Raw genomic sequence first — 144179 nt, forward strand, 5'->3', positions numbered from 1 at the left:
CTAATTATTAAAACGCATAGATGCAAAGAAGTGTTCTCAACACCCACCTCTTTGTGCTATTTCTGAATTCCCCCAAGGCATGTTTACAAGAAATGAGGTTAGAAACCTGCAAGATATTTTTTAAGGATTTAAATTTTTTCCTATATACAATATTTTAGGCTACTATTCTAGTTTGAAAATTCGTATGTATAGAATGTAGGCGAATATTCAATAAAAACATGTAGTTTATTATTAAAAATGGTAATTTTTTGGAAAATATCATGGATTTAATCATATATTTTTAACAAAATTAGTGAATATTGTTTTAAAAAAAATGTTTAAAAAATAGCTCATTTGTGAAATTCGCCCCTAAAATTTTGAGGTCATAAGTGTGGATAGCACGAGAGGAATACACTAAGGTGATATGGAATTCAATGGAGCTGAGAGACAAGGTGGTAGATACACTAGGGTGATATGAAATTGAATGGAAATGAAAAAATAGCGTTCTGGAAATGGCACAAAAGTACAAGCAAACAGAAACAACATGGAGTCACCAAAGAAGCCACTATAGAAAGCCATGATAGCTTTACAATCTAATAATAAAATCTCTAATGTATAAAAGAAATCCAGATAGAGAAGTTGTTGGACTACAGGGAGTCGTATAGTGATGACCAATTTAATAAGATGGATTTCCACCACTTCGCAAAAAAGGAGCGAGGAAAAATCCAAAAGGAGCGAGTAAAAACTAACCCAAACAAACGGACGGAAACAATGAACCCTTGATGAGAATCTACCTAGACGCGAAGCCTTATAGTGAAGACAGATGCCTCGAACCTACAGAGAGACCAACTGAAAAACAAACGAATCGAGCACAACTGCAACTGGCAGAAACAATAACAAATTATTACGATTGTAAACTATAAATACAAATTTTAATTATTATGATGGCAAATAGTAAATAACAATAATTAGTATTTTTAAAATAGGAATTTCAAAATCATTATATCAGACATTTTAAATTTTCCTTATTGCTCGTATCTAGCTTATATCTTATATAAATAATATCAGTAATAAAATTTTAAAATTAATAATTTTTTAATTTTTTAAGTATACGGTAACTAAAGAGTATATTTAGTCTGGATCTTCATCAATTTAGCCCTTTCTTCTTTGGAGTTGTCTATAATGCGATTTTTTGGAAGTCTTTCCGGTGGGTTTTTCAGTCAAAATCCAGCAGCAATTTATTGGAATCGCAAGTTTGATAGCTAGTTTGTGCCCAATCAAAGTGTCCCAGGGGTTTTTCAAGGTGCTGAATCCAAATTTGCAATTAAAAAACCATTTTAACTACAACAAATCAAGATTTAATCTCAATTTCTTCAGCTGAATTCTGTCACCAAAATCTCCAAAAAAATCGCTGCAAATATATCTGTAGAACGTCTTCATAATTTTTTTCGGTCACCATCATAAATAAGATCGTGCCATCATCATCAATAGCGTTGCTCCTTGGTAGGACTATCCCACTTTATCCTCGTCCTAACCCTATTCCCACCCTGGTAGTGGATTCACTGAATGTACCAGTCGGTGTGGTGAGAACATAAAGTTTGACGCCACCTAAGATTCCCCGGCCCCATTCGTCCCTGTCGCGTACAAGTAGGTTTGAATGTTACATGTATATGTATATGAACTTTAAGATATGTATATTATCGTTAATTTTATTCTATATTTGCAATAGTTTTACATATATAATATTGTATTATATATTAATTCGTTATTTAGCTTTTCTATTATATATTAATTAGATATTTATTGTGTAATGAGAATTATAATTGAAAAAAAAAATTATGTTATATATAGATAGATATATTATTAATATTATGTATCTAATTTATTGTAAATTTTATTGTTTTTCTCGTTTACATATGTGTCTTAAATATAGCTACATTAATAAACTATTTAACTTATATAGTTGAGCTAGTTATAAAAAATTGTAATTTTATATTAAATTTGAGTAAATCTATTATATGAATTTCCATATAAATTTGATATATCTTAAGTATTCAAAATCCTAAAATTCAAATTTTTGCATGGTTGGTTCACAAATTTGAAATTAAAAATTGCTTAAATTGTTTTTCCTCATCTTCATATCTTATATTTTATAGCAATAATTTATATATATATTTAACTAAGAGATTTTGATATTTTAATTAATAAATAAGATAAACTAATATTTTTTAATTAAGATATACAAATCCATAATTTCATATAAACTTGATATATTTTAAGTGCTCAAAATTTTAAAATCCAAATTCTTGACAAGTTGGTCCTCCAATTTGAAATTAGTAAAAATTGCCTAATTTCTTTTAACTTATCTTAATAATTATTTCTATATCCAATCACTCATTAAATTATTTGAAATTAGTAAAAATTAATTAAAATAAACTAAACATATAATATCATATCATATATTATATGAAGATATACAATTCCATAATTCAATGTTTGATTTAGGTAAATCTACGATCTAAACTTCCATATGACAAGCTTAAAATGGTAGTTCTTAACATGTTGAGATTTGTTAAAATTTATTAATTTGAAATGGGAGGAAGTAAGTTAATTTTTTATTTATTTTTTCCACATTTTACATTTAAAAATATTTTTTTAATTAGGAGATAATTAAGTTAGTTTTTCAATTTTAATGGACTATACATTTTTACTTTTGTTAAAAATACTCTACCACTTTAACATTTCAGCAAACGGAAATTTAATTAATTATGAATAAAACAAAAACACCCCAATATTTGTCTGTTTTAAACTATTACCTTCCCTTGACTTCTTACGTCTATAGACCTCTAGTTTGATCACTCATTGGACTCGGCATAGAGTGGTATGTAGCTGCCTCATGTTTTCTGAATACATTTTCAAATTTGAAAGTAAAGGATACGTAGATTGTTCATGTTTTGTTAATATGTTTTAAAATTCAAAAGGCTAGTTTTTTTAACTAGTTATTAGATTTGCGGTAGAAGCTTGTGCGAAGGTAGGGTTTTTTAATAAATAGTTGATCTAAAATTAAATTATTAATTTTATTACAATAAATAGTATTAAATAATATTAGATATTTTAAAGTCATTATTTTTCAATAATTTTTATTTTTGGAGCCTTGTAAAATCAAGAATATTTCCAAAAAAAAAGTGTTATATGTGAGAAGGTTTTAAGTTCAAATATTTTGATTCACAAATTAGAAATAATGGCGATTAAAATTAGCTTTATCCTAATAAACTAACCCAATTGTCAATTTTTTTAAACATAAAAATAAATAAATAACTTTAATTATACACTATAAATATAAAAGTGTTTATAATTATATATAAAGAAATGACCACAAAAAACACCTCTAAAATACATTGTATTAAAAACAATAATTATATTAAATAAAATTAAAATAAACTAATTATATGAAAATAATAACTATATTTCTATTTTTTTAATATAACCATCGCTGTGAACATTAACACCATGTTATTGATATTTTAACACCATGTTATTGATATTTCCAGGTAAAATAATCAAAGTAACTCCAATGAATAGAAAGATGGCCATGGTGGTGGCAGTGGCAGGCGTGGCACATGCATGAACAAAGGCAACAAAACGTCGGTGACCAGTTCACTCATGTTCAGAATTTCATTTATTGTTGAATGTTAGATGAAACTTACTGTTCACGCCCCTTGTGTGACATCATTTTTGAAATCTCCATTATTATATTCCTCTGTCTGCCATTGTCGCCTTGTTTACCTTTTCAGGAAAGCTTACTTTATGTACTGCTCAGAGCTGTCATATTATTGCTGGTCATTGATTTTCAGGATTTATGGAAATAGCATAAGCGATCAAGGCCTGGATGCTTCGATTTATAAGAGGCGGATCTAAGGAAACTTCCAGTTTAAGAAAGTTTTCATCGGTGTTGTATTCTGTTGCCTTCTCCATGCCAAATGAAGGTGTGCCTTGAAGGTCTGCTTTCCATTTGAAATAGAGATGGACATTGCAGGCTAGTAGTTTTTTCTAAAATCTCATCTTACACTATAGACATAGATTGAGTTTAATTTAATTGCTTCCAGAAACTAGAATTAGGTCCATGTATGTATGTCCTCACTTTCTGGATTTGCCTAGATGAAATATTTATGGTAAAATCTAGGAATATTGAGTGTTCTCGTCATTATTCCAGAAGATCACCCAAGTTTAATTGTTTGCAGATTCGTGCGAGATCTCCAGAGGCCTTTAACCTCTTTCTCCTTCCAGTACTGTCAGCGTTGGAGTCCGTCTTTCGTGTTAGGTACGTGGTATCAGCTCCAAGATTACAATGGAACCATTTATGAATATAACTTATTCCAAATACTGAAAATGTATGTGAAAAAAAAATAACAACTTTTGAATGGATAAAGGCCTAGTGATCACATGTCCAACCGGCATGGTTAAACTAAGTATTAGGCAAAGGGATTGTGTTTGTTAAACTGAGTATGAAGAACAGTGATCGTGTTTGCTGATTTCTTTCTCTTATTTTTGATAAAATTTACGAGGTTATTGTGAGTTTCAACATTTTGAAAAGATAGAGTTGGTGATTTTCACTTTTCATCAATGTTCAAACATAAATCAATCTGTCTGTTTGCAAAGTGGTGAAACATAAATCACGGTGTGATTATTTGCAAAAGCAATTATACATCTCAACCCATATCGGTTCTCAAATATTTGGTGACAACGATATTTGATATATTTTTGCTCTCAAAGACTGCGATAAAAGGCATTATTGTGGTATCATTATTGAAGCCTCAAAGACATTAAGCAACTTTCTTACATGCTCAGTCCGGAAGAAAATGTGGATTCCACAAACAGTAATTCCTTCTCTTGTATAATTCTTTTGTTAAATTTAGACACTTTATATTAATTGGGATAAAGGTTGCATAGTCCAAAGTTGTCAGTCTCCCATTTGTCAAGAGGACACTTGACCAAAGATTGAACTACCTAATCTTGACATTAGGTGAATTGTATCTTATTAGTGCATCTAAACGATTAAAAAAAACAGCACTGATGCTGATTGTCGTTTATAAAAGTATACTCATTACAAGATGTAACATACACGTAACATATCACATGTCGGAATTGAACCCTAAGTGGAAAGAATAACCATATTTCTGCAACCATCCAAACTACCTCCCATTGACTTCCATTTCTTTGTAATATTAGGTTTTTAAAAAATTCAAATATAAGTTGCCCTAAGTGGAAAGAGTAACCATATTTCTGCAACCATGCAAACTACCTCCCATTGACTTCCATTTCTTTGTAATAATTAGGTTTTTAAACCATTCAAATATAAGTTGATTTAGTGAAGGTTGTCATTATTTTCTCATTTTTAAAAAGATATGTAGGAGTTTAAAAGAAAGAGGAATAGGATTTGGTAAATAGGGAAACAAAAGTGCAACTCTTGTTTTTATTTCTAAAATGTCTATTGTAAGTCCTCCATTTACAATTCCTACTAGATATTCTAGTGCCATGCTTGATGAATAGAAAGGGAAATTAAATGTGTTTGTTATTCAAAGTGTTAAATTATTAATCAAGCAAAGGAAGATTTATTTATAGATTTGTATAGCATGTTCATGGTCAATCTCTTACTATTATTAAAGTATATGCTTGCCATGTATATTCCATATCACCAATTCATTATAAGTGTTGTTTACAACTAATTAACAATTCATTATAAGTGTTGTTTACAACTAATTTAGAAGTGCCATTAGTACATTAAGACTCACTTAAATTTCCATTAGTATAGGAAATGATGACATTTTGTATAATATATGCAAACATCATAGTTATTTGTATTGCCATCATTTGGGGTCATGAGAAGATGGAATTCTATTATGTGGACCTTTTTGTTATCATTAGAGTTAAAAATATGATTGACCTAAAAGATGGGAAGGTAATAAGGACCAAGTGATATAATTTGGGATAAAGCTTTGGTTTTAAATTGTTTGTTAGATGTTATGGAATAACTTGGGTTTTTTGGAAATTCCAAATAAATACCATGCTTGTACATCAAAAGATACCTATAATATTGTCAGATTATTTTGGGATACGAAGGTTCAACTTCTCAAATGTATCTCTTCATGCCATGTGCTATAGTGGTTTTAATTTGAAAAATGATGTGAGGATACAATAATTGGAAAGTGTGTTGTCATTAATGCCAAATACATGGGGAGATTTCATATGTCCGAGATTAAAAAAAATTGGAAAATGAATATTATTGGAAATATTAATTTTGGATATTTGAAGCCTAGTTTTGATACGCTAAATTTGAAGGTAATTTTATTCCAATTAAGTAGATCAAATGGGAGCATAATATATATGGTTGGAAAATTTATTCTGTTACATTTCAAATGGTATGTGGAAATCCATCTAACTCCATAGGAATGAGAAGATATTAAACATTTGACTAAGATGACCCAACCCAAAAGTACAAGTAGATTGCCCATTAGCGGAATTTTGAGGTCTAAAATGGGCCTCCTAAGAAAAATATACAACCAAAATATACTTTATAAGAACCAATAGGATTCAAGATGATGATGGTAACCATGGGGATGATTCACGGTTTTTGGAGTAAAAAAATAATAAAATAATAAAACTATTTTTTCAACTCGTATTTTCAACTTATCTCCCTAAGGTTTAACTCAAATTTCGAGCAAGAGTACTTGTTGGATGCAAAATTTAATTCCTCATCCAAGGAGTAGCCATGTTACATATTTTGGATTGACCCTGCTAGATGAAAAATGAGAAATACATGAAAAAATGTGATTGGAATCACCTTTTTCATGTATTTCTCACTTTTCATGTAGTAGGGTCCATCAAAACTATACAACATGGGTACTCTTTGGATGAGGAATACTCTTTGGATGGGTATAATAAGAAACTCGGTCTCGGTCTAGGTCTCACTCTGGTCTGTAAATTAAATTCACAATCCACATAATGTAACTGTTGTCTAACTTCACTCCGTAGATTAAATTTGCAATCCCTTTAAAGGTACAATCTATCCCTCCTGAGCTATGTATGTATACAACTGACTTTGGTGTATTTTACCAAGCTGTCCTGCAATATATGAAACATGTTGCATGCATTTAGCATGAATATTTTTGGCATCCAAATTTGCCATTTTCCATGTAAAAAGCTATTGGAGATGCATGGACATCGCAATCTCATGAAGAGCGTAAAAAAGCAGTAACAACTTTTGAATGGAAAAAGGCCTAGTGATCACCTGTCCAACCAGCATGGTTAAATTAAGTATTAGCAAAAGTGATTGTGTTTGCTAAACTGAGTATGAAGAATAGTGATCGTGTTTGTTGATTTCTCTCTTATTTTTGATCAATTTTATGAGGTTATTGTGAGTTTCAAACTTTTTGAATGGATAGAGTCAGCGATTTTCACTTTTCATCAATGTTCAAATGTAAATCAATCTGTCTATTTGCAAAGTGGTGAAACATAAATCATGATGTGATTATTTGCAAAAGCAATTATACTTGTCAACCGATTTCGGTTCTCAAATATTTTGTAACAGTGATATTTGATATATTTTGGGTATCAAATACTGCGATAAAAGGCATTATTTTAGTATCATTATTGAAGCCTCAAAGACATTAAGCAACTTTTTTACATGCTTAGTCTGGAAGAAAATATGGATTCCACAAATAGTAATTCCTTCTCCTGTATATATATTTTTTAAATTTAGACACATTATATTAATTGGGATAAAGGTTATATGGTCCAAAGTTGTGAGTCTCCCATTTGTGTAGAGGACACTATACCAAAGGTTGAACTACCTAATCTTGAGATTCGACAAATCTTATTTTACTAGTGCAACTAAACGATTAAAAAACAACAGTGACGTTGATTGTTGTTTAAAAATATATACTCATTACAAGAGGTAGCGTATCAAATGTCAGAATTGACCTTAAGTGGAAAGAACAACAATATTTCTGCAACCATCCAAGCTAATTCCAATTAACTTCAATTTATTTGTAATAATTAGGTTTTTAAACAATTCAAATATAGGTTGATTCTAGTGAAAATTGTCATTATTTTCTCATTTTTAAAAAGATATACACGAGTTTAAAAGCAAGAGGAATAGGAATTCATAAATAGGGAAATAAAAGTGCAACTTTTTTTTTCATTTCTAAAATGCCTATTGTAAGTCCTCCATTTACAATTCCTACTACATATCCTAGTACCATGCTTTCTTGATGAATAGAAAGGGAAATTAAATGTGTTTGTTATTCAAAGTGTTAAATTATTAAAGAAGCAGAGGGGGATTTTTTTATATATTTGTATAGCATGTTCATTGCCAATCTCCCACTATTATCAAAGGAGATGTTTGTCATGCATATTCCATATCACCGATTCATTATGAGTGTTGTCTACAACTAATTTAGAAGTGGCATTATCATAGTAAGACTCATTTAAATTTTCATTAGCCTATAAAATGATGATGTTTTGTATAATATATGCAAACATCAGGGTTATTTGTATTGCCATCATTTACAATATTGAGAGGATGGAATTCTACTATGTGGACATTTTTGTTTTCGTTAGTTAAAAATATGATTGACCTAAAATATGTGAAGGTAATCAGGACCAATTGATAAAATTTTGGATAAAGCTTTGGTTTTAAATTGTTTTTTAGATGTTATGGAATAACTTTTCTTTGGAAATTTCAAATAAATACCATGCTTGTATATCAAAAGTTACCTCTAATATTGTCAAATTATTTGGGGATACCAAGGTTCAACTTCTCAAATGGATCTTGTCATGCCATGTGCTATAGTGGTTTTAATTTGCAAAATCATGTTAAGATACAATAATTGGAAATAGTGTTGTCATTGATGTCAAATACATGGGGAGATTTCATATGTCCAAGATAAAAAAAAATAAAAATGGAAAATGAATATTATTGGAAATATTATTTTTGGATACTTGAAGCCTAGTTTCAATACCCTAAATTTGAAGACCATTTTATTCCAATTAAGTAGATAAAATGGGAGCATAATATATGTGGTTGGAGAAATTGTTCTGCTACCTTTCAAATGGTGTATGGAAATCCCTCTAACTCCATAGGAATGAGAAAATATTACACATTTGACTAAGATGACACAACCCAAAAGTACAAGCAGACTCATCTGACCAACTTTACAAGTCAGCCCGATAATTGAATGTAGAAACATTATAAATAAAGAATATATAATTTGAATTCAAGTGTATCCAAGAAATAATATATTTGAGCTTTACAAGAGGATTCAATGATTATTTTTGGGGTGATTCTTAGAGTTTAAATTTGGAAGTAAAAATGTGATTTATAGGGTGAAAGTTGGAATTTCTACTCTAACATTTATTCTAGGACATTTTAGACCATGAATTAGCTTGGATAATATAGATAAAACATTGTCATGTACATGATTTTAATGTTTTAAATATTGGTTAACTATAATTTCAGAGATATGCTGTAAGGAAATTACACTTCCTGAATGCTCTTGGAATCTGCTCCAAACTAGTTAGCTTGGTATATATGTGTGTGTGTGTGTGTGTGTGTGTATGTACATACATATGTATATATATATTATGGGATATTTCACACTGTAAAACATGGAGAATATCAATAAACGATCATCGTGTAGCTATTATTCAAATTGCATACCTTTTCTTGATATAATTGTGGATATATTCTTTGAGGAAATTAGGCTTCTAGAATGCTCTTGAAATCTACTTCAAATAGGTACGCTTGAAATTTTCGCTATCATGTTTCATTTAGGATGTTTCGGACCATGAAATGTGGAGAATATAGAAAGAATATAGTCATGTAACTATGCTTAAAATTTCAACCCTTGGTTTGCTATAATTTAGGAGATATTCATTAAGGAAGTTAAGATTCTTGAACATGTGTCAAATAGATCAGATTGGTATTTCACTTTAACATTTTTTCTATGATATTTTAGACCATGAAATCTAGAGGAGATACATAGGAGAAATCAACATACCCATGGTAGAAATTTCAGATCTTCTTTCACTACAGTTTCAGAGATATGATCTGAGAAAGTTGGTGTTCCTGAATGCTCCCAAAAGATGCATCAGACAAGTTAGCTAGCTATTTTCGCTATAACTTGCTTTCTATGCTATTCTATATTGTGAAATTTGGAGGATATAGAGAAGGGATATCATGATACCTATGGTAGAAATTTTGATACCTTGGTTTTCTATAATTTTGAAGATATGAAGAGAGAAATTTAGTGTTCCCGAATGTTCCTAAAACATTATTCAAACAAGTTAGCATGAAATTTTTTCTATAATGTTCCTCTTGTGATGTCTAAAATTACGAAATCTAGATGAGAAAAGAAGGTATCTCAAGTTACCTGTGGTATAAATTTCATATCTTGGATCCCTATAATTTTTTAAATATGATATGAGGAAGTTAGCGTTCCTAGATTTCCATAAACATGCTTTAAATGGGCCAAGTTGGATTTTTTGTTATAATTTCCCTTCTAAGATTTTTTAGAATGTGAGTTATGGAGGAGAGAAAGAAAAATTCTGTAGGTATTTGTGGTATAAATTCTAGAACCATTTTTGCAAAATTGAATATGTGGTATACTATACAATTTTTTTCTTTGGGAGATGCCAAGAGAAACAAGTTTTGGGAGAAGTATACCGGGTGAATAAAGAGACAACAAGTATACATATTGAAGGAAGAGTCAAATATCATACTTGATGAAGGAAAAAGTTATAAGAAGACTTGATAAATCTAAATAACTTAACAGACATTATGAAGAAGCACAAGATCAATGAATTAGGTTGATGCCTATAGATATTTGCAATACCGAGGATTGGTGTCTCTTGAAGGTTGTTACCCACAAATATTGTAGAAGACGATATTGTTGTCCCTTATAGGTTTATTCCTACAAAGTAATCAAGGGGATTGGTGGCGCTTTGTAGATTTTTTGTAGATTGAATAGTTCATGTGATATACTAAAACATAAGACAATAATCTACTCTACCCTTTACACTGAAAACAAATAATGATTGATGAAAACAATAATTAGAAAGAGGAAGAATATCAATCACACATAACAATACTTCTCTGTGGAAAGTAAATGCTCAAACCCCCGACTATCTATATTCCATTAATCATAAATTTGAGAAGAAAATATAATGATTTTTCTCACTAGAGCAATCCTTGCACAAGTATGATCAACTCTCTGCCTCACAAACCTACTCTAGCCAACATTTAGCCAATTCTAATACCTCCCAAGCCCCTATTTCCTTGTGCAATTCCTTAGAGGATCAAACCATATTTAATTGGGAAATACTTCTTCCAAAACTGCTCAATCAAAATTTAGGTCTCCAACTGATTGCTTGCATGATTTGTACAACTCAGAAAATCATACATCTGATAGTACATTGTCCTTGCACTATAGTCTCAACTGGGTCTTCCTTTAAACCTACATGCATGAATTATTTGTGAACGAATAGAATTCGATTTTAATTCAAGGACAAATTCAATTAGAGTTTCTTGTTGCTATTTTTAATACTCCCTCTCAACAAGAAAGGGATTATCAGCTACCTTGATCTTGTCTTTGTGAAACTTGAATTTACATCTTGACAATGCCATTGTCAAAATGTCAGCATCTTGCTCCTTTGTGGGAATATAATCCAACTACATAATATTCCTTTTCACACCATCTTGAAGATGATGATATCAGATATTAATATTCTTGGACCGAACATGAAAAACTGGACTTTTAGAGAGTTTGATACAACTCTGATTGTCATAGTAAATCACAGTTGGATCCATCTACTGACCAAAAAAACCAGCTAGAATCTTCCTCTTCTAGATGGCCTCACATGTTGCTTGACTAGTAGCCATGTACTCTGCATCTTCCAAACTAAGTGCAGCTAACATTTGTTTCTTGTCGTTAACCCAATACTAGAGATCCCCCCTGATGTGCTCTTCTTGTCTAATGGTCTCCCTGCCCAATCTGCATCAGTGAAACCTTGAAGTTTCACTCCCTCTATCCATTTGTACTACAATCCATATTGAGTAGTCCCTATGAGGTATCTCAACACATGCTTGGCCTCCTTCCAATACAACTTAGTAGACCGAACCATAGCTTGACTAAGCTGGTTAACCGGACGGCACATTTATGGTTGTGTGTTCACCAAATACTTGAGTGAACCCACAACCTGCCTGTAACATTACCTTCCATTAATTTGCCCGAAGTAGCATTCTCCTTCCTCTAGCTACCTACTAGAAGAGTCTCCATTGGTTTACTGCTCTCCATGTGAAACCCTTTTAGTATCTTGTTGGCATACTTTCCCTAAGAGAAAAAACGTTCCCCATCACCTTTCCATACTTCCATGCCAAGAAAGTAGTGCATGAGCCCCAAGACGTTCATTTCAAACTATCTTACAACATCCTGCTTGCATGACTTGATCAGCTTATTATCACCTATCAGAATCAAATTGTAGATATATAAAACAATAATCAACAATTTACCTTTCACAACAATATGGTACAAGTCGGCATCTGCTTCACTTTTGGTGAAGCCTAACCTGGTGAAGCAGTTATGGATCCCGGTGTACCAAGCACGGGCTGCTCGGTTTAGCCCGTACAACACTCGCTTGTGTCAGCACACATTCGACTCATGATAAAAGGTCTCAAAACCTTTAGGCCCCTTAATGTACACCTCTTCCTCAATCATGTCATTAGTGAAGGTTGTCTTTACATCCATCTGATGTATCTTCCAACCCGTCTGCACTGATAGTGCCAAAATGAATCTAATTGATGAGTACGTTGCAACAAGAGAAAATGTCTCATCATAGTCAATCCCCTCTACCTGAGAAAAGCCTCGAGACACAGACCTGGCCTTATGTTTCTCCACACCACCATCTGTTTCTTTCTTTACCTTGTAAAGCCATTGGGATCTCACCACTGACTTGTCTGATGGTGTTGGGACCGCATCCCAAACACTGTTACAAACAATGGAGTCATACTCCTCCACCATGGCATCAACCCAAAACAGTTGTTGCACTGCCTCCTCAAAATAAGATGGATTTCTCTCAACACATCTGCTCATAATAGCCATGTATCCAGTGCACCTCACATGTGACCTCCTCTACCTTTGTTGTGATGTGGGTTCTCCAACATTCTCTCTCACATCCTGCAGTCACCTGTCAACCTTTCTGGTGCAATTTCTCCCATCTCTGGAATACTCTGCCTAAGTGGATGTCTCCACTTCGGGATCATCTACATGTGACTGCTCCACATCAGTTTGAGGCTCCTCCTTAGGAGCTAAAATCTCCTCAACCGCATGTAGATGAATCTCCATTTCAAGGGAACATTAAATTGCCTTCCCTAATACACCTGATAGTTGTGAGGCGTATCATTGTACCACATAAATACCTCCAACTTTGTTTTCAATCCAAGCTTATTCTATTCATCTTTGGTCACATGGGAATATACATATGAGCCAAAAATCCTGAAGTGACCCACATCTGGTCTCTTCCCTGAGAAAGCCACCTCTCGTGTACTCATCTCAAGAATCGGATGAGGGCTTTTGTTATACAAATAAAAAACTATGTTGCATGCCTCAGCCCACAAGTGTAGTGGTAGGCCCTAATCATGCAACATTTCTCGTACTGGCCCTAGAATGCTTTCATTCTTCATTTTAGCCACCCCATTTTGCTGTGGGTTATGGGGTGCTTTTAACTCCCATTTAATCCCTTCTGCCGCACATAATTTTTTAAACTCACTTGAAACATACTCTCAACCATTATCACTCCTGAGAGATTTAACGTTCCTACCAGAATATTTCTCAACCAAAGCTTTAAATTCAAAAAAACTTTGCAAAAGTCTGATCTTTCTTCTGCATCAAAAAGATCTAGCATTTACGAGAAAAATCACTAATAAATATAACATAATACATGTGTTTGGTCTTGGATGTTGTTCAGAATGGTCCACACACATCTGATTGGACCCAATCAAGGATCGTCCGTGCTCAGCTGGCTTTTTCGTGAAAGGAATATTTGCTGAATTTTCCTAAAGAACATCCTTTGCATGTGTTAACTTGCTCTAGTGTACCTTTGGGAGGACCAGTAGAAATTTGTTGCATTATTTTTAAAGCGCCATCATGCAAGTGACCCAACTTCTTGTGTCACAACTCACCAATGTCTCAGCCCTGCACCTTCTCTTCTTTCATGCTTAAGGAAACACAATCTTCTACCCCAACTTATAGAGATTCTTCACCTGAATCCCTATCCTCTTTACCTATCCCATGCCTATGTGATGAAGGAACGCCTTTCCCTTACTAAATATCACATCATAGCCTTTGTCCTCCAACATGGCGACATATACCAAGTTATTCTTCAAACCAAGAACATACATAACATATCACAAAGTGAGCGGATCACCCAACTCCGTCTGAAAGGTAATTTTACCCAACCGAGTAGCAGTATACCTCCCATCATCACCCATCTCGAAACGCATATGGAGATCCTTCTCTTCTAGGTCACTGAAAGGCTCCTTGTTACCATTCATGTGGAAAGAAGCTCCATTGTCTAGGTACCATACAATACCCATCATCAATGACACCATGCACGCGATGAGGTTGAAGTCCAATTCGAATTGTAAGGCAAGAGTCTCACATTTCGCTCCTCCTGAGGACTTCTTCTTGGACTTCTTGAGTGGAAAAGTTGTAGCAAAATGTCCCAGCTCATGACAGTGAAAGCACTTGACTTTGAACATGTCCTTCTTCTTGCCTCCATGACAAGAATTTGATTTGGAATGGGATGCATTCCCCTTCCCTTTCTTTGCCTTATCCGCTAAGGTTCAATTTTCCTCATCATCAATCTTTGATGAGGATTCATCCCCGGTTCTCTTTCGAATCTCTTCCTATACCAAATATGACCACAATCATTCCCAATCTGGCAGCTTCACCCTCCCATTGAAAGATTCTTCATAATTGTGCCAACTCTTGGGGAGTCCTAGAATGGCTAGGCTCACCATATCATCCTGGGCAATAATAATCCCAACACTTCCAAAATCATCACGACAATGAGTGAACTTGGTCAAGTATTTAGGAATTGAGTCGCCCTTCTCTTTCTTAACATTTTTGAGTTTGTCCTTCAATGCTAACTTCCTATGCTCACTTCTATTCTAAAACAGGTCTGTCAATGCCTTCCACATAGCATATGAAATTTCCTTTCCATGGAGACTCGAGACAATGTGGTATCTAACTCGCTCAAGGATAATCTGCCTTCCCTTTACCACATGTTTTCTCCATTCAGCCAAATCATTAACATCTGATGATGGAGGCTTAGGAATGTCTTGATCAATGAATTCCATGGGGCCATTATCTTACAACACTTCTTCCATCATGTCCTTCCATGCTATGTAAGTCAATATTCCTTCCAAGGCATACTTAAAGCTCAAATTGTAGAAATCCATTTGCTGACTTTGAAGTATGAACTGCAAATTTGAATTTCACCCGCATAGCCAAACTCAAAATATCCTCCTCTATATTGCCTTCAACTCTGATACAATGTATATTTTTCGATAGATTCAACAACTCATGTTATATACTAAAACATAAGATAAGAATCTTCTCTACCCTTTACAGTGGAAACCAATAATGATCGATGAATACAATAATCAAAAAGAGGAAGAGTATCAATCACACATAACACAATATTTATTTGGGGAAAGAAACTTCTCAAAACCCCGACTATTTATATTTCATTAATCATAAATATGCGAAGAAAATACAATGCTTTTTCTCACTAGAACAATCCCGACACAAGTATGATCAACTCTCTACCTCACAAGCCCGCTCTAGCCAACACTTAGCCAATTATGTTGCCTGCCAAGCCTCCATTTCCTTGCGTAATTACTAATCTAGGACCAACCCATATTTAATTGGGAAATACTTCTTCCAAAAGTGTGAAATCCAAACTTAGATCCTCAACTAATTGCATTCTTGATTTGTACAACTCAGAAAAATCATAGAACTGATAGTACATTGTCCCTACACTCTATTATCAACTGGGTCTTCCTCTGAGATGACGTGCATGAAGTATTTTTGAGCAAATCTTTAGTTAACTCATTTGGCACTAGGGATACATTGGTGAACTGGCTCACTAATAAACCTCTACTAGTTCCTCCCACAGTTAGAACTAGTTTAATTGACTATAACTTAGTTAGACTGAGTTATCTAATTATAACTCCAAAGAAATGAACCTAGACCCTTAAAATTTAGGGATCACACTTATATGAATCCAGATAGACTTCCAAATCCAAATTCCTAATTCAATTAATTCATTTTAACCTAATTAACTATTTACAAGCTACTATGAGAATAGAACTCGATTTTAATTCACAATTTAATTCAAGGACAAATTAAATTGGAATTTCTTGTTGTTATTTTTAACACTCTTGTAGGTCAATGCCTAGAAGGAAATAGATGGAATTGATGTCTCTTTTAGGTTGGTCCCTATAAAATGATAGAGAGGATTAGTGTCTCTTATATGGTGGTTCCTACAAAACAATAATGGGGATTGGTGTCTCTTATAGTTTGGCACCTACAAATTGATGTACTAGTAGGTCGCTGGCTACAATGTATTTCATATAAAGAAATTTTATGGTTTTTTTTACCATAAGGGTTTAAACATATACTTTTTTTTACTTGTTTAGTTTATGAAATTGATGTCTTATGATGTCCAAATGTTTATTTCATTATACTGTTTCATCCCCCATCTCGATATAATTGTGAATCCAACACTTGGTATTAGAGCAAGCTCCTTTAGAGGCAGTCTAACCATTGAAAAGGGAATTTTAGAGAGATAAATAGCTAGTAAGGATAGATCCTTCTCAAATAGAGCCCGCTCTTTGATGGAGAAAATTATGCTTTTTGGATGGTAGGGATGAGGGCATATCTAATGCCTTTTGATGATGGTGTATGTAGGAATTTGCCATTAACGTGTGCGTCGCTGATCTGTAGGATCACCGGCAAGATCACCTGCTGCATCTCAAGTGGCACGAACCCATTTTGGAAGCTCAGGAGCTAAAGGAGGATCCTGAGATGGTGGGGGAGGATTGTCATCCTCACTTTCATCATCTGAAGAAGAAATGTTTTCAAAGGTAGAAGAGATAGGGAGAGGTGGCACATCTGTCGGACTAGGTTCGCAGGCTGATATATTTTCATCAAATTTTACATCTCTTCTAATGATAACATTTTTGGACTTAAATGGAATAAGTCTATAGCCTTTGACATCTTCAGAATATCCAACAAAAGTACATTTTTCACTCTTAGGTTCTAAAGCTTTATGCTTTTCATCTGGAGTATGGGCCCACGCTTCACTTCCAAAAACACGAAAGTGAGTTACATCTGGTTTGATTGAGCTCCATTCTTCTTCTGGAGTGATATTCTTTAGAGCCTTAGTAGGAGTGAGATTTATTATGTAATTTGCACAGTTAATTGCTTCTACCCAAAAACTAAGACCAAGTCCTTTAGATTGTAGCATACAATTAGCCATTTCCTTTAAGGTGCGATTCTTCCTTTCAGCTACACCATTTTGTTGTGGAGTATATGGAACAGTATGTTGCATTTGAATTCCATTCTCAGTGCAATAGTTGATGAATGTGTTTTTAACATATTCTCCGCCATTATCAAATCTTAACTTAAGAATTTGATGTCCAGATTGTTTTTCAACAAAGGCCTTGAAGGACAAAAAAGTGTTAAATACTTCACTCTTGAGTTTTAAGAAGTATACCCAAGTGCGTCTGGAGAAATCATCAATGAAAGTTAAGAAATACTTGCAACCAGAGAATGACACAACTAGAAGTGTACCACATAAATCACTATGCACAAGCTGTAAAGGGGCTGAGGCGTGCCAAGAGGCACGTTTTTCAAAACTGTCCCGATGATGTTTTCCGAGTACACATCCGGAACAAACACCATCTCTGCAAGATACCATAGGAAGACCTGTCACCATATTTTCTTTACATAGATGTTGAAGGGAGCGATAGTTTAAGTGACCAAATCGCTCATGCCAAAGTTTGCTCACTTCATCGTTATGAGCAACAAATACTAAGGGAAGATTTGATGACCCAAAGTTGCGAAACTTATACAACCTTGTAGAATCATCAGCAATGCCAGTAGCCAAAATCTGTTTAGGATCTTTTAAGTCCTTGATTACAACATCATGAGGTGAAAATTCAACGATTTTACCTTCACCTGAATGAGTTATCTGATATACAGATAGAAGGTTGCAGGATAAGGTTGGAACACATAATACATCATTAAACTGACCATTGTCTAGATGAACAGTTCCAGTCCCTACAACATTAAGAGATCTATCATCACCAACATATATATTTTTGGTGTTACAATCATTTAAAGAAGAAAATATGGCTTTGTTTTTGGCCATGTGATAAGAAGCTCCAGAATCAATGAGCCACTCATGAGAATGAGAAGAAGAAGATACATTTAATGAATAACCAGACCGAGATGCTTGACAACCACATGCAGAAAGTGCCATTCCTGAAGATGAAGTTGAAGATTGCCCCAAATGGATGTTATGCTTCTTCATTGCTTCTTCCAAGGCTTCCATCTTCTTAAAGCATTTTGATTCTAAGTGCCCATCTCGATTACAAAAATTGCAATGTCTATCAGTCTTCTTCCCTTTGTTTTTATTTGTCTTATCATTTTGTTGAAATGATTTTTCATTTTGGGGCTGAAATTGCTTAGGGCCCTTGTTTGGTTTAGGATCATTCTTTTTAGGATATGACTTTTTAGGATTCTTTGAATTTGGTTGCTGCTGGGTGGCTAACGCTTTCTTGGAAGAGTTTCCAAGATTAAGAAGACCAAGGTGTAAGAGTTTTTCTTGTTCTCTTATTAAAGAATCACAAAAAGAGTCAAAGGAAGGGGGCTTGTAGTCTTTTCCTTGAGAAATGAAGGCTTCTCTTGTAGAATGGAAGGTGGAAACAAATACAGAGTAGGCTGGTCCCAACTTAGTAAGGATGGAATAAATAAGGTTACTATCTTCTTTCTTAACCTTAATACCTTCCAAAAGATATATAAGGGTCTTGAACTTAGACAAGAAATCTTCAATGCAAGAAAAATTATTAGGGTCCAATGTAAGCAACTCATTTTCAAGTTGATGGGCTCTAATTTCATTTTTAATCCCAAAAACTTTATTGATTTGTTCCATTGCTTCATGAGGAGTTTCAAGTTCTGCAATATGGAATCTAATATCTGGAGAAATAGACATCCCTATCAAACCACGTGCTTGATCTTGTCTATTTTCCCATTTAGCAGCCTTGTCTTCATCTTTCGGTTTCTTTTCTTGGCCTGTGGCTATTCGGTAGAGACCTTTACTTCTAAGTAAATCCTCCATGTAGGACAACCATTGGAAGTAGTTAGTGTTGTCAAGGGTAACTTGGTATTGAATTTCCATTTCAATAGAAACTGAAGCTGAAGATGCTGAAAGTAAGTGTTCTAATGGATAGATCTCGAAAAATTAGGCTGGTTTAAAAAAAACGGCTCTGAAAAAGGCTTCCATATGAAGAGCTTATGGCTTTTTGAAAAAAAGTTGTTGAAGTTGCCGACGAAGTGCAGGAATGTGCGGAAATGAAAAATTCCGCCCCCACAAAATGGAGATTTGAACCCAAGACCTCTACTCTCTTAAAATAGCTTTGAACCAATTGATCTATACAAAAAATTTGAGAGAGAGAGAGAGAGAGGGGGGGGGGGGGGGGGGCTTTGGGTTGCGTGCTTGCTTTGAGAAAGCTCTTTTTCCCTACAAAACAAAAAAAACAAAACCCAACACGGACATGCAAAGAAAACGAACCTTGCGGCTCGAAGTTAGCTTTACCCAAAAAACTAAATATTTTCAAAAATTGAACCTTGCGGCTCAAAGTTAGCTTTAGCCGAAAAACTAAATATTTTTCTCAATGTTTCTCATTTTCCGAGATCACACTAAGGTGCAAGGAAAAGAGCATACGCATGAGAAAAATCCTTCCTTTCTGTTTCTGATTTGCCCAGATCACATAGAGTCGCAGGGCAAAGAGCATACGCAGAAATGAAGGGTATAGATCCGGTTAAAAAAAGCTAGATAAACCGAAACCGAAATAAGCAGAGAGAAAATAACAGTAAACTGCAAATAAACACTGTATACCTCCAGATCTTAAAAATGACGCAGCTAGGGCTACAGGAAACCTTTTCGCGTGAAACGAAAGGGGTTCCTCACTAGAGCATATGCTCTGAACACAACAGAGTAGTCCTCTCGGCCCTAAAGCAGTGAGAAACAGAAGATCTAGGAAACGGCAGTCGGATGCAGTTCTATCGGCTTCAGATTTGGATCACCAACGGACGCGGCCCTCAAATAGCTCTGATACCATGTAGGAATTTTCCGTTACACCAAAACCCGCAGGTATTGGTAAACATTACAAGCCAGTAACTAGGATCCCTAGGGTGGAAATTATGGATTCTATAGAGGTGCGATGATTCTTCCAACAGTGTATGGATCCCTATGGTAGATGTCTATAAAATTCCGACAATTCCTCCAATATATGTAGATGGGAAAAAGGCTTCCATAAGTAGTGGCAATGCAACGAAATCCATTGTAAGTGGTCTTGTTGATTAAAAAAATTTCAAGGTAATGTAGTGTGACTCTATTAAATAAATTTGAGGCAAGCTTCAAGGTAGCTATGCCAAAGATGAAAAAATAAAAAGATATAACATTCAGACATATATAATGTAATTTGAAAGTTTAAAGATGAATGAAGAAGGAGAGATTGTGACTTTTTCTCCTTCATGTTGATGAGGTTGTGAATACTATTAGAGGACTTGGAGAAAAAATTGATTAAGTTGTAATTGTTTAGAGATTGTTAAGATATCTTCCATTGAGAATTTATGAAAAGTTATATACCATTGAATAAACAAAATATCTAAAAGATATGAAGATGCATGAATTGTATAGAATTTTCACTACATATGAGATGAGAATAAGAAAGGAGGAGTTAGGATTAAAGGAGGAAACCTTGAAAGTATCAAAGAAAACAAAAGAACACAAGGACCATGATCATTTCAATTTTGAATTAGATGAAGAAGAATCTTAATTTCTATGGAAGTTAAAGGGATATTCTAACGAATATAAATGTAATATACCACTCAAATGTTTTAAATGTGGTAGAACATATTAGTATGCTTTTAAATGTACTCACACAAACTTGGAATATGGTGATGAAAAAGAAGAATATAAAGATAGAAGAAAATATCATAAATTCTGAAAATAGAAAGTTTCATGAAAATAGGGATGAAATCCTCTTTTCCAAGGGAGGTGGTAGCTTGTTGTAGTCTATTAGATAGTACACATTGGTTACCAATAGAATGGACAACAAGAACTCACATAATCATATGGAACATAAGAATGATAGAAGAGACACAAAGTAGTAAAGAACCAACAAAGCAGTACTTTATATTATATTCTCTTAATGAGAAAATTGAACCATTACATTTATGGTCATATATATATATATATATATATATATATATATATATATATATATACATGTGTCGATAATTTCATTAGTTTAACTGTGAAAACTAACTATCCATAACCAACTTAGGAAGTTGACTCAACTAGCAAGCTAACCGACTTTACAATATCTATTTCTTATGTCAACTTGATTGAGGTAGTTCAATAAGTCAAATAGCCTCCCCAAAATCTCCCCCGCCTTTTCCCTCTTTGTCTTGAAGAAGGGGAAGATTTGGAGACTTACAAAAAAAATAAAAAATATGGTACAATAGATAGAAAATAAGAGAGGAGAAATATCAAAAGATAGCATGGAACTGTTCGCGGAGAAGTATGTAATGGTGTTTTTTCATGAGATATATTCCATACCATTATGGTGGGTTGATCCACTAATGCTTCCTATCTTCCATTTAATGGATTTAATATTCATATTCATCTTATTTCTCTTTCTGTTGGTGACAAGTCTCCTTCGACCTCAATTTATTATGTATATGATCTTTGTTTGGGTGTCTAGTTGCATCCTGAGAGACTTGGTTCAAAAAATAATACTTGTCTCACGAGGGAGTTAGTTCAGATGACCATGCTTGGGATGGAGCCCCTATAAACACTTTAGAGTGGATGATGGGTGTAAGTGGATGTTGATGTTAATCATATGTTGACCATTCTTTGACATCTAGTTGTGATTTTTCTTCCAATGTTTTTAGCTGTGATAGAAGTTGTACCTTATCACCCACTGTTGTATATTGTGCTAGTTGTTTCTTCTTTGATCCCTATTGTTCCAGTTATTTCACTTGACTAATGATCCCTTATAAATATGTAGTGGCATATGTAGATTAAATTTATGACTTTTTTCCCTCTCTCGACCACTCTTTGTCCTGTTGCATCAGTTGCACCTATAATTTTCTTTCCTTTCTAATCTTGGCTTCAAAGAAAACTTTTTTTGAGTTTGAAAAAATTCATGCAAAGACAAGTCACGGATGAGAATTTATCGAGCCTTTAAATGATTGAATGTTGAAGATAAATAGGTCAACAAATTCTTAAGGATTACATTTAATGTGGCACCTTTATCTAAAGTTTGTTCCAATTCCTATTTTGCATCAATGAATTCTCTATAGGCATATTGAATGATGACCAATGTTTATTGATTTCCATGTTCTATTACTTATTGTTGGAGGTCATCTATCTATGAATTCATCTTTTCCTTATGATCGACCAATTGGTAGATAGGTTTTTTAACTAGAGCAAGTGTATCATTAGTTCCAACTAGAATGTCAATGTGTAATTTTTTTGCTCCCTAGTTCTTGAATTCCATCCAAACTTCCTTTTATTTCTTATTTTTATATTTAATTTTATTGCTGTCCGTAGACCTCTTCTTCCACCTATTTTTATCTTCACGAATAACATTTTGTAGATATGAAAATAATTTTTGTTCTCATGCATCCTTTAGTTCATATATTATTCTTGATATATATTTCACTAAAGGTTTTTGGTTCCACGGAGTAGAAGGACTTGGTGTAGTCAGTTGATGTTGTGGAGTAGGTCATTCAATCCTCAGAGTATTTATTGTATCTTGTATTTTTAAATTAATATTTATTTACGAGTATCTAGTTACCTTATTTGACTTGGGATGATTCGACAAGACTTCTTATGTGTCAACCTGTTGAGTGGGTTATGTGTGAACTTGTGGAGCAGATTGTGTGTCGGTCATTGGAGGGGTTTTTGTGTCGACCTAAATATTCTATGTATCGACTTCAATAGGCTGTGTGTCAACCTATATTGTTGGCATTATGATACAAGTGTTGTCCTTGATGGCAACTCACTCACAGGTCAGTTTAGTTTTGATGAAAGGCAACCCACAGTGTAACAGGTCCATTCAAATGTAATAGGGCATTAATACAGAAGAATAGGAAGATGGAACTAAAATCTACTAATCAGAATGAAGAAGTTGAAGGTAAAGGATGGTTAAAATAAGTTTACGATGTACACATAGGTCCACTTAGTCAAAACAACGTATACACGCTAGTTCACAGAACAAAAAGAGTGTGTAATACATGCACTTTAACAAGAAGAAAAGTGTGTATATGTTGGAAAATCAAGGAAATTCAAGAGGAGACAATACTAGGGGTCAATACCATGGTATCATCCTACAATATTGAGTGGAGTAATGACTATTTGATCCCGTCGAAGAATACCAAGGTTCCTAAGCGGTTTTGGTCTGAGGTATTGAGAAAGGCCTAAAACTATATAAGGAAGAGAAGATGATAAGGCCAAGGTGTGCAAGTGAAAAGGGTTTCCAAGGAATACTTCTCTCTGAATTATATTTTCTGATGTAGGGGGTGTTAGCCTCCTGCTGCAGCAGGTTAATCATCTTTCATGATCGACATTTTTTCATGCCAAATATGTCATGCTATGCATGCTGCAATGCTCCATATTTGCTACAAATGGCCAAAAAGTATCCATAGGATTGTGCTAGTCTAAGGGCCACTGCTGTGTTCCAATTTTTATAAGCAATTCATTTTTCGGTCCGAGGCAGTTTTTTTTTAGTTGGAGGTACTCAGGCTGGAGTTCACTAACATCTCTCTTTTTCTCATCACCCTTATTATATAACTCCCTATTAGTTTTTCCCTTCCCCTATTAAAATCATGTATATAAATCCCCCTATGTAAATACCCCTCCCTGGCATTATAGCCATAATTCTACCAAGTCCGGGAAATCTCAGTCCATCTGGGACTGTTTTTAGCCCATCCGCGTCATTGAGGAACTGGTTTGACATCTGGTCAGCTAGTAACCTCTCCCTTAACCCCAAAGTCCCCCAAAAAACCCATGATTTCACCTTTCTCCGTGAAAAATTTCACCCCACTGCCGTAAAAACCCACTGTCCGCCCCTAACCCAAAGTTCCTATGCATAAATATTAACCCGCGCCTTTATTTAACCCCGTAAACGCATTTTCCTAAGTTTATAACCCATCCGCCGCACATATTAAATTCGGAATATTGCTGCGAATATTCCTGCCCGTTAACCCCCTATCCCATCACGTCCGCCGCCAGCCGTCCGATCCACAGCCCCGCAGATCTACGGCTGGCAGGCATCCTCATCCCCGACGCGCCCGGCCTTTAACGTCCAGGAGTTCGGCGGTTTTGCCGCCGTACTCCCGCCACGCGTCAGGCGCCGGGCTGTGGCGGAGCCCCCTCCTCCGAAACCGCCATCCCTTAAAAGCGGTGCGCCACATGCTGCTTTTCACCCCGCTCGGTGACGTCACCAGCCCATGTCACCCCCTGCACAGTCATGCCCACGTCCCCCCCTGCCCAGTCACCCGATGAGTCACCTGCCTGCGTGGCCTCCTGCCACGTCACTGCCACGTGTCCCTGCCACCGTACCTGCCATGTCATCGACCGTACGTGATGACGTCATGCTGACATCATCTCGCCACACCGCCATGCTGACATCACCCGCCGTACAATGCTGACATCATGCTGACGTCATCAGCACTTTTTTGGGCGCAGAGGCGCAAAAATCACACTTCGGAGCCCCGGAATCGAATTCTGAGGCAGTTCGCAGGATTTTTTAGGCCGAAATGGAGAATCTTTAGGGAATCTTTAAGGAATCTTCACTCCATGCAACCCCAGGAAGCCCGAAAAGGCGCAAAAATGATCTGTTTTCTTCACAGAGCATATCAAAAGGATCAGAAGACAATTCCAGATGATACAGAGGCCGAACAATGGCCATTTACTGGTGATTAGACCCGCAGCACATCAGATACGCAGACCATATTTTGTCAGAGAGTATCAGTGGAAGAAAAGACGCTAGAGAGAATCAGTCATGATTTTTTAGGGGCTCGAGGCACCTGAATATTGATGAAGTCCCCAGAAAGTCAAATCGATAAGCATCAGCCCATCCTTGCCTTCAAATCACCGTCAAGGCATTCAAAGAACTAGGACAGCAAGGAAGCAGAGACCCATGCTCATTTATTGCAGAAATCACTGGAGCAAGCCACCAAGGACAGCATCATTTATTCAGTTTGATACATCGGCCCTGAGCACGGCCCGAGATATTTTTTGTATTTATTTTAGGATAGCATTAGGTCAATTAGTCATTTTTTATGACCTAGTTAGGTCAAGATGTAATAAAGGAACTCTGCAGAGAGTTTTGCCCTATATATACCACCCTCTGTATAGTTTTAAGGGTTGGTCAATTGATAATTTTCACTAGAGACTCGCTGTATATACCTGAACTTTTCTGTAATCAAAGATTGCTTAAAGCTTGGAGAGTGAACTGTCTGTTGTTGATGAATGTGTTGAAGAGTTGAAGATGGAATTCCTGCGCTGCGGCCTGAAGCAATAAGTGCCTCTTATCTCTGTTTATGTGTTTGCCATTATCTAAATAGCAGGAAGAAAGAATAGCCTAGAATTAGTTTAAATACTCTCTATGCTCAATTCCTGTTGTTTCTTGATGTTTTCTTCTGAATGAATTGGTTATGAACATTGAATTCCTTCTGGCTCATGTTTTCCCCAGTTCACCTGTGCTGGCCAATTACCTAGGGATTCTTAACTGCCCCTAGGTAGCGCCCTGTTACTTTCTCTGCTAATCTGTTGGAGAGATTCTTAACTGCCTCTCTTTCTTTAGCGTTCAGTTCATCCATTAAACCTGAAAATTGCTTCAACCTCAGTTATCTTGCTCCATGTTCCCTCACTGTTATTAAGGAAACACACCAGCAGTTCCCCTCCTCGACTCCACGCCCAATGGTTTGAAACATTCACACTATGCTCAGCCTCTCTACCTGAAAGTGTCAGTTTTCCCAACAAAACTCAATCAAAACCCCTGTGCATCATATCTAGCCTAAAATCACCCCCTTCAAGAAAGCTAAATCATAAAGAGAGAGCCCTCTCTGACTGCAGGCAGGCTAGGGCCTGCAATCCAAAGTTGGTTTGTGGTTACCTCGGCCGTATCCCTTTAGGAGTCAAAAGGGACAACCTGAGTGATAACATAATGGCGACTCCGCTGGGGAGATGAATCATGCGTTTATTAGTGTAAATACTCAATTTTAACCAGTTCGCCTCGTTTTCTGGAGAAAGTGTTCCTTTTCTTCAGGGTTTTTCACGTTCAGCTCTGATCTGTGACGATGGACAGAGATCAGGCACTTCAAGGTTACATCATCCACCTGGCGACTCCACATCATCCTCATAATAAAGACTTCGCTGGAGAAATGAACCCGAAGGAATTATATAAGCAGATCAGGCTCTTGATTTGGATGATTATCCAAGAAACCATGTTCTTTCTCTTCCACCAAATTTTGTTGTGCATATTGTACTTTAAAAGCGATTTTATGTCAAATTTTTGTGTTTTTCCTTTGGAAAAGATTGTTGAAAAGCCTCCTTGCACATCAGAGCAGCAGCTTTCAAATGTTGTTGAAGATCATCATATAGCCAAGGAGGAACCAAAAATAGAGCCTAGTCTTCTAGCTCCTGTACATACTCCCGTGCCTCGTAAAGTTCCTGAAAGATATAAGCCGCTCATTTTACCTCCTGTTCTTGGTCCCCTGCTGGCAAATCATCCTGAATATCTCCCTAGATTTGATGGAGAGATTGGCACTACTGCCCAGAAACATATCCAGGCTTTTGAAGATTATCTTAATACATTTGAAGTGGAAGATGAAGATGTCAGTCTTAGACTATTTGCCCTTTCTTTGCAAAGCAAAGCTAGGACTTGGTTTAAAGCGTTGCCTGAGGCGAGCATCTCTAAGTTTCAGCAGTGTGCCAAGCTTTTCCTTGATAGATGGATGATCAGAGGTAATTTCTTCTTGCTCATCGAAGAATACAATCATTTAGAAAGGCACCCAAATGAATCTGTTCAACAGTTTTCAGACAGATTCAATCAAGTTTATCAAGCCATGCCTCTAAATATAAGACCTCCCCTTGATTTAGCTCTATTGCAATATCCTAGAGCATTTGACACAGAAATGGAATTCTGTCGGAGAGAAAGATGCCCGTCCATTTTGAAACAGATGCGGGACATAGCTGTGGATGTAGAGGCGAATCTAAAAAGGAGGGAAGAACAGCGCAAAGCAGAGCAAGAAGAAAGATTTCATAGCGTGTTACAAAAGATAGAGGAAATGATGCAGCTGATCACAATGAAAGTGGAAAGTTCAGAGCACCAGTACAGATCTGTTTCACAACAGGAAATTAGTGACATTCACGAACAAACCTGCCACAAAACAGATGACATATTCATCCAGCCATACATGATGGAGCAGTCTCCTGATATACTGTGTGAATATAATAACTTCTCTTCTTTCAACTGTCTGCCCAAGTACGATCTGTATGATGATGATTATGAGCCTAAAAACCAAATCAGCCTTGCAGAGGAATCAGATCCAATTTTGGCAGGAAGCAGTGTTCAGGTTCAGCTACCTGAACCCAATGATCAGCGTGCCCGTCTCAGCTATGAAGTCAAGGAGGAAAACGCAGAGTGTGTTCATTGCAGTGAAGGAACTTTACCCTTTTGTTTTGAATCTTTTCAATTTATCAAGGATAACTATCATGCTATATATGATCAAGTGTCACCACGCGCTGCTATTGACCATCTGGAGGTTAATCAAGATATTGTTCCAAAGGTATCGCCTCTAGTTTTGCAGCCCCAAAGAGCCATTGAATATCAGATTGAGGAGGACCCATAAGCAGAAGCATATGACCAAATGATCCAAGTGGATCCCCTTCCTCTTTGTTTTCAACCATCTGAGTTATTCAAAGAAGAAGAAGACCGGCAGCCTACTCAGATCAGTCAAGTCCTATGCAAGCCAGGTTGTAATAAATTGCAGACACCTCTGCAAGTTCTGAATGACCTATCCGCTGGCAGGCAGAATGATGAAAGAGATCAATGCACGTCACCATCAACAGGCTGCAAGGCTCAGTATCGAGTTGTCAATGATCTCCCGACTCCAAGGCATGGTAGTGATCCTGAACTTTTGTACAATCCTTTAATTCAGCCAGAAAATTGTATATATATGTTGCAGGACAGTTTTGTACAGTATTTAAACACTGCAAAGGAGGTCAGTAGCTTCCTGATCTTCTCAAAGATTGACAAAGCCATAAAAAATTGCAAAATCTCAGTTGGTGTCACTAGCAAGCACAAGCAGCAAAGCCCACTCATGTTATTATCACTTAAGTGGCTACATTGCCTATTTCACTTCACCTAACAGCAAAGTAAGTGCTAGTTAGGGTAGGTAGGTAGGTAGGATCAATAAGGCAGCCAGCCAAGAGAAATTTGCAGAACACAGCAACAATTGAATACAAGGCAATCTGACCTGCTGTTCTTGGCTTTTCACAAGGAAAAGCAATCCCCAAGTGGAGCCACTGTTAGCCTCCCGCTGCAGGAAGTTAATCATCTTTCATGACCAACATTTTTTCATGCCAAATATGTCATGCTATGCATGCTGCAATGCTCCATATTTGCTACAGATGGCCAAAAAGTATCCATTTGATTGTGCTAGTCTAAGGGCCATTGCTGTGTTCCAATTTTGATAAGCAATTCATTTTTCGGTCCGAGGCAGTTTTTTTTTGGTTGGAGGTACTCAGGCTAGAGTTCACTAACATCTCTCTTTTTCTCATCACCCTTATTATATAACTCCCTATTAGTTTTTCCCTTCCCCTATTAAAATCATGTATATAAATCCCCCTATGTAAATACCCCTCCCTGGCATTATAGCCATAATTCTACCAAGTCCGAGAAATCTCAGTCCATCTGGGACTGTTTTTAGCCCATCCGCGTCATTGAGGAACTAGTTTGACATCTGGTCAGCTAGTAACCTCTCCCTTAACCCCAAAGACCCCCAAAAAACCCATGATTTCACCTTTCCCCGTGAAAAATTTCACCCCACCACTGTAAAAACCCACTGTCTGCCCCTAACCCAAAGTTCCTGTGCATAAATATTAACCTGCGCCTTTATTTAACCCCGTAAACCCATTTTCCTAAGTTTATAACCCATCCGCCGAGCATATTAAATTCGGAATATTCCTGCGAATATTCCCGCCCGTTAACCCCCTATCCCGTCGCGTCTGATCCACAGCCCCGTAGATCTACGGCTGGTGGGCATCCTCATCCCCGACGCGCCCGGCCTTTAAAGTCCGGGAGTTCGGCGGTTTTCCCGCCGTACTCCCACCACGCGTCAGGCGTCGGGCTGTGGCGGATCCCCCCCTCCGAAGCCGCCATCCCTTAAAAGCGGTGCGCCACATACCGCTTACCACCCCGCCCGGTGACGTCACCAGCCCACGTCACCCCCTGCACAGTCATGCCCACGTCCCCCCCTGCCTAGTCACCCGATGAGTCACCTGCCTGCGTGGCCTCCTGCCACGTCACTGCCACGTGTCCCCGCCACCGTACCTGCCACGTCATCGACCGTACGTGATGATGTCATGCTGACGTCATCCCGCCACGTCGCCATGCTGACGTCATGCTGACGTCACCCGCCGTACAATGCTGACGTCATCAGCACTTTTTTGGGCGCAGAGGCGCAAAAATCTCACTTCGGAGCCCCGAAATCGAATTCTGAGGCAGTTCGCAGGATTTTTTAGGCCGAAATGGAGAATCTTCAGGGAATCTTTAAGGAATCTTCGCTCCATGCAGCCCCAGGAAGCCCGAAAAGGCACAGAAATGATCCGTTTTCTTCACAGAGCATATCAAAAGGATCAGAAGACAATTCCAGATGATACAGAGGCCGAACAGCGGCCATTTACTGGTGATTAGACCCGCAGCACATCAGATCCGCAGACCAGATTTTGTCAGAGAGTATGAGTGGAAGAAAAGACGCCAGAGAGAATCAGTCACGATGTTTTAGGGGCTCGAGGGACAGCAAGGACAGCAAGGAAGCAGAGACCCATGCTCATTTATTGCAGAAATCACTGGAGCAAGCCACCAAGGACAGCATCATTTATTCAGTTTGATACATCGGCCCTGAGCACGGCCCGAGATATTTTTTGTATTTATTTTAGGATAGGATTAGGTCAAGTAGTCATTTTTTATGACCTAATTAGGTCAAGATGTAATAAAGGAACTCTGCAGAGAGTTTTGCCCTATATATACCACCCTCTATATAGTTTTAAGGGTTGGTCAATTGATAATTTTCACTAGAGACTCGTTGTGTATACCTGAACTTTTCTGTAATCAAAGATTGCTTAAAGCTTGGAGAGTGAACTGTTTGTTGTTGATGAATGTGTTGAAGATGGAATTCCTGCGCTGCGGCCTGAAGAAATAAGTGCCTCTTATCTCTGTTTATGTGTTTTCCATTATCTAAATAGCAGGAAGAAAGAATAGCCTAGAATTAGTTTAAATACTCTCTATGCTCAATTCCTGCTCTTTCTTGATGTTTTCTTCTGAATGAATTGGTTATGAACATTGAATTCCTTCTGGCTCATGTTTGCCCCAGTTCACCTGTGCTGGCCAATTACCTAGGGATTCTTAACTGCCCCTAGGTAGCGCCCTGTTACTTTCTCTGCTAATCTGTTGGAGAGATTCTTAACTGCCTCTCTTTCTTTAGCGTTCAGTTCATCCATTAAACCTGAAAATTGCTTCAACCTCAGTTATCTTGCTCCATGTTCCCTCACTGTTATTAAGGAAACACACCAGCAGTTCCCCTCCTCGACTCCACGCCCAATGGTTTGAAACATTCAGACTATGCTCAGCCTCTCTACCTGAAAGTGTCAGTTTTCCCACCAAAACTCAATCAAAACCCCTGTGCATCATATCTAGCCTAAAATCACCCCCTTCAACAAAGCTAAATCATAAAGAGAGAGCCTTCTCTGACTGCAGGCAGGCTAGGGCCTGCAGTCCAAAGTTGGTTTGTGGTTACCTCGGCCGTATCCCTTTAGGAGTCAAAAGGGACAACCTGAGTGATAACAGGGGGTATGTTGGTGATTTGATATGAAATATTTTGTGCACCTTGAATTCAATGTTAGATCAATATCATGAGACCTGAAGTGATTTATCATTGAATGATCTGATATTGGTTGGGCCAGATCTAATTGTGTACACTTGTCTTATTCTTTGAATGTCATGATCTGGGTTTGTCTGAAGTCTGAAATATTAGCGAAGTTATGATTTAATATTTGCATATATGTACACTGGTTCACATTGGTGAAGTTGTGTATACATGCCAGTTCAAGTCTTCCAAGTACCATATGCAAAAGAAAAGTATTTTGTTCAGAGATGACTAGTCTATTTGATCAGTACTGTTATTTTATTATTGTCTGCCAATGAAGTCTTCTTAGTTCTAAATGTAAAATTGAATTCATAAGGAGTTTGATATCTGATTGATTGATTGTATAAGTGAGAAGGGTGTTCTCTTCTACTACCTATGTAAGGCTCTGTAAATAAACAGTAGATGTTCAGTTGGTACAGACTTGATTCAGAATTTTTATGTTTCAGTAGTTTTGAAGGTATACACAGGTTTGATTAAAGGAGGTAGCGTATACATGCAAGTTGGGTTCAGTAAAGTAGCTTATACATTTTGATGCATGATTTTTGAGGTTGTAGTTGGTTTTGAATGATGATGTAGGTTTTTGGGTTCAACACAGTGTTTTGGTGACAGTGATCTAATTGTTCAGATTAACTGATTGTTGGTTGATGCAGTTTGAGTTTCAAAGTTTTTGATGGGTCCAGTATGAAAATTTGATGAAACGAGGTGTTCATGTGTATTTTTGTGTACCAGGAGCATCCATTCTGAAAATTTATGAAACGTGGTCCCTGGAGGAAGAGAGAAGGTTGTAGCCTTCTATAGGTCAGTGCCTGCGTACTAGTAAACACATTGGCTAGTACAAGATCTAAGGGGTTGTAGCTCCCTTCCAATAGAAGCTAGAAAATGAGAGAAGGTTGTAGCCTTTTGCAGGTGGGTGTCTGCGTACTAGTATGAGTACGCACCAGTACAAGATTGTAAACAAATTTTCTTATTATTAGAATAAGACAAAGATGACAGCAGCAGGTGGTTTTCACCCACATTCGATTTCCACCTTAAATCTTGGTGTTCATGTGTGTCACTGATGTGTGACGATTTATTCTGCTTTTACTACACTGTTTATTAAGTTACTGATGCACTGGTTATAGATCAACACATGATAAATTAACCAAACCACAAGTTCTCTAGGTATACGCAAGTTTCACTAATCACAGTAGCATGTACATGCTAGTTCACTTCATAGAAGTAGCATATATAAATCTGTTTGGGAAATGAAAAATTATTGATCTGATAATATTGATTCATCCCCCCCTCTGAGTATTATTTCCAACAATTGGTATCAGAGCCAGGTCCTTCAGAAGAAGCTTGACTGGTGAAGGAAGATCTTTCAAGATGAATAATCATGAAGGCATGGGATCCTTTAGACCACCAATATTCAATGGGAGCAACTTAGTATATTGAAAAATAAGAACCAGACCCTACGTAAAATCACTTGAAGCCGATGTTTGGGAAATTGTGGAAGGTAGATATCAATTTCTAGAAGCAATTCCTACAGACTCTACAAGTAAGAAGTTATACGAAATGAATGCCAAAGATTTCAATACGTAATTGGGAAGTCCATCAAAATCAGAATTTGTCAAAGTCATGCAGCTCAAGATAGCCAAAGAGATATGGAAAAAAATCATTCAGAGCTATGAAAGAGACTCTCAAGTAAAACGTGCTAAGCTTCAAGCTCTCAGAATTTAGTATGAAACTCTTAAGATGCAGAGTGATGAGAGTGTTGCTAGTTACATTTTACGCATAGATGAAATTGTTAATTGTATGAAGAATATGGTTGAAGAGATAATGTAAGATACTTTAGTTGAGAAAATTTTGAGATCTTTGTCTTCAAAATTTGATTCAAAAGTGTCTACCATAGAAGAAAAACATGATCTTCAAACTATTATTACGACTCAAGTCAATGGAATCCTAACTTCCTTTGAAATGACAAAAGGACGTCCATCAGATATGAGAGAAACCGCTTTTAAAGTGTCAGCAAAGGGAAAAGAAAAGGAAGAGCACAATGAATCATAACACATTTAAGAAGAAGAAGATGAGGTAAATTTTGTCAAGAAGCTTCAACGGGGTCCTAGAAGATTCAGAGGTAAGCTACCTTGAAAATTCTTTGCTTGTGGTAGAGTTTGCCATTATGCTACCAAATTTCCTCATAAATATAAATATGAAAAAGGAAAGGAATGTGCAAAAGGAAATAGAAAGCAAGTTGTGAATAGAAGGAGTTACTATACACATGAAGATAGTGATGGCTTATCCAATAGTGATGAAGATGAAACTAGCCAAGGTTATAGACTACTCATGGCTTATGACAATGATGATTTTTTGGATGCCTTAGAAGAGGAATACTTTCTTGAAGAAATTACTAAACTCAAAATCTATTTAGAAGAAAAGAATATGATGATCGATACGTTGACACACCAACTCACTGAAAGAGAGAAACACAATGAAAATCTAGAATGTGAAATTGTGTGCCTAAGAAAAGAACTTGAGAAGACAAAATCTCTTAATATTAGATTTCCTAAAGGATCTGAAACTTTAAATGAAATCATCAAAGTTCAATGCTCTCCTCTGATATAGAAGTCTTGGATATACTGAAGAATCATCTGAATCACAGAAGTCGTCAGCATCCTCCAAAAGCTATCTTGATACAGCAAATACCAGTGAACAATATGTCAATCTTCAACAAAGGGCTAAAATTACTCATCAGGCAATTCATACCCAATTTACTCCAAGGATGAATATCAATAGAAGCTTCAACCAACAAGTAAACAATGCCAAAAGATTATATGATCGTAGAAACTTCTTTAATGGGCAATGTTTTCCATGTCCTAACTTTTGGCATAACACTTCTTAATGTGTTTCTTACAAAACCATCATGACTAGAGAAGCATGAAATCAAAGGAGTGTAGCAGGAATCAAGAAAAGTTCCTATAACAACTTTTCTCCTCTTGAAAATGAAGTAGAATGTTTGATTTGTAACAACTTTGGTCATGAAGAATCTAAATGCAGGAGCAAATTTCGGCCATCACTTCAAAAGGAGCAAACATCATTAAATCCCAAGATATGGAGAAAGAAGGAATCTCAATGAGAAAGATGTGGAATAGCTCTGTATGCAGAAGGACAAGAAAATCAGCAGTACATCGACAACGGATGCTCCAAACACAGGACAGGTGATAAAGAGAAACTTCATTCATATAATTATTTAGAAAAGGAAAAGAATGTCTCATTTGGAAATGACACTCCAATTGTCATTGAAGGTAGGTTCAGTCTTCTTAAAAGAATAGGTTAAAGATGGAAATGTCATGTATGTGGATGGTTTAAAGCATAACCTATTGAGTGTCAGTCAAATGTGTGATCAAGGAAATGAAGTTGTGTTTCGATCAAATGGATGTGTGGTTAGTGAGCTTGATACAGGAAAGACTGTGATTAAAGGAACAAGAACACCAAACAACTTATACATACTCAAAGGAGGACAACAACAATGCTATCTAAGAAAAACTGATGAAAATTGTCTATGACATAGAAGATTGGGACATCTAAGCTTTTCTCAAATAAGAAATGCATGCAGGCTCAAGGAAGTTCATGATCTTCCAGATATCAACATCCCAGAAAATACCATATGCAAACCATTTCAAGTTGGTAAGAAAACCAAAGTTCACTTCAATGAAAAATAAGGATCAAAAAGTAAGCATCTTGAACTCATCCATACTGATTTATGTGGACCAACAAGGAAAAATTCACCTCATGGAGAAGAATACTTTATTTTATTTATTGATGATTTTTCCAGGATGTGTTGGATAGGTCTACTAAAGCATAAATATGAAGCATTTGAAAATTTTAAGTCCTTTAAAGCTTTTTGTTGAAAATGAATCGGATTGAAAAATAAAATGTCGTAGATCTGATCAAGGGGGAAAATTCATATCAGATGAATTCTTTGACTTTTCTAAACAACATGGAATAAAGAGGAAACTCTCTATTGCAAGAACTCCTTAGCGAAATGACATGGTGGAAAGAGTGAAGAGAACAGTTCAACAAATGGCTCAAGCAATGCTTGTTATAGATCTGATCAATATATGATAATAGGAATATACCCAAGAATAACAAAATTTGAGTATAGAAATGCTTCTTTATTAATCAAACCCTTAAATTAGCACAACACCATACATTCACTCCTTAGGAAGGAGAACACTCCACAAGCCATATGCTTGATCATACAATAATCCTTGACATCTCTCAACGAGGAGTCTCTAGCCTCTATATAGCCCTCATACATGCAATACCATGAGTCATTACCATGGTTCCCTCAATACCATCTATCTAATACCATGGGCTTATTACATTATTGTTAACTACTTGTGGTCCCTTACATGATATGGGTTAACCACCTTATTTATTACTATGGCCCATCCCATTATTACATTATTCCCTTAGGTACCTCCCTCTGTACCGCATATTATCCCCCCTAGGTATACTACATTCCACCCCCCTTAACATGCTTCGTCCCCGAAACATGGGAAGAACACAAATAATAAGATCTACTAAAAAGAGTAATCCATTGGTACCATGCATGTGCATCTAGCCATCCAAGAGAAAGGTGAACCCTTGATCCAGCTGGTGCCTCACTCGCTTGAGATGGAAGTTGACCCTGACGGCTCTTGTGTTTTGATGTGTAGTAGGTGGATTTTTTCTCCTCTCTATCTATCATGCAGGGGTTGTTGTCCTTGTGGCTAATTCGTTGCCAACTTGTTGGCTGTTTTCTTGCGGGGTGATGTGGGTGGTGATATGCTGAAGTTTTAACCAACAATGTATCTTTATTTAATTCACCACCGAATGGATCTTGATTGGTATCTAGTACATGTTGTGGTGCCTATTGTTGTTTCTTATCTTCCAATATTACTTCAACCATTGAGTCATCATCTGATGTATCAGTACCTGTAGCCTTTTCTGCTTTAGCCTCCTTGGACATTACCTGTTTTTCTGGTACATGGTTTGATGTTTGTGTTTGGTTGTCGACCATCAATGGCTCATCATCTGATATGTCAGTCCCTGGAACATCTTCTGCTTCAGCCTCCTTGGACTCTACATGTTTATTGATGGAAATATCATGTAATGTAATTTTCTTCTTTTTATACGAGAGCTTCAGGAATTTCTTCTGCACATTAATATTTATAGTACCCACTGATTCCATCCAAGGGTATCCCAAAACAACATCCTCATTAGCCATATCTAAAACATAAAAATCAGAATGCAATATATAATTGTCCATAGAAATCTTCAAATATTTATAAACTTGCACCTACTCATTATTAACCTATGTGTACTCCATGTGTTTTGCTAGAACTTGCAATTTTTTTTCCAAATTGACATTTATGAGATTTTGGTTGCAACTAGGATTTATAAACACAATGATCTTCTCTTTCTGAATCAATCCATGAATCTGCAATAAGGATATACCCACATGTTTCTCCTTATCTTGTTTTCTGGCATGAGACCATCTGTCTAAAAGTCATTTTTAAAAGTCTTCATCTGGTAGGTTGGACCACTTCTTTTGGTTAAGTAATCCCCACCATGTGGCCGCCTCATCTTCAAAATTACCCACTACAAAAAATCTCCAATGATGTTCCCATAATGAATTTTTTGCTTCTATGTATTCATCAATTGTAGGACCATTATCTTCTCCTGTAAAACTTAGAACTGCCATGAAGAGGGTTTGGAAAAAAATTCACTTACTTGGCGAAAATTTGAAATTGTCACAATTTAGTCAATATTGCTCAAAATCTCTATTATGAAATGTTTTTGGAAATGGAACAACTATTCTACATCTTCCCATGTGATAGAAATCCCAATCTAGGTACTGGAATTTCAGATTTGCTCTGCAACTGTCCCACCGCCACAAAATTTCTAAAAAAAATAGCTGATTTTAAATCAGCGATATCTCCCTCATCAGGACTCTGATTTGACTGAAATTTTTTTTTAGCTTGGGTATTTTTTCACAAAAAACCAAGATCTGCAATTAGATTCTATAGATTTTCACCAAAACATAAAGATCTGCTCTGCAAACTCGTCACCCAAAAAAATGTCTGCAACCCAACTGATTTTTAAGTCAACAATATCTCCCTCATCCGGACTCCAATTCGGCTGATTTTTTTTTAATTGGGTATTTTTTGCACTAAAAACTTAGATATGCAATTAGATTCTACATATTTTGCACCAAAACATACATTTCTGATCTACAAAATCGACGCCCAAAAAATTCCTGAAAAAAAATAAAATAAATAAATAAATTACTCTGTTTTGCCCAAGAAAGTGCTCTGATACCACTTGTTATAGATATGATATGAAAATATATGATAGTAGGAATATACTCAAGAATAAAAAAATCTGAATATAGAAATTCTTCTTTATTAATCAAGCCCTTAAGGTAGGGCAACACCATACATTCACTCCTTAAGGAAGGAGAACACTCCACAGCCATATGCATGTTCATACAATAATCCTTGACATCTCTCAATGGAGAGTCTCTAGCCTCTATATATGCCTCATACATACAATACCATGGGTCATTACCATGGTTCCCTCAATACCATCTATCTAATACCATGGGCTTATTATATTATTGTTAACTACTTGTGGTCCCTTACATGATATGGGTTAACTACCTTATTTATTTCTATGGCCCATCCCATTATTACATTATTCCCTTCGGTACCTCCCTCTATACCCCATATTATCCCCTCTAGGTATACTACAATGCTTGATGAAACTGGAACTCCTGCAACCTTCTCGGGTGAAGCTACATTTGCTGTTGTGACTATTCTCAACAAAACCAATGTTCAAATAACTAGAAATCAAACACCATATGAACTTTGGTATGGTAAGCCTCCTACCATAAAACACTTTAGAGTGTTTGGAAGCAAATGTTTCATCAAAAGGACTGATGAAAAACTTGGTAACTTTGAACCTAGTGCAGACGAAGGAATTTTTCTTGGTTATTCATCCAAAAGTAAAGGATACAAATGTTATAATAAAAGACTTCGGAAAATTGTTGAAAGCATTGATGTTGTAATTGATGAAGCATGAATAAATCCGGAACAAATGAAATCAACATAGGAATATGACAGGGGGAAGGTGGGGAAAGCTTTCCCGCATTAAATCAAAATGATATAGAAGAAGAAACCAATGAAACACCAAAAGAATATACAATAGATAGGGAAAACACTCCATCCAAATATGTTCAGAAGAATCATCTAGAATCTCAAATTCTAGGAGAAAAGGGGGCTAGTGTACAGACTATAAGAACTCTTACAGGGACCTCAAGCTATCTAGCATTACTATCCTATGTTGAACCTTAGAATGTAAATGAAGTCTGCAAAGCTGAATGTTGGATCAAGGCCATGGATGAAGAACTTGAACAAATTGAAAATAATGATACTTGGGAGTTAGTTCCTGGACCTCATGATAAAAATGTTATAGGAACAAAATGAATATTTAAGAACAAGCTGAATGAAAATGGAGTGTCACACGGAAAGAGTCGTTAGTGCGGACACAACCGACCTTCCTACAAGCCTAAGACTTTTTAATGACAAACAAGACAAATAAGAGCAATCCTTCCCTAAATATGCTTTTACAATATGAGAAATCAAGTGTTTAGATCCTACCTGTAATCCAACGCTATTGTAGTAGTCCAGCTTCATTGATCCGGATGAGCTCCTCCTTCCCTTCGAAACCTGCATTCACTAACAATCAAATGATTAAATAGCACCTGAATATCACATAAAATAAAACATATTTAACATATAGACCAAGGAGTATATGAAACAACTCATAAATAACAAATTGTTGAGAAGAATGGACTAATTTGTATTAAAAGGTAACAAAAGGAACCATTACAACCTGAGCCTTGGTGTTGTGTAAGCTCCTCCCAGTGTCCACAAGAGTTCTCCCTTACTCTGATTAGCTCACCCACCTCCCAATGGAAACAAGCAAAGATGGTAATCTCTCCTCACAAGCTTCTACAAGGAAGTCCTAATTCCAGCAGCATCTACCCTTAGGAATGTTCAGCTTTCAACCTCCCCTCCCTTTGGCCCAATGCCTGTATTTATAGTGCTCTAGAGGAAGTTATTCAGGTCCACCATCAATGGGATAAGCCCCTCTTTGGATGGGATAGCTCCCCTCTTGATGGAATAAGTTCCTCTTTGGTAGGGATACATGAACCATCTGGAGGCGCTTCATAAACGTCAAACAAGCTTCTAGAAGACTCTAGAAATGAACACAAGTAACTTTTTTAAGATGAAACTCGTGCCTTTTGACCTTTACAGGGGTAGGAACCCACCCCTTTACATACAGAGTGTACAAATACGCAGGTATTGTGAACTTGGGTTGCGTACATGCAAGCAAGGCTAAGAGAAACTGCGTACCAGAGATAATTGACTTTAAATGACTTTTCTCTCTTTCTTGAAGTTTGACATGAAGAGCAGAGGCATGAGACTTGCCAAGGAGGATAGTATGATAGTGGATGGAGCCATACTAACTGCAAGTAGTCATGGTGACATTTTTTAGTGTAACAGGTTGCCCCCTAAAGTGTGAAGCCTGTAGTAGATTAGGATTTTATATGATCTAGGAAGGGTGAAGTACTTTATCATTTCAAGGAGTATCTTGCGGAGGACCTGGTCAGAACCTGCAAATATTCAAGACAAAATACATATATAAGATGATATCATCGCTGAGGTAGTCATTCCCATACTCAGATTGAAAACTTTAACTAACAATCTAACTATTGCTCTGATACGAGAATGATTTTGCAGTACATCACAATCATAGACTTTTGTAGACACAGTATGGACGCAGCCATCTGTTTATGATTAGTCTACTATATAATGAATACAAAACTCCTTCCAGCCTGGATGGTGGAAACTAGATCCAGGGTCTTCATTTCTACTTCCCGAATTGGTACGATTCTAGCCATGCGAATAAATGAGTTGATGTCGAGCATGGTAGAAACCACTTGATTACCGGTAAATGATGTAAACTGTTAACAAGTGTGAGAGAGACCACCAGTAATGTCAATGGTTCTCAAAGTACCCAGTACAATCCATGAAATTTGAATGAATGAGTTGATGTCGAACACGTCACGGAACCCTTTGATCGAAAGTCAATGATGTAAATTGTCGTCAAAGGCGTGAAACCTGCCATTGATGCATGCAGACTTCAAGGTACTGACGGTTTCTAAGTCATCTTTCTAGATAATGTGTTGATGTCGATAGAAAGCGACCCGTTGCAGGCAAGCCCACAACACGAAATCATTGTTCAAGTTGAAGAAATGTTGCTGTAAGGACTGACTCAGGGATGGTCAAATGGATGACAAGTATTTTGCATATGAATGGTTTATTTACAGAGACCTCTTGAACACATAACGACACGACATATGGCTTCGTGACGATTGACCCAAAGTTAATACCCGGAAACGGTTGAAGACTTTCAAAGTGGTTTGATCAACTTTAAGGCAAAGGATTTCCCAACACAAGTGAATGAAAAGTGTCGTGTTCAAGAGCGGTGATAAGGTTCTTCTGTAACAAAGGATAACAAATAGGTTCATTCTTCTCTCTTTTCCCCCATCATTTCTGGCAAGTACCTCTTTATTTTTTACAAGCTTGAGGAGGATAACATATGCTTGATTATAAGCTCATCTTTCGGATGAGTCCAACTTAGTTTAGATTCGGACCCTAAGAAGGAGTGGTCCATTCCTGTTTGTAATCGAACAAGTCCTTTACTGCGAAATTTTAACGAGTCCATTATAGGAGAAACTCTGCGTTTTTCATTTTTAGAGAGTCTGAAAAAACTAAAGAAGACTCCAGGTTGAACTTTTTCGTAAAATTGTGTCTCCCAAGCCCGAAAAATTATAAAATAATACTTGAGAGAACCACTTAGTCTTGCGACCAAGGAGTACTTTCATGATTAGTGCCTCTGACCTGAAAAGTAAAAAGCGATCAAGGACATGCCGTTTTATTTCCGTATCGAGTTTGAAACGACAAAAACCCGACAACCTTTTCCTGTTTTTACGGTCAGAAAAGGGCTATAAGGGGACCGTCTTTTAATTCCGTTTTAACGAGTGTAAAAGAAACGCTCGGCGATCTTTTCATATTTTAGGAGTCAGAAAAGGGCTTAAAAGATGACTTTGATGTTTCACTTTTTCGTAAGTTTTAACAAGTTCGAAAAAATGATAAAAATATACTCATGGCCGACTTTCAATTTTATTTACGAGCAGGAAAAGACGGAAAGAACTCGGCATTTTCATTTGTTTTACGAGAATGAAAGATAGCAAAATAATCTCGGTATTTTCATGAGTTTAACGAGTCTTGAGAATAACTGAAATTGACTCGAGATAAGTTTCATTTTTACAAAAGCTTGAAACAGAGAAAAACTATGCTTCAAAGTAGTTTCATTTTTACACAAGCTTGAAACAGAGAGAAAACTGTGCTTGATGCCCCCTAAGCATAACTACTAGAGTGCATGCCCCCCTAGCTTCATTTTATTCAACTAAGTACAAGCTGGATGAAATGAAGGTTCATGTATGAGATCATTTGAAAGACCCGACCTAAAACTGTAACAAAATTATGCAAAAACTGAAATAACTAACCTAAATATACAACTTAACATTTATGAGATCTAGTCAAACTCTCGACTCAAGTAGAGGAGGATTTGTTTCATTTTTTTAACGAGCTTGACACAGGAAAAGAACTATGCTCGGATTCGGTTTCATGTTTACACAAGCTTGAAACGAAAAACTATGCTTGTTATAAGTTCACATACCCCCAGCATAATGATGCAAAACGAGGTACATGCCCCCCAAGCTTCATTGCATTTAATGAGGTGGATGGAATGAAGCTTTACTTTCAAGATCTTGAAAAGACTTGTGGGAGTTGTTTCATTTTTTAGTGAGGTTGACACAGGAAAAGAACTATCCTCAAAACCCTTGTTTCATTTTTTAAACGAGCTTGACATAAGATAAGGAACTATGCTCATAACTACTCTCTACAATCTACCTAACAAAAAGCTCTACTCTAAAAACCTTGATTCATTTTTTAACGAGCTTGACACAAGACAAGGAACTGTGCTCTAAAACCCTTGATTCATTTTTTAGTGAGCTTGACACAAGACAAGGAACTATGCTCATGACTACTCTCTACAATATACCTACTTAACCTACCCTTGTTTCATTTTTAACGAGCTTGACACAAGACAAGGAACTATGCTCAAGAAGTTCGCATGCCCCTAGGATAATGATGCAAAGCGAGGTACATGACCCCCAGGCTTCATTGCATTCAACCGGCTGGATGAAATGAAGGTTTACTTTCAATATTTAACTTGAAAAGGGAGTTGTTCCATTTTTAAGGAGGTTGACACAAGAAAAGAACTATCCTCATACCTGATTCATTTTTTAACGAGGTTGACTCAGTAACAGGGACTATCCTCATACCTGATTCATTTTTTAACGAGGTTGACTCAGTAACAGGAAAAGAACTATCGTCAAAACCTTACTTTCTACAATCTACCTACATATCCTAAAATCTAGCTGATTCATTTTTTAATGAGGTTGACTCAGTAAAAGAACTATCCTCACACTAGCCTGTTTCATTTTTTAATGAGGTTGATACAGGAAAAAACTGTCCTCACCAACTGATTCATTTTTTAACGAGGTTGACACAGTAAAAGGAACTTTCCTCGTAAATCCTTGATTCATTTTTTAACGAGCTTGACACAAGACAAGGAAATATGCTCATACAACTGATTCATTTTTTAACGAGGTTGACACAGTAAAAGGAACTTTCCTCGTAAAACGAGGTTGAGAGAGGAACAAACTATCCTCGTACCTGATTCATTTTTTAACGAGGTTGACTCAGTAAAAAGAACTTTCCTCGTACACACTGATTCATTTTTTAACGAGGTTGACACAGTAAAAGGAACTTTCCTCACTCACACTGATTCATTTTTTAACGAGGTTGACACAGTAAAAGGAACTTTCCTCACCACAGCCTATTTCATTTTTTAATGAGGTTGATACAGGAAAAAGCTATCCTCATTACAGCCTATTTCATTTTTTAACGAGGTTGATACAGGAAAAAACTATCCTCGTTACGACCTATTTCATTTTTTAACGAGGTTGATACAGGAAAAAACTATCCTCGTACACTGATCATGGCTTCCAACTGGAAGAAAGACATGTCAATGGACACACCTTGATCATGGCTTCCAAGAGGTCTTCATCAAAAGGAAGAACAGTTCTCTGGAAGGAACACATGTCAAGGGACTCAAAAGGGATAAGAACATCGCGTTCAAGTAATCCCATAGAGTTTTCCATGTCAATTACCAGATCTAACTCAAAGGAAGATGAGCAAACAGTGGGAGGCTCACGTACATCGATAATTGAAAACATGGGACCAGTTGCCACATAATTAACCCGTGGCAGGATAGATACCACTTTAGAATCAGGAACATTTAGGGGTGTCATATTATTGGTAGTTGAGACAAGACTAGGGAACGAAAGCTGGTCTACAGTCACAATACTGCCATTGTGAGGGAAAGACATCACGGGAAAGAGTGTCGATACGATAGCTTTCATTTCATAAACATAGTCTCGCCCAAGGAGTAAATTGAAATCCAAGGGACCTCAAACTACCATAAGATCAATACAAACAGTTTTACCTTCCAAGGCAATAGAAAACTTAGGAAGGATCCCTAAAGGTTCACTAATGGTTTTGTTAAAAGCTTTCAGATTCTGCGTAATAGGCGCAAGCTGAGGGGAACCCAAAGTTTTCCAAACAGTTGAGGATAAAATACTAACAGAAGCACCTTCATCTACCTGTGTACGATGTATGTCCCTACCACCAGCCTTGACAATGATTTGGAAAGGGATGCAGGAAGGAAGACGAGGTTCTGTCAGTCTATTCCAATCAAAGGAAAAGACCTCAGTACTTGGAGGAGGTTCTGTAAAAACAGGTAAAATGCCCCCCGGCATAGAAGAATCTGATGTAACAAGAAGAACCTGAGCGGTATGAAGTTCACTCTCTAAATGGAAAGTGGGATCGACCGAATGTGAAATTGAATCGACCACTTGATCAACTAATGGATCATCAACCTGAGTGACATGAGTTTCACTCTCCAATGGAATAGTGTGATTGACTGTACTTGAATTTAGATCAATCACTTCGTCAGTTGACGGTAGGTTGGGAGAAAGTTTACGGTAGCCAGTTGGAAATTCTTGCTGTGGAACAGTAAGGTTTTCCAACAATGTTGAGGCTTCATCCATGTGAGGGAAAATGTGAGTTTGATGACTCCCTTTGCATAACTTACAAGGAAACCTAACTTTACCCTTTTTCCCAGGAACCTGACTATCACTGGTTGATGGATCAATGGAAAGTTGATGAGATTTTTCTGACCATACTTCCAAGACCTTTGGAATACCAGGACAATTAATAAGGAAGTGGTCACCCTTACATAGCCTGCAAGGGTATTTGGGTTTACGATGCATGTGGGAGTTTTCCTCAACACGACTAACACTTACAGTTGTGGTTGGTTGGTTGACTTCTTTCTTATCTTGATTCTTCTTCTTTTTCTTATTCTTCCCTTTCTTCTTCTTCTTAGCCTCCTGGTTACTAGCATCAAGGCTTTTACCAGGCGAAGAGGAAGAAATGGAGGAAGAAAAATTAGGCGAAGAAGGTAAAGGGTCAACAGAAGGTTGGTGATGTTGAGATGGTGAACTCTGTTGAGGTGAAGCATCCGATTGCGATGGAACAATTGGAGTATTTTGGGCCAACGAAGTTGAAAATAACCATATCGGTAAACCTATTGTAAATCCAGGTAATGAAATAGTAGCCATATAAGGAGGACCAACATTTCCAAAGTAAGGAAAAGTGCTAGGATTCTCGTTAGGAGGGGTTCCTAGGTTGGTAAATTCCGGAACATTTGCCATTATATTCAACTTCAGTGAATTTTATTAACAATTTAAAACTAAAATTAACAATTCACAATTCACACCTAACAATTAAAATTCACAATTCACACCTATGGTCTCTAAAAATAAAAACAAACAAATTAACACATGCTATCAAATCTAGGAGTCAAACCATACACAAACAGTAACCTTCCGGACCGAAAACACTAGTTGGGGATGAAATCCAACATCACAAAATTCAGTACAGAAGTGGCGGGTGGAACAATTACCCCGACAACCTGCTTAATGAATAGACCGGCACAAGTTCCTCCACTTTAACCGTCTCGAGTGAAGTGAACCCCCCGGAAAATCCAAGTGGGTCTAGCCGACGTCTGCTCCAGGTACAGTGGGATCTTCCCTCCACCGTCACCTCGGTAGAATCCTAAAGATAATGGTCACTAAGGTTACCAACAGCAACAAATGCACCTGGGGGAACAGTCTACACTCCGACAGCACGCAAGGGCAGAGTATCAAGCTCATTCCCCTTGTCGGCTCCTTGACAATAATCCAAGGTTTACCGACAAGTGACCCCTGGCTCCTCGACAATGGTTAATCCGAGGTTTACCGTTTGTAATACGTGCGTGTCTGGCGTCGTTCCCAACGAGGGAGGATTGATCCCCTCACTGGTTCGGACACGAGCTCGTGCTTCTCCTTTAAGAGGAGCTTTCGCAGAGTACAAATGAAACAATTGGATTTATTCTATCACAAGATAAGCTACTTGTTTGGTTTTGTTGTCTTGGAGAGTTAATTACTCTCCTACTCCAAGACACTAGCCTGATCTAAATTGGTGTTTCAGAGCCCTAGTAAATAAAAGTTACTAAGTTGATTTTACTTTAAGCATTCATTTTATGGTTTTTCTTAAAGACAAAAGGTAGTGGAGATGAAACTGGTGGTGTGTAGACTCGACTTGCAACCACTACAAATATGCACCTAAGATGATTTACACTACTTTTCTTTTTCAATGAATCTCCTAACTAAGAGAGTTGGAAAATGCAAATTTTATAGAAAACAACTTTCTTAGTAAAGACAATCAAAGAAACAATTCTCTTTATCTTTTCAAAACGCACAACTCATGACCACTAATTACACTACGAAATTTCCTTTTTCTCCCAAAAGTCTACAAATGCTAACAAAGCAAACTTTTTCGAAAAGAATTTTTGTGTTTTTTCTATATTAATAAAGCATGTAAAAACTATTTATCAAATGAAATTTAACAAATCTAAGACAATCAAATCAAATTCACTCAAAAGCAAATTAAAAGGAAATTTACCTAAAAGCAAAAAATGATGAGGACAAAAGCCTACAAGGATAATTCCCGAATGTTTTACTCAGTCAAAATGCAACTAAGGATCAGTTCATGCAGAATCATAAACTAACCAAACAACAAAATCGAAATCTTTTTGTTCTTTTTTCTCAAGAATGGAATTCAAGGCTTTAACAAACAAACTTTTCGAGATTTGCAAAAGAGAAGACACAAAGGTAGGTCTCTCACAAGAGTGACTTCTAAGACAGGCCCGACTCCTAAGAGGACTGATCAAAACCAAGGAGATCCAAAGCTTGACAACCTCTAATGCCAAAGTCACTACAAGACTAGTTAAAAATCAAACCCTATGGCAAAATCCCTATGAATTCCACCAAAACCCTCGACACTAACAGGACAAGTTCAGGTGAAAATCTCTAACAGTAAACCAATGGATCTGGGTAGTAAAAACAAAGTAAAAACAAAATCTAAAGAGCAAAAAGAGAAAAAATGGAATTTTCTCAAATTTGACAGGGGTACGCAGGTGATCTGTTGACACAGGCACGGGGATGCCCTCTGCACAAAGACGCAGTGCGTACAAGTACGCACTGTGTCAAACTCAGAGACTGCGTACTGCTGGCAAAGCTAAGAAAAATAAAAATCTAAATTGACTCTAAGCTAACCCACCCAAATACACAGTTAGACAGCCAAAAAACAGAAAACACGCGAGTTTTCTCAGACCAAAATATCAAATCAAAAAGAACTCAAACACATTCATGGATTCCCCAGTGGAGTTGCCATTTTGTCACACAAAAAGAGTCGATAGTGCGGACACAACCGACCCTCCTAGAAGCCTAAGACTTTCTAATGACAAACAAGACAAATAAGAGCAATCCTTCCCTAAATATGCTTTTACAATATGAGAAATCAAGTGTTTAGATCCTACCTGTAATCCAACGCTGTTGTAGTAGTCCAGCTTCGTTGATCCAGATGAGCTCCTCCTTCCCTTCGAAACCTGCATTCACTAACAATCAAACGATTAAATAGCACTTGAATATCACATAAAATAAAACATATTTAACATATAGACCAATGAGTATATGAAACAACTCATAAATAACAAAGTGTTGAGAAGAATGGACTAATTTGTATTAAAAGGTAACAAAAGGAACCATTACAACCTGAGCCTTGGTGTTGTGCAAGCTCCTCCCAGGGTCCACAAGAGTTCTCCCTTACTCTGATCAGCTCACCCACCTCCCAATGGAAACAAGCAAAGATGGTAATCTCTCCTCACAAGCTTCTACAAGGAAGTCTTAATTCCAGTAGCATCTACCCTTAGGAATGTTCAGCTTTCAACCTCCCCTCCCTTTGGCCCAATGCCTTTATTTATAGTGCTCTAGAGGAAGTTATTCAGGTCCACCATCAATGGGATAAGCCCCTCTTTGGATGGGATAGCTCCCCTCTTGATGGGATAAGTTCCTCTTTGGTAGGGATACATGAACCATCTGGAGGCGCTTCATACACGTCAAACAAGCTTCTAGAAGACTCTAGAAATGACCACAAGTAACTTTTTTAAGATGAAACTCGCGCCTTTTGACCTTTACAGGGGTACGCACCCACCCCTTTACATACAGAGCGTAAAAATATGCAGGTATTGTGAACTTGGGTTGCGTACACGCAGGTAAGGCTAAGAGAAACTGTGTACCAGAGATAATTGACTTTAAATGACTTTTCTCTCTTTCTTGAAGTTTGACATGAAGAGCAAAGGCATGAGACTTGCCAAGGAGGATAGTATGACAGTGGATGGAGCCATACTAACTGCAAGTAGTCATGGTGACATTTTTTAGTGTAACATGGAGAAGTTATTAGAAACAAGGCTAGACTTGTTTGTAAAGGGTATGCTGAATAAGAAGGTATATATTTTGAAGAAACGTTTGCACCTATTGCCAGACTTGAAGCCATAAGGATATTTCTTGCTCTTTCTATATTTTGAAAATTAAAAGTATATCACATGGATGTAAAATCAACCTTCCTTAATGGAGATTTAGAAGAATAAGTTTATATTGAACATACAGAAGGATTCGTTCTTGGAAATGATGCAAAAATCGTATGCAAGCTTAAAAAGGCTCTCTATGGTCTGAAACAGGCTCCAAGGGCTTGGTATTACTGCCTTGACAAATATCTACAACAACAAGGTTTCACAAAAGGTTCTACAGATAGCAATTTATACAAAAAGGTTGAAAACGATAAACTGCTAATTATTGTTGCTTATGTTGATGATATCATCTTTGGTAGCAATGAGGAATCCAGGAGTGAGAATTTTACTTCAGTAATGTAGCAAGAATTTGAAATGTCCTTACTTATTTTCTTGGTCTATAAGTACAACAAACAAAAGATGGTATCTTTCTTTCACAAACTAAATATCTCAAGAAGATCTTGAAGAAGTACGGAATGTAATATTCTAAACTAGTATGTACTCCAATGGTCAGAGGATGCAGTCTCAGTTCTAACGAGGAATCAGCAGCAGTAAATCAACCAACCTACAGATCTATGATTAGAAGTTTTCTTTATCTAACAGGTACCAGACCTGATATCATGCATGAAGTAGGAATTGTTGGAAGGTTCCAAGAAAATCCAAAGGAATCACATCTCCAGGCAGTCAAAATAATTTTAAAATATCTTCATGGAACTCAGGACTTTGGACTATGGTATCCTAAAGATACAGACCTTACTCTTCATGCATATAGAGATGTAGATGGGTAGGAAGTGTTGATGATCGAAAGAGCACTAGTGGAGGTGCATTGTATATGGGTTCTCGGCTAGTGTCATGGTTCAGCAAGAAACAAAGTTTGATTTCCTTATCTACAGCTGAAGCAGAATATGTGGTTGTTGCATCTTGCTGCACACAACTACTTTGGATGATGCAAACATTGCAAGACATTCAGATCACATGTACCTCACCCATCTCTATTCTATGTGATAATACAAGTGCCATCAGTATTTCAAAAAATCTTTTCATGCACTCCTAGAGCAAGCACACACCCATTAAGTACCATTTTATACAAGAAAAAGTGCTTGAACAAAAGGTTAAATTGGAGTATGTTCCCTCCAAAGAACATGTTGCTGATATATTCACTAAACCACTTCCCAGAGAAACATTTGAATATCTCAGACAAAAGCTGGGAGTATTTGTTGCATCATCCTGCTGCTAAATCCAGTTTTTAGAGGAAGGTTATTATATGCGGGTTTCATGAAGTATAGTCGTGTATACGCACAGGTTTCTGTGGGTGAAGGAGTATATATGTTTTTCTGATAGAAAAATAGTGGATCAGGCTCTGATATGGGTGATTTTTCTAATATTGATTATTACAGTCTAACGATATTCCTTTTTCATTGATTTTTATCCAACTGACAAAGATGTCTTGACAAATTACTTGTTGACAATGCACAAGTAGCACAGGTTCAGGGGGAGCATTAGCCTTCACTCACATTCAACATTGTTGGCATTGTGGTTCCTGAGTTCAATCATGGCTTCAGATACTAATAACATTTGTTGCATAAGTCACGTAAAGATCTAGGGTGTTATATGACTTCTTATCTCATGGTATATATTTCAATGAGTCTTATGGGACATATGATGTAATTTGTATCCCCACTTTTCATGGGATGGATGATGTAATAATTGTTGTATTTCTGTCATGTATAAACAATTAGCATATCCCCACTTGGTTCGGTGGATGAGTCAAATATGGTGTATCCCCACTTGGTTGGGTGATTGATGTATGTATGAGTCATTGGTCATAGGGAGGTCATACTCACTTTGTTGAGTTATAGAGTCATGTTATTCTTTTGAAACATATGTCTACAGACTCAGCATGTACTCGGCGCAGAATAACTTGGTCCACTCTTTTCCCTTGATGTCAAAGGGGGAGAATATTTTGGTGTTGCTTGTTAGCTCTAATAGTTTCTACAACTTGCAGTGATCAACACCAGCATGGTTGCCATCAAGCCCAAAGGGGGAGATTGTTGGCATTATGATACAAGTTTTTTCCTTGATGGCAACTCACTCACGGATCAATTCAGTTTTGATTAAAGGCAACCCACAGTGTGACTGGCCCACTCAGATGTAACAGGGCATTGGTACATAAGAACAGGAAGATGGAACTAAAGTCTACTAATTAGAATGAAGAAGTTGAAGGTAAAGTATGGTTAAAAGAAGTTTATGATGTATACAAAAGTCCACTTAGTCAAAACAATGTATACATGCTGGTTCACAAAACAAAAAGAGCATGTACATATACATGCACTTTCACAAGAAGAAAAGCGTGTATATGTTGGAAAATCAAGGCAATTCAAGAGGATATAATACTAGGGGTCAATGACATGGTATTAGCCCACAATATTGAGCAAGGTAACAACTATTTGATCACATTGAAGAATACCAAGGGTCCTAAGTGGTTTTTGTCCGAGGTACTGAGAAAAGCCTAAAACTATATAAGGAGGAGAAGATCATAAGGCCAAGGTGTGCAAGTGAAATGGGTTTCTAAGGAATACTTCTCTCTAAAGTATATTTTATGATGTAGGAGGTATGTTGGGGATTTGATCTAACATATTTGGTGCACCTTGAATTCAATTTTGGATCAGGATAATGAGACCTGAAATGACTTATCACTGAATCATTTATATTGGTTGGGTCGGATCTAAATGTGTACACTTGTTTTATTCTTTGAATGTCATGATCTGGGTTTGTCTAAAGTCTATAATATTAGCCAAGTTATGAGTTAATATTTGCAGTATGTACATTGGTTCACTTTGGTGAAGTTGTGTATAAATGTCGGTTCACCTCTTCCAAGTAGCATATGCAAAATAAAAGTATTTGTTCAGAGATGACTAATCTATTTGATCAGTACTATTATTTTACTATTGTTTGTCATTGAAGTCTTCTTAGGTCTGAATGTAAAACTGAACACGTAAGGAGTTTGATATATGATTGATTGATTATATAAGTGACAAGGGTGTTCTCTGCTACTGCCTGTGTAAGGCTCTATAAATTGATAGTAGACGTTCAATTGGTACAAACTTGATTCATAAGTTTTATGTTTTAGTAGTTTTGAAGGTATATGCATGTTTGATTAAAGGAAGTAGCGTATGCACACAATTTTGGTTTAGTAAAGTAGTGTATACATTTTGATGCATGATTTTTGAGGTTGCAGTTGGTTTTGAATGATGACATAGGTTTCTGGGTTCAACACAATGTTCTGGTGACACTGATCTGATTGTTCAGATTAATTGTTTGTTGGTTGATGCAGTTTGAGTTTCAAAGTTTCTAATGGGTCCAATATGAAAATTTGATGAAACAAGGCCTTCATGTGTATTGTTGTGTACCAGGAGCATCCAGTCTGAAAATTTATGAAATGTGGTCCCTGGAGTAAGAGAGAAGGTCATTGCCTTCTGATCCAGGTGGCTCTAGAGACACACACAGGACAAAGAGGGCTTATGAAAGTTCAAAAATAAAATTGTTTGGATTATGCTTGAACTAGGTTCATGTAAAATATCTCATCATCATGATCATAGTGGTGCGAACGGTTTGTCAACCCAAGTCTGGATGAGGAAGATAGCGGTAGTCAAAGTTGGGTTGACTTTTGCTACTTGGGTAGGCTTAAGGAGGCCTCAATTTGGACTTTTCCAGCGGATGGAATCTGGCCAACTCTGGCCAGATTCCGAGCGATATTGTCGCCTAGTTAAATTGACTCCTTCGGTCAACGTTTCAGAATTTTCAAATGCACATAGTTATATATAAAAAATAATATATATATATATATATATATATATATATATAAAGAGGCGGTGGGCCACCACCCCCACGACGCCACACCTCACATACCCAACACAAAAAAAAAAATTAAGGTGAGGTCGGTGGGGATTGAAGCCGCCTGGCCCACGTGGATCAGCCCCCATCAGGCAGCCCCATGTGGAATGTAACAACCATGAATACATCGAATACCAAGTTCCTTTTCAAAACGATTATGGAGGGTATGGGGCGAGCCACCCAATGTGGACCTGACCCCCAACAAAATACACATGCGGTTTTTAAAACCATAATGTATTAAAAAAGGGAGGGGCAAGGTTTGACCACCCGGCCGCTCCTCAACAAACTGATGATGTTACCATTGCACCAAAACTGCATTCTTGTTTAATCAACCACATAGTTAATATAAACCCTTCATTTGCACAGTGTGGCCAAGCATGGAGGAGTAAGATAGCGGCATGGATTTTGAGACAGAGGAGGCAGAACGTTGTCACACATTTCAAGGCATAATATTCTTTGATGCCTCAAGATTCTCAGGGGAGGTAAAAATTCTTTTTATCAGAATGTAACCAAGTTTATAGTCAATTTTCTCAGATTTTCGCAGGGAACGCCATGGCAAGGTGGGATTTGCCTTTTCAGTAGCAAATTTGTAGGTTCCGAGTGGAGAATAATCTTCAAGAATCTTTGAGGAAATCTTCTATATTCCTTGTGTTAGCGCTTGGAATTCACCTAGGCTGAGATAGACAAACTCTCAAGGCTACATCAAACCATTTCACCTCGTAGCTAGCCCTACGAGGTATGAGAAGGCTCTCTCAGGTCAGATTTGATAGATCTTATAATATAATAAGCTGACCAATTAGGATCAAAGATATTAGGCTAGTAAATTGATAAGGGGGGTTGATTTAAAGATTTTTTGGGTTTTTGGTGGCAATTGGAGGGAGTGCAATTTAGGGTGCGGGGATTGAGCTCAGTTTTTGCAGGTGGGTCTTTGGGGCAAGGTAGGAGTCTATGCTGATGCCTTTAACTGAAAGAGATGATCAGGGAAGAAAGAAGAGAGGCTAAAGAGGGCAAACAATGAATTTGAATCCTCTCTAGACAGTGGAAAACATAAATTTTAAACAAAATTGAAAGCTGAGCATGGCATGCATGAATTCAAACTTTATCACTTCTTTTGTTTAAATAGCAGCAAGAGATCAAGAAATGGAACACATAAACACACTTACAATAACAGTAGGAGACACACCATCAACATAATAATCCACAAGAATCCACAATGAAGTCTGCAAAACCCTGGCCTTCCTTTTCCTCAAATTGCAGAAAATACAAGTCAAAAATACAATAGCACTTCTCCCTCTAGAGTCCAACCATCAAAATGAGAAAGAGAAGGCATAATATAGAAGGTCAAACCTCTTTCCCCACCTCTAGGGGTCGAGCTCAGCTTCCTAGGAGCTGTTGCAACTAATTCTAAATCAGTCACTAGATAATAGGCCAGCTCAACAACCTACCTCTAAAACTTAGGAAGCTTATCTATGCATTAAATATTTACTATTTACATCAAAGAAGCTTCTAGAAGTGGTAAAGAAGAGTAAAAGTATCTAATGCCATGAAATTTACACAATAATCCATCATTTACATGCCCAAATAGTCAACCAAAGTGAAAATAGTGCTTTTCTGGCCGAACTAGTCAAAAATTGGCAAATCTGGAGGTTTTGGTCGCGCCCCTGGAAGTTCTGGTCGCGCCCCTTTGCAGCTACTTTTGAGTGGGTTCCACTGATCCAAATCAGGTGCAAGATGGCTCATTGGAAAGCTTGGCCTGTCTACTTTCCATCCCAAGTGGAATTTCTGGATTTGGTGTTGATTTGATCCCATAAAAACCATTTCTCCCAAGGTCACTTTCTGCAACTCAAAAAGTGGGCAGAAAGTCATTTTTAAGGTGTATTTTGAGCTTTTGGAGGCTCAAAACTCAAAATTAGGCTGCCCCCAAGTACTGGTAATTTTTATTTTTGCATGCCCTTTCCAAAAATGCCAAGTTTGCAAAATTCCGAGCAGCCCTTCAAAATGGTCTCACCCGGGGTGAGACCAAACCGTGGGCAAAACCTGTAATTTTACCAAAAATTTGCAAAATGCTCCAAAATTCTCAAAATTTTCAGATTTTGATGTTAGATCAAGGCTGATCAGTACCATGATGAGTGAGGGATGCCTCAGCCAAGATGCGGAGTGGATTTGTCCTTTTCTTCTTCTTCCGGGCCTCTGACAGCTCTCTTTGGAGAATTTTCATTCTCGCCTTGCAAACATGTAATCTTGCCCAGTAGTGTGTCTTCATGTTCCGGAGCAGCTCTTTGTCACGGTTTGCCTTCTCTAACAGTCCCTCCAAGCGCCAATTTGCTCGGATGAGCAATAACTCTCTATCCTTGGGCAATGGGTCCCCAGGCCTCCTGCGGTTGATGTCTCGGTCGAATCGAATCCTCCATAACTCATCCAACTCCTTCTCGGTCTCCAGCTGTTTGGTCCGCTGCTCTAAATAAGTGATAGTCCACTGAGCCATCTCAAGCTTCCGCTGCAACACAAGGTTCTCTTCCTTGAGCTCATAGAAATCTGAAGAAGGAGGAGAATGAGCATCACGACCAGTGAAATCATCATGTGCCTCGCCAACTGCCTCATCCTCAACCATGGGCTGCTTGCCCTCTCGTACTGCCTGTGCCGATGAAGAAAGCGAGGCCCCTTCCACCTGATGTGGAGATAACACTCGCTGCTCTGATGATGAAGACGAGACCCCTTCCACTGGCTGTAGAGAAAGTACTCGTCGGGCTGCTGCAAATAAGGTCCTGTGACCTCTCTGATATGTGACCCGAGGAGAAGAAGCCATGTGTCTCGGGATGCTGGTCTCGGGCTGATGTGATGGCCCTCCCTCCTCATGAACTGCCACAGGCCCTGAATGTGGCTGTGTGAAAACATCTCGGGAGATGAAATCCGCCCAAGGGATGCCCTGCTGGCTCAGCTGATGGGAAACTACTAGCTGAATAAGACCATGATGGCATAGGCTCCGGAGCTGTTGTACTGGAGTCTGTCTCCGAAAGGTAGTGGCTATCCTCTGAATGTCATGAAATAAGTATGCCGAGATGTTCATCATCCTCACTCTGGTGAAGTGCATCATCATGCGGATATGACAAGAAAATACTCGTGAGAATCTCCCCTCGCATGTGAAGTAGTGCATAATGAGTCTCATGGTGTCTATATACTCTGCTCGGAGGAACTTGATAGGAAAGTTCCTTGTCAAGTGATGCACATAGGCAGGCCTAACATATGGCTCATAGTATACCAGGTCTACCCATTTGCGCTTTGGCCATACCTCACCCACATTGGGTATCCCGGTAGCATCTGTGATAGCCTCTGGAGAAAACACAAAATTTACCCCTGCAAGGGTGACCTGCCTGTCATGGAGATGGAGGACAAACAACCGGGCCAAGTCTCTGTGATGCTGGATGTGTGATAGCCTCTCACAAAACTGAAAACAAGCCATATGCTGAAAACAAGACACTGCCAATGGGCAAGCCTGCAACTCTGTCAATGATGTGGGCTCTTCCCTCCTGTGATGACCACCCTTGCCTCCCCTACGAGGCCTCTGCTGTGTATGAATCTCAGAAGATGATGATCGGTCATCACCTTGCTCATTAGTCTCAGTGGTTGACATGGTGTTATTGAGCAAGGTGGAAAAAACAAGTCAAATTGACCGCTGCCCTGCCTGCAAAATGCTGTGAAGTATGCTGTTTTCAAGGGGAAACATCATGAGGGATATGTTAGGGGAGGGAATTTACATATAGGAAAGGGAAAAAATATATATATAAGCAGGGAATTCTGAAGGAAAACATCACATAATGTTAAACATGCCATCTCATCTTTCATCATTTGCAAATCAATACTTTATTTAGGGAAACTGTGATTTTTAATCACCAAGGGAAAGGACAATATAGAATTTTCATCATGATGGAAGGAAGGATGTCATGGGCATAGGGGGATAAGGCAGCATCAAATATCAACATTTAACAGGCTGCTCATTTCATTTTGTCTTTGAATGTCTATTAAGAGCATACTCTGTTTTTTATAACTTTTAGAATGGCCATTCAATGCTTTTGGGAAACAGTGATTTTGTATGTTTGATCACCAAGGGAGGGAAGGGTTACGGTGATAGGTTTGCAATGGAAATAGAGTATGATGTCTTGTGAGTTAGGGAGATGAGGGGATATAGAGAAATAGGTTTAAGGAGACAATAAAACCCATCACCAAAATCTGCCAAACAATTTTCATAACAGCAGTCTTTCCATGGTGCTGGCAGTTTCCATCATGCTTTACCATAGGGAATTAGGGTTTCACTATGTGCTTTGATCATAGGGAGGGACATTCAATTGCATAAGGAGTTTTAATGAAGGGAAATGCAATTGAATTAGGGTTTTAATATAAGGAATGGATAGGGAAAAACAGAGTTTTATGGATAGAGAGATGATACCATGCTAATGAGAAACCCTAACACAACAAAACTGTTTCCTTTGACAATTATGCAGCTGTATTTTTGATGAATTTTGTGATGACTTTAACACAGCTTTGAATCTTTGACATATACACAGCAAGATGACACTTTTCTTTATTTTTTATAAGGCTATGCAAATGACATTTTCACTGTTTTTACAATTTCTTATGTGCATGCCTTGTCATCACTTTTCTTTTTGTTTTTTTTTTACAATGTTTTCTTTTTTACTTTGCTGTGTATTAATGTATGCAAATTTGCTGTGTAGAGAGAGTAGGGTTTTAATCATATAACATGGGGAAAAGGTAGGGTTTGTAGGGTTTGAAAGGACTAGGGTTTGCACATGATTTAGGGGTAGGATTTGATAGGATTTAAGGGGCAGGTTTGGTATGACTAATTTGCAAATGAGATTAACAAATATAACATGTTAACATATGTAATTTAATTTTGGGAAAATGAATGGAGGGATATAAGGAAAAAAAAATTGCCTTGAAAAACAAACAAACTGTCATACATATTGCTTGCAAAACATCAAGTCATTTAGCTTATTCTCTATTGATTCCTTGCATAAAATCATGAGCATTACCTTCCTTTGCAACCACAAAACCATCACACAACACGTGGAAGAGACATACCTCAACAAAATCGAGCAAATTTGAGGGAGATTTGGCGTTTGGGTGAGTTTTTAGGGCGGGCAGACTTTTTGGTCGCGCAAGCTACCAGTTTGGTCTCACCCCTCCGTTTGGTCGCGCCTGTGTAATTTAACACAGCGCGTTGGCCTTTTTTTGGTCGCGCCCACCCACGTGGTCGCGCAGCAGAATTACCCTTGTAATTTGCAGAATTTTGCTCGAGTTGCCTCCTCTTGCCTCTAACATGAATTTTTGACCTTCATATGCACAATAAGAGTAACTAAAGAGGGAAAATTGCTTTTATAGGTTCATTTCAAAAAAAATTTAACTTTAGAACCCACTTTCTAATGTTTCCACTTGGACATTCTTTTTTAACACTGTTTTGGAGTCATTTTGTCCTGAAATGAGCCTTTTGATGCGTTTGACTCCTTTCTTTTTGCAGGTTGACCGCCTGAGGGACTGTAGTGAAGGAACCAGGGTTATTGCCGGCACTTTTACAAATTTTTGAGAATTTCTTTATTTTTTTGAATTTCCACATGGCCTTGGACTTAAAAACAGGGTTTTTAAACCCAAGGCATAAAATGAGCTATAGCTGAAGAAAATGATAATGAAACGTATGTACAAGACTCCTTCCGGCTTGCTGGGCACCTACTGACCATGACTCATGACCTTGAAATGATTTTGACTCAAAACCCTAGACCTAAGACCATGGGACCTTAAGACAAAAACAAGAACAAGCCTGACTCAATTACATTGTTGTATGACCTGATCCAGCAAAGCCAAGAAGACAAAGACCAGCTCCTCCATTCAGTGTTATGGCATGCCTAGCGGGATGCAAAACTGACACTGATGAGACACCTATAAATGCATATGCAAAGAGTTATTGATCACTGATGGAGGGCTCAAGACCGACACTAACATTGGCTCCAATGGGGATGGTAGCTCCTTGGAGGTGCCAAGAACCTCAGACCTCTTGGGAGAGCAGACCAGTGCTTTATTCATTGGGCAATGGAGTCAACTAATAGAAAAAATAACCAACTCAAAAAGACTTTATTTGACTTGACTATAAACTGAAAACTTTGAAAGGACTATGACTCAAACAAACTGACTTTTTGCAGAAAATAAACAAACTGAAATCCCACACCAACCAATCTTCATGCTTGGAATTATAGCCTTCACTTCGGGCCCCAAACCAAGAATGAAAGATCACTTCACGCTTGCTGTAGTAAAGTAAAATGATATGTACAATGAAGATGATTTAGAGCAGCATTGTTCAAACATGATATCTCTTGAGAAGCCGGCCATTCACCGACCCACCGGGACATTCATCGCCATTCAACTCCTTAAGAAGGAAAGCATTAGGACCACGATATGCAGCAATCTTAAAAGGACCTTTCCACAGATTATCAAACTTACCGTGTTTACCTTTGTCCTCGTTTCGAGCATCCCATCTCAAAACAACATCTTCTAGTTGAAAATTTTCTGATTTTGCCTTCTTATCATAAATCTTCTTGATACGTTCTTGCAGCTTCAAAGAGTTTTGGAGGACTTCTTCCCTTGTCTGCTGTAGGTGGACCATTTGACTGATTCTCCGTTGCATTGGATCCATGTCTTCTCCCGTTTCTTGGATTAACTTTGCGACTGGTACACTAAGTGATGTAGGAAAAACTGCATCAACCCCGTAAACAATCTCAAATGGCGACATTCCTATTGATCTCTTTTGGCTCACCCGATCAGCCCACAGTGCATTGACCAACTTCTTGTGCCAACTTTTCTTGTTGATCTCCAGCATCTTTTTGATAATGTTTACTAGTGATTTATTTGATGATTCGGCCAGCCCATTACCTTGCGGATGATAAGCGGTGGAGTGACCCAAACTGATATTGTACTTATAACAAAAATCCACCATCTTATTTGACTTGAAAGCAGCTGCATTATCCGTGATCAATTTGAATGGACAGCCAAAACGGGACAAGATATTAGTTTCAAGAAAGGAGATAATTACCGAGTCTGTGGCCTGTCGAGTAGGAACTGCTTCTATCCACTTGGTGAAGTAGTCGGTAGCAGTCAAAATCCATCTATGCTGCCCGGATGAAGCTGGGTGTATTTCACCAATGAAATCAAGGCCCCACTGCTGAAAAGGCGCACTAATTTCCACCGGCTTGAGTGGCAATGGCTGCAATCTTTGTTTCCCTTGAAATATTTGGCACTCATGGCAGCTCTTCACCGCTTTGTATACATCAGAAAAAAGGGATGGCCAATAGAAACCAGCTCTCAAAATCTTGTTGGCTGTAGTTTTCCAAAATAAATGACCTCCACAATCACCTTTATGGAAGTCTTCTACCGTTGTTTTCGCTTCTTCTTCAACCAAACAATTCAGTAGGATGCCTCCGGGATCTTTCCAATACAATGCTGATTTCATGATGCAAAACTTAGCGGCCTTCAATTTCAAAGTCCTTGCTTTGTTCTTTGACATTCTAGGAGGCGCGAACACATTCTGAAGTACATATACTATATCAGTATACCAAGGAGAATTAATGAAAATGTCTGGTACCTGAACCGCTGAATTTTCTCCTTCACCATCGGACAAGGCTGCAATCAAGTTGATGTCAAGCGCATGTAGGTTTGTTTCAGCCATTAGTTTAGCAAGTCCTTGTCCTTTAACCAGCTTGGTTGGCTTGATTTCAACATCATACTCCAAGAGAGCAGCAATCCACTTGCCTCTCCTACCTTCCGGCTCTGTTTGTACCAAGACATCCTTTACCGCTGCACTAGGAACATAAGCTAAGACATGAGAATGAAGAATATAAACCCGGAAATCTTTCAATGCTTTAATCAGGGCCAGCGCTTGTTTCTCAATGATGTTATAGTTTAATGCCCCATCTCTAATGATCCGGCTGAAAAATGCAATTGGCCTTTCAACACCCTCTCTTTTTTGCATCAAAACTGCTGCTAGTGTATGCTCGGAAGCGAAAGAAAACAATATGAAATCCTGAGTATAATCAGGGCTGATTAAGGTCGGGGCTGAAGACAAGATTACCTTGATTAAGTTGAAGGATTTGACTGCCTCCTCAGTCCATTTGATCTCGCTGTCCTTCCGAAGCATGTTAGTCATTTCTCTTAAGTGCTCTGCAAGATTAGGAATGAAGCGACGCAGAAAATTCAATTTACCATTAAAAGATTGTATCTCCTTCTTGTTTCGGGGCTGTTCTAGCTGCTGAATTGCCTCCACTCTTGCGGGATCAATACGTATACCATCTTTGGAAATGATATGTCCCAACAATTTACCTTCACTCATGGCGAAGAGACTCTTTTTTGGATTTAAAGAGATGCCATATTTTCTGCATTTTTGAAAAACTTTCGTCAAATGAAAAAGATGCTCCTCATCGGATTTAGAAAATACCGTTAAGTCATCAAGATAAACAACTAAAAATATGTCCTTTTCATTGGCAAAAGCCATGTCCATAGCTCGCTGAAATGTTGCACCTGCATTCTTTAAACCAAAAGGCATTTTAGCATAATGAAATGTTCCCCAAGGTGTAGTGAAGGCTGTCTTATCACGGTCATCCTCATGGACCAGGATCTTATTGTAGCCGGAGTATCCATCCAACAATGACATCTTGGAGGCACCTACTACTCGCTGCAATATGTGATCCATCTTTGGCAGCGGATAGTTATCTTTGAGAGATACCTTGTTCAAATTTCTAAAATCTATGCATAACCGAATCTCACCGGTTTTCTTCCTCACTGGCACTAGATTAGAAATCCAATCTGAAAAGCGAACGGGAACTATAATTCCGGATTGATAAAGTCTATTTACCTCTTTTTCAATCAAGGGCAGCAACTTGGGATTGATCCTCCGCAACTTCTGCCGAAAAGGTTTCTGATTTTGTTTGATTGGAATAGTGTGTTGAATTATGCTTGTATCATAAGTCTTTAGATCTGAATAATCCCAAGCGAATACATTAGTAAATGATGACAGCAATCTAATGTATTGATTCCTTACCTTGGGTGGCAGGGCCTTCGATAATTTCACCATCTTTGGATGTTCCACTGTCCCAAGGTTGACATCTTCCACACCTTCTTCGGTTGGCATCAAAGTTGGCTTGCGAGCCACATCGTCTTGATCAAAAAGCTCTTCTAAAGGAATCCGTCCCTTTGGAATATGATTGTCTTTCAGCTGCAAAACATCCATTTGATTTATTCCTTCAGGCTCCATGTCAATTGAGATTTCTTCAAACTTTCCTTCTCCATGCAAGAAGTCTTTGATTTCCTCATCATCCTGAAAGACTTGCCAATTCCTTTGGTTGTCTGGGATTGTGGGGCGGTGTTTTACATAGATTTCAAACTTGTTACTCGAATTCATTGGTATCTTTAAATTGCTTGCTGCCTTAGCCAAAGCATCGGCAACTCCATTTTGTATCTGGGGTATGCATGTTAAAGTATGCTCTGAAAACCGCTTGAAAATATCTAGAACAGCATTGCGATAAGCCCGCATACGAGGATGTTTAGCTTGAAATTCCCCCTTTACTTGTTTGATCACTAACTCGGAGTCGCCATAAATTGCTATCTTCTTTGCTTTTAATTTCCGGAGGATTTTCAAACCAGCTATAAGGGCCTCATATTCAGCTTCATTATTTGAACAATCAAAAGCCAATTTATAAGAGCAAACTTGTACCTTAATTGGAACTTGTTTAGAGACTGAAAATGGGCTGCGGATCCATATGCCAATGCCTGCTCCATCGCTGCCCACTGCCCCGTCGAAATCCATGGTCCAAAGACCATCTTCATCATCATCCAAGGGCTGTACTTGTGATGTTGTTTCAGTCATGACTTGCTGTCCATTTATCTCAGCAATTGACTTTATGACAGCAGCCTTTTCTTTGCTTTCCGTTCTCAATACTTCTCTAACATCTTCAGCAATGCCTGGGATATCTTCTATCTGAACTAATTGACTATTTACTTCATTAAAACTATCAGCAAATAAAACATAGGACTCTAGATCTGTCTGTACATAGTTTACAGGATGATTTACCGGTTTTTCCTTGCTTGTAATCATATACTTCATCTTTTGCTCTCGATAGACTTTCCTCATTTGTCCAAACACCGGAATAGTGGCATATGAAAAGTCCAGCTGTAAAGTGCCTTTGAGTTTTGATCCCCATGACCTTGAAAGAAGCATGCCAAACCTTGGCGGAATGTCCGCTACTACCACATCCATCAAGAGATTCTTTGCGGGAATTTGATCCAAGCTAACAACTAAATCTTTAATCAGACCGATGCATCTAACTCGGCTGGAATCAAATGAGTATAGATCATGGTAGTTACGAGTTATATCAAGTCCCAACTTCTCCATTATTGCCTTGGGCATTAAATTGTGTGATGCTCCCGAATCGAACATAGCATTATGAAGCACATAATCATGAATTCTCAAGCTGATATAGAATGGCGGGACATCGCTTTCCGGTGACTCACCATTGAGAGCTGGCCCAAAGATCAATTCCGGCTGATCATCCTCCACATTAACCGCATCTAACATTGGATCAGTATTGAACATCTTAGAAATTTGTGCTCTGTAAGTAGTGTTCTTCATGACTTCAGTAAGTGGAATGGACAATTTCAATTTTGAGACTTCATTCTCAATGCTGAACGCTTGACTTCTTTCACTTTCTTTGGCCGGATTATCTCTTTTTTCTGCTCTATCTTTAGGTACATTTGATGGCTGATCCATCTTGTTTGCTGGAGCTGTTGGGGCTGATGAAGAATCCATGATTTCTTTACCTTTTCTTTGCGGAACATCAGCACCATTCTTTGCCGCATTTTCTGCCTTCTTTTGAAGTGGATGTATAGGTACTGTTCGGTTTCTCAGCTGTCTCTCTTTGCCTTGTTGAGCTGATAAGGCATTTAGATAACCTCTTTGATATTCCTCAGACTCATCTTGAAGTGCCACATCATTAGATAGAATGTAATGCTCATCTCGAGGCGCATAAGCATTACTTACCAGCTCGTCTTCTTCCGTGATGTAAGTGGGCATGTCATCGGGAGTGAAAAAATGATTTTCTTCACCGGGACCTTCACCCTCATCTTCAGATTCTTGAGTGACATAGTTTTGCTGAAATGGGGGTTGGATCGGTTGCTGTACTGCTGCCTCTTGTCCTCGTGGCTCCCGCTGTTTTATCCTATATTGGGGCTGCTGTTGTTGGCCTCTAAAGTTCGGATTTCGAACTTGTGGTTCCGGTTTGCCAAGACTGAGATTTTGGAGTGCCTTTGACATCTCTTCCATTTTCCGAATAACTTGAGAAGTGGATGCTACCTCCTCTTTGATTGTGACCTTCTTTTCCGCCTTCATTCTTGCCCTTTTGTCATTCAAATTAGCCTCCACACTGACTGCAATTTTCTGCATTTCCTCCAAAGTAGGAGGATCTCGGTCCCGCAGTGAGTAGGCCATTTCCGGATCGAAACCATCCGGGAACTTGAGCAAGGCAGATTTTCGAGAAGGCTTAAGATCATCTGGTATAGCATTATACACTGCATTAAATCTTATGATGTAGTCTTGAACGGACTCACCCGGATTTCTCTTAAGGTTGTTATATTCGGCATTGATTTGCAGCGGATCCTTTCTGATTTCCCATCTGTCCAAGAATTGTGTTTGAAGTGCTTCCAAAGAAACAATACTATTTGCTCTCAACCCTCTGAACCATTTCCGGACCTCTCCTCCAAAAGTCTGAACGAACAACCTCATGGTAACATCTTCCTCATCCAATTCATACAGATCAAAAAAGGTAGTCATCCGGTCAACATGCTGCTGAGCTGAGACACTCTGTGGAGTGCCATCAAACATTGGTATCTTGCTCTGGTAGTCAGCTGGCATGTCATGAAGGTTTGCAGGGAGAACAAGGGGAGCAAATCGGGCAGCCATGACTCTAGGCGGGGGAGGTGGAGGAGTAGAAGGAGTATGATGAGGAGGAGGTGGAAGTATAATAACAGGGGTTGTGATAAGGGGAAGGGATGTTGGCGGAGATAAAGGTGATGATGGAGTTTGAGGTGTAGATGGAGGTGAACCAACAGGGGTATCGGGAAGTGTAACTATAGGCGAAACAGGTGAAATAGAGATGAAAGGAGGGAAAGAAGCTCGATGAGCCGTGAGGGAAGTTTGAAGATTTTCAGCTTGATCAATAGTAGACCCAATATGATCAGATATGTTTTCAATAAAATCAACAAGAGTTGAAGCATGTATACTACTTTGAAGATGCCGCAAAATATAAGATTCAACCACTTTGTTATGCCTTTCGAGGTCAATCACAGCTGCAAAGTTAGGATCAAGAACCAAAGTATCGAGTGCACTTTCAGATTTAGATTTAAACAATGACAATTCAAAATCCTCGTCGAAATCAAGATCTTCAAAATATTTAATTACAGCAAGCGATGAATTATATCTAACAATCAATTTTGGATCAGAAGCCAGCTTGTAAATACAAATAAAAGAGGAAAGGAAAAACCACTCAGCCAAATAGAAACTCTTAGCTTATCATCTGAAGCTTAGAGTCCATAATGATACTGGGATAAAGATGTCACTGAAGCGCTATGTTCACAAATCCCACGGAGATAGACTGAAGCAGCGTTTATCTACTAACGCTGATGTAAAACAAGAGCGTTTTCAAAGGCTTCTGGCGTAACTTCAGGCTCCGTCTAAGACTTATGAAACAACACACTCAATGAGCAAAGATTTAGATGTTCTTCCCCAGTATGGTCGCCAATATGTTAGCGCTTGGAATTCACCTAGGCTGAGATAGACAAACTCTCAAGGCTACATCAAACCATTTCACCTCGTAGCTAGCCCTACGAGGTATGAGAAGGCTCTCTCGGGTCAGATTTGATAGATCTTATAATATAATAAGCTGACCAATTAGGATCAAAGATATTAGGCTAGTAAATTGATAAGGGGGGTTGATTTAAAGATTTTTTGGGTTTTTGGTGGCAATTGGAGGGAGTGCAATTCAGGGTGCGGGGATTGAGCTCAGTTTTTGCAGGTGGGTCTTTGGGGCAAGGTAGGAGTCTATGCTGATGCCTTTAACTGAAAGAGATGATCAGGGAAGAAAGAAGAGAGGCTAAAGAGGGCAAACAATGAATTCGAATCCTCTCTAGACAGTGGAAAACATAAATTTTAAACAAAATTGAAAGCTGAGCATGGCATGCATGAATTCAAACTTTATCACTTCTTTTGTTTAAATAGCAGCAAGAGATCAATAAATGGAACACATAAACACACTTACAATAACAGTAGGAGACACACCATCAACATAATAATCCACAAGAATCCACAATGAAGTCTGCAAAACCCTGGCCTTCCTTTTCCTCAAATTGCAGAAAATACAAGTCAAAAATACAATAGCACTTCTCCCTCTAGAGTCCAACCATCAAAATGAGAAAGAGAAGGCATAATATAGAAGGTCAAACCTCTTTCCCCACCTCTAGGGGTCGAGCTCAGCTTCCTAGGAGCTGTTGCAACTAATTCTAAATCAGTCACTAGATAATAGGCCAGCTCAACAACCTACCTCTAAAACTTAGGAAGCTTATCTATGCATTAAATATTTACTATTTACATCAAAGAAGCTTCTAGAAGTGGTAAAGAAGAGTAAAAGTATCTAATGCCATGAAATTTACACAATAATCCATCATTTACATGCCCAAATAGTCAACCAAAGTGAAAATAGTGCTTTTCTGGCCGAACTAGTCAAAAATTGGCAAATCTGGAGGTTTTGGTCGCGCCCCTGGAAGTTCTGGTCGCGCCCCTTTGCAGCTACTTTTGAGTGGGTTCCACTGATCCAAATCAGGTGCAAGATGGCTCATTGGAAAGCTTGGCCTGTCTACTTTCCATCCCAAGTGGAATTTCTGGATTTGGTGTTGATTTGACCCCTCAAAAACCATTTCTCCCAAGGTCACTTTCTGCAACTCAAAAAGTGGGCAGAAAGTCATTTTTAAGGTGTATTTTGAGCTTTTGGAGGCTCAAAACTCAAACTTAGGCTGCCCCCAAGTACTGGTAATTTTTCTTTTTGCATGCCCTTTCCAAAAATGCCAAGTCTGCAAAATTCCGAGCAGCCCTTCAAAATGGTCTCACCCGGGGTGAGACCAAACCGTGGGCAAAACCTGTAATTTTACCAAAAATTTGCAAAATGCTCCAAATTCTCAAAATTTTCAGATTTTGATGTTAGATCAAGGCTGATCAGTACCATGATGAGTGAGGGATGCCTCAGCCAAGATGCGGAGTGGATTTGTCCTTTTCTTCTTCTTCCGGGCCTCTGACAGCTCTCTTTGGAGAATTTTCATTCTCGCCTTGCAAACATGTAATCTTGCCCAGTAGTGTGTCTTCATGTTCCGGAGCAGCTCTTTGTCACGGTTTGCCTTCTCTAACAGTCCCTCCAAGCGCCAATTTGCTCGGATGAGCAATAACTCTCTATCCTTGGGCAATGGGTCCCCAGGCCTCCTGCGGTTGATGTCTCGGTCGAATCGAATCCTCCATAACTCATCCAACTCCTTCTCGGTCTCCAGCTGTTTGGTCCGCTGCTCTAAATAAGTGATAGTCCACTGAGCCATCTCAAGCTTCCGCTGCAACACAAGGTTCTCTTCCTTGAGCTCATAGAAATCTGAAGAAGGAGGAGAATGAGCATCACGACCAGTGAAATCATCATGTGCCTCGCCAACTGCCTCATCCTCAACCATGGGCTGCTTGCCCTCTCGTACTGCCTGTGCCGATGAAGAAAGCGAGGCCCCTTCCACCTGATGTGGAGATAACACTCGCTGCTCTGATGATGAAGACGAGACCCCTTCCACTGGCTGTAGAGAAAGTACTCGTCGGGCTGCTGCAAATAAGGTCCTGTGACCTCTCTGATATGTGACCCGAGGAGAAGAAGCCATGTGTCTCGGGATGCTGGTCTCGGGCTGATGTGATGGCCCTCCCTCCTCATGAACTGCCACAGGCCCTGAATGTGGCTGTGTGAAAACATCTCGGGAGATGAAATCCGCCCAAGGGATGCCCTGCTGGCTCAGCTGATGGGAAACTACTAGCTGAATAAGACCATGATGGCATAGGCTCCGGAGCTGCTGTACTGGAGTCTGTCTCCGAAAGGTAGTGGCTATCCTCTGAATGTCATGAAATAAGTATGCCGAGATGTTCATCATCCTCACTCTGGTGAAGTGCATCATCATGCGGATATGACAAGAAAATACTCGTGAGAATCTCCCCTCGCATGTGAAGTAGTGCATAATGAGTCTCATGGTGTCTATATACTCTGCTCGGAGGAACTTGATAGGAAAGTTCCTTGTCAAGTGATGCACATAGCAGGCCTAACATATGGCTCATAGTATACCAGGTCTACCCATTTGCGCTTTGGCCATACCTCACCCACATTGGGTATCCCGGTAGCATCTGTGATAGCCTCTGGAGAAAACACAAAATTTACCCCTGCAAGGGTGACCTGCCTGTCATGGAGATGGAGGACAAACAACCGGGCCAAGTCTCTGTGATGCTGGATGTGTGATAGCCTCTCACAAAACTGAAAACAAGCCATATGCTGAAAACAAGACACTGCCAATGGGCAAGCCTGCAACTCTGTCAATGATGTGGGCTCTTCCCTCCTGTGATGACCACCCTTGCCTCCCCTACGAGGCCTCTGCTGTGTATGAATCTCAGAAGATGATGATCGGTCATCACCTTGCTCATTAGTCTCAGTGGTTGACATGGTGTTATTGAGCAAGGTGGAAAAAACAAGTCAAATTGACCGCTGCCCTGCCTGCAAAATGCTGTGAAGTATGCTGTTTTCAAGGGGAAACATCATGAGGGATATGTTAGGGGAGGGAATTTACATATAGGAAAGGGAAAAAATATATATATAAGCAGGGAATTCTGAAGGAAAACATCACATAATGTTAAACATGCCATCTCATCTTTCATCATTTGCAAATCAATACTTTATTTAGGGAAACTGTGATTTTTAATCACCAAGGGAAAGGACAATATAGAATTTTCATCATGATGGAAGGAAGGATGTCATGGGCATAGGGGGATAAGGCAGCATCAAATATCAACATTTAACAGGCTGCTCATTTCATTTTGTCTTTGAATGTCTATTAAGAGCATACTCTGTTTTTTATAACTTTTAGAATGGCCATTCAATGCTTTTGGGAAACAGTGATTTTGTATGTTTGATCACCAAGGGAGGGAAGGGTTACGGTGATAGGTTTGCAATGGAAATAGAGTATGATGTCTTGTGAGTTAGGGAGATGAGGGGATATAGAGAAATAGGTTTAAGGAGACAATAAAACCCATCACCAAAATCTGCCAAACAATTTTCATAACAGCAGTCTTTCCATGGTGCTGGCAGTTTCCATCATGCTTTACCATAGGGAATTAGGGTTTCACTATGTGCTTTGATCATAGGGAGGGACATTCAATTGCATAAGGAGTTTTAATGAAGGGAAATGCAATTGAATTAGGGTTTTAATATAAGGAATGGATAGGGAAAAACAGAGTTTTATGGATAGAGAGATGATACCATGCTAATGAGAAACCCTAACACAACAAAACTGTTTCCTTTGACAATTATGCAGCTGTATTTTTGATGAATTTTGTGATGACTTTAACACAGCTTTGAATCTTTGACATATACACAGCAAGATGACACTTTTCTTTATTTTTTATAAGGCTATGCAAATGACATTTTCACTGTTTTTACAATTTCTTATGTGCATGCCTTGTCATCACTTTTCTTTTTGTTTTTTTTTTTACAATGTTTTCTTTTTTACTTTGCTGTGTATTAATGTATGCAAATTTGCTGTGTAGAGAGAGTAGGGTTTTAATCATATAACATGGGGAAAAGGTAGGGTTTGTAGGGTTTGAAAGGACTAGGGTTTGCACATGATTTAGGGGTAGGATTTGATAGGATTTAAGGGGCAGGTTTGGTATGACTAATTTGCAAATGAGATTAACAAATATAACATGTTAACATATGTAATTTAATTTTGGGAAAATGAATGGAGGGATATAAGGAAAAAAAAATTGCCTTGAAAAACAAACAAACTATCATACATATTGCTTGCAAAACATCAAGTCATTTAGCTTATTCTCTATTGATTCCTTGCATAAAATCATGAGCATTACCTTCCTTTGCAACCACAAAACCATCACACAACACGTGGAAGAGACATACCTCAACAAAATCGAGCAAATTTGAGGGAGATTTGGCATTTGGGTGAGTTTTTAGGGCGGGCAGACTTTTTGGTCGCGCAAGCGGCCAGTTTGGTCTCACCCCTCCGTTTGGTCGCGCCTGTGTAATTTAACACAGCGCGTTGGCCTTTTTTTGGTCGCGCCCACCCACGTGGTCGCGCAGCAGAATTACCCTTGTAATTTGCAGAATTTTGCCCGAGTTGCCTCCTCTTGCCTCTAACATGAATTTTTGACCTTCATATGCACAATAAGAGTAACTAAAGAGGGAAAATTGCTTTTATAGGTTCATTTCAAAAAAAATTTAACTTTAGAACCCACTTTCTAATGTTTCCACTTGGACATTCTTTTTTAACACTGTTTTGGAGTCATTTTGTCCTGAAATGAGCCTTTTGATGCGTTTGACTCCTTTCTTTTTGCAGGTTGACCGCCTGAGGGACTGTAGTGAAGGAACCAGGGTTATTGCCGGCACTTTTACAAATTTTTGAGAATTTCTTTATTTTTTTGAATTTCCACATGGCCTTGGACTTAAAAACAGGTTTTTTAAACCCAAGGCATAAAATGAGCTATAGCTGAAGAAAATGATAATGAAACGTATGTACAAGACTCCTTCCGGCTTGCTGGGCACCTACTGACCATGACTCATGACCTTGAAATGATTTTGACTCAAAACCCTAGACCTAAGACCATGGGACCTTAAGACAAAAACAAGAACAAGCCTGACTCAATTACATTGTTGTATGACCTGATCCAGCAAAGCCAAGAAGACAAAGACCAACTCCTCCATTCAGTGTTATGGCATGCCTAGCGGGATGCAAAACTGACACTGATGAGACACCTATAAATGCATATGCAAAGAGTTATTGATCACTGATGGAGGGCTCAAGACCGACACTAACACCTTGGACACTGAAATTCGCCAAAGTCAGAATGCAACCAACTTCATAGTCATTTTTCTGAGAATTCCACAAGGAACCTGATGGTGTAGACAGAATTTTGATCTGAGTAGTAGATTTGTAGAGGACCCAGAGGAGGGAATATTTGAGGAATCTAGGGGGAATCTAAAATATTCCGTCAGCCCCAGATTTCCACTTTCTCTGAATTCATAATTTTGACAATTAATTTTGCACTATTCGACATGACAAATTTGATGGTGTGTTCAGATTTTCCATTTGCTCATTCTATTTTTTGGCCACTTTTCTAAGTGGAGTGCAGGTGTCAGGATTCATGTGCGAGCAGTCCTTTCCATGTGATTCGATGTCGTGAGGTTGACGGCACGAATAGCTTCAGCAATTTAACATCCTCTTCTTTAGATGGCCCCTGGATGTGAGGTATATGCAATGTTGTTCATGTACTTCTTTTGCTATGCATTGTGTTGCATAGATCCCTGTTTGATGTTTGATGAGGGATCTTGTTTCTTACTTATCTCATGATTCCTGCTTGATGTGATGTGGAATCAGCTATGTGATGTACTTGTTGTCATGATTCGTCATGTTTTATTTGAGATCCCTTTGTTGTATGTTGATGCGATACTCATGTGTCGCCATGCATGTTCGCATTGAGATCCCTTTTATGCCATGTTGGCGGGATGTTCATTATCGTCATGCATGAGTTTGTGTCATACTGATAGGATTCCTTTTGACTAAGAGTTCTTGTAGCAGAACATCTCTTGGAGCCACTCCTGTGTGAGGGAATTTTTCCTTGCATGATAGTGACATCACCTCTTATGTACATCATCACTATTGACAGCACTTAATGTAGTGGCCTACACCATCTTGACACTGAGTCCCGGAGACGTAGTCCCTCCTGGACGAACTCCGTTATCAACGGCTTATTTTTTCTTGTGCTGATGATTATCATGTTCCTCTTCTTTACAGTACGTAGATGTATTCACTTATGTTCTTTTAAAAATTCAATTTAACACATCACAAAAGTAAAAGTTCTTGGAAAGGTCCTTTGTCACACCCGGACTTGGATCACCTTCTGTAGGTCGGCACCTACATACTAGTAAACAAGTTGGCTAGTACAAGAGCTAGGGAGTTGTAGCTCCCTTCCAGTAGAAGCTGGGAATTGAGAGAAGGTTGTAGCCTTTTGCAGGTGGGTGCCTACATATTGGTATGAGTCTACACCAATACAATATTGTAAACAGATTTTCTTATTATTAAAAGAAGACAAAGATGACAGCAGTAGGTGGTTTTCACCCACATTGGGTTTCCACCTGAAATCTTGGTGTTCATGTGTGTTACTTATGTGTGGTGATTTATTCTGTTTTTACTGCATTGTTTAATAAGTTACTAATGCACTGGTTATAGATCAACACATGATAAATTAAAAAATAACATTTTCTCTGGGTATACGCTGGTTTCACTAATCACAGTAGCGTGTACACACTAGTTCACTTCACAAAAGTATCGTATATAAATCTGTTTGGGAAATGAAAAATTATTGATCTGATGATACTAATTCACCCCCACTTCTCAGTATTATTTCCAACATAGATAGGTTGTGTGTCGACCTGAGTAGCTTTCCCTTACCTTCTATATATTTCCTCAATAATAGGTGTCGGAGAGATGGGAGGTGAATCAAAAGATAGATCACTTTTTAGAACTTGCACTTTTTTATTCATTTCTATACCTAACTATCCTTGACTCTGTTGTCAAATTAGATGTTTCTTTGATGTGGTTGACTAAGTCTGGTGTTGCTATGCCTAAGCATGTTATTTTTCAATTAACTTTTACCTGACTATCTTGATAAATATATTCTTAGCTCAACCTAAGGACACTATTACAATTGGGGCCAAAATTTCACGTACATTCATTGGATAATTGACTCATTATCATCGGTTATCTAATGCATCTAACTCATAGTCTTTGTTAGTGATATTTCATTGGATATTTGAGACTTCATTGCTCATTGGATGTTCAACAGGATTGACATCAAACTTCCACCACCTGCGATGGCCAGTGATCAAAAATTTTCTAATGACTTGAATTCATATATCCAATTTCCTTTTCCATCATATATCTAATGATATATTGTGCCTAATCATTGATTATTTTCTAATGGCTTGCGGTCATAAAACATGCGTTAAACGTGTTAGTTTACGTTAGATATCTGACAAACATTGGCATTGGATATTCGACTTCATACTATCTCTTGTGGCGATACTTTCATGACTTTAATGTTTTTTTTTTCATTGGTATGGAGTCATATATTCGATGATTATTTATTATAATTGTCGCTGGATATTCAATGGTAACTAATAAAATTCAAACATTCCATGACTCTATGAGAATTAAGAAAAATATAAGAAGAGAGTCATTGAACCGTGTTTTAGAAGCCCGTCCCTTAGTGTTATCTAATACATCTATATAGCTAAACCCTCCAACAAATATTATGCCTCTGAAGTCTTGCAAAGTCACATCACATGGTTCAAAGCTTGTAGCATAAACCAAAGCTAGAATTTACCTGTCACGATTACTACCTTATTCTCGAATAATAACCACCTTTGGGTTTGACTTTGAAACCATGAATTTCTCATTTATGAATCTGGGCATAAATGGAAATTCCCATGCAAGTGTGTGTATATTTTTTAGTCCTTCCTGCTCTCTTTGAACACATTACAGTAGTCGTTGGCATCTTTCCAGCAAAAAGCTTGTCTCCTCCCACAAATCCCTAAGATATGATGTTTTTTCATTAAGATGCAGTGTGCCATTAACAAACACCTCTATATAAGGAGATGAAGTGACTTGTCCAATAACCTCAAATAGGACAGCTGCAACATTGAGTTTCTTGGTAATGACATTAATATTGGTAGGGCTAACTTATACATCACGATGAAAATAAGGCAAGGAATAAAACCCTTATCTAAATGATATGAAAATGATAGCTCTCTAGATGTATTGCATTTGATTCTGATCACCTCGAGGACAAAGCCAAGTTCTTCTACAAATAATACTACAAATATACCAACACTTTTAGAGAGTAGGTTAAATTTCATCCCATAGTTTCCTGGAGAAGCCGTCTCCAATAGGGATACAACTAAACCCCCATCCTTAATGTTGTGACTAGTTGAAACAATATTCTCTCCAAGTCGGTCCTAGATATGTGATCTAACAACCCTTAGTTAAGTAAAATACCTGCATCATTGAATTTTTTATTCAATTGACAAACACAAAATCTATATACATAAGCATAATATTTACCCAGTAATTGATTCTTAAATGGTTGTCAACTAAAAATAGGATAGGTTCTCACTGGACTGCATTGAAGACTCTCTTGAGATCTGAAACATCATCAAGGTTTGGGAAAATGTCAACAATCTACAACATAAAATAGAAATGAAAAGCATTCTTTAATCATGGAACATGATGCAAGGAATGAAATTAAAGTTCTCGATCCATCCATAGCTAATATATCATTCTCTACATAACATATCAATAATTATTATTGAGAGGACACCAATCAAACAATAAATCTTTTAACACTTACCTAATAAAAAACATGAGCAAGGATAGAATTGCTTAAACGATGCTTCCCTTTAGTTAAATCAACATGAAGTATAACTTTATCATATCCTAGCTACAAAACATAAGGATTATGTCAGAAAGACAAACAAAATAATTTCATATTCTTATAGCTACCTATCCAAATCATCTTCACATTCAAGTTTGGTGTAACAGTCTTTGAAATATCTAGACAAGTCACATAAGCACAAATTACTAGATTGTCAAGAACTTTGATAGTCTCTCCTGTAGCTTGTGCTACCACAGAAAAGTTGTCTTTACTACCATCTATTTCTATCCCACGTTCTATCATTGTATCCCAAACAGAAAGACTTGCATCATACATGATCGCACCTTCTCAATCTAACTTTGCAACATACATCCAATTTCCAATAGCTTTGACATCCTTCAGAAAAGTAACCCTTGAATCATGCAATATGCACTTATTTATAATACCAAATATAAATATTAAGACAAACATATTCTTAATACTTCCATTATGTTTAAAAATAGATATTTTCACCTAATATTGCAGGAATATCCCACAAGAATTTCGAAAGGTTTTCTTAACAAATAAAAATTCTGACATGATATACTCACCTTAGCCCAAACTTCATTTGTCAGCACTTCTCACACTGCTTACCTAGCCATTTCCTTTGGATTCAGTAAACCCTGGAAATTTAAAATTTGTGATACTGTTGAATATAGGAATTGTTTAAGCACATTAAAAAGACATCTCAAAGAGATTTTCCTCACTCCAAAGTCATGAACATCAACAACCTTTACTAGCTTCTACCCTATTGCATAGGAAACACCACTTAACCCAAGATATGTCTACATGAATGAGACACCTTTTGACATATATTGGCACTAAAAGAAAATATTCTCTAGTTTGAAGACAATCGGAAGTATTCTCAACCCATAAGAGGATTAAGGAAGGAAAGAAAATTACAAGAAAAATATGAATACAAAAGGTTACTATAAATCTTTCATATACACATCATCGCAACAACACTGTGAAAGCAATTAATAACCAATCAAGAAAATATAATCTTCAAATCAATTCCATACATAAACATTAAGTCCTATTGAATAAACTACATTATATTACAAACCAACCTAATAAATAACAACAATGCCTGCAAGAAGAAATGTCAAAGGGCCGAATGTTTGTTATTGTGGAACAAGACCGGTCACACAACAATTGACCTTCTAAATGCCCATGAATTCTTAAAAGTATTCTTTAATTTTAACCAAAAAGTCAAAAAATGAAGAATAAACTACCAAAGCAAGCCAAAGTAACTAGTCAAAACATGCTATTTTATAGTGTTGGGATTCTTTTTGAAAATTGGAATAATTTGTAAGAAACATGAACTCTCAAGCAACTTGACCTTATGGCTTAGTTGTTATGAAGTGATTTGAATCACAAATGGAGCATTGAGAACTTGTCTGAGGGCATCCAAAACTGTTATTTCTCAAGAATTATAAAGTGACTCCAATGGTTGGACTTTTCTCTGTTAATTCAAAACATTTTCTTGGCATATCATCGAGTACCTACACTTGAAACTTTTAAGAAATTGAACATGTTGAAAACAAACTTTATTTTTTAGAGGAAATAAAATCATATTTCTTAATAAAATGCATCTCATTCTATAAGTATACAATAAAAGTTCCAAGCACTTGATACCAAAAGCCATAACGATCATTGACACAAGCATAATTTCAATATCTACCAGTCTTATCAACATATCAAAATGAATGCCACAAAATGCCAAATAATAAGTTTCCATCATAAAGGTGGAAAAATATAAACCACCAGATATCTAAAAACAAAACCACCATGCCAATTTGCCAATCCAAAGTGTCTTGTAAAATTGCTGCCAATTATGTGCGTGTGTCACAAGGAGGAACCTTATTCTCAAAGGGTTGGCCCCCATCCTTGTGTTGTGGTCTCAATATCAACAAGAATTTGAATCTCATTAAGTCTTTCTCTGCTTGGCACCACAAGACATTGTATTTTAGTGATGGATAAAGATACATTAGGAAGCATGTTTAATTTGGGTACATCACAAGCCTACAGAACAACCCAAATGTTCATGCTACTCCTATTGTTCATCAACAAAATAACCAACTCTATGTCAAGGGAAACCAACAATATAAGATTGAGAGTGAGCTGAACAGTTCAAAAGATGATCATTAGCAGGCACCTCGATCATGGTGCAAGGCACTTCACCTTAGAATAACAACTTCCACAGGTTTGTCACTGCCATATCAACTTTGCATGTCCATAACTGAATTTGTGAGTGCAGGTAGAGAGATACTTAGGAGTAATCAGTCCATGTAATAGTAGTGCATTTTCGTGCATTATTTTGTAAACATTCATTTCTCCCTTTCCAACATGATACAAAATTTCTGAATTCAGGCTTCTATGATCCATATTACATTAAGAAGAATTTTTTTCGTAGAAATCACAAAGGAGAAAAAAAGTTCTGACACGTTTTGAACCAGCTAGTGTGGTTCGTCATGAGGACAGGATGAAGATGCAAATTATGGCACAAGCTTATATAGAGGGTGATGTAGAGACAAAAATATCATATAATGGCTACTTTATGAAAATTAATATTTTAATAATGATTATTAAGATCAAATAATATTCCTTTAATGGCTAATATAACGGCTAGTTTAAGAATCATATATTATAATTTATAATAACAAAAAATATAATAATAATAATAATGATAATAATAATAATAATTATTATTATTATTATATATTTTTATATATTTATTAATATTATTATAAATTATAATATTATTATTCTTAAACTAGGTATTACATTGGCCATTTAAGGAATACTATTTGATCTTAATAATCATTATTAAAATTTAATTTTCATAAACTAGCCTTTATATTATCTTTTGGTCTCTACATCTCCCTCTATTTAAGCCTGTGCCATGATCTACATCTTCATCTGCTCCTGATGATGAACCACTAGCTAGATCGAAATGAGTTAGAAATTTTTTTCTTCTATGTGATTTCTACCGAAAAGACTCTTCTTAATGATACAAAATATTGACTCTAATCATTTTCCATGTCACTTTGTTACGGCATCATTTAGCACTATTGTAGACTTGATTCTTTTTTGTGGCCTTGGGAAACCTTTTCCAATGCAAACTTGATACGTTATTAAAAAACAATATTTCAAATTCCATACGCGACTCTTCCCTTTCAAAAGCATGTACATATGCACGTTCTATAACAAGATATCAACTTATCCCTTTTTAAATATGAAAAAATAAAATCTCATGCTATTTTCGGGAAGGGTTCACGGGCTTTACTGAGATCCCACCTAAAGGAGCCCATAGCATAACTGGATTAGCTAATTTCAAGTGGTATATATACACACCTTGGGTGGGTATAAAATACATAAGAGAAGGGCTATCGAAATTATACCCATTTTTCTCACAGATCAAGTATGATTTTCCTATGCCTCCTGCACTCCTAGTCTCTATGGAAACCGTTGTTTCTTTTGCATAGATGTTCATCATATTTATACCATCTCCTTGCATTTGTTAGGGAGGTTGTCTTCATGTCTCAGGTTACATGGATTGGGAGGAAGGCTTCATCAGTGCTTTGGCTTCGATCAGGTTGTACCTTTCTTGTACCTATTGTTGATTATCAATTAAGAATCTCATGTCTTGTTACTGATATGTTATTGTCTCATGAATAGGAAATTCCATGTTTATATATGATGATCTAACATATATTTTATGTATTCACATTGAATTATATATCATGAATATGTTTCTCTGAATTGATTTACAAGCATTCTCGATTTTGGAGGAAACAGAGGGTTTGGACACTACAGGAACATCATCAATTGTAAGACCTCTAGGTAATTTTAAAAGTACACGTTTTATAATTCACATGTTTGGCATGCTTTATTGACTGCTTCTTGTTGATTTTCTTGTTCTTCTTTGTTGAGGTTGTCGACTCTTACCTTAGGTAAATTTTCCCAGTAACAGAATTGACGAATCCACTGGGGAATACCATCAAGTATTTCCTATACGGTTTGTAATTCCTTGATCTGTGTTTTTGGTTTGTTGTTTCTTGTTGTTTCTAGACTTCTTGACTCCTATGAAATCTCGTCAATCAACCTGATCTCTTCAATCAGGAATATATTTCATTTTTTCGCTAGTTTTCCATTTATACGCTCTTTTTGTTGTATCAGAATCATACATATGTGATTTATTCCGAAGAAGCCCATGTATACGCTAGTTTCTTTAGAATCAATTGCATACATATGTGTTTCTGTAACTACACAATCATGTGCAGATTGAAAAAATAATAATTTTCATTTCTGTCTCCTTTTTAGGGTCTGACCATGTTTGCTTGTGTCTTTCTTGTTTGAATGAGGCTTGAAATCATCTTTTTAGCAGTTGTTATCAATTCTTTCCATCTCTTTGGTGAAAAGCCTATGTCAAGCTAGGGTTTGTGATTCTTTATGTTTTTTATTATTAATATTTTGTTTCAGAATCTCTTTGGGAAGTGTGACTATTTTGTGTTGTTAGGACAGTTGGTTCCTCCTACAACTCACTTATAACCCATTTTTCTTAATTTCTTCTTTTACATTCTTGAATTTGGCTTGATTTCTCTTTTCATTAGTTGTTTGAGAAAAGTGTTTGAAATTCTTCGGTAAATGAGAAATTTCTATTTTCTGAAATGTTTCTAATTTCTAGAATTTCCTGTATCTTCTTGACCAAATCACTTGAGTTGATTTTGTCTCTTATTCATGTTAGTCTTTTAATTTTTGGGATTACTAATGTCTAGTCATATTTGACTCTCTTTGATGTGAAATGAACATAAACTAAATGCTGATGTAGAATTAATTAACCATTAATGATTTGAATGTTAGTTGAAGCATGTAAACCGAGGAAAAACGGATAGAAAAGAACACTTTACGAAAGCTCATTAAACATGAAATAGATGCATAACAAAAGTGAAAATAGTAAAAACACAATGACACCAGACAGTAAATCAATGACAGAGTCCGTCCCTGATGGACTACGTCTCTGGCTCCGCTTTCAAGATGGGCGACCGCTTTTATTAGGAATGAGAAGAAAGGAGTTGATTACACAGTGATTTAGTTAGACATAACTTGCACATAGGTTAATCTAACCTCTATCATCAGATAGCCCACTGAACCAAATTTCCAATGCCACTTACGATTTTGAAATTCGACTCTGGATTCTCCCAAAACACTGAAAACAAAATCGCCTATGTCCTCCAGAATCTATATACAAAAGTCAAAAACAACTCTCAATATCTTCAAAGAAGAAAATTTGTCTTCAAAAGGCCTGCAACTACATGATAACCTCCGTGGGATAATTACAAGATGAATTGGTTGCTCCATGATGAGTTTACAAAATCGGTCTAGTAGCATAGGGACACCTAGGCTAGGGTTCCATGGTCACCGAATTAATTTGTTGGCAAACTGTTTAGAAAAAACCCAAATTAAAACATTGGATAAACAAGAAGACCATTAGTTGTTCGCTAACTGGTTGGAGACACTGATAGCACATGTGATTTTTGTTTTAAGTATCCATGATTATCGCCCCGGCGGTTTTGCTATGTGTTGTCTGAAACAGTGACGGTGACTGTAACCATGATGGTTATCCCCTTTTCTGTTCACACACTGCAGTTTTCCGATGCAGTTATTCTGCAGTTATGGCTAATCGTGATGGCTACAGCTTAACCTCTGAATCGTTCACACGTTGTGGTTATGGTTTGATATCCAATGTGGTTAAGGCCTGACTATTAGCTAACTTCGACAATTTCAATACCATGATCACATGTTTACCTTTTTCTGATGCGATTTGCGCTGACCACGTGGTTTAGTGGTGACTATGTATTGGTTTATAATTTTTTGGTATGTATTACAATGTATTTTTAACATTAGGCTGAGGGTTGATAAAATCTTAGGTTTTATGACATTTAACAAATGCGATGGTAAGAACTAGGTCATTAGAGTTTAGGGCTAGGTTTTAATACATTGTTTTCACAATGTAGTATGGCAGGTTTGGAAAAATTGGTAGGACTTAGGTTTTGAAATGGATTTGATACAATAGGTTTATCATAGGATTTATGTTTTATATTAGGGTTTAATACAATGAGTTAGGTTTAGGTGTATTATAACACATTTGTCACAATGTGACATAGCACCATATGCATATAGTCGACAACTAACATTTGTCACATGACAATGAACCTGTCGACAAAAACACCTGCGATTGAACGACACAACCATGTTGACACCTCATCCTGGAAAGACGAAGGATAAAACACATGTTGTTGACAAAATCCTGGGGAATTATTGATCAACTCATATCAACAACCACATGCAAACCCATATCAAATGAGCACCATGAAAACCTATTACCTGAACAACCTGATCCAACACTGTCGAACTGTCGAAGCTGAACTGAAGTGACAATGACACTGAACACTGTTGATGACACTTGAACACCTCTACAATTGAATCAATGAAATCCTCCTGGATCATTCCTCTGCACTTGAAAGCTTTTGGACCACAAAACTTTGACTAAACAAATAGTCGATGAGGGTAGAACTCCCTCTCTTTCCACCTTGACCTGACGATGTACCAATACATTTAGTCGATGACTTGAAATTGATGATCCTAATGATGTTGACCATGGTATCTTTTGCATCGGTGACCTATTTCATCCATCTGCAATATGAACAACTTGCGACGATGGGAAAACAACCTGTTATCAACATGGAAATTAAATTCTTTCCACAAAGAATCATGAGTAACTGATTCAAAAACGTCTTTGAAAACAGTATTTGGAGAACTTTTTTCAATACATCTGATGGATATTAACAATCTACTTTTCGAAATAACTAAAATATTGAAAGACTCCTTTGATTTTGACTTCATATCAATTACTTGACTTGATTTACTTTCCTGTTGGGTCATTACTAAGTGAACTTGCTGCATAGAACTCATCTAGCTGTGATGTAAAGACTGTTGCAACTTAGTTTGACTTGGAAAGTATCTAAGTAATTGTTGAATTAATTGAATCACTATTTCTTCATCTATTAATTGATATCTCCATTAACTAACACTTTCACTTAATGCATTAGTTTTCAAATCATGATAAGGAAACATTAGATCTACTTTCGAAAATGATTTGTCATGAAAACTTATAGACTTCCTCTCCACTTGAAAAGAGGTTTCATTACTTTTTAAAGCATAAAATGATGATGCAATACCAAAGAAATGTAACACTAACTTTCCCCAATACTAACCTGCACCCCTTAAACTGAAAATAAACATACCATCTGAAACAAGTCTCTCATTAGACTCACATGTACCATTCCCTGCAATACACCGTTGATGATGATAGTTTCTAGAATTCAGTTGAATGAATGAGTTGATATTCATCTTTTCTTTAAGAAGATGTTCATAAGACATTAAATGTATCTCATGTTTCTTGTCTTGTTTATGAATGAGATTTCTTAGAAAAGAATTAACCACCTTGACCAGTTGATCTATAAACCGAATCTTGCATTCCGAACAATCATCCTTATGATGTTCCTTAATAAACATGAGTACATATTTACTTGAACTTATTAACTGCTTAACTTGATTTGTAACAATTAAATCCAAGTTTGATTTGACTTTATGTGCCCTAATAATAAATTCAACCCCTTCTTTCTTTAGGTGATATTTATGTTCTCTTCTATAAAATATTGCATCTCGATCATAAAGATAAGGACTTCCTAAGACAACTCCACATATGTCTACTGGGACCACATCTAGCTCCACTTCATCAATGTACTTAGATGTAATTACAAATTTTAACCGACACTACTTTTGGACATGTATCTAAGTTGATTCATTAATCCAACCTAATGGGTATGGTCTTTGATGATTCTATGTCTCCAATCCCAATTGATTAACTATATGTTCAGATATTAAATTTGCTTGCAATCCACTATCAAACATTGTGTCAATATTTGTATGCTTAGAAGTTATCCTTATGTGGAAGAGTTCAACTCTTTTATCCTCATGTGAAGGATTTATGTTTGAAGAAGATACATTAGTTTTCGATCTTGAACCAGTGTCAGAAGTTTTACTTGTCATAACCATGGATGTTATCCTCCTTTCATCGCCTGAATCTGAACATAGATCCTAATGGACTGCTGCAATGGCCTTCTTTTCATCCTTCACCTTAAGGAAATTTTTGGGCCTAAGTTCTGGATGAAGTTTCTAGCACTTTGATTCATCATGACCGATTCTCTGGTAATGAGAACAAGTAGATATTGCCTTCTAAAAGATCACTAATTTATTTCTCTTGGAATTGTTCTTCCCCTTATTGTCACTGGAATCTCTGGTTTCCAACTCTTTGGATGACTGAGATGAAAACTTGAATGGTCTGCCACTTGATTCAATATGTATGGACTAAACACACACCTCATCAAAATCATCAGGATTAAACATCAATAAAGTATGTTGCAAATATGAATGTAAACTGTCGATGTATTTTAACAAAGTTTCTCATGTATCTAATGAAATACCAAGCGCCAATGCTTTCTTTCTGAATTCCTAAGTAAACTCCTGAACACTCTACCCTTTACCTTGCCTCAGATGCTGCCAATCAATAATAACTTGCTGGATGTATCCTAAAGGATAGAACTATTTCCTAAGAGCTTTTAAAAACTTAGACCATGACAAGATGATTTTTTCTTTACACTTTACATCTAGCTGAGTTTTACTTTCCCACCAAATTAAAGTTGTTCCCCTCATTCTAAGTGTAGCTAACTCAATTTTAGTTTTATTGCTAGAAATGTTCTGAATGTGACAATACACTTCTAAATTCTTTATCCAGTTATCTAACTTTTTAGGATTCATTTCACCATCATAAACAGGTAACTCAAATTTAGCATCAAGTTTCAAAAGAGATGTTTTCTTAGGTTTCCTTTCCATTTCAAATTATGCACTGGAAGAAGAAGAATAAGAAGAGGATGATGGAGATGATGGAGGTGAAGGTGGTTTATCAGTCTTCCCTTTACCTTTTCCTTCTTCGATGATTTTGAAGAAGACGCTGCATCTCTTGCCTTCTTGTCTTCATACAATTATCCCATAATCTGTTGCATAGTTAAGAGTGCCTGCTAAAACTGTTCTTCACTTATCTTAGTTTTAGTGTTGTCACCTGCATCAGGTCCTAACATGGTAGATTTTTGAATGAATCGTCACTTTCCAATCTCTGGATTGATCTGCTCAAGGATTCCTTCTCCTCATTGTGACTTTGAGCTGGTTAACATTCAATGGCACATTCTACAAACAAAACCTACTTTGATACCAAATTATATTATCTGAAATGACCATAAAATAAATACTAATGTAGAATTGATTAACCATTAATGATTGGAATGTTAGCTAAAGCATGCAGACCGAGGAAAAACTGCTTGAAAAGAACACTTTATGAAAGTTGATTAAACATGAAATTGATGCATAACAGAAGTGCAAATAGTAAAAACAAAGTGATACCAGACAACAAATTGATGATGGATTTTTTCCTTGATGGACTACATCTCCGGCTCTGCTTTCAAGCTGGGCGACCATTTTTATTAAGAATGAGAAGAAAGGAGTCAACTACACAGTGATTTAGCCAGAATGAACTTGCACACAGGAAATTCTAACCTTTGCCATTAGATATCCCTCTAAACAAGCTTTCCAATGTATTGTGGCCACAACCACAACCCTATTAAAACTTTCCTTGATAGAAATTTTGAATGCCCCCCCTATAGGTTGATCTTGCACTCCTCCGAATGATCTATCCTATCCCAAGGATTTTATCTCTTTGCCAAGACAAATATTTAATTTCTAAATGGTCAAGGCCCGCTTTGATAAATCTCTACTACATAGTTCATTCATGACCCAACTTAGCCCTTCATTCTTTCCCTTCATTGGACTTTTCTATCTTCATATGCACTCGTGCTATTTCTATGCATGCACGCATAATCACCCCCACCCTCACTACGGTCGTTTGTGCACTTAATACACAAAACCTTCTATCGCCCCTTTATTTTCATTATAAACTTTTATAACAAAAAAACTTCGCAAAGAATGCATAAATCCCTTTTGGGGGCCTATCGCAACTAACATAATGCATTCATGGCTGCTGGACCCAACGAAATTGTCAACTGCATTTTATACATCATTGGGTCTGAAATCCCATCGCATATCACAATCAACCTGGGTATGAGGCCTTTACATAAAGAACTTAGTTGTCTTCTAGACCCGATGGAGTTAATAATCGGAATATATGTGCCATTGGGTCTGGTTCCCAATCGGTCATCAGATATCAGTGGAGCGTGATGGCATACAGTTAGCGGGGAGGTGGAAGTCGGATCCGCCGATGATTATAAAACCAGGCATATTTATTTTCAAGTCCGCCTCAATGGCCATACGGGGATTTTTCCCATTATCCATACGTTTGCAATGAAACATTAAAGTCGGGGTTTTCCAAAGGGAATGGCAACATTGCAGACCCAAAGGGATTTATGAACATTAACATATATGTGTTTTCTAGTTCGCCTCCCGTATCGCATACCACAATCGGTGGGGTCCTAGGGCTTATATAAATGTGTTGCTCCCCTATGCTCCAGACTTGAAGGTTTACTAAACACGGTATATACATTTTTTGGGTTTGGGATCTATTGCTTATCATTATCGGCGGGATCCGGTATATACATATATAGCACACCATAACCTCCCGGACCCGCCAAGGATTACAAAGCTAAGCATACAAATTTTCAAGTCCACAATTTGGATTCAGCTGTGTGTTTTGCGACAGTTTTCAATGTAAACAGAGTTTGGCTTGCTAGGCTTAATCTATGTATAAAGCTAAAACCAAGGTGCGATTCTTTCATGTTTGATGTGATAAACGTTCAATACAAGCAATGTTCATGTTTTAAAGCATTTTTGTTGTATTTTTATAAGCGTGACTGGTGTCTCTTATTCCTGTAGTCCAGGAGTAACGAATGCCCAAACGGATCCGGAAAATCCTTATATGCAGAGGTGTTCTGTTGAAAGAACTAGCCTTTGATATTTTCAGTTGGTTTCCAGATGATGCTTGTGTGTTCTGAAAACAAAACCGCTCCAGATCGCATTATGAACAGGACACACAGCCATCCTCTCTAATCAATGACCATTCAGTGCCTAGGAAATGAAGCACCCTAATGACAAGAAATGCCCTTTACGTGTCAACAGTGACACCAAATGTTTCACCTGTTTCTTCTGATTGCCATAATGAAGGAAGGAGAGGGAAGACGAAGAGGCAGGGAATACCGAGAGTGAGAAGGTTTTAGCATAAATATTACCTCCGAAGAGGGGAAATGGATTTTGATTCTGGAGAATAACAATGTTGCTTTATTGTGAATGAGGAGGACTGTTTTTTAGGGAAGAAGGAGCCTTTAGTTTCAGACTCATTGTATTTTTTTGGATCATAGTGTTGTTACTGGCATGACTATGAATATGATTTATATTTATGCCTATTGATGACTTACAGTTCACTATTAGTCTTGTTAAATTGAATGTGATTCAATTTCATGGTTAACTTGTGAATGGTCTCTCATTCGAAACTAAATTAAACATCAGTTGTAGTGTTAATTCCATAGAATAATGTGGATTCCTATATGAGTGATTGGATTGCAATTTAGCTTTAATACAGTCTTGTCCAGCTGTGAATTCAGTGATTGATTCATTTGGACTTGAATCTATGCATGATGTTTAACCTTCTTTATCACGCTCCTACTGAACATATATATGATGTTTAAAACTCTGTATGATGCTCTTGTACGATAGATTAGAGTAGTTAGAAGTAGTATAGATAGGATTTAATACATACAGGTTAGTTGTTTCATTTTGTTGATTTAATTGAAGTCTTCCTGCTAGAAGCAATCTTTCGACATGTTCAAGCAGTTTACGGGGTCCTCTAAGACCCATCGGAGCTAGCCAACCCAAACGAAAGCAAGTCTAATTGGGGATTTCAATCAGGTTAGTTCCTCTTTTTGGCATAGTGTACATTAGCCATGTCAGCAAATTGGTGCTAGAAGGAGGGCCTGAACCTCCCTCTCCAGCTTTTCAAGATTTCATCCATAAGTGCCACGCATGGATTCAAAAGGATTAATGTATGGATCGGGTCAGAGAAATCCTACCACACATTTGAAAGAGCCTCATCTTGAAGAAACAAAGACCCCTCTAAGTCTTGTTTCCAGATCACCCAAGGAATAGAGACTGTGGGAGTATCCTGTCACTCAAGAACAACCAGTCAGCGCACTTACTCGGGCTTATGCTCGTTCCCTCTCTCAGCTTCCCATCTTTCACTCTTTACATCCGCCAACTAAGAGAAAGCCAATGATCTTTACCCTGAGTGAAGATACATCAGCAGCCACTTCTCTGGAAGACATTGTGCTAGAATCCTTGTAAAGTATCGACACCCCTTGGGAAGAAATTCTTGAGGGTTCGCCTTCTAAAGGTAACTCATCGCTTGACTTTTAGAATCCTAACAGAGAAGCCTCCAACCAAAACTTCCCTGCCCATAATATGGCCAATGTTCCTCCTCAACATGGTAAAATCCCACTTAAAAATAGAAAAACAGGTATGTTTACTCTGCCCTATCCTATCTATAACATTGATTATAATATTGTGGATGATATCAAGAAGTCTAGGGTTAATATCACATATTTTGACTTGTTAAAATTAATGTCGCAAAGAGATCTGTTGCTGAAAGCTATGAATGAGCGGAACTACAAAACCCCCACCACCTCAAGCACCCAAACCAAGAAGCCAATGTCCAAATCTGTTAGTACCACTAGTGCAACCCAAATACCTTCAGTTATGGAGGCCACGTTGTCTAAAATGAATTGAAAACCCCAAGATTTCAATGCAAACATGATAGGGAGGAAATTGAAATCGATCTCCCACCATTCCTCATTACATTCAAAATTTTCAACATGAAAGTCCACAATTTCTTGGTAGATTCCAGCGGCTCATCCACTATCATGCCTTATGTTGTGGCTAAAAGACTTTAGGCCATACCTGAAAAAAACTGGGACTCGAATCATGCAATTAGATAGGACAAATGTGACAGTAATTGGAGAATTGAAGGATGTGCTGATTCGGATGGTTGCTAAAACACAATACACACAGGTCATTGATATAGTGGTAGTTGATATACCTGAGGCCTATGGAATGCTGCTTCACAGGGACTAGTCAGCAAAATTGAACGGATACTTCTCGACTGATTGGTCCCATCTTTTGTTTCCTCAGAAGGGAAAGGGTGATATGTTGAGAGTCGATAGGGAGAGATACATGAAGTATGTGGTAATGGAACTAAATGGTCCCAATTAACCTGTAATGTTTACCAAATCCATCCTTTGGAACTATATTTTCAATGTTTATAATACAGAAACCGTTGAAGAAACTTTGACACACACACGGTTGGAAATTCCCTCCTATAATCCAACTGATGAGCTATCCTGTATTATAGTAGATAATATGACCAATTTCTTAGATAGTAGTTCAATTGGTGTAACATTAGATGTAATATTATGGACACTCTATTTTGACGACTCTAACTGCCTTGAAGGTGCAGGTGCTGGAAGTATTCTCATTGACCTGCAAGGGAACCAACATCTAATGGCTAACCAGTTGGAGTTCGCATGCACCAACAACAAAACGGAATATGAGGGCCTGCTACAAGGCCTGAAGAAAGCCATTGGTATGAATGTGAAAAATCTTAAGGTTTTTGGTGACTCACAGATAATCATAGATCAGGTAAGAAAAAGGATACATTGCAATTCTCCACACCTGGTGAGGTACCAGCATGAGGTATGGGATTTAATTGACAATTTTGATTCCTTTAATATTACACCTCAAGTCCAAAACCAAGATGCTGATCTAATGGCTAATATGGTTGCTAAACTTTTGCTTGATTTTAGATTGAAGAAAAATAAATGTTCTGTTGAATTGATTTTCAGACCGACCGTGCCTGATAACATCTTGAATTGGAAAGTTTTTGAAGATGATAAGAAAATCCTTGAGTTCCTACACTGTGAGAAGACATTCAAGAGTGCAGTCATTGACGAAAGGGAGCATGACAAGCTTATGAATGAAAGGGAGGATGAGGAAAAGGATCAGCCCAATGTGATTCCAAAATCAGTGGTTAGGATGGAGCACTTGTATGACTTGCATAATAAATTCAAGAAACCTACTAACTGCAAAATGCATAGCTCATCCATGAAGTATGAAATGGTCAACCTTGGGACTGAAAAAGACCAAAAAAATGTCAATCTGGGCCTAGGGTGCTCTTCGTAAGAAAATGCTGCATTTGTCAAACTATTTAAAGAATACAAGGATGTCTTTGCATGGAGATATGAAGACCTAAAGACCTTTGATACTAGTATTATGCAGCATGTGATCCCTTTGGAAAAGGAGACCAAGCCCTACTGACAAAAGTTGTGTAAGACGCATCCAAGCCTAGAACCATTGGTGAAGAAAGAACTGAACAAGATGCTGGATGCTAAAATCATATTCCTGGTCAAACACACCCATTGGGTAGCTAATCTCGTGCTAGTGAGAAAGAAAAATAGAGACATCAGGCTATGTATTGATTTCAAAAACCTGAACAGAGCGTCTCACAAGGACAACTATCTTGTCCCTTCTATGGAGCACATCCTTTAGTGCGTTTCTGGGTCTGAAATGTTGTCCTTATTAGATGGGTTTTTAGGATATAATCAGGTACTGGTATCACATGGGAATCATCTTAAGACAACCTTCAACACCAAATGGGGCACCTACGCATATCGAAAAATGCCTTTTGGGCTCATTAACGCAGGTGCCACATTCCAGAGAGCTATGGACATAGCCTTCTGAGGTTTGATGGACAGATCCGTAGTGGTGTACATGGATGACATCACTGTGTATTCATATCGTAGGAGGAATCACATTTATCACCTACGGCAGATTTTCGAAAGATGTCGAAGGTACGTAATTTCCTTGAATCCCGAGAAGAGAATATTTGCAGCCACATAGGGGAAACTACTGGGTCAGATCCTTTCTAAAGACGGGACTGTGATTGATCTTGAAAGAATACAGACCATCATGAGAATACAACCCCCTGCCAATAAAAAGCCATGTAATCTTTCTTCGGGAGGATTAATTTCGTTAGAAAGTTCGTCTCGGGCTTCGCCGAAATAATACACCCCTTGCAGCTAATGATGAAGTACATACAAATGGAGCAATGAAGCCAAGGAAGCATTTCAGCGAATCAAGGAACCCATTGTTGAAGCTCCTGCACTGGTCAACCCTGATTTCGACAAAGGATTCTTCTTATACACCTTTTATTCTAACCTTTCATATGCTGCAATTCTCACTCAAAAAAATGATGATGGTAATGAAGTCCCCATTTGCTACTTGATTTCAAATCTCCAAGGAGCAGAACTGAATTACTGAGACGTGGAGAAATAGGGATACGTATTTTTCAAGGCCATTAAACATTTCCGCCCTTACTTACTAAAGGCCAAGACCAAATTCATCATGCCCCATCCTATTGTAAGAGCCCTCTTCGTGCAAAAAGAAATGGGTGAATGAAGAGGGAATTGGATAACCACCGTGCAAGAGTTCGACCTGGAGATAAAGCTGACAAAGATAGTTTAAGGGCAGTGACTTTGCATGCTAGTGGTATAAGCCTTAGCGGACCAAAAGGAGGCACCCGAAGAATCAAGAACGCTGAGCGTGCAATATGCACAAGGGGAACACAAAGAGGAGCTCTTATGGAGTAACGAAGTGCTAATGTATGAGCGAGAAGCATTGAAAACCTTTTCGGACCCTGAGTCGTGGTACCACAACATACGCTTCTATCTAGTGCGGGGTTCGTGTCCTAAACACACGGATGCATAACAGAGGAGAGATCTCAGATTAAAATCTAATCTATATTATTTGGCCAACAGGATCTTGTACAGAAAAAATCATGATGGAATCTAGCGGAGGTGTTTAGAGAAAGATGACGCCAACCATGTATTGAAAGAAATGCACAACGGCCCAACAAGTGGTCATTATGGTGGAGAGACAACTACCCAAAAAATATTGAGAGCCATATATTCTTAGTCCACAGTGTTTAGAGACTCGCATGCCTATGCTTACAAATGTAAGGCGTGCCAAGCTGCCGCAAGACAGGAAAGAAATCCTATTGTTCCCCTAAGGCCTGTCACAATTTACCGACCATTCCAGCAATGGGGCCTAGACGTCATATGCGAGATCACTTCAAACTCCTCATAGCACCACAATTATATACTCAGAGCGACTGATTACTTCACCAAATGGACCAAAGCCATCCCGCTCCAAAAGGTGAATGAAGATGAGGTAATATCATTCATTGAGAAATTCATTATTAATAGGCGTGGCATCCCTAACACTCTAATCTTTGATAACGCTTCTTATTTTTCATCTCTGAGATTGACTGAGTTTGCCATTAATAAGTAAATCCACATAAAATATGCAACAAACTATTATCCCCAGGGAAACGGAGTTGCAGAGTCTTTCAATAAGAACCTTATCTGCATAATCCGCAAGACAGTCGCTGATAACCAGATGAACTGGCACAACGCCTTGACAAATGCCCTTTGGGTTGATAGGGTCACCCCTAAAGTGGCCTTTGGAAACTCTCCATACTTCCTAGTCTATGGAAAGGAAGCCATCTTGCCCCTAAACGTTTCCCTTCCATCATTACAACTCTCCCAAGCTTCAAGAGGAACCCCTTCAGCCCTACTTCAAGAAAGGATTGACCAACTGATGAAGTTGTAGGAATTAAGGGCTAGAGCCAAAATTAATTTCAAAAATTAGCAAATGATAGTAAAAATATGGTTTGATCATCATCTGGCGGGAGATAAATATTTCCAAGTGGGGGAACTAGTTCTGAAATGGGACAAGCTGAGTGAGCCAAATGGTAAACACACAAAATTCCAACACCTATGGCTAGGCCCATTCCAAGTCGTTGAAAAGATTGCTCAAGGGACTTGCAGGTTGAAAACATTACAAGGTGAGACTGAAAAGCTCTTTGTTAATGGCCAACATTTGAAGAGATACTTCCAGTAGCCACCGCATTGGCGGTTGCCTCATGAGTAGGTTAGAGTTCATTTCTTTTTGCTGTTAGTTTAGTTATATTTCCATCCTCTCCTTTGTTTTCTGCCAAGTATGTTCTCCTATTGTTTTGAATTACATTCCTTTTTAGCCAGCGAATTGTAGTCCTTCAGTCTCGTTCTACCTTTCAGATTTGCCCTTATTCACTACTTTCGGCCTTGCCTTATTAGCTTGTTGATGATTCAGTTGTTCTTGAATCCATCTTTTTCTCACCAAATCAAACTAACTTTCTATCAGCCCATGAGCACTTGAGAATCAGCAGTGGGATGCAAACTGAAACCCCTCATTGGCATCTGTTGGGAACTCTATGAGATCTGTTGATAACTTGGATATCTGGAGCATGTAGGGGCATCTTTATAAAACAAAAAATGTGTAACTACAGCTGGGCTGGCATGGAGGAACGCTATATTTAAATAAAACCCACTCAGACCTAGCCTATACTTGTGGTTTACAGTCATTCTCCATTGGGCCCATCCACCACACTAAATTTTCCTCTACTTGTTGCCTGCAAGTAAACCTCCTTTCATGGGTTAAGCTCACTGTCATATACCCTGTGGAAAATCCAACTGTGCTCTAGTCCTTGTGCCTGAAATTGGAAGGACTTATTTAAAAGAAAAGGAAATGTCAAGTCCTTGTGCCAATCTGGAAGGACAGGTTGTTTGGAAAGCCAGTTTGAGTAGGGACTGTTGCTGGGCTCAGAGTACTGGTTGACACAGCAAGCCCAACCATGCTTAAGCGGTTTAAAAATATGGCATGATCCATGACTGCGCCCCATTCAATCATATGAAAATATAGCACTGAAATTCTTATACAAAGTGCAGATAAACACATCTACACAAAGAGCTGAGGTACACACCTAAAATAGGTATTGGCAGACCAGTGATGGCCTTGAAAGGATTTTTGAAAGTTGGAAACAAGTAGAGGAAGGTCAATAAATCCCATAACACCACCATTGGAGAATGCCTGTCAAAACCCTATCAGTAAGTAGAAGCTATTTGTCTTTATCCCACATGAAGCAATTAACGTTGAAGTGGAACCCATGATTGTCCATCTGTACAATGTGCATTTCAATTTTATCTTAACACCCTATTGTTCTAATTTATCCAAGGTTCATTTGGAAATAGAGATAATTGGTTCTCCCAACTATTCGCCATTTTTTGTGGCCACAACCAACACCCTATTAAAACTTGCCTTGGTAGCAATTTTCAATGGGCCCCCCTATAAGTTGATCTTGCACTCCTCCGAATGATCTATCCTGTCCCAAGGATTTTAGCTCTTTGCCAAGCCAAATATTTAATTTCTAAATGGTCAAGGCCCCCTTTGATAAATCTCTACTGCATAGTTCATTCTTGACCCAGCTTAGCCCTTCATTCATTCCCTTCATCAGACTTTTCAATCTTCATATGCATTCGTGGTATTTCTATGCCCGCACGCATAATCACCCCCACCCTCACTACAGTCGTTTGTGCACTTAATACACAAAACCTTCTATCGCCCCTTTATTTTCATTATAACCCTTTATAATGAAAATCCTTCACAAAGCATGCATAAATCCTTTTTGGCGGCCTATCGCAACTAAAATAATGCATTCATGGCTGTCGGACCCGACAACATCTTTAACTGCATTTTATACAACATCGAGTCTGAAAGCCTGTCGCATATCGCAATTGGCCTACGTATCAGGCCTTTACATAAAGCACTCTGCTGTCTTCCAGACCCGGTGGACTTATTAACCAGAATATATGCACTATCGGGTCTAGTTCCCAATTGCTCATCATATATCGGCGGAGTGCGGGGGCATACAGATAGCGGGGAGGCGGAAGCCAGATCCGCCGATGATTATAAAACTAGGAATATTTGTTTTCAAGTCTGCCCCAATGGCCATATGCAAATTTTTCCCATTATCCATGTGTTTGCGATGAAACATTAAAGTCAGGGTTTTCCAAAGGGAATGGTAACATTGTGGACCCGAAGGGATTTATGAACATTAACATATATGTTTTTTCTGGTCCACCTACCATATCACATACCATAATCGGTGGGGTCCTAAGGCTTATATATATGTGGTTCTCCCCTATATTCTGGACCAGATGGTTTACTAAATGCGGTATATACATTTTTAGGGTCTGGGATCTATCACTTATCGCTATTGGTGGGATCCGGTATATACATATATAGCGCACCATAACCTCCCGAACCCACCAATGATTACAAAGCCAAGCATATAAATTTTCAAGTTTGCAATTTGGATTCAGCTATGTGTTTTGCAACAGTTTTCAGTGTAAACCGAGTTTGGCTTGATAGGCTTAATCTATGCATAAAGTTAAAACCAGGGGGTGATTCTTCCCGTTTGATGTGATAAATGTTTAATAGAGGCAATGTTCATGTTTTAAAGCATTTTTGTTGCATTTTTATAAGCATGACTGGCGTCTCTTGTTTCTACACGCCAGGAGTAATGAATGCGCAAACGGATCCGGAAAACCCTTATATGCAGAGGTGTTCTGTCAAAAGAGCTAGCCTTTGACATTTTCAGTTGGTTTCTAGGCATTGCTTGCATGTTCTGAAAATGAAACCGCTCCAGATCACATCATGAACAGGACACACAATCATCCTTTCTAATCAATGACCATTCAGTGCCCAGGAAATGAAGTGCCCTAATGACAAGAAACGCCCTTTACATGTCAATAGTGACACTGATTGTTTCACCTGTTTCTTCTGATTGGCATAATGAAGGAAGGAGAGGGAAGGACAAGAGGCAGGGAAGGCCGAGAGCAAGAAGCTTTTAGCATAAATATTACCTCCGAAGAGGGGAAATGGCTTTTGATTTTGGAGAATAACAATGTTGCTTTATTGTGAATGAAGAGGACTGTTTTTGAGGGAAGAAGGAACCTTTAGTTTCAGACTCATTGTATTGTTTTTTATCAAAGTGTTGTTACTGGCATGACTGTAAATATGATTTATATTTATGCATATTGATGACTTACAGTTCACTATTAGTCTTGTTAAATTGAATGTGATTCAATTTCATGGTTAACTTGTGAATGGTCTCTTGTTTGAAACTAAATTAAACATCAGTTGCATTTTTAATTCCATAAAAGAATGTGAACTCCTATATCAATGATTGGATTCCAATTTAGCTTTAATAAAATCTTGTCCAGCTATGAATTCAGTGATTGATTCATTTGGACTTGAATCTATGCATGATGTTTAACCTTCTTTATCACGCTCCTGCTGAACATATGTATGATGTTTAAACCTCTGTATCATTCTATTGTAGGATAGATTAGATTACTTAGAAGTAGTATAGCTTGGATTTAATGCATAGAGGTCAGCTGTTTCATTTTGTTGATTTAATTGAAGTCTTCCTCCCGGAAGCAATCTTTTGACATGTTCAAGCAATTTACGGGGTCCCTTAAAACCCGATGGAGCTAGCCAACCCAAACGAAAGTAGGTCTAATTTCGGCTTGCGATCAGGTTAGTTACCCTTTTTGGCATAGTGTACATTAGCCATGTCAACACAATGCTGCTTACGGTTTCCAATTCCGACTCTGGATGCTCCCGAAACAGGGAAAAAAATCACCTATCTCCTCCAGAATCTGCATACAAAAGTCAAAAACCACTCTCAATGTCTTCAAAGAAACAAATATGGCTTAAAATGGCCTACAGGTACATGATAATCTCCATGGGCTGATTACAAGATGAATTGGCTGCTCCATGATGAGCTTATAAACTTGGTCTAATAGCATAGGGACACTTAGGCTAGGGTTCCATGGTCACTGAATTAATTTGTTGACAAACTGTTCAGAAAAAAATGAAATTAAGATATTGGATAAACTTGAAGACCGTTAGTTATTTGCTAACCAGGAAAAGGCGCTGACAGCACATGTCATTGTTGTTTTAACTATCCGCGGTTATCGCCCCAGCAGTTCCATTATGTGTTGTCCGAAACGCTGACCGTGACTGTAATCTCTATGATTATCCCCTTTTCTGTTCATGATCTGTAGTTTTCTGATGCGGTTATTCTGCGGCTACGACTAACCCTGATGGTTGTGGCTTAACCTGTGAACCGTTCACATGTTGTGGTTACATTTTGATATCCATTGCAATTAAGGCTTGATTGTCGGCTAAATCCAACAGTTTCAATACTGTGATCACATGTTTACCTTTTTCCGATGCAGTTTATGTTGACCACAGTTTAGAGGTGATTGTGTATTGGTTTATAATGTTTTGGTATGTATTACAATGTATTTTAAACATTAGGCCGAGGGTTGATAAAATCTTAGGTTTTAGGACTTTTAACAAATGCGATGTTTAGGACTAGGTCATTAGAGTTTAGGGTTAGGTTTTAATACATTGTTTTTGCAATGTAGTATGGTAGGTTTGGAGAAATAGGTAGGACTTAGGTTTTGTAATGGATTTGATACAATAGGTTTATCATAGGATTTAGGTTTTAGATTAGGGTTTAATACAATGAGTTAGGTTTAGGTGTATTACAACACATTTGTCACAATGTGACTTAGCACCATATGCATATAGTTGACAAGCGACATTTATCACATGATGACGAACCTGTTGATAACAACACCTACGAGTGAGTGACACAACCATGTCAACACCTAATTTTGCAAATACGAATGACAAAACACATGTCGTCCACCAAATCCTAGGGAACTGTCGATGAACTCATATCGACAACCAGATGCAAACCCATAACAATTGAACACCATGAAAACCTATTACTTGAACAACCTGATCCAACACTGTCGAGTTTTCGAAGCTGAACTGAAGTGACGATGACACTGAACACTGATGACGACACTTGAACACTTGTACAATTGAATCAACGGAATCCTCCTGGATCATTCCTCTCCACTCGAAATCTTTTGGACCATAAAATATTGACTAAACAAATAGTTGATGAGGGTAGAACTCCCTCTCTTTCCACCTTGACCTGATGATGTACCAATACATTCGATCAATCACTTACAATTGGTGACCCTGATGATGCTGACCATGGTATCTTTTGATTCAGTGACCTGTTTCATCCACCCGCAGTATGAACAACTTTCGATGATGGGAAAACAACCTGTTATCAACATGGCAATTGAATTCTTTCCACGAAGAATCATGGGTTAGTTATTCAAAAACATCTTTGAAAATAGTATTTGCAGAACTTTGTTCAATACATCTGATGGGTATCAACAGTCTACTTTTCAGAATAATTGAAATATTCAATGACTCCTTTTATTTTGACTTCATATCAATTACTTGACTTGATTTAATTTCCTGTTGATTCATTACTAAGTGAACTTGTTGCAAAAAACTCATCCAGTTGTGATGTAAAGACTGCTGCAACTTAGTTTGGCTTTGAAAGTATCTATGTAATTGTTGATTTACTTGAATAACTATTTCTTCATCTATTAACTGATATCTCCATTGACTAACACTTTCACTTAATGCATTGGTTTTCAAATCATGATAAGGAAACTTTAGATCTTCTTTCCAAAAATTTTTGTGATGAAAACATATAGACTTCCTCTCCACTTGAAAAGAGGCTTCATTACTTTTTAAAGCATAAAATGATGATGCAATACCAAAGAAATGTAACACTGACATCCCCAATACTGCCCTACACCCCTAAAACTGAAAATAAACATACCATATGAAACAAGTCTCTCATTAGACTCACATGTACCATTCCCTGCAATACACTGCTGATGATGATAGTTTCTAGAATTCAGTTGAATGAATGAGTTGAGATTCATTTTGTATTTAAGAAGATGTTTATAGGATATTAAATGCATCTCATGTTGTTTATCATGTTTATGAATAAGTATTTCATGGAAAAGAATTAACCACCTTGACCAACTGATCTATAAATTGAATCTTTCATTCCGAGCAATCATCCTTATGTTGTTCCTTAATAAAAATGAGTACATATTTACTAAAACTTATTAACGTCTTAACTTGATTTGTAACAATTAAATCCAAGTTTGATTTGACTTTATGTGCCCTAACAATAAATTCAACCACTTCTTTCTTTAGGTGATATTTATGTTCTCTTCTGTAAAATACTACATCTCAATCATAAAGATAAGGACTTCCTAAGAAAACTCCACATATGTCTACTAGGACCACATCTAGCTCCACTTCATCAATGTACTTAGATGTAATTACAAATTTTAACCGACACTACTTTGTGACATGTATCTAAGTTGATTTATTAATCCAACCTAATGGGTATGCTCTTGGATGATTCTGTGTCTCCAATCCTAATTGATTAACTATATGTTCAGATATTAAATTTTCTTGCGATCCACTGTCAAACATTGTGTCAATCTTTTTATGCTTAGAAGTTATCCTTATGTGGAAGAGTTCAAATCTTTTATCCTCATGTGAAGGATTTATGTTTGAAGAAGATACATTAGTTTTCAAACTTGAACCAGTGTTAGAAGTTTTACCTATCATAACCATGGCGGTTATCCTCCTTTCATCACTTGAATCTAAACCTAGATCCCACTGGATTGCTGCAATGACCTTCTTTTCATCCTTCGCCTTAACGAAATTTTTGGGCTTAAGTTCTGGATGAAATTTCCAGCACTTCGATTCATCATGACTGATTCTCTGGCAATGAGAACAAGTAGGTCTTTCCTTCTGAACGATCGCTGATTTCCTTCTCTCCAAATTGTTCTTCCCCTTATTGTCACTAGAATCTCTGGTCTCCAACTCTTTGGATGATTGAGATGAAAACTTGAATGGCCTGCGACCTGATTCAATATGCTGCAAATATGAATGTAAACTATCGATGTATTTTAACAAAGTTTCTCATGTATCCAATGAAATACCAAGCGCCAATGCTTAATTTCTAAATTCCTGAGTAAACTCCTAAACACCCTACCCTTTACCTTGCCTCAGATGCTGCCAATAAATAACAGCTTGCTGCATGTATCTTGAATGATAGAATTGTTTCCTAGGAGATTTTAAAAACTTAGACCATGACGCGATGACTTTTCCTTTACTCTTTACATCCAGCTGAGTTTTACTGTCCCACCAGATTAAACATGTTCCCCCCATTCAAAGTGTATCTAACTGAATTTTAGTTTTATCACTAGAAATGTTCTGAATGCGACAATACACTTCTAACTGCTTTATCCAGTTATCTAACTTTTCAGGATTCATTTCGCCATCATAAATAGGTAACTCAAATTTAACATCAAGTTTCAAAAGAGATGTTTTCTTAGGTTTATTTTCCGTTTCAGATTCTTCACTGGAAGAAGAAGAAGAAGAAGAGGATGATGGCGATGATGGAGAAGAAGGTGGTTTATCAGTCTTCCCTTTACCTTTGTCCTTCTTCGATGATTTTGAAGAAGAAGCTACATCTCTCGCCTTCTTGTCTTCGTACAATTATGACAACATCTACTGCATAGTTAAGAGTGCCTGCTGAAACTGTTCTTCACTCATCTTAGTTTCAGTGTTTTCACCTGCATCAGGTCTTGACATGGTCGATTTTTGAACGACTCGTCGCTTTCCAATCGCTAGATTGATCTTCTCAAGGATTCCTTCTCCTCATTGCGACTTTGACTTGGTTAACATTCAATGGCACATTTTACAAATGCAACCTACTTTGATACAAAATTATATGATTTGAAATGACCATAAATGAAATACTGATGTAGAATTGATTAACCATTAATAATTTGAATGTTAGCTTAAGCACATAAACTGAGGAAAAACTACTTGAAAAGAACACTTTACGAAAGCTAATTAAACATGAAATCAATGCATAACAGAAGTGCCAAAAATAAAAACATAATGATACTAGACTAAAAATTGATGACGGAGTTCATCCCTGATGGACTACGTCTTTGGGTCCGCTTTCAAGATGGGTAACCGTTTTTATTAGGAATGAGAATAAAGGATTCGATTACATAGTGATTTAGAGAGAATGAACTTGCACACAGAAAATTATAACCTCTATCATTAGATATCCCTCTGAACCGGCTTTCCAAATCTGACACCGTATGCTCCCCAAACACTGAAAACAAAATCGCCTATGTCCTCCAGAATCTTCATACAAAATTCAAAAACCACTCTCAATGACTTCAAAGAAGAAAATTTTCCTTAAAAAGGCGTACAGGTACATGATAACCTCCATGGGTTGATTACAAGATGAATTGGATGCTCCATGATGAGTTTACAAACTCGGTCTAGTAGCATAGGGACATCTAGGCTAGGGTTCCATGGTCACCGAATTAATTTGTTGACAAATTGTTCAAAAAAAATTGAAATTAAAACATTGGAAAAACCCGAAGACCATTAGTTGTTCGCTAACCTAGCGGAGGTGCTGACAGCGCATGTGATTGTTGTTTTAACTATCCACAGTTATCACCTTGGTGGTTCCACTGTGTGCTATCTGAAATGGTGATGGTGACTGTAACCCCGAAAGTTATCCCCTTTTCTGTTCACACACTGCAGTTTTCTGATGCGGTTATTTTGTGGTTATGACTAACCCTGATGGTTGCGGCTTAACCTGCGAAGCATTCACATGTTGTGATTACAGTTTTATATCCACTGCGGTTAAGGCCTGACTATTGGCTAAATCAGATAGTTTCAATACCATGATCACATTTTTATGTTCTTCTGATGTGGTTTGCACTGACCGCATGATTTAGAGGTGACTGTGTATTGGTTTATAATGTTTTTGTATGTATTACAATGTATTTTAAACATTAGGCTGAGGGTTGATAAAAGCTTAGGTTTTAGGACTTTTAACAAATGCGATGGTTAGGACTAGGTCATTAGAGTTTAGGGTTCGGTTTTCATACATTGTTTTTGCAATGTAGTATGGTAGGTTTGGAAAAATAGGAACGACTTAAGTTTTTTAATGGATTTGATACAATAGGTTTATCATATGGTTTACATTTTAGATTAGTGTTTAATACAATGAGTTAGGTTTAGGTGTATTACAACACATTTGTCACAATGTGACATAACACCATATGCATATAGTCGACAAGTGACATTTGTCACATGACGATGAACATGTCGACAAAAACACCTGCGAGTGAATGACACAACCATGTCGACACCTAATCCTGCAAAGAAAAATGACAAAACACATGTCATCGACCAAATCCTAGGGAACTATCGATGAACTCATATCAACAACCAGATGCAAACCCATATCAACTAAACAACATGAAAAACTATTACGTGAACAACCTCATCCAACATTGTCGAATTGTCGAAGCTGAATTGAAGTGAGGATGACATTGAACACTGATGACGACACTTGAACACCATAGAAAATTTTAGGGGCGAATGTTCGCCCTTTGGCGAAATTAAGGGTTTTAAATTTTTAGTGGGTGAATATTTTGTATCATAGTACATTTTTACAAATCACCTCAAATATCCCACCTTATTTTAAAGGAGAGGGTAAAAAAGGTAAATTTTTCCCTTGAAATTAGGAGTTACAACCTTCCATTCGCCCATTTTCAAGAATAGGTTTTATTCAAGTGAATCCTTTCGCCCATTTTCAAGAATAGGTTTTATTTAAGTGAATCCTATGGGCTAAAGGCCCAAATAACATATTTATAAAAGAGGTATGGATAATTAATCAAAATATAAATAAATGAGAGGTATGGTAAATAAATAAAACATTTTTTATATTTACTCCATAAGTCACCTTATATACATGCAAGGGTGTAAACAAATAAAAATATAAGTAAAGTGGAGGTATGGTAAATAAATAAAACGTCTTTTTATACTTACTCAAAAGGTGTGGTAAATAAATAAAAATATAAATAAACTAGATGCATGGTAAATAAATAAAACCTCTTTTTATATTTAGTCCATAACCCTCGTTCTATTTATGAAGGCTCAAGAAAGAGGTTTTATTTAAGTGAATCCTATGGGCCAAATACCATATTTGTAAAAGAGGTATGGTAAATTAATAAAAATATAAATAAACAAGAGGTATGGTAAACAAATAAAACATTTTTTTTATATTTACTCCATAAGTCACCTTATATTTGGGAACACTCAAAAAATGCGTTATATTTAGGTGAAACCTATAGGCAAAATACTATGGGACAAATACCATGGACTAGATTGTTATTAATACCATGCAAAAAAAGATTATTAACCCTAATATTAGTATTAATAAAAATAAAAATGGCACATGGTATTGACCCATGGTATTCACCAAAATGGCACATGGTATTGACCCATGGTATTCACTTGGAATGTAGCCTATTTAAATGGGGGAATTAAACCATCATAGATCCATCTACGAGAGGTATCAAATATCGTGATATGCAAACTAGCATAGAGTGAAAAAATATTTGATCCGATCAAGAGTAAAAATGGATGTTGTAATTTAATGTATGTTAAACATTTTACCTTGGTTAAAATAAAAAATAAAATAAAAATCAACTATTAATTTTATTAATTTTTATAAACTACTAATAGTAATTTTTAAGCTCCAGGTTTATGATAACCCATGGTATTGACCCAAGGTAATACCATGGTATTCATGTGAGCATAGACTATTTAAAGGGGAAATTCTATCATCTTAGATCCATCTTAATTCTGGGTCTACCAAGTGCTCAGAGGGATAAATAGATTTCATCCCCCTAAGAGTGGTAGATGTGGAGTTAACATGGATATAGGTTGGTTTTTATGATAATGAAGATATTAAATAGACTTAGGAAATTATATTGTAAAAACATCTTAAGGTGAATGGTTAAAGCATAGACATTGGAAAAGTATATTTGTATACTTTTGTTCTAAACTGAAACAAATCTAGGGCTAAAAGGAATGGATTGATTGCACTAGTCATCCTTCTATAACTTTCCAACATATGCTGGAGTAAACAGATTGTAATTTGGGTAATTTTTCTAATTGCAAACAGGAACATACTTGTGTATTGGCAGGGTGGTTACGAGGTCCCTAGAAGTGATGAATTTGAATTTTTCTTGGTTGTGTATTGGCAGGGTGGTTATGAGGTCCCTAGAAGTGATGAATTTGAATTTTTCTTGGTTTTATATATAGTATTAGGTTTTTTCTCATGCTTTCTGTGAATGGCACGGGTGAATTTTATCCTACACCCACTAGGTTATCGATATGTAATTTCAGTAATTTTGATTTCAAAAAATATTTTAAAGAAATGCAATGATTTCATTTGTGTATTCAATAAACCCAAGATTTTATAATTGAGTAAAATATTCTCCATTCCTGGTGAGAGATTCGCCAAAAAATTATATATACATATCATATTATTGATAAAATCGCCTTCCGTTTTTCCTATATACCATGGAGATTCGCCCATTTATTATATATGTAAATTTAGGGGGGATTCTTAAAATTTTCCCTGTTGAACACCTATATAATTGAATCAACAGAATCCTCCTGGATCACTCTTTCTTGTTCTTAGTCTTGAATCTCATACTTGCTTTCACTTTATGAAACTTATAGTCTTTAAGTCCTTTGAACAAAAAGAAAAACATTTGTTTTTAGTTTATTTTCTTTGATTTTTTTACTTTTGTATCTTTTACAAAGATGTGAATTATTTCTTTATGGCTAAAAGCCTTTTTGCATTAGAAGAGTTTCTTTCTTGGGATTTTCTTCTTGTTGCTTGATTAATGGACATTTTCTTTTGAATTCACCTTTTCTTGTTTGTGAGCTTTACTTGAATCTTGCATTTACATTTAGTGTGCATTAGTGTTAGATTCATTATAGACATCATTTAGTTATTTTTTTTAGTTTTTGAATGTGTGAGTGCACATAAAAAGGATTTTTACTTTATTAAGTTCCTCGTAGAACCTTTGTAGAAATCACTTTTCATTGAAGAAAAGGAGTTGCATTTTCATGTAGATAGGTTTTCTATTGATTTATTTCGCATCAAAACACCATCAGTTACACTTATGTTTCCCTATATATTAAATAACAACCAATTAAAATAAGCTCTTAATTAAAATGAACTAGACTTTTTATTTTTGTCTGAGTAACATGAATTAGTCGAGGCTTTAGGGCCTTGGAATACATGTGTGGAGAGTAAAAGCTCTAAGACCACTTAAAATTAAAGTATAGAAATTTACTAAAGAGTGAAAATCCAATCTTGTTGAGTTATCCGAGAAATCCCTTCTAACACATGAGTTAAGCATGAGGACATGTGAAGATAAGGAAAAAGAGATACCCCTTCTCCTACTTGTTGGATAGCGCGTTGATGACTATTCCACTCAACTTCTGATTACAAATTGGTGACCCTATTTTCCTTTCCTATGGATCCCACAGATGACTGTGAGGGGGAATGCCCATAAAACCTAAGACATACGTTGCATCAATTTCATAGTAATTTTGGAGGGTGCCCTTGCCAAGCTTGGGTACTTGCACCAGCAAAGGCTATTGTTTGGAGGTCAGCGTAACTACTTCTGATACCTTCGCTAGTAGGCTTTTCCCCTTATCATCCCAAATTATCTTCCAGAGGTGATTTACTTCACTTTCACATATTTTGCTGTCCACTCCTAACCACCTAGAGCAGAAATATTTGGAAGTTTATTGCTTGGTTGTATAATCAGGACTTTATACTGGAGAGTTATTTTCTCTGTGTATTTAGTTGGCTTTACGTGGAATTTTATTGTCACTTTTGGACCTTTGATTCTGAGTGACTGACCAACCAGTTCACTGGTCTTGAAAGGTTTTTTATATTTCTCTTGAAATTGTGGAGTTGCTTCATTAAGGGCAAAGGATTGATTATGCATCTCTCATCTTCAAAAGTAATTTGAACGTTCCTATAAGGGAAGGATATATGTATAAATTGGGTATGGCAAATATTCCTGTGGAGGCCAACCAAGGGACCCCTCCAAAAGGGGATCCTTGCACTTTTCCTTTCTTTGGAAACGTTGGTACCATCTTGATGTTCACTTTTAATATTCCGGGATTGAATGTTGGACTACTAGTTTGGTTTTCATCTACTCCACATATTCGAAATGTTCTTGAAGCTTCTCAGATGAGTGCTTTATTTTCGGGACATCAAATGGGTGTTAATTGTCTGTCTTCTTCACTAGAAATCAAGGCTTTATCTTTCTCCTCCATCTTGTAAAAAGAAATTTAAAAATAAGAGAACGAGGAAGAATAAGAAGAAGAATAGTTATCTGCATGAATCATCACCAACATTTTCTTATCATGTTGGAGATGAGCCTTCAACTGCTGCAAGTCATGTTGGGGGCATAAGTCTAGTCACTGTAATTCATACTAGCAATGGGTCACCTACCCTTGTCAGTCATATTTCTATTGACTCACCTACTTCTGTGAGTAGGACTGGGGGCACAAGTCCTATCTCTCTTGAGAAAGAGTCTCTAACCTATGCAATTCATGTTGGGGACTCTCCACCAAGCACTGTTATTCATGTTTGGGGATTTTATGTTAATCAAAAACCTAAGCATAGAATATTTAGACCTAAGTTCCCTTGTGAGATATGTAAGGACGATCATCTTAATCATTTTTTCCCTCATATTTGAGTGGTAAAAAGGTTGTGGTCCGAGTGTGAAGGTTCCTCTACTCCTAAATATGTTATGGTTTCTCAACAATCTAATCAACCATTGGTTGATGAAGTCATCAAGGCAGTGCAATTTTTGGCCAATACCACTCCCTTCTAGGGGGGTGAAGTTCCTATGAACAAAGTCTTCTTGATCTTTAGTTCAAATTCTTCTGGTCTAAGGGGTATTTTGGTCTCTTCGAGTGTACCCCCTCCAAGTTCTAGGAGTGTTTCCTTTGATTGAGATAATCTTGTTGAGCCTCATCTTCCTCCTACTGCTTGGAGTTAATTCCATAGATCTCTATCGATGTGTGGTGGATTAAGGATCCTCTACAGGTATTATATCCTCCTTGAATTGGAAATATTTAGGCTTCCAAATTTGTTGGGAGCTGATAGTCAGTTGTTAGGCTATGATAGAAGAATTGGTGAATCTCTGGGTGTTCTTCCTCAATTTCCTATTACTTTAAGTGGGAAGACTATCCAAATTGATATGGTGGTGCTTGATCACCCTTTATACTTTAATATGCTACTTGGGCATGATTATGTCTATGCTATGAATAGTATAGTGTCTTCACTCTTTTGAGTGATGTATTTTTCTCATAACGAAAATATTGTCACTATTTATCAGCTTAAATCTAATAATCACCATCCTAATTCGAACTTAGTTCAGAACACCCCTTGGTATGTTCCATGTTTTAAAGTACACTCTGCCCCACAACGGGTGAACTATGTGGCATTCTATCCTCAATTCTCAATTGCTTCTAAGAATAATTCTTTGAACTATTATTTTCCTTCTCGGGAATCAATCCCAGAGGTTGACCACATGATTTCTCCTATGGGGGCATGGGGCCCCTTAATTCCCTCTTTTGATCCTTTTGGTTCTCATAATTTCTTGGATGTTGAGTTTCCTTCGCAGGAGGAACTTTTTGAAGTTGTGAGTTTTAGCTACCAAAAAATTCCTTGGCTTGAGTCCCGCAAGGGGCTTATCCTAAAGAACTATTATAAGTAAGATGAAAGGTTGTGTGGTTCCCTCTACCATATTTTACATATAAGGTATGAATTTTCATGTTTTGTATTGTATAACACAAGCCTTTATTTGAAGTTTATATGTGCACTACATTAACTTCTTGCCTAGTGTTCCTCATTTTTTCTACATAACTTTGAATACTTCTCCTTCGGGAATTTTTGTGGTTGATCTGCTATGACATGTATTGGTTCTCAAAAATGGCATATAGGTTAGGTTCTCCACATGCATTGTGCATTTATCGATTTCCTTTTTCATTTTGGCCTTAAGATCGACCCCACCAAGGTGTGACATGGAACCTTCTTGATGCTTAGAAGCGCCATGACTTATGTGGTAGGAGCCTAACTTATCATGGGTGACCTAGTTAGTACCTTCTTGTCACTTGGCACCCATGTTGAACTTTTGTTCTTAGGCTCGGGAGTCCTCTTTAGTCCTGCATGAATTTGCGTTGAAGCCTCATCCTTCTTCTTCTCCACTATTTTCTAGCTTTATACCTTAGAGGCTCTCATGTGTTAAGTTGTACTACTGCATTGCATTTTGACTAATTGTACCTCTTTTGGCCTTAAGTCGGCTTCATTTGGACTCATGTATAAGCCACGTTTCACCATTACCTTTTTCAAGTTCAAACAATGCATTCATTAGCCTTTGTGACTTAACATCTATTTTTTCCATGCAAAGAACATTCCCTCAAGTGTCGATGACCAACATCCATCACCTTGCATTGAGCATAAGATTGTTCAAGTCCCAGGAACTCATGCACTTTCCCTTGACACTCATTCTCTCCACTGTACTATAGGCACTGTTTTATTCCTTTTCGGGATTTAAATATGAAAGTGTCAAAATATTCAAATATTCCAAAAAAGGTAGGAACGAGGTAGTTTCTTCATCATTTGATGGAAACTAGATCCAGTTGTGTTTCCCTTGAATAAATAATCAAAAAATAGTCTTCCTCCATTGGGATGGGACTTAGTCTAGCTTTAGGGAAGCCATAACCTTGTTTGTGAGTCAATACTCCTCTGGTTTGTTATGTCTTCCAATCATATGGAGATTTTGTTAATTCATCCTGAATTGGAAAGTTATACAAAGTTATTTCATGTTTCCATAAAGTCACATTGAGTCATGCTTTTGTTCAAGGGAAGTCAACCTATTGTCGGCCATTCTGCGGTGTCTCTTAACGCATTTTTTTTAGCCATACCAATTCTTTTAATTTATCTTCAGTATCACATCAACTATTTGGTCCTTCACTCATGTTGGTTAAGGAGGTCCCGTTGACTTCTCGCTAGTGATTTTTCTCTTATTGACTTCGACAAATTACTCTAAGAGTAAGCCTAGAGTGACACCCTCATCGTATTTACATCATTGTTAGGTGACCTTTTGCTCAACATCGATCAGTGACATGGGCCTTTGACTGAGTGGTTTCCCTTGTGTTCGACATCAAATGACATTGTCACACATTGGGATTCATGTAGTACCTTGGTTTCCATTTGACCCTGCTAGTGGATTCCTTGCCTCTGTGTCAGCTTTCATTATTGGTTAGTTCATAGGATTTATGTCGTGGGCTAGCCACATATTGTGTACATTGAAAATGTACTTTACAATGATTACTTCATCTCTCTTCATTCGATTTCTTCCAAATTATTGGCCTGCGGATTACATTCATGCTGGTTGATGCAGGGTGTCTTAATGCCTTCCTTCCAATGGATATTTTCCCATCAACTTAGACTCATTGCTCTAGTAATAAGATCTAGTGTCCTTATTTCAATACCTTAGGGTTTGCATTCATTACTGATAGACTCCTTCGCTATCGACAGTGAGAATACATCAATGTATCCTGATTGATTGATTCTTTCAAGTGTTTGACTTCAACACATTTATTTTCACTTGTTATATTGTATTGGGTTACCTTAACACTCATTATCATTATTGGTGAGTTGTCTCGTGTTTGTTAACAGTATACATCAATGACTAGTAATAAAAAAATTTCTCACATGGTCAAAATCAACTCATTTATTCCCACAGTGTAGAAATGTACCATTTGCAGTTGGTGAAGACCTTGGGTTGTGTCAACATCTTGGTTTAGTTAACATCTCCTTTATTTTTCTTCTAGTGACACATTCCACCTTATATGTTGTAGCTATTCACGACAACATCTTATATGTTGGCACCTGAGTTTAGGAAAGACTACTATTCCACCTTTATGACTTGGTAGTTTTATGAGGATCAATTATGTAGCATCATTGATCAGACAATCTTATTTCATCATTCATTAGATATTCTTCTATATGTGATATTGATACATAGTTCGGTGTGTTCTTTAGCGACTATGATCTGATGGTCCATTATGTATTCTACAACTCATTCTATTCACTTATGTATACATTCTTGATTCAATTTATACTTGATCAACGGACATGATTTATTACTTTTGAGCATGGGTATGCCCACATCAGACATGAGTTTTCTTTCTGACTACTTCCACAGGTATTCAATGAGCTAGACTCTGACGTTCTCCTCTTGGGTTTTCAGCTGACTCCTCCCTTTATACTTAATATATTTTGGCCATCACGTACCCCTTCCGGCCTCATATATTGGGGGCATGTGTTATAACATCATTTATCACTCTTATAGATTCGATGCTCTTGTATGGCCTTGGGTAACCTTTTCCCATGCATACTTGATGTTTTATTAAAACTCAATATTTTTAATTCCATATGTGACTGTACCCATTGAAAAGAATGTACATACACAGGTTCTATAATTGCATAGCCATGTATACCTTTTTAAATATGAAAAAATTAAAATATTATGCTATTTTTCGAGTGGGGTTCACGGGTTTTACCAAGACCCCACCTACAAGAGCCTGTAGCACAATTGAATTAACTAATTTTAGACGGTATATATACACGCCTTGGGTAGGCCTAAAATACATAAGAGAAGGGCTACCAACATTATACCCATTTTTCTCCCTGATCAAGTTGGATTTTCCTGTGCCTCTTGCACTCCCAGTATCTATGGAAACCCTTGTTTCCTTCGCAGAGATGTTCATCATATTTATAGTATCTCCTTGCATTTATCAGAGAGGTTGTCTTCATGGCTCAGGCTCGACGGATCCGAAGGAAGGCTTCGTTGGTGCTTTGGCTTGGATCAGATTGTACCTTTCCTATACCTATTATTTAATATCAATTAAGAAGCTCATTTCTTGTTTGTGATATGTTTTTTCTCATGAATAACAATTTCGATGTTTATATACGATGATCTAACATATCTTTTATGTATTCACATTGAATTATATATCATGTATATGATTTTTTGAATTGATTTGTAGGCCTACTCAATTCTTGAGGAAGCAAAGTGTTTGAACCCTATGGGAACATCATCGAACGTAGGACCTTCGAGTAAGTTTCGAAGTTCACTTTTAATAATTCCCACGTTTGGAATGCTTGCTTGACTAATTCTTGTTGGTTTTCCTGTTCTTCTCTGTCGAGGTTGTCAACCCTTACCTTAGGGAACTTTTCCTACCAACACACATGAAACTCAATACCCTACAAAACTCTCCAAGAGGGAATGATTTCTAGAAAATAGGTGAAGGGAATCACTTCTGCAAAATCTACAGGCTCATTCCTAAGAGAATTTGGCAAAGTTACAATGCCAAAAGAGGTGCTTGATAGTTTCCTTCTTTCCACACAAGGGGCATTTCTACTAAATAATGCCCAAGTATTCCAACTGTTATGCTGACATGTAACTATGACCATGCATAGTAAGCCTTTTGGGGCTTGAAAGGGGATTTTGGGTTTATGTATGACCTTCAACCAATGAACCCAAGTTTTATGCTTTGAAGTGAGATTGCACATGTTTAATATTACATCTAATTTGGCCATGTCAATGAACCGTCAATAGCCATTAGCAAGTTTATAATTCTTAAAACACTTAATCCGACTCAACCTCCAGTCACTCCACCAAGGTTATGGTTCTTACAGATTGTTCTCATGCAAAAGAGTTATGTGGAATAAGGCGATGAACATTAAATTCTCTCAATGATAACTTAAAAAGACCAATTTATTCTCTTGTCATCATTGAGAACCTATGTTCCACCAATTGTGTGCAATGATGTGCCTTATTTGCAAAGTACAGACTGGAGCATCTTTGGTCGAAATTCTAAGATGTCAGCCATGGATAGGTTGTGTTTCATGTGGTGTAGGATGGAATCCTTAAGGTAACTCTAGACACATGGCATGAACCTGAAACCATTGTGTGGGGGTGGGAGGATGCCCTCAATAATCCCACAATGAATTTGAAGGTGTGACTTGTTTCCTAGGTAGTGTGTTAGACAATAAACCAAATCTATCTTTCTTTTCATTCTTGAAAATATTTCTAGGTGGAGCGCTATAAACAAAGGAATTATAAAGAGAAGAGTAGGATCAGACCATTGCTTTGATAGAAAATGATGATAACTCAATCTCATCAACAATATAACCCTAGATCTCAATTGAAGCAATATACGTGAGGGAAATATTCACACACATAACAACATATAATAAGAGACAAAGGGAGAGAGAAAAGTCTCCAAGCATAATAGATTGATTTATTGGGAGGGCTATAGAACCTGTAACTACATTTACACCTCAAGCCAACTCAAAATGCACTTAATCCACGTGTTGGATTATTTAATCTCTTATTGAAAACAACTAAATGCCAATATCAATTGTCAAGTTGAAAATCGTCTCGCTGTATAAAAAATTACATGCAAAGTATATGTAGGTAATAACTTCGAGTCACACATTTGTTTTCTAACTTAATAAATTTTGCAGTGAATTTGAATAGAAACTCAAAGCTACAAAAATGATGAAATCATAAAGCTATAAGTCTAGTTATTATAAAGATGAACAACGAGAGTGATTTAGTTTACAAATGTTTAAAAAGTTAATAAAGTAGATGGACTGTAAAAGGATGGAAATCAAGTTGACATAGGGATGTTACATTTGGATCAATCCCTTGAGGGGGATATAAATTTGTTTGTTGTCCCTATTAATCACAATTTTTTCACATTTAAATCTTACCTATGAAATAAAATATATGAAATAAAGAAACAAGTTCAAGCAACTGTAATCACAAAGTGAATAAATGGACATATTTTTAATATTTGGTAACAAAAAAATGCCCAATAACAAAATGTAACTTTGTTCCTCTTTCGATAAATAAATTTACAGGTCTCTTTTCTCAAATAAAAAATATGATAAATTAACATATTCGGAATATAATACAACTAACTCACGTTATCAAATTATAAGATAATACATCTAGGATTTAAAGAAAATGTATTTTTCCTCTTCTTTATTTAATTGAAAGAGTGAAGAAGATAAATGAAAAATAATAAATTATTACACATTAAATGTCAATTTTTTTTAATAATATTCCACAACCTTTAATATTACCTAAAGATGATTTCAATCACTATGTGTGAGAAATTCTTATAAAGTTTGTAGTATAAAGCTTTATGACTTTTCATTTTTAATTTTACATCGGATGAGTTATTTATTTTTCTTGTTAAAGATATAAGCAAACGCACTATTATTTTGTGTATTTTTGTTAACTTTAGTTATTTTTATTTCCTAAGATGACTATTTAATATATTAATATTAAAAATTAATTAATTTATTTTTATTAAAATATGAAATTTCATTTTATTCGTTGTATAAAAGTTTAAAGTACATCTTCATCTTTTAACTTTTAAAAATGAGTAATTTGAATGATAATTTGAGAGGTTTATATAAAATTTATTATTTTTACAAATTTAAAATTAAATTATTTTTTCTAATTAAATTTAGATATGTTATTTTATTTTATTAGAATGAAAGGTTATAATAATATTTTTCAGTTTTTATTTTAATTTTTTGCAAAACTCTTTTTTTTTAAATGGAAAAAAAATTAACTAAAAATAACAAATTCATTATTCTCTCAAAAAAATGTGTTTTGATTTCAGTAGGTAATATGTATTCATATCATATATGTCGCAACGATGAGTATAGAAGTTATCGTTACTCAAAATATGTTATTTATTTTCGAAATAGAAAGATTCTTGTTTTCAATGCTATGTTAGTTTTGATTTCACTAGGTAATATGCGATGAAGTGAAGATGTGTTCATATCTATATGTAACAACAATGCATATATATAAATTAATGTTAATCAAAATATTTTATTTATTTTTGAAATGAAAAGTTTCTTGTGCTCATCATATATTAAAAATGAACTAATTTGTATTATTATGAAAATGAAATGACCATGAGTTTGGTGAAATACCTTATTTTTTAGTTTTATTTTAATGTATTTAAATATACTTTTATTTTAATGTATTTAAATACTACTTAAAAATATTTTTAAGTTCTATTTTACTAATCGTATTTAAATACTAGTTCAAAAATGGTTGATAAAAGAAAGTTTGAATTCAATTGGAACTATCCCATTGTCATTTTCGAACCATAATAAATGTAAAATGTGCTGTACAATTTTATGACAAAAAATTAAGTGATATGTAGTCCTTACATTAAGATATAAATGTTGAATCAAATGCATTTTTTAAAGAGATACACTGAATCTTTCTCAATTCATCAAATCTTGATGAAACCACATTTTCATAAAAACCGAAGAAAGTTAGTTGACTAATATACGCTATATTCCCTATTTTAAAACAATTCATCACATCCACGAGAAACATTAGTACATTAAAATGTTTAGTAAAACATTCATTTACTATATCAATAACTTAAGAAATCAGTTCAAATTACAATTTCCAACAAAGGAATAATATTAATATTCCACCCATTTTGGAAAAAGGCATTTAATCATGTCGTAAGTAATTTTTTCAAAAATAGTAATTCTTAAATCAATTATTTTGTGATGGTAATGATTTCATATTTAGGAAAATATTATGTTATTTTATATTTTTATTTGAATTTATGTATTAATATTAATTGTTATTAATATTATTTAATTTTAAGGTTACGAGACACCAAATTGGTGTCGAAATTTTTTTTGTTTGTGAGATAAAGAATAAATTGGTGCATGAGATCTTTTTGTTTGTGGGACAAGGGACCCATTTCCGTGCAACGATTTGACTACTAAGTCTACGAAGGCATACATACTCTACCCTTCGGTTTTAAACTTGTAACCTCTTAAGAGAAAATGCATGTTCTTAACTATTAGACCCACTCAAACTGTATATAAATGTGATATGTAGTAATTGAAATAAAAACTCAATGCAATAAATACACATATGCTACTTCTTTCTTTTACCACCACCCTATCTTCATCTAAACAAAGTGTCCCAATGCCTTTTCTATCTAAACATTATTTTTCCAGAAATATACTCCTAAAAAAACTAAATTATTCAAATTAATTAAAAACTAATTATAAAGGACATTGAATCTATTTTATATTTGACCATAAAATAAACTATTCATTTATTACCCAAAAAAACTTATAATTACTTGATATGAGTTCCAAGTAGACCATTAAATTAATTAGAAGTGTATATTAATGGTTAATTTTAAACTTTTCTAGTTATTATTAAGCATTTTCTTGGAAAAAAAGTCATGTATTTTTATTATTATAAATAAAAGAGTACATTACCAACCTGCTTTTGTAATATTTTATTAGTATAAAGAAAAGAGTACATTACGAACATGATTTTGTAACATTTGGATACACTTACGTACATTGGGAAAATGTATCTTCACAATATTTATGGATAAGATTCGTCCACCACCATATCTATCTAAAAACCTTATTATTACTCATCTGAAGATATGTTTAAAGAAAGAATATAATAAGGATAGGTCCAAAAGAAAAACAAACTATTTAAGTATTAATCTACGTCCCTAACTTAGACCATTCCAAAAAATATATTAATAGGATATCAGCTACTATCATTATTGAATAACCATTATTATAACTTACATTTGATAACAAAATTATCGTATTTTTTATAAATAATCTATCAACAAATAAATTAAAAGTTAGGTTATATGGTAGACTTTTATCTAAAAAAAATTAATCATAAAAGTGTTAAGTATTTGATTTCCCAATTCATGTCTTTTTATAAGTTTTTTTGAAACAAAATTATCTTTAAAAAACATTTAATGTGTAGAAATAACCAGAAACTTAGTTCTTGAAGGAATACTCCATTAATATCCTTTTATGGCTCTAGTTCATCTTTATCCACACACTTCTCATTATCAATGTTCAAGACATAATGAGGCATTTCTACAACATGATCTCATTTTACGATATGAGGATTGATTCAGGGGATCAATAAAGTGCTAAAAATGAAAGTGCCCAAAATGGGTGCCAAACCATCGAGATCGCCGCCTAAATCTAACAAAACTTGAATTGCTCAAAACCAATATCATATGCTCGAGATGTCACATTTTGATCATTTTCCTAAACAACTAAAAATGTTGCAGGTTGAAGTGTAGGACTGATGACTGGGTAGTTCGTACGATGACTCAGCAAGCTGATTGTGCGGGTTGATTGTGTACTTTGGGCTAATGACAAGCCTCCTGGTGGACTCACGTGATTGGTTTAGAATTGGCGAAATCTGATGAGTTGTGGTTTATTTTATGTGGACCTATGAAAGGGTGCCACGTGCGCCAATCATGGGCTTCCACGTAGCATGTTGGGATTGTCTAAAATTTTGTTAAGGGTCGAATTGGCCTCCATAGGTTTTGAACTCGTGACCTCAAAGCAAATAGCGAAACACCTTACCAATGCGCTACAGGTGGTTCTTGTTAAACATAGTGGCAAAGTTTATTTAAAGGTTCTGAAATATATGTTTGGGAAATGGGGTCGGGGCTAAGCCCCTGGCCCCTAGTCGCAAAACGTACACAAAACTGAAGGTGGAGCAACTGATGGCTCAAGGCTTAGCCCTAGCCAAAGGTCACAACACCACCCAAAGGACCAGCGCGGAGGTGTTTTATTTTAGGACAAAGAGGCTTTGGTAAGTCCTAGTTCGTGGTCACATATTTTGCCATAGGACCAAGCCCCGACGGGTTTAATGTAGATGAAAATGGGGGCTAAGGTTTATCCCTATCACAATTCCAATGGTAAGGCACAATACCCTGTTGCAAAATGGAATGTTGTTGTAGATGAGGGGGCTTGGGAAAGTCCCTAGGTCAAGGTCCTATGACACAGGTGGGAACTGTGGGCGGTGCTAAACTGTCGGGTGTGGGATTTTGGGGCTATCCCTAGGTTTTGTTGTAGCAATGGAACCTTGGACCAAGATTCGGGGGCTATACCGATAGAGGATGGCCAACTAGTCCTAGTCCCTAGGCGCATGGCCCCATGTGGCCCCGTTTTTCTATCGTAAGGGGGCATTTCCCATTTAAACAATCGAACAAATTACATTAGAAACAATGTGAATATCACTAGCACAAGGCGAATTTGGTGCTCGAAAGTATCCATAGCTAGTGAATTCATAGAACAGTTAGACAGATGAGCCAGCTTGTAGAGAAGTTGGTAGAAAAACTTCTCTAGAGCATAAATTTCTTATGTTTTGGAAAATTTGAGCCTAACAAGATCCCAATTTGGGGTTTTCGGGTGTTCTAGAGCCATTGGTGGCATTAATTTTACATTATGAGCATTGTAAATCCACGAAAGAATATTTTTGAGCACTTAATGAAAGATGCCCAATATTGGAAACTGGACCACGAGATGTAACCTAGGAAGGGTGAACTCATTTATCATTTTTTTGTCTTGTATTGTTGTTTATGGTATATTTGTATCTATTTTATGCTAAAAATTGAGTTTAAAGGCCATTAATTTATGTACCTTTTTAAATTTATCCATTGCCTAAAAGATATAAAAATTTACTTGCAAATCTTCCATAAACCTTCACGTTTGTAATACATATCAGTTTGGTATTAGAGTGCAAGGCTATTTTGAAGGTTTTATTTTGTTTGCAAGTGTTTTATGATACTTACAACGTTGAAGCTGAAAACAGGAGGAGTTATTGTAGAGCCAAAACCTCAAGTGTGTTCAAGGAAGCCACACATACCTCAAGCTTCAGCATTCATGGCACATGAAGAAGGTCATGAAGGGATGTCTGAGGATGAGAGAAGTTTCAGAAAACATTTCTTTGAAATGTCTAAAATGGTGAAAGTTCTATAGGAAGAGAGGAACACAAGGTTGCAAGGAGAGAGTTAAAATCCTCCAAAATGGTAACGAAGGAAATGGTGAGAAACCACCACCTCTACCTCCACCTTTTCCTTCACCTCCATGTTCACCCTCATCTTCTTCTACTTCAACCCCTTCACATACTCCTGTAAGAACACTAAAGGGACATGGTAAGACTCCTTTGTTAAAGCTTGATTTAAAATTTGAATTTCCTATGTACAATGGGGAAATAGATGCTGAGAAATTGGATAATTGAGTTCATCTACTTGAAGTTTATTGCATCATTGAATAAATTGATGACGATTCCACTAAAATTTAGCTTGCTTCTCTAAGGTTGGAAAGTGTAGCACTCTTTTGGTGGGAGGCCACAACTCAAGAGGATCTCAAGAAAAGTGGTAAGATTATTTCCTCTTGGAATGATTTTGTAGCTACATTAAGAAGACAATTTTATCCATTAGCATACATGCAGAAAGAAATAATGGATTGGAAAAATTTTATACAAACAAAAGGTATGAGTGTTCAAAGTTATACCCAAGATTATAGAAGAAAAGCTTTCATTTTGGGTGCAGATTCCTCCTCTCAAGACACTCTCCTTAAATACATAGGTGGTTTACATAATTACTTGAGGCATACAATTCTTATGTTTAACCCTAAAAATCTAGATGAAGTATGTGTATAGGCTACTAATTTAGAAGCAAGAGGAAAATTTGTTCCTCAAGAGACTAATGAGAAGTGATTTAAGTCTGGAGACAAAGGAAAGGGGAAGTTCAAAGGAAAGGATAAAAATAATTCTTCAATCAAGAAAAATGGAGAAAAACACACATGTAAACATTGTTCAAAAGAAGGCCATCATGAAGACCATTGTTGGAAACTTCATCCTGAGTTAAGACCCAAAAAGCTTAACAACAAGGAGAAAGAAAAGACTGCTACAACAACTCAACAATATCTAGGATTTGATTTTGAATATGAGACCAAAATCACATCCATGGGATTAAAAGATAAATATCTTATTACAAGTACTAGTTATTCTAGCAAGCCCATTGAAACTCAAAATGAAAAAGAAAGAATTAATATTTTCCATATTAGGGTCATAATAAAACATAACAAAGTAGATACTCTATTTGGTAGTGGACCACAAGCCAGCCTTATTTTAGAGGCCATTGTCAAGAAACTAAACTTGGAAACCATTCCTCATCCTAAACCTTATCCTTTGGGTTGGGTATGTGACAATGACAAATTGCAAGTGACAAGAAAATGCATACTTAAGTTTGCCATCACTGCAAATTTTATTGATGAGGTAGAACTTGATGTGTTACCACTTGAAAAATGTGGGATTGTTTTGGGAAGACCATACTTATATGAAAGGAAAGTCATCCTTCATCGCCATGAGGAAAAGTATCATTTATTTAAAGGTGGGATTGACTATAATTTTATAGCACATCACAAGAATTTGAATTTGTCTCTTGTGAATGCTAGACAAATGAAGAGGCTTGTAAATGCTAGTCAGAATTTTTCATTGCTAATAATAAAAAACAAAGATGTTGAGGAGTTTGAAGCTTTCCAAGGATGTGATGTAAAACTCAAACATGATTTAGTTGAGGTTGTTAACACATTTGATAAGATATTTGAGGAGTATTACATGTTTCTTCCTAAAAGAGGAAAAAATACATGAAGTTTAATTGCAATAGGATGCATTAATTTTTAACATTTGGTATGAATAAGATGTGAGTGTTATAGAATGTAGGGATGAAGAAGCGGATGCAAGAGCTACTTGAAAAAGGGTTCATTAGGTCTAGTACATCTCCTTATTTGTATCCTAATGTTTTGGCGATGACGATCACAGTGTGTGGATTTTGGAACTTTGAAAAAGTAATGAATCATTATCCTCTTCCTCACATTGATGTTTTGTTAAATCAATTGAAGGATGGTTTGTATTTCACTAAGCTGGACCTGCAAAGTGGTTACCATGAAATAATACTTGATGAATGTGATACATGGAAAACCTCTTTCAAGACAAAGGTAGCTTCAATGCATGCTTTGAAGAGGGTGAAACATGACTCTCAATGGGGAGGTAAGCAATAGAAATCCTTCAATGCATTAAAAGGTAAAATCAGTACAACATCAATTTTTGTGTTAGATCTTAATCATCCATAACATATATATTTGGTGAATTAGAAGGTGAAATAACATTTGGTGAAGGTTCAAGCCAAGTATAAGGCTAAACATAATAAGCCTCATGTTGACCACAATTTTTAGGTTGGAGATGAAGTAAGGCATTGCATCTGCAAAGAAAAGCTTCAAGGTGAGGATGACTTGAGATTATATGAGCCTCCATTGATTAAATATCAAGGAGATAATGTCTAGATTCCTTCAATAGAAGATTTCTCTCCTGAATATCTTGAAGAATTGCAGAAAGATAATATCCTTGACAGGAGAACAAGAACTTAAAAATGAGGCAATATGGAGTACCTTCATGTGGGATTCAAAGGTATTAATCCAAGCAAAGAAAAATGGATTGATATTTGAAGGGTGAGATAACTATACCATCATATATTTGTTGATTGAAAATGATATTTTGGTGGTCCCAAAGCTTCCTGTGGGGAGGAGTGATGCAGGGGATTAGTAAAGTGATCAAAAATGAAAGTGTTCAAAAATGTTCTAAAATGGAGCCAAAACGCAGATATCATCACCCTAAATCCAACACAACTTGAATCACTCAAAAACGATATTGTATGCTCCAGATATCATGTTCTGATCGTTCTATTAAACAACTAAAATTTTTGCAAGTTGATGTGCAGGATTGCTGACTCGACAGTCCATATGATGACTCAGCAGGCTAATTGTGCAAGTTGAATGTGTACTTTGGGCCAATGGCATGCTCCCAAGTGGCCTCAAATATTTGTTTTAGAATTGGAGAAATATGATTGGTTGTGGTTTGTTTTATGTGGACCTATGAAAGGGTTCCACGTGGCCCAGTCATGGGCTGCCACGTGGAAACCTAGGATTGTCTAAAATTTTGTTAAGGGTTGAACTGACCTCCACTGGGTTTGAACTCATGACCTCAGAGCAAACAGGGCAATGCCTACCAATGCACTATTGGTGGTTCTTGTTAAACATAGTGGAAAAGCTTATTATAAAGGTTCTAAAATATATGTTTGGGAAATGGGGTCATGGCTAAGACCTTGGCCCTTGGTCACCACATGCCCACAAAACCAAAGGCAGAGCAGCCGAGGGCTCGAGACTTAGCCTCAGCCTAAGGTCACGATACCACCCAAAGGACTAGTGTGGAGGCATTTTGTTATAGGAGCAATGGGGATTTGGTAAGGAGACCTTGGTCACATCCCTTGCCATAGGACCAAGCCCTAACAGGTTTGGCATGGATGTAGAGGGGGGCTAAGGGTTATCCATAGCCCATGTACTATGGTAAATAAAAAGACCCTCGCACATAATGGAATGGTGTTGCATATGAGGGGGCTTGGGAAAGGCCCCAGGTTGTGGTCCTATGACACAAGTGCAAATTGTGGGTGGTGCTAAACCATTGGGCACAGGATTTAGGGGCCAACCACACCTTTTTGGCCAACAATGGAACCATGGCTTGAGATTTGGGGGATATCCTAATGGGGTTGGGCGACTACCCCTAGCCTCGGGTGCATGGCCCCATGTGGCCCTATTTTTCCACCATATGGGGTCATTGTGCATTTAAATGATATAAAAAATGGCACCTAAAATGATGGAAATATCACTATCGCAAGGCGAATTTGGTGCTCATCAGTCTCTAGAATTGTGGAATTCGTACAACAATTGGACAGAGGAGCCAATTTGTAGAGTAGTTAGTAGAAAAAAAAATCTCTAGAGCATAACTTTCTCAGTTTTTGGCCAAATTGAGCCCAACAAAACCCTAGCTTGGGGTTTTTTGGTGTTCTCGAGCCATTGGAGACATTATTTTTACATTCTGAGCATTGTAAATCCATGAAATCACATATTTGAGCACTCAATGAAAGAGGCCCAACATTGGAAGCTGGACGAGGAGATGTAGCCCACGAGGGTGAACTCCTTTATCATTTTTTTGTCTTGTGTTGGTGTGTATGGTATATTTGTCTCTATTTTTATTCTGCAAACTGAGTTTAAAAACCATTAATTTATGTACTTTTACAAATTGATCCATTTCCTAAGAGAGATAAAAATTTACTTGCAAATTTTTCTTAAACCTTTAAGTTTGGAATACACACTAGAGGATTCACTTTCCCCATAACTTTGCAAGGTTAATGAGTGACCAAAGAGATATACGGTAATGGAGTAGATTGAATCCGAAGGAGGCGAGAAAGGGAATGACCTAAAACATAATGCTAAGATTGTCACCTATGCAATTACTTCTATGCCTAATTAAGGTTATAGTGGATAAAACAATTATCTTAGCCAATATAATGATCAACACTGATACAGATTTGTGCCTTAGATACATATCAAGTGAATCAAGTAAATATGTTTTTCTCACAATAAACCATTTCCTAAAATATTCACATGAAATATACTAACTACAGAACTTAATCATTCTCTCTCATGTGATGAAACAACTATAGATTTTAACAAACAAAAAAAATAAGATAGATTTATATTATTCTTAACAACCACTGTAAAATTATGTAGGAGATAATATTTTCAATCTATAGAATTACTATAAACCCAATATCTTGGAAGTTACAAACTAGGTCCTTTTAGTTTTTGGTGCGGATTGTCACAATAATATAAAGATTATATATACAAAAATTCATGTTGAACCTATTCATTTATTCTAAATTATTGTAAAAGTAAAAGCTATAGAAATTCTATAATGATGCCTACAAGATTTATAGAAAATCCTACCAAATCCACAACCATCACCTATAGGTTTAAAAAATGGCATATAACCTTGAAAGTACAAATTGGATATCCATAACTTTTGGGGAGTTTTTTCATTTAAGTATAAGGAATATAGGTACCAAAATTCACCATTGGCCAAATAGATTATATCTTGACTTATAATTAAATCAAATTCTATAATACCTATACGGACACCTACATGATTTGTATTAATAGCGTGAGATATGGTAAATGACTTATAACATTGAAATTACAAAATAGGTATCAAAATTTTTTTGTGAGTATGATTCATATAAACATGAAGTTCAAGTCTGTTGAAAATCATCACTACTAAAATCATAATTTTTGTGTTGTAATTAAATCAAATGCAACAGGAATTTTGCAAGACAATTATGCGTCCAGTAAATGACTTAAAATTCTCAAAATACAATCTAGGTGTTTGTGATACTTTCGTTTTTTCTATCCATTTCATTATGAGTCTTTTAACTGACAAAAATCACTTTAACCAATATTTTAATTATTAACACATAACAAAATCAGGTTGTAGCATGCACTTAGAACTTAGGAAGGTAAATATTTTTCATGTGTACCAATGAAATCCATACACCATGTTTCATCTCATCTCATCTCATAGACCATGTTTCATCTCATCTAATATGGATTCTTAATCAACAATAACCATCATAGTAATCAAAAGCCACTCATGCATTTATCTTTCATTCATGAGACATGATGAAAATATATGTTTTTAAGGTATATTTATTGACTTATCCAATCTTAAGTTCTATCCAATCAAAAGAATAATAATATTTGCATTGTAGGTATGTATAAAACAAACCATGAAAATTTCTAGATAATAATATGCATGAATGACATTATAAAATCTTTGCATTAACATCACATGTATTTATGACTTTGATCTATAGGAACATATACATTATAATCAATAAAGTGCGCCTAAAAATGATTCACTAAGCATAAAATAATGTTTGTATGAAGTTGTAAGTATGTCCAACAAATTATATGATATTAAACACCTTTCCACCTATTTATAAGTAGAATTACACTAAATCTTTCTACATTTAATCACCCCTAATTTAGACTATAAACTATGCCACCACCAAGGTGAAAATTAAAAGCATTCAGTTTTTAAAGAATTAGAATATCATTTTTTCTCTAGTTAAAGTTCAATAAAAACCCCTTAATCTAGACTATAGACCATGCCACCACCAAGGTGAAAATTAATAGCACTCAATTCTCAAAGAATTAGAATATGATTTTTCCTCTAGTTAAAATTCAATAAAGACTTGTCACTGTTGATTGTAGGATTTCCATAATGTCAATTGTTTCATTTGTTGGCCTGCCTAACAATAGAGTGGCACCTTCTCTATGACATAATCCCTCAATTCCTCCCTCCCTTGTGCTGATCATAATTCCCTATGTATTGCACCAGTTGCATTCCTCACACTCTACACACCTAGAATCTTTTCCAAACTTATTTTGGGCCTCAAACATGCATATAATCTTAGAAAAATGTAAACTCATGGAAACACATAGAAAGTATGGCTTTTATTTATGTATGATGTCTTCCCTTCTGATTTCTCTACTTTCAAAAAATGGATTTCTTATCCCATTCGAATTTCCATTTTTGATCGTGATTTAAAGATTAGTTTTCTCATGCTAACCTTCACACATTTGTTTAAAGTAGTTGGGAAACAAAGATTAGTTTTTTTAGGCTAACCTTCACACATTTGTTTAAAGTAGTTGGGAAACAAGCTTTGAAGAATATAAGAGGAAGTATAGAAAATATTTTATTATTCTTTTTAAATAATGGTCTAAGTTCCAAATTATATAATGAAAATGAGTGAATATAAACAAAATGCCTAAGTGGATTTTAAAGGGATAGTTATATCAGCATAATATTTCCCGATATACCCTTTCACCATTTCTCCACTCATAGTATCATGGAATCTTTATAAGAATTCATGCCTTAGTAAGATACTAGATATATTCATTACTTAAATTAAAATGCATATACATTATTTTTAAGTTAACTATTTCACCTTGGCATAAAATAAAATATCCTAACAAACAATAAACACACTAAATATAAAACATATGTAAAAGCTTTAATCACGGGCTCAAAATAGATATATTAAAAATATAATTTATAATTCCTCCTATCATATATTATACATATGTTGAATACAGAACAAGTTTTTCATGGTCGCTTTGATGGATTGTTATGAATGTATCTATCAACATTCACCCTTCAAGGTTTCCTAGAATTTCCTTTGCAATGTCCACTACACGTTTGTCCAATGTGTCATTATCCTTAGGTATCTTAATAGAAAACTTATCTTTCCACGTGTTCCATGAATTTTCTATAAAATTACTACATTTTTCTAAACACCTTTTCACATCCTCATGTTTTGATACCACATATTATCCACTTAAATAGTAGTAGTGAAACATTACTTTGAATTGACTAAACTAGAATTAGTTATAAAATCACACAAATAGCTAAATCAAATTAAAAAATTCAAAACCATATCTACCACAATAGTGTTATACAAGAAACAAAACCAAAACCAGAGTTACCAAAATCATGTACAAAGTGCCAGCCAAAGTTTCATCTAGTAATAATAGAGTTTCCATGTGGAGCTTAAAGAGTATAGACTTACTTTGAAAATGTTCTCTAGTCCTAAATGGGAATCACATGTTTGTGTAAAAATTAACAATCAGTCGATAATATTAACTATATTGTTGCATCAAAATTTAATGAAAATTGTTGTGTGATAAAGAATTAGAGGAGAATAGAAAATTAAGTTACTATAAGAAGACACATCCATCTTAATCTAGAATATGAAATGTTCTCTTAGTTTTGACTAGCATAATGAAGAAAATTTACATTGCAAAATATGAAAAATTTCTCATAGACTCCATAGTGAAGCAAGAACAAGAGAAATTAAGTTACTATAAGAATATGTATCCATCCTAATCTAGGAGATGGCATTTTCTCTTAGCTTTAACTAGCATAATGAAGAAAATCAACATTGCCAAAATATGAAAAACTTCTCACAAAATCCATAGTGAAGCAAGGTGTTTTATGATTCATAAAATGTCATGGATGGAAAGAATTCATCATCTCTATGACATTAAAATGGTTGGAGTTCAAAAATAGTTTATCTTAGATTTCCTTACATATACCCACATTTGATCACAATTTCAAAATATTTGTTGCAATGTTAAACTTATAAGCTTATCACTCATCAAACCCATGGTGATTTAGATTTAGTAATGCTTCTATTGACTCAATTAAGGATAAAATAATAATTCTAAAAAAACAATCAATTTCCTTACCTTTCTTAAGGTCAATTATGTGCATCTTTGTCGTAGTGCATGTTCACCATTATTAGCATTGTTATCGTTATAGAAAAACACTCGCACACACATTGTAATACTCCTTAGTCAATAGTAAATATTTTAATTTACTTCTACTGAAATGACTTGGCAAACAGTGGGCCATGTTACAAGCCTGGGTATAAATAAGTGATAAATGGTAAAAAGTGGTAATGAGAGTTTCAATTACCAAATAGATATAAGACAGATATTCCTCTCCCTAAAGATAAATAATTTCAGCTGGGAAAAGGAGGATGATAGGGTGAGAAGGAAGAAAACCTAAGGAAACCTTGTGAACTCGGTACCTAGTTTAAGGAGTTCCAACAGAGAAGAATGAAGTTGTAAGCTTGTGACCCTCAGACGAGATGTTGTTGAGGGAGGCAGGACACTACCAAGCAAGGTATTCTTGAATTGGTTGGCTAGTGGAATTCAAAATGAAGCTTGTGTGCTTTGTTTTGGCCTTGAGATTGGACATGGTAGGTTTAGAGAATGTCTCTGGGTTACAACTATGTAGGTCACTATTTTGAAAATGTTATAGATGTGAAACTAGCTCGAATAAGCATACAAAGGAAACATATAAGTATTGAGAAAATTTGTTTTCCTATTGCTTGTTGTTTTAGAACTCAACACTATTATTTATACTTTGTTTATATTGTTCAAAGACTGAAACTCTATTTATATTGTTCAATGATTGGAACCATCTTTATACTGTTAAACGAGTGAAACTATGTTTATGGTGAGAAGTATGATTGAAACTGTCTCTACATTATGAAGTATGTGAATTACTAAGAAATGTTTTAGGATGGAAATTGCTACTCATTACACGTAGGGTATGTTAATATAAGAAAATGAGAAAATGTTAACAAGAAGTTAGGACATCATCCTATAGCAGAATTTCAGGTTAGTTCCTAGTCTAAGCTGGGGTTGTCAATAGCCAAGGAATAGTCTCTAATCGATAAGGATGTCTTTAAAAAAAAAGAACAGACTATGATGAAGTATTATTTAAAATCTTGTATAAAATATAAGAACTGGTAGTTAACCATATATCGAAGAACCATATATAAATACTTTCTATTTAGAAAATATTTCAGAAAAAAACTAACATTATCGGTTTCAAATTCTAAATTGTGTAAGAATAGGAAAATAAACAGAATACACATAGTACTCAACAAAAGAGTAATATTGTTTATAATGAGATAGAAATATTGTTTATAATGAGGTAGAAACTTCTAGATACAGTTAGAACATATATACCCTAAATATTGCAAACACAACAATCACATTATAAATCTCAAGTACAATCAAATAAAAAGAGAAAGTCTACAAAAAATTTATCACTGACTAAATATAAGTTCCACTGCACCATAAAAAAAAGCAAATCTTGAAGAAAATGGTTTTGTGGGAAATCAAGAAATGTGAATTCATATTATAAAAAAAAAATCCTTGGAAACAATAAATTAAATTTCCATCGAAAGTGATTTCAAACCACTAAATTAACGTTCATTGACCTCTAGCTAAGTTTATAATCATGCAACAAAAAGACTAAGGTCACAACAGTACAACACCAAATTTGGATTCCAACGTGGATTTAAAACAAAGATACAGGTTACACATATGTTTAAAAAAAAAAAAACTAACTTTGCACGATGGTTTGTTAATAACGAAATGGCCTAGCCATACATAACCCTAGTCCGGCCTAAAAGAAGAAATTAAAAACCCTATATAATAGAATGGAACAAGAACCAACATGAAATCCTAGGAAAAACCCTAGATAACTCTAATATATATATATATATATATATATATATATATATATATATATATATATATATATATATATATATATATATATATATATATAAGAGTTATCTTGCGCTATTGGTGAGAATGGACAAAATCCTTTGCACCCAATTAAGCATTAGTAAATGATATGGTAGACTTCAAGAATTGTGTCAATAAAGATAAAAACTTATATGTCAACAATATAAATCATGTACAAATAAGTTCAATATAGTAATAACTAGTTGGCACAAGTAAGTTTAGATTCCATGACTAATAGAAACAAACTAGTAAGTGAATTATTAAACATTCTCATTAAAACAATTCTTCATGAAGGGAGTCATAGAAGGACCGATTACAAAAGTGGAATAAATAGCACAACCACCAACATGGAGGTTTAGAAACTTCAAGTAATTGACAATTGTTTCTTGTTTAAAAACCAACGAAATGGAGGTACGATGTAGTAAAATATCATAATAACTTGGGATGGAAAGGAGATTAATCTCGGAATAGTGAAGTGAGAAACATGTTTGAGAATTTAACTCGGAAGTGACATAATAATAATATCTAGGTTATTTTAAGATACTAAATGAATATGGAAGCACTTCAGAATGATGTTGTTGATATTCAAAAGATATCAACCTTACACCAAATTTAGAAAAAATAAAGTGAGAAAGATTAGAGTCATTTTGAAGGATATGAAAATGCAATGACTCCCCAAATGTAGAAAAGGAATCTAGACAACTTTTAAATTTCCTATACCTACTGGATGCAAGGGGATCAATATTTTTGTTAGTTATAGACTAATAATAATGAATCATGGAATGACTCACCAAATGGCTTATTTTGTAACTGCCTCGCACTTGAAAAGGTTAAGTTTGATCGAAATCAAGATGACAAGAGAATTTGGATTGAAATGAATGTTTTTTTTTTTTTTTTCTCGGTAAAGACTAATTCTATTAAGTAGAAAATATAGTACAATCAGGAAAAGCAAGAGACCGGCAGGCCGGAAATGATGTATCCATCAACCTCGGTCCCGGTGAAAAGATTCAAACTAGTGGCAACAACAGATAGCATGTAATCACGGACATCCCAAATAATCTTTACCCCATAGGGGTAGAAGCTACAACGCATTGTTTTTTCCCTTTCTTTTTGTTGACTTTTGTCCAGCCATCCTGGGGAGGATGAGCTAGGACAACTTGAAGACTGGGAAACTCTGACATCTGGAATTCCCTTTCAGATTCTGAGGAGGTCTCATGGCTGCGCTTCAGGGCGATTGCTGTGTCCGGGGGATGGCCCATGGTATCCATGGGAGGATCCCTTGGCTGAGGCTCCTGATCTGGTTCTGAATCACTATCCCCATCCTTCGAACCTGGGGAGCTGGGGCTCCCAGTCGGCGGAGGAGGGCAGGGAGTCCAACGCTTGGGCTTGGATTTTGCGTTGAATCCCTTTTTCGATCTTTCTGTCAGCGATGGGCAGGAGTTCTGCAGGTGTCCTGTAAGGTGACAATGGCAGCACCGAAAGGCAGTATTCTCGTAGTCTAGAAGCTGAGTCCAAACAGAGTCCTTGATCTTGAGATTGATTTGCTCTGGCAATCCCTTGCTTAAATCTAGCTCCACACAAATTCTGGCATATGTGTAAAGACCTTGCATTTCCCTCTTGTAGTCTCCCATTAAGAAGCAACCCAAAGTGTTTCCTATTTGCCTGTATACCTCTGTGCGCCACAGGTGAATTGGGAGATTTGGAAGTCTGATCCAGACAGGGGCTTTTGTGATGACTGCAGAAGCTGGATCAAAGTCTGGGAACCATGGAGTTAAGAAGAGGTCTGCCAAACCCATGAACCAAGGTCCTTCTTCTAAGACATCTGTGTAGTCCTCGAGATTGTCTAACAAAACTATAAAATATCCCTTTGCACAGAAGTAAATCTTGCATCGGTGAGTCCAGTTGTCCTTGATCCAGTCATAAAGTTCCTTTGAGCGAGGCCAGAGACCATTGAATCTGCAGATGATGGCCCTTTCAGCAAATTGTTGGGTGTCATCTGCTAAGTCAGGGTAAGAGATCTCAACAGAGGGGACCTCTTCCAATTTGTCAACCAGAAAGGGCTTGGGAGGAGCCTGAACTGGCGGATCTGTCTTTTCAGGCTTATTAGCATGGACTGCATCTTTATAAGAAAATGCCTTAGCTGAGGAAGACTCTCCAGCAGCTCCTCCCCTCAAACGAAGGGTTAAAATAATGCATGCATCTTTCTCAATGCCGAAAAAAGAAATGGGATAGGGATCCTCAAGTTGTTTACCTTCATGGAGAAGCCTTTGAGCTGCAGAGGGGATTCCCAGTTTGATGCTCAGTGTATGCTTGAGATTCTGCACTAGATCCGTCTGGTTGACCCATTGTAGCATAGTTTTGCCTGTTATGAGCTTGATTTGTATCTGGAATGATGCAGAAAAGTCCGAATGCCTCTTTTCATTGCAGATCTGTGCAGAGAGGCAGCATGCGTGAAGATTGGTTTTCGTATCTTGGATTTGCGGAGGAGGCATACCGCCCATCGAAGCAGCCTTTTCCTTCCCAGTATCCAAGGTCAGTGGATACGCTACGTGTGGTTCTGCTGGAGTGCCCTTGGCTGCTGCGTCGACAGGCTGAGGATGGCTCCATGAGCTTTCTGTGAAAGCGGGGAGCCGATGCCGTGCTGCTCCATTGCACTCTGCAAAGAGATCCACGCGAGTAATCTTGTTTGCGGCCACAACATTCACGAAATGAGCATCCTGTGCGTCTTCAGGGAGGGATAGATCCCTTGATCTGTGCCTGCGGTACTCGATTCCATTCGCAGCAGGGGCAATCTGAGAAACCATGGCGGCCGAGGGCATGGCGGCGGCTGCAGAGCTAGGGCTTCTTCGATTGAAATGAATGTTAATTGTAAATATGATATCTAAATATTTGATATAAATTGGTACAACGAGATAAACATGAATAGCTACAAGTTAGATTTCATGAGAAATCTAGCAGAATGGATATATATATATATATATATATATATATACATATGTTGTCCTTCTCTAGCTTATACTATTTTCCAAAACCTTAAACAAAAGAATCAGATTAGTAATTACCAAGTTAAGAGGTTTCTCATGTACCTTACAACTATACTATTTTTCCTTCATAGCTATGAAGGCCAAAGAATACAGCTATAAGGTACAACAGAAACCTTTTTACTTGGCCATTTCCGGTCTAATTCTTTTCTTTAAAGTTTTGGAAAATAGTATAAGATGGAGAAGCATAACATTGGAAAATATGTATATATAAATATGCATGATAAGGTACACATGAAAATGGATGTGCATATTATGCACTATGAGAAGTCTGTGAGCCTAATGTGAATTAAAGGATTGATGTTGGATATAGGTAAAGTAAAAAAACAATGAGAAATTTAAAGCTGTGATAAAAAGAATCTTGGTAGAATATTAGTAGAAGCAATCACTTATTCTATTCACATGGAAAGGGAAACATGTCACCGCTAGATAACTACATTAAGGAACTTCAATATCAATTTTATAAAATTGAATGAAGTTTGGTCAAATTATTGATTAGAATGAATATATGCTTACAAAATAATTCGGTAAAGATAACCACACTAAAATGATGTATTGAGACAACTGACAAACATGCAAGGGGTGGAAAGACCCCATACCTAATTGCAATTTTAAAAAAAAAAGGAAGACGGAGCACATGTAACCTTTATACATATTGATCAATAATTTTTGGAATAAATAAGAACAGGAACCCCAACAAGGGAGTTGTATGAAACTCAAGGGTGAAGCACATCAGAGAAGTATGCTTGTAAGATTTGGTGATGTACTTTAAATTATCTTTTGTTCAGTTTAAATATGTCATACTACTTCAATTTATGCACTTCAATTTCCATAGTAGTTTCTTTTGGTATTACTTTCTCTTTTAAGCCTGCTGCCTCAATATTCTATTAGGAAAAGAGCAGAAGGAAATGAATTAAATAAAGAAAAAGAATCTAATTTACAAAACCCTGATGAGACTTCTACATGAAAATACTAATGGATAATTAACATGGACATGATGAGATCCACTTGAAAAAAGACAAAGATAATATCTATTTTGAAAGTGGTCAGTTGAAGTAATTGTCCCAGAATTTTGGTAACATTTTGTTGTGGCATGTTTAATATCATGAAATTATGATGGTGTCTAAAGAACAAATCATTAGTTAAAGACCATCATGAGGAAAAGGTAAGAAAAATATTCCTTGAACTTAATAAAAAAGTGATGATAACAAGTATGATTGTAGTGTGAGTAGTCTAATAACATAATTAGCTACTCCCATGTTCGGGGAAAACTATTGTTTATTAAAATCCCCCTACAATGAACATGTCAATTATATTAAAATGATCTATTGTTAGATGAAGTGAGCAACATTTTGTGATCCAATATATAAGAAAATAACTATACGAGACTAACATAGTGAGTGTGAGACAGTCAATATGAATACGAGGGAAAAAAGGGAGAAATCCCATGACAATACACGTAAGAAAATTGTATATAATTTACATCAACATGTAATATAATATGAAGAAGGGGCCAAAACTAAAGGAATGCTACAAAGTGGACTCTTGGTTGGTCCTAAAAGAAAATATTGAAGCAACGTAGGATGGGCATAACTAAGTTTACTTGGACAAAGTAGACAACAATATAGCCACATTGAATATGACAAGAAAAGGAAGTTATCCTAAACTTTACTCATTAATGACTAATGCATATGTAACATTTAAATTAAGATAAAAGCATAGTAGTGCTACTTAGTACGATAATGCACTAGTTGCAATCTATCATAAAAGACAAGAACAGTAAATGATTTCTGAAATATTATTTTTACTAATCAAGTAGTGCAAATGGAAATGGTACCTCGATAGTTTGAAATTTATAGTGCAACCACATGGCGCGATCCTTGTCGATTGGAATATCCATTGGGTAAATAAAAAGGATTTATGGCCATTGATGATAAGTTTATAATGATGTCACTAACTCATATTGAGTGTAGGTTGTGGACCCTTGTTGGGTTGTGATGCATCCTAATGACCCTTGCTAGGTACATAAATAACAACTAATGGTGTTTATAATGTAATTTTAAATAATATATATAAATTCTTCAATAATGATTGATGAAAACTGATGACCACCATAATGATTGTGCATGTAAGTCAAACTTGATGGAGTATCACTAGTAGAAAATAGTGAAATTAGTGACTAGGTGACTAAAAAAGTTAGTTGCCGCAATTATTTCAAGTGAATTACTACTAAATTTGAGCAATTTTAAGTGACTAAACTAAAAATGACTAACTTAAATGACTAATTTAGTCTAGGGATAAAATATATGACTAGATAATAAGTGACTAAACTAAAAGCGACTAACTTAAATGACTAATTTAGTCCAGAACTAAAATATATGACTAGATAATAAATGATAAAATTAATAATTATTAACTTAAATTACTACTACAGTACAATAATAAAAATATAAAAAAATAACAAGTAAAACAAGTATATGAATTACTCATTTATGTTACTTTTTAAATTATGTCACTTTGGAAATGGAAAATTGCAATTTTGATATTGAATTGTTACATTTCATTATATGTTTCTCTAAATCCATCTGCATTGTTAAAATTTAGAGACAAAGTTGTATCTGAATCCATCAACATTGTTAAAATTATGAATATCATTTTGTATCTAAATTTTAATACTATAGATGGATTCATAGAACTCCTTCTTTGAATCTGTTTGTAGTGTTAAATTTAGAGGCAAAGGGGTCTTTGAGTCCATATGCAGTGTTAAAATTTAGAGACCCCTTTAAGAGGGTCTCTAAATCCATTTGCAATGTTAAATACATAAAAATGACTCAAAATGACTAAAATTTTCCAGTCAGAACAACATTTGACATAAAAATCACTCAAAATGAACATACATTATCTTGAATCCCTTCTAACAAAAACTATTATCCATTGCATTGTGAATAAAATGTGATATGAGATTACTTGTGCTATGAAATGTTTGATTTAAATCATTTACTTATAATAGTTCATGAATATTAATGAAGAGCATTTTCATAAATCCTTTGGAGTTAAGATGTTGTGCATTACCTTCATTTTTAACATATTCTAGAATATTGGCCTAGTTGAAATATCCCTGAAACATAACATGTGATAAAAAAGAAATGCGAGTAAAGAAAATAATTGCGTACAAGTTTTTTCTTTCTTCTATGATATTGTTTCATATGCTACCAACTTAGAATGTTTACATTGAAACATGTGGTGCAATTGCTAGTTTTATGTGTTTGATGAATAGAATGTTTAGAGTTTATATAGACTAATTTATTATTGCCTTCTTGGATCATATTCTTATACACTCCAAGACAAAAGAGGAGCATGAGTGATATTTGACGATGGTGCTATATGCGTTGCAAGGGAAATAATTGCATGCCAAGTTGAGCAAGTGCACTGTATATCAAAGGAAAATGCATGATTTGTTTCACAATGTCTTAGAGGAGGGCATAACAATGGACCTAGGGAAGATTAAATCCATCAAAGGTTGGCCATCACCAAAGAATATTTTAAAGGTGATATTGTTTAGGGGTTTACCTAGTTACCACATAATATTTATTGGATTTCTATAGTATTTTAGATTCAATTATTTCATTACAATAAAAATGAATATAAACTAAATGGACTACAAATTGTGAAGAAAATTTTCAATAGAAAAATATGTATTAACCAATGCACCTACTCTAGAGAATGCAGATCCAAATTAATGAGCATATTTTGGTGTGCATAAATGCATGTAAATAAGGAGTTGGTGGACCCCTTATGCAAGACAGGATTGTCATATGAATTGAAGAAAATAAAAGAACATGAAATAAATTGTGCCACCCATGACTTGGAACTTACAACTATTATCCATGCATTGAAAATGTGAAGACATTATCTTATGGGATGAAATTTTGAGTCGAAAATAGACCATAATGGTTTGAAATACTCACATCAACAAATTAGATGGTTGGGATGCCCTAGTGAATCTGACTTTGACATCAACAACATTAAAGGAAAAGAGAATAAAGAGGTTAATGCAATCAACAAGAGGGTGCATCTAATGTATGCTATAGATATTAGCATATACAACATAGACTTAAAAAGAAGAATTTTGGAAGATTAGGATAAAACTAACACTTTTTACAAATTAAAGAAGGCTTACAACAAGGTAATTCACACCAAAAATTTAAAGATTGCATGGTAGAAGAGGATGGAATCCTCTTGCAAAGGAACACAAGTTTATGTTCCTAATTCTCAAGAATTGATAAATTTAGTGATAAGAGAAATGTGTGATTCATCATATGTTGGAAACATAGGGTACCAGAAAACTATGGTAGGTCTAAGGATCGAGTATTTTTGACTCGGCATGAAAAAAATGTGGTTGATTACATAGCAAAATGCATGTAATGTTAAAGGGAAAGGCTAAACATCGACATCCAACATGATTTATATATCCATTTTCCATTGCTAAATGCAAATGACATATTGTTACCATAAATTTCATCACCAAGTTACCAACGATAAAAAGGTGAGATGATTCCATCATGGTATTGATGGACAATCTTACGAAATGCACACATATTATTTCAATTAAGTTGATTGCTAAGGAATCCAATATTGTGGAAATTTATATTAAAGGGAAATTGTGAAGTTATATTTTGAGTTAGGATAAACTAGAAAACAAAGAGATTGTTGGGCTAATATATATTCTAAAAGAGATGGAAGAACATATGTTAAAGGTAAGGAAAAATATAAAGGATACACAATATAGGTATCAAGTTGCATAATCAAAGGAAAAATGCATAGATAAATTATATTGGTTGGGCATGTTTTTTTCAAAGTGAAGGCTAAAAGGAGCTCACTAAAATTGAGAAGCTACCCAGAATCGATAGCGCAATATTGTGGGCCTTTTCAAATCCTAGATAGGATACGGTTGGTTATATACATTCTTGAATTACTTGCATCCATGAATATTCATAAAAGCCTTTCATGTATCTTTATTGAAAAAGTATGTGCCTAAACCTAACCTTGTGATTGATTAGACTCTTGTCTAGGTGGAGCACAAAGGGGACTTTTGGGTGGAGCCAATATGCATCTTAGACTCAAAATCCAAAGTGCTCCTATGGAAATCCATTATCTTGGTAAAGGTCTAGTGGACCTACTACAATCTTGAAGATACCACATGGGAGCATGAAGAGACTATGTGGGAGGACTACCCATAGATTTTTGTACATTTTAAGGAAATATGAATATACATTTTTGTATATATGATTAAAGAATATATATTTTATAGATAGGATTAAGAAATTCCATAGCTTGGGTATTTCGTGTTCGACCAGTGGCTGAGCCCTCAAAGGTAAGTGGAAGGCCTAAAGGAGAGAAGGGACTACTCTTCCTTGGATTCTGTAGGTTGAGGGGAGTGAGAGTTGGGCATTTGGAATTTCTATAGGAGCTACTAAATTATAAAATTATAGAGTACTAAGATGCAAAAAAAATTGTGTATCTAAATGTAAAAGCTATATGGTGATGTGCACCAAAGGTAATGAAAAAATGTAGGGGGAGGAAAATGTAACACGCCAATTTTGATCGCTAGATTAGAAATGTATATTTTTAAATATGATGAATGTCTAAATGCCAGGATATATTATATGTGAAAATGTAGCTAAGTATCGCTAATGTGATTGGATTTCGATGGTTTCATTATGTAAGGTGACCAATGTGTGAAACTTGCAATAGTCGGGACTAGACACCAATTTTTTTTATCCATGATAAGGGTTGGTGTCATCTAGGCCTAGTGTAATATCCAAGTGATTTTGATGCCTGAGATGCCCTAGGTTATGGTTTATTAGATCACATTCTAGTCCCACAATTCATGGACACAATATCAAACAAAAACATATATGTAAACATTTATATTGAAAATAATAATATGAAATACATCACTAGTTATAAAATAGACAAGAAAATATTCATGTAGGACCTATCATTCCATAAAGGAGGCAGATAAAAATGGCTCTAAGGGTAAATCACACATGCCTAAAATCCCATGTTATTAGAAAAAAATAATTGTCATTACCACATAATCCCCATTTGACTTATTAAAACAAGTCATTGAATGCATTTTTGAGGTTGGTAGAAGAGTCATATCAATTAGTTATTGAAGCATGGGCTAAGTACACTCATGAGGGGAGTGGTTTTATTGAATGCATGTAAGAGGTGGGTGAGAGAGTCATATCACCTAGAAGTGAGAACAAGTGATGAGTAAAAATATTTTTTGAATCGTCTAAGCCAAAACATGCATAAGGAAAGGAATTTGAGAAGAGGAGATAACTAGAGGAGACTTTGTCGACAACATATATTAGAGTTGGATTTATGGTAACATGCCTTAAACTAAGGGTCTAGGTATGTCACTCATTGTCTTATTTGTATGTTGTCAAAATCTGGCAATTTTTCAAGTAGAAGAATAATTGTGATGAGGTTTGATGATATTTATCTCAAACATACGCAAAGAAATCCAAAAATATACCTAGAGAATAGAGAAGGTAAATCATAAATGAATCCCAAAGAAAAATTATTGGTCCTTATTCATTTGGCAATGGATTTTTTTATAGTTTAACAAACAAAGCATCAATTGAAGAGTCAATCATTAAATTGGGTTGCATACATATTAAAGTCCAGAAGAAACAAAAAATTATGCAACTAACTAACAAAGTGATCCTTCGTGGGAGGTGAACTACTAGTCATGATGCTCCTTGGCGATCATGGCCTAATGTGTCACATTAGGTCCTCCCAGCTTAGATGGATATTTTCTCCACTTTCTTCTCAATTTAGTCATGGAGCTATGCATGTGAAATTTCTACTAGATAGGTTATCATTAAACTTGCGAGCGCTACTAAAAATGATATGATAAGCAAGGTTACAATGATGTCCACGAGCATATGAATAAAACCCTACTCAATGTGCACATGCAGAAAACTATGCCATGAGAAAAAAATAAAAGATATATTATTGTTGTAAGCTACCAAACACTACTAACATTATAGTGGTCCCATCAGAAAATTCTTATATAATTTGAAACAAATATCTTATCCAAAATGTAAAAACCCATTGTGACAAATATCTCACTCTTACATCTCAAGATATTTAAGCACTTACAAGCTTTTGACCTCCAAAATGATCAATCTGCATACTTTTATGACATTTCACAATAATTTTTTTATTATTTTCCACACCATTCAAAAAAAATAACAAAGATAGATAACAAAACAAATGTCAAAAGTTTTGTAATAAATTTAACACAAATTGTTCACATTGTGACATTTCACAATTATTTTTTATTATTATTTCCCTAACATCTTAAGAAAAAATAACAAATATCGATAACAAAACAAATGTCAAAAATCTTAGAATAAATTTGACACGTAATGTTCGAAAGTGGGCGCCTTCAAATATATTTTACTGTGAGCTCCCACCCCAAACAAACAAACAAAGTAACACCAATTTGAGCACGTTGTTAAACTTATGTTAACATGAGCTATTTCCCGCCCAAAAAAATAAGGTAGCACCCAACCTAACCATGACTCCGGGTAGAGGGGAAGGCATAATCAATGATGAACAAGCTGTAAAGCCCAGCCCAGCGCTCCCATGCCATCCGCCTTTTAAGTGCCCATCTAACCAGTCAGTGATAGAAGGTCCGTGCTATACGACCTAGAATAAGTAAACTATTCGACGTGAACTGTTGTCCATACCACATGCTCAGTTAGACGTGAACAGGAGGTGTCTTCGTGCCATGTTGAGTTCTCCATGCCCCGTAGTACATAAACCATACTCTCCGTGCCCAGTTCTCCGTGACCTATACTCCGTGACCAGGAGGTTGAAAGTGACCAGTTTTCAATCCCACGTGCCCAGTTATCATACAGGAGTCGATGCCAAGAGTCGATCCGCTACTCGATACAGGTTCGATGCACTGATCCAGGATTCTTTGCCGCTAGTTGATGTATGCCAAGAGTTGATGCTGGTACTCAATGTTGGTAGATTCTTACAGCATTGCACCGGCTTACAATAGAGTTGTTGGACCGCCTTCCATATAACATTACTACAACCGGCATCACAACCAGCTGCATCGCTTGGACCAGTAACATTCCACATGACCGACATTCCAACACGACCATCAGGAGCGAGGCTGCATTAATTGCGAATCATGATGAGTGAATCCAAATGCTTCACTAATTATAGCGCAGCGCCCAGATTACACGAATTCCTGTCAGGCGTTTCCTTTTCCGAGTGTTTTGAGTTTTAAAAACGGGAAGGCCAGAATAATAGTTCGGCACGGTTTAGCGTCATGGTTGATCTCTAATCTTCCATGGGAATATATGGAAATGGGTACAGGCCTCTGGATCAATCTTTAGAATCTCTAAATCGATTCCCATTCCTCAAATCAATTGAACTATGATGCCCTAGCTGCAGATTTGTTCAATGTATGGTAGTGGTGGTGATTTATTCAATAGGTGCTAGTGGTGGATTTTCGAAACCAAACCATTTTACATAAACCATGTCCTTACCATGGCTTTATCTTTTTTCAGAAACTGTTCAAGCGACCTTTTTCCTTTTTCTAATCCACCTTTTTCCTTTTTCTAATCTAGAAGAAATAATATTTTTCCAAACCATTTGAGATAAACTTTGTACTCTACCCTTTAAATGTTGTCCCAGTCGTACTCACAGCTGTGAGGCACCAGGTTTGAGTAAGATTTCCTTTCATAAGCTATGCAAGCAGCAATAAAGACTACACACCATTGTTGGTCTGCGTTCTGTTATATATTTCAACTAATCAAGGAGGAGAAACAGTTTATCAACATGATCATCTTTTTATAAATTCTCAATTGAATTGAGGGATAGATTCGGCTCTGTAAAATCCTACGGTCAATTCCAGGGGAATCTCCATCTATGTTACCAGAAACGAGAAACGGAAACGAAACAAGAAACGAAACTAGAAAAGACAACGGTACGAGAAACAGAGTTTGGAGGTTTTGCAAGCCAGAAACGAGGAGAGAGAAAACAAAAATAAAAATGAAAAATGCAGAGTTAGTTTCAGTTTTCAATATAGTTTCAACTAATTTTCTAGCCCAAATTTTATTTAAAAACTAAATAATTTGAATACCAAACTTATGCTTAGCAAATTGACTATTAAATATATACATTCTTATACTTCCTAGTCAATTAAGTATATACATTCTTATGCATTTTGGGCGTTCGGCTAATTATTGTTTCCTTAAAAAAAACCAAATAATATATATATAAACAATAAATAGATTTGCAATTAAATGTGAACTTCTTGAGCCACATATAGAATAGTCTTTAAACTATGAATTTTAACTATACATGTTAAAGGAAAACAAATCAACTAAAAAAGGACAATAGTACAAAAATAATCAACTTTCTATACTTAGCATAGGCAACTTTCTATACTTCGCATAGGCCTCTAGGTTATTGAATGAATACATGCATGAAATCTACAATAAATAGTGAAAATATAGAGCTGAGAACGACCTGCAAAAGAGCCAACTACGACTTGTAAAAGATTTCCCGTAAAATATATGCACTGGTTAACTAAAACGACCGTAGAAAACGGTGTTTCCGTCTGGCCTCGTTTCTTACACGTTTTTTACCGGGAATGGTGACAACCGTCCCGTTTCTGATAACTTCTCCATATCTCAGAGAGGGTATCCACCCAATCGTCTCGGAGGGGCCAAGGCAACAAGGGAAATCCCACTGCACCTTCAGGTAGGAATTCCTCAAGCATTTGTGGATCACAGAGAAACAACAACAGTGGCCGTTGTGAATCGCAGTTGGGGAGCAATTCTGGACCTTCACATGGAAATCATTTCTCCAGGTTTGGATTTCGATCTGCAGTAGAAATCGAGAGATGGTTGGAAAATCAAGTTACAATTCCTACCACCCATCTCATTTCTTATCTCAATTTCCCTGAAGGGTTGTATATTCTGAAGCAAATAGCAGATAATCATTCTCTGTCGTTTGGAATTGTCATCAAATTAGACAAACTTGTGACCCACGAGGGTATAACATCCAGCACAGGAAATTCAGTAATTATTCACCGGAAATTAGCATTTCAGGGTTGAATTTGGATACATTGAGGGATCAGCGGATGGAGGAGGATGTCTTCAATAGGTCGCCCTGCTAGCGGAGAAAGAGAAGAGCTAAGAGTTGACCCCCTCTCCGACAGAAAACCGCAGATATTGAATTCAAGGAATAAACCGTATGTATTGGTTTAACGACTTGTTTTGTTAATTTTTTTATATAAGAAGTCCTCATGCTATTTAAGGGAGTGCTAACCAAGTTGATATTGAACTTGAAAAGAAGAGGGAGTCATCACTAGAATGATCCATTGGTGTATATCAAGCATCAGTATACTTTGCACCTGCCCTCACGCTTGCATGAACACCGTCACCGGTAGAACCATTGGTGGAACAACAATGGAGGGTCAGAGGTAGGGGCGGCTATAGCAGCAGAGACAAAGGTAGCGTCGATGGGTGCAAATCGAGATTGTGATGAAAAGTCAGGTGTTCGAAGTGGATACCATTATGTTCCATATCGAAAAGAATATCGTAAGTTTAGTGATCTGGATAAAGAGTCAAATGCTTGAGCTGAAGAGCCTGATTCTTATCCTCATGGTGGAGAGGAAGATTCAATTTTTTTTGATAAAGATTCATATTCTCAAAAGGAAACGAAAAACCCTATTTGTACCTTGTTACAAAACATCAATTTGTCGAGCTCATATTTTCATGAATAAATAGTGAAAGGAAATGAAAAGCCCTGTTTGTGCCTTCCTACAAAACATTGATTTGTTCAGCTCATATTTTCGTGAATAAATAGTGAAAGGAAAGATGAGCAGAGAGAAATGGCCGACGAGATAACCCTGCTTTATGCTCTGTTAATTTCTCTCTTCTTTGCCTTGATATACTCAGTCGAAACATAATTAATTTTGACTATTATTAATTTTTATTATTGACACGGTTACAGTGAATTATTCGTGGAGATTTACTCGCACAAATGCTTACGGAGCTCGTGTCATAGATGAATAATTGGAGGTGCAGAGATCAATTTCCAAGACATAAATTTACTATGTCACCGTTTCCTTCTCCACTACTCTATTCATGCCCTTGGATGAGCCAATTTACATAACTTCCATACACTAGTGCTTAAAGGAGGAATAACTTTTTCCTGGTAAGTTCATAAACTTCGAAGCATTTTATTTTTCCATTTACATTGATTTCATTCCTGTAGCAAAAATTTGGGTGTAATTAGTTTTGAGAAATAAAAATGGATTTTTATTTCCAAAGTTGCATGGTACCTTTAGATTAATATTAATGGCACTTTACAAAGCCCTTCTCCGGCCTTCTAACGCCCCAAAGTTTCTTTCCTTTTTCGAGATCCAAACTATTATTTTTCTTTAAAGAAAAAATATTTAGATTTGATATTTCTTAGAATGAAATCAGAATATACATTGTTCAATCTTGTACAGACCCAAGCCTCTCTTTTTCTTTGCATTGTCAACCCTAGCCAGAAGACTAAATCCACACATTAGGCCATGATCACCAAGGAGCATCATCACTAGTAGTTCACCTCCCATGAGAGATCCCTTTCTAGATCTTAAATTTTATTTTGTTAGTTAGTTGCATATTTCGTTGTTTCTTCTAGCCTTTAATTTGTATCATTGAATTCAAGTTAAATTAAGAAACCCTTCTGCAAGAGAGAAGCTTCTTTAGAGATCTTCTCAGCCTGTGTACTGAATTCATGGTATACATGTCAAAATGATGTAATTTCAAAAGAGCCTCATATCTCTTGGACAATCTTCATAATTGGGAGCACATTGAAATTACCAATGTTGCATCTCCATAGACCTGAATTTTTTTCAATCCTCTTTCTGATGCAATTTTCAACAAAAGCCTAGGGGTACAAAATTTAGGTCGATTTTTTGAAACATGGTAGCATCATACTTCAGCTTAAGGTAGTGCATAGATTCAAAACAACCCTTACTCCACATATATTGGGGTTTCCTTGACTTTCTCTGTCGAAGAAGTCTCAAGGCCTTTCATGGTCAATACATGGCATTAATAAGATTCTAGGAGAAATATATTTGAGAAGTACCTTCGTTATCATCTCAATCCATTCTAACCTCGTGTGCTACATTTGCAGATGTGATAGGCAAATCCTGAAAGATCATCTACTTTTAGGTCTCCCAAATCCCATAAGAAAACAGGTAGGCGAGATCCTTATATGCTTCTATTGTCTTATCATATAGCCAGTCAAAATGTCAATGAACCAAAGTCATCTTTTCCCATTTATATTTTCCCACTATGGCTTGAGTAACCCCATTCCATACTGCTCTAGAAAAAGGATAAATCAATGATAATTGATCCACAGTTTTCTCACTACTTGTTATAGACATATTTGGGCACTTCAACCCCAATCTTATATGTCGATAAACTAGGGCTCTTTAACCCCTAAAAGTGTTGTTTCATACCCTAAAATATCATGGTCAACTGATTACATCATTCCCCAAAAGTTCCACCTGAAAAACCATCCAGAACTGGCCTAAACTGGACCATACTAAAAGCTCCACTATCAGGGTGCGATGCATACTGACTTCTACACTAGCCAGGTGCGATGCATACTGAAGAGGCCTTCTGTGGGGTGTGATGAGCTAGAATGGACAAATGTCTGAGACAGGTTTCTTAGTGGATGCTCATGGAATATTCCAGAAACTTCTCTTATGATACTTGCCTCTCTGAATTTGCCCAGGGATGAGTAAGAGATCCAAGAAATCTCCAAGCGGAACCAAAACAACAAGTGGAATGACATTAATCAGAAACCCAGAGATGACTCACACCCTTGCATACATCTATAAATGGATTCTTCATCTGAGAGATCTAGAGGCTGGAATTTGGTAATTTGTAAGGAAGTGCTAATAGCTTGTATCTGAGAAAGCGCATTGTCTTGTTGGGTGATCTTGCTTTTCGTGAGGTGAGGAGGGCTTTGATGCTGGGAGCATGATGCTGGATCAGATAGCTGGGTTATAATTCTCCCTTCTATTTTAATAAAGTTCTTTGAGTTTTCCTCCATACAATTGTGTCTTTGTGAAGGTTTTTATTTTTGAATTTTATTGTATGTTCATTGTATTTCTGATTCTACAATGCTTATGATATAATAGATCAAGATGCTTTGATGGTGTTTCCTTACTTTGTCTCTACAGGTATTCACTAAGCAGGATAAGTAGGAGAAGAGGTGCAAACTCTGTCAAGGGGGAGAGAGATCAAGCAAGGAGTTAGGCGGAAGATCTAGGTTGGTTCCTTTGCCTCTCCCTTATCTATCATATGTAGAGGAAATCACAAATTTCTTTAAATTGCTTGTTTCTAGGATAGCTGCCAATCCTAAAGGGCTAGTTGATCAAAAAGACACTAGTTTTCTTGCAAAAAAATGGCGACTCCACTGGGGATCAAATAGATGTCTGTTGGTTATTGTTGTTTGCTTTATAAACTATAGAACGAGCCTGAATTTAGGCAGATATCCTTCGAACTACTCTTGCTCTGCAATTGCATAGTAGATGAATGCTGCTTTAGTCAATCTTCGATTTAGTTTATGAACTGAAAATCTGACTTACAAACATTCTAGATGACCTTGTGGTAGCTCAGTAACCTCCCAAGATCATACCTTCGTACTTTGCTCTTGCTGTCTATCATAGCTCATCTTAACTCACTGAAATCAGCTAGAAATTTGAGCCAAAACCCATCTCAGTTGCGCTCCCTAGCCCATCGCACTCTCTGTCACTGTCTGTCAGTATGCGTCGTTCCTCCTGAGTCTGAAAAGTGTGATGCATCCTTGTTTCTGTGAAGCCCAGGTGCGATGACTGACTGAGCCTATTTCCCTTCTTGAAATTTGGGGGTTTTGTCCTTGCTTTTAGCTTTGTTTAGTTGTTTTGCTGCTTATGAACAGTACCTCATTACTGAAGCATTCTTGCATCAGATAGATCAGCCTCCATTGATTAGTATTAGTAAATGCTTTTATGTATTTGTCCGTCATTTACAATCCTTTGTTGAAAAATTGCTTAAATCAAACTGTCGTTTTGGTGCAAAAAGTGTCATAACTATCGTTTTGTGTCAAAAAGAGAAGTGTCGTTGAGTCTTCCTTCCTTGGATAGTCAATTGAACTTTTTATCATGTATTTGATTTGATTTGTTGATATTTGAAGTGTTGAAAGCATTTTCTATTTGAAATCGAAAAGTGTTGTTTAGTCTACCTTTCTATTTTGAAAAAGATATTGTCAAAATGTCGCTTTGAGTAAAATATTTCAAATCTTTACTACATTTAGTTTTATTTTTTGGCATTTTCACATTAAACAGAACGAAAAACAAATACATGCATTTGCATTTGCTTTTAGACTATGTGCGAAAAATGATTTAGGAAAAGTGCATTTAGTGTGTGCTCTTTGCTCTTTGTTTGAAAGAATCGTAATTTTCTTTCCTTAGTAGCCAGGATTTTCATTGATCATAATAAACAATGATTGTT

The sequence above is a fragment of the Pinus tabuliformis genome, chromosome 4_2, assembly GCF_031772625.1.
Source record: "Pinus tabuliformis cultivar Carrire ecotype Pingquan chromosome 4_2, CPIR1, whole genome shotgun sequence".
NCBI lineage: Eukaryota > Viridiplantae > Streptophyta > Pinopsida > Pinales > Pinaceae > Pinus > Pinus tabuliformis.